The 144179-nt window shown below is 37.2% G+C and overlaps 1 protein-coding gene across 1 annotated transcript; it reads left to right on the forward strand.

Annotated features, from left to right (window-relative positions):
• Positions 1–20947: 20947 nt before the first annotated feature.
• Positions 20948–101015, forward strand: LOC137241488 (ADAMTS-like protein 3). Its single transcript, XM_067769093.1, has 6 exons — positions 20948–21153; positions 23277–23448; positions 26195–26339; positions 41433–41562; positions 100289–100307; positions 100393–101015. The coding sequence occupies exons 1-6, from the start codon at positions 20948–20950 to the stop codon at positions 100447–100449; spliced, it is 729 nt and encodes a 242-aa protein (XP_067625194.1). The 3' UTR covers positions 100450–101015.
• The last annotated feature ends 43164 nt before the right edge of the window (positions 101016–144179 follow it).

Raw genomic sequence — 144179 nt, forward strand, 5'->3', positions numbered from 1 at the left:
AGATTGCGTCACATTCCAGGAGTATATGTTCCGCCGTCTCCGCTGATCGATCACAAAATCGGCATATGTTGTTCGATAGGATGCCCAGCTTCTGCATGTGGCTGTTTAGTCTGCAGTGCCCTGTAAGAATAGCTGTTAGGATCCTCGGGTTATCTTTCGACAGACCCATTAATGCTCTATATCGAGTTGTGTTGTAGCCCCCAGCAGTAACTTAGATTGCCTCAAGCCTAGCATATTGCGCCAGTTTTCTTCCCTCTTATCCCTTTCTTCTAATAGTAGATGCCCTCTGATTTCCTGCGGGCTTACTGGCAGGAACGGCTCAGGACCAATAGGTCGTGTCATTGCTGCCTCCTTTGCCAGGCTGTCCGCTTGCTCATTGCCCTCCACTCCCCGGTGGCCAGGAACCCAGGCCAACAACAGTTTGTTGTGTGCTCCTAGTCGATTTAGCTTTTCAACGCACTCAAGTACTAGTGCTGATTTTATTTCAGACGCCGAGATCGCCTTGAGGGCGGCCTGACTGTCACTGAGTATGGCAATTGTTTCGTTGGGGTATTCGCGCTGAAGGTTCAGGTCAGCACACTGGCTTATAGCGAAAACTTCCGCTTGAAAAATGCTCGGGTGTGCTCCCAGAGGCGTTGATATCTTGGCTCTGGGTCCAATGACTCCAGATCCAATCCCCTCTGGCGTCTTCGAGCCATCTGTGTACCATACTATTTTATTTAGCTGATGAATGTACACAATTCTGCTTTCCTCCCACGTACCCTTGTCTCCCAATTCTACTTTGTACCTTCTCTCATAGACTATCTGCCTGAGGATATCATCCCTCGGGAGTTGAGAGATTGGGATCTTCTCTCTCAATTCCTCCATGTTCCGGGACGATATAACTTTACCTATGCCCGAGCCCTCCTTAGCAATATTCAGGAGGGTTCTCTTGGCTGACTGCTCTATTGATATATGCAGCGGGGTCAGATCAAGGATAGCCTCCAGCGCTGCTGTAGGGCATGTGCGCATAGCTCCCGTGATGCATACACATGCCAGTCGCTGAAGTTTTGACAGCGCTTCTCGTCGTCGCCCGAGTTGTTTTCGATGCCCAGGCTATCGAACCGTATGTTATCATAGGTTTTACTATCATGGTATACATCCATCTTAGCACATGCGGGCTACAGCCCCATGATTTGCCTGCTAGACGTTTGCATATCATGATGGACCTCGTGGCCTTAGCTCTCATGGAGTCGAAGTGCTGTTTCCATAGGAGCTTGGTGTCAAAAGTGACCCCCAAGTATTTCACCGCGGTTCCCTGTTCTAGTGCCACGCCATTTATTGTAATTGCTCTCAGGGCCGGTAGGGCCCTTCTTCTGGTGAAAGGGATGATGGTCGTTTTAGATGGGTTGATGTTCAGCCCCACACTGGCACACCATCCCTTCGTAATATTCAGTGCTCTCTGTATTATGTCACAGAGCGTACTCTCGAACTTACCCCTTGCAATTATGACGATGTCGTCAGCGTATCCCTGGCATCTTATGCCACTGTCAGATAGCTTTTGCAGGAGTTCGTCCACTACTAGGCTCCACAGAAGGGGTGATAGAACACCTCCTTGAGGGCACCCCCTCGTGGTATTAACCTTAACTGCGCTGTTGCCTACATGGACTTCAGCGATTCTTGTGCGGAGTAGATTGTCAATCCATCTCTGGATAGGCATCTGAATTCCTCTTCTCTGCAGTGCTATATTTACGTTTTCATGAGATGTGTTGTCAAAGGCACCCTCAATGTCAAGGAAAGCGCAAATCACTGTTTCCTCTGTTTCGAATGCCCTCTGTATTTCAGATGTTAATTGGTACAGAGCTGTGTCCGTGGACCTACCCGCTCTGTACGCATGCTGGCTATGATGTAAGGGCCAGCTCTTGAGGGCGTTCGACCTGATTTCTTGGTCCAATATCTTTTCCATTGCCTTCAAGACAAAGGAAGTTAGACTTATTGGTCTGAAGGACTTTGCCTGCGAATAGTCCTTTTTTCCTACTTTTGGTATGAAAACCACTTTTGCTCTTCTCCACATCATGGGTATGTATCCCAGTGCCAGACTATCTCTCATGATCCTGGCCAGATGTGGGATGATCTGTGTCCCTTGCTGCATTATCACCGGGTAGATGCCATCCACCCCCGGAGATTTGTATTTCTCAAAGGATTCCACTGCCCATCTGACTCTGGCCTCACTGAAGAGGGAGTTGGCCAGTTGCCAGTCTGATGGGGTTGGTTTCACTCTGGGGAACACAGGTTCCGGTACTTGCGGAGAGGCACCCGGAAAATGCGTGTGTAGCAGGGCCCTCGCTCGCTCCTCCACCGTTCCGGTATAGGTACCGTCTGGAAGCCTAATCGCTAAGTTAATCTCCCTCTGCTCTTTGGCTAGGGCCTTGTGGAGCCTTGCCGCTGCAGGTGTGCTAGAAATTACCTCGCAGAAATTTCTGAAACTTTCCCTCTTAGCTTTCCTTATCTCTTTATTGTACTTTGTTAGATTCTGAGTGTATTCCTCCCAGTTGCCGGTTCTTCTTGCCCCGTTAAAGAGTTTCCTGACTTTCTTCCTTAGTAGTGTCAGGTCATGCGACCACCAGGGGGTTGCCTTCTTACCCTTAACTAAGGAGACTCGGCAACTGGAGTTGTAGGCATCTATCATTATCTGATTTGCCCTATCTACCCTGCCCTCTAACTCAGTACAGTTAGTGCTTCTGCTCTTATTTCTGAGACTATCCGCGTTAGCCTCTATGATACTTTTATAGCTGCCCCAGTCTGTTTTCCTGGGATTTCTTTTAGGGCTGTATTGCCCCGATACAGCACCCAGCTCAAACCTTATGATTATGATCCGATAGGGAGGGTTCTTCTGAGACTCTCCATTTCGAGATCATATTCTCAGTCAGGTTGTTGCCAAGTGTTATATCTAGGACCTCTGCCCTGACTCTCGTGACAAACGTCGGTTTGCTCCCGACGTTATATATATTCAAATCGTTGCTGACTATATATTCTAGTAAACACTCACCCCTTTGGTTGGTATCATTGCTGCCCCACTCCGTGTTGTGGGAGTTAGCATCGCTTCCTATGACCAACGGAAGTTTCGCTCTTCTGCAGTGTTCCACTAGCTTCTGCACGTTAACTGGAGGGACTGTGCTGTCGTCCCCCGGGAAGTAGGCTGCGGCCAGCACAATGCTGGTGTTGTCTCCATTCACCTTTGCCTCGATATGCACCGCCACCAGATCCCGGCTTAAAAATTCTGTAATGCAAAAATAGTTAATGTTTGACTTAAACATTACACATGCTCTTGGTCTCTGCTGTGAGAGATCCCAAATAACTTTGTTATTACTTACAGTAAGGCCCCTCACCTGTCCCTTGTAAGCCCAAGGTTCTTGTATGAGGGCGATGCCCAGATCATCCGAGGCGAACCTCCTCACCAGTACAGCCGAGGCTGCAATGGCGTGATGGAGGTTGATCTGGGCTATTTTTATGCTTGTGCCGGTCATTTTGGCCCGGCCGGCCTCATCGGATCATCTTCATCCGATAATCCGCTCTCGCTTTCGTCCCGCCTATTCAGCTCCAGCTCCTGGAGGTCGAGGCCCTCGATGAGCTCTTGTGTGGTGGGGATTTCTTTTTCATCCCCAGGCTGCACGATTTTGTCCTTGCTTGCTGCGGTGGGAGGGTTTGTGGTCTCGCGAGCTCTGATGGTATCGGTGCTCGCGTCCGTCATGTTTTCGTCCGACAGCTCGCCTCTGTCGGTGCCCTCTGCCTCCGCCTTGTCTTCCGGCTGCACACTATTCCCTGGTTGCCTCTGCCTCCAGGGTCTCACTAGGACCAGGCCGTACCTATAGTGCAGCTTAAGCCCGTTCCTGCGTATGATTTGATACGATTCCTCGTCTATGCCTACGTCGAGACGTAGGCCTGTTTCCTCTGCGCTACAATTTATGACGCGCCATCTCTGCGTCCTGAGGCCCTCATTTTGGTTGGCGAGGAGCCGTAACGCAAACTCTTTTGGGCGTTCCGCACTTCTGGGGAGGAACATAGTCACATTATGCGTTGGCGGTATTTCATCCCCGCGTCTCGTGCATAATTGTGGCCCTGTCCACCCCTCAAGCGTCGGTATTACTTCAACGAGCCATTTAACTGTTTTTTCGTCCTCGCAGTCCACGAGGAGCAGCCCTGCTCGGAAGTATACCCCGCAAAAAACTAGGGCATGCCCACATCCCCTGAACACTCCGTCCATTATGAGCTCTTGGAGATTCGTCAGGTCTTCTTGACTTAGGGCCTCCGCCGGGTAGTTACTGGGCAGAACAGCTATTCGGATACCCCTAAGGGCTTCCGAATAGCTCTGCTGCCTTGGTGCCATCCCAGCAGGTACCCCAGTCGCCCTGGCTTGAATCTCCCTGCCCGTGGGTGCAGTGTTCCTGGGAGCGTGGGCCCGTTGCCTTTTTGAGCTCGGAGTTTCCTCCGGCGTAATTGCCCGATCCTGCGCTTTTCAGCGGGAGCGGGCGCATGCTGGTCAGCTGCCGCTGGCTGTGCTCTCCTTCCTTCTTTGCTTCCACTTTGAGCGTTGGCTTTTCTCTGCCCGTGGTCTAGCTCATGCCTGCGCTCATCTGCCCTGGCTCTTGCCTCCCTGGGCGACAGGCCTTCCTCTAGATATCGGAGGTATCTTTTTACCCGCCCCACTTAGTCCAAAGCGTCTCTTGTCATCCAGCGCTCCTGGACTGCCCCGTGGTGGAAGTGCAGGTTGCCTGCCTCTGTTGTGCCTTCTGTTAGGCCGCTTCCACTCCTCCGGGTTCCGCTCTGTATTTTTCCCTTCGTGGGACCTTTCATAGGTGCTCTGTGAGCTGCTATTGGCGTCATGCTCCGACGGTGAACGCCTAGACTTACTCGTCCCTCTAGAGGGACTGCTAGGGTGGTGGTTTTCGTGCTTGGATGCACCGTCGTAGCCTCTCTTTGTCAGCTTTTCTCGCTCTCTTGCAGTTAACTCGGTTGTTTTCTCTTTCGGCCCGCGCTGCGCAATGGAGGTACTGCGCCCTCCATGGATCGCGGGTTTGTTTCCTGCCGCCGCCTTCTGCTCACCTTGTTTGACTTGCCCGCGCTGCTCACCAGTGGATAGGGGTCCACTGGGGATCGCGGGTTTCTCTGCTTCCTGGTTGGAGTGCTCTTCGGGCCCGCGCTGCTCTCCTTGGGTTTTGGTGCTGCCCTTGGGGTTCGCGGTTTTGAGAGCCGGTTCCCTGTATACTCCAGTGCTAGTGGAGGGAGATTCGTCCCTCTGATGCTCTAAGAAGAGCATTGCCTCCTCTCTCGTGAGGCTTTCCAGGAATTGCCTGGAGTACGTGCGTGGCCTGCTGCTTCTCTGCCCGCTGCTCTTCCTGGAGCCCGTTTTTTTTTTGTTGTGATTTTTTGTTATTGTTGTTGTTGGTTTTTTTGTTGTTGTTGTCCATCATCTTGTTCTTACGACAACTTGCTTGACATGGCAAGCGTTGTTGTCTCTGCTTTAGTTTGGGGAACTGGGTTGGTCCGCCGCGGCAGAGCCCCGCGGTAAGGCCATGGTTACTCCCCAAGGTGGCCCGGTGTTGGGGAGGCGCCGTTATAATACAGCCGGTGTTGTGGACCTCCTGGCTGCAAACCAGTCCAATGGGCACGGTGACGCATGACACCCTGGATTAGGAGGTGACAGTTCCTTGTTACCGATCGCATTCGACCACATCTGTCAGGTGAGCGCGGTTGACCCGCTCCCATCTGACCAATTAGTATCGAATGCGATCGGCGTAAGCCCCTGCACCGCTACAAGGTGACTGTCTTCGCAGGGGATAAATTAAGTTTAAAGGCCGAATTATTGCGCATTGGCAACCAAAAGCCATCTATCCCGATCGCACATGCAGTAAATACGAAGGGAACGTATAAGATAATGCAAAAATTGACAAATTAATCAAATACGAAGAACATGATTGGAAAATATGTGCCGATCTTAAAGGCGTTGGAATGCTCTGTGGTCTACAAAGTGGATACAAAAAATACTGTTGCTTTCTATGCAAATGGGATAGCCGAGCTCGTCAAGACCACTACATCATAAAGGATTGGCCAAAACGAATCGAGTTTCAAGTTGGGGTGGATAACATAAAATACGCCCAATTTATAAAGAAGGAATAAATAATTCTACCTCCGCTCCACTTCAAGCTCGGCCTTATCAAAAACTTTGTCAAGGCTTTGGACAAAAAAGGCGAAGCTTTTCATCATTTGAAGACAATCTTTCCAGAGATTTCAGAAACAAAAATAAAGGAAGGGATTTTTGTGGAACCGCAAATAAGGAAATGGTGACCAAAAACCATTTCAAAGAATTATTGTCACCAGTGGAGGCAGCAGCGTGGGATTCTTTTGAAAGGGTCGTTACTTCTTTTTAGGCAAACACAAAAGTCCTAACTACGAGATGATAGTGAACGACCTAATCAAAAACTATGAGGCAATAGGTGAATAAAAAAACATTTTTAAGACCGTTTTCTGAGTTAACTTTAAAGCCTATCCGCCCGATAAACAAAAAATTTGTATGAAAATTTTTAAATTTACATGAGAATATATAGCCCTAAATCCGAATTCATCGTCCAGTTCCGAACAAACAAGAACGAGGAAAATGTAAACAAAAACTTTGTTCTGAATGGAAAGATAAATCCAACCTAAGAAATTTATATACTAATATGTCACTTATGTATTTATCTAATATACTTTTTTATTTTCTTTCAGGAGTAAATATGTCTTTAATACTTCATTTTCTACACTCCCATTTAAATGTTTTCCCGAAAAATCTTGCCGACGAAAGGCAGGAGTATGGTGAAAGGTTTCACCAGCAAATGAAAATGATTGAAAGTCGGTATCAAGGATTCTGGGATGTCGCTATGATGGGTGACTACTGTTGGTTTCTTATAAGAGAAACCAATTCTAATCTAAATAAGCGTCAAACCAAGACACATAACTTTTTCAATTATAAAATAAGATCATAGAGTTAGACATAATCATGTGTATTAGTTCATCGATTTTGTTGAATGAAAGCTTATTTTTTTTGTAATAAAACAGAGCTTAGAGAGAAAAAAAATCTGCAAAAAAATAAAAAGTTTTCGAGATCCTTCCTCGCAAAATACAAATTATTTTATATTTTTACAAAAAAAAATTTAAAAAATCCGTAATGATTGTTCGTTATCTTTGAATCTGCAGGGCCTAGGGAATAGCAAATTTTATTTCCTTTTAAAAGCTTCAAACCGTTTTGGAATTGCTCAATTCGTTCTTGAGATATATATGATTAAGTGGACCCAATTATTATTATTTTTTTTTTGAAAAACGGTTATTCGTAAATATCTCCAAAATGTTACCATATAATTAAAAACAACCTTGATTTTCGGAATCAGGGGGTGATTTTACATAGGAATTTCATAATGGCGTCTCTGGTGCATTTTGACTGTACACCAGTGTTATTAGTACTGTCGGAATGGACGTGATTTCGAGCAGCTGATGTATATTTAACACACATTAAGTAGGACTGCGGTGTGTAGGAGGTTGGAAAGAACTTGATTCCAAGTCAGCCGCGCAAAATTTCTGGAGCTGGTGATAAGAATGGAGGTTGGAAAGGACGTGATTCCAAGCTACCCGCCCAAATCATTGCGTATTTAAGGTAGTCAGTAGATATTTTTTTATTGCGTTGAGTGAGTCACACGTATAAATGTTTTTGCAGTGCTTGTTGAAATCGCGCCTTACATTAATTTATTTTTATTAGTGAAGTACGCGAGTATTGTAATTGTGAAATACTTCTACTACAGTAGAGTTGTAAATAAAGGAGATTTTGCTATATTGAATATTTGTGTTATTTATTCCACCGTTCAGCGATTCGGACGATATCAGAAGATACAAAATAATCAAAATTTCCCAAAATTCGTTCTAATTTTATATAACCAAAAATATTGATCAAAGTATATAGTCATACCTAAATATATAGATTTACCTATTCCTATATTTTCCCAACGGTATAAATGGATAAGTGTGGAAAATTAATGACAAAGTACTGTCAGTCAAGCGGAATGAAAGACAACACAAAACAATCCAACATTGAAAAAAACATACATACAGACAAACATTAATAGATGAACAGGTAGACAAATCGTCCGAAGTGGCACTCGCAAACGCATTTATGTTACAAGGGACATGAAGCAGCGACCAAACAATAAGAAAACTCGTGTTTTGAACTTTTTTCTTTTTTTTTTTTCTTTTTGTTCCAAAAGCATATGTACGCAAATATTTGTCGTAATTCGTCCCTCGTCAAATAAGACATGCATAGACTGTTAAATCGGTTAAAGCTTTTTACCCTTTCAGATATTTATTGCATATTTACAGGCGAATAGTTGGGTCGATGGTGGTTTGTGATTTACCTTCGGTATAGTTGTAGATTGCACAATCACAATAACTCATAGAAAAATCCAAATATACAAAAAGTTAGGCTTGCAATTTCAACATAAAATAGCATAATATTACATAACATAGCATAATATTACATAACATAACACAACATCACATAACACAACATAATGTAATCAGATAATGCAAACAACGCAACACAAAAAGCATAGAATAACATAAAAAAACATGACATAACAGTTCGTACCAAACTAAACCATAATGGATGGTAAATATAATGTAACATCGCATAACATCACGTAACAAAACAACATACAATAAGATTACACAACGAAACACTACATAAGTGACATGAAATAACATAGTTTTGGGAATTTTAAGAATTTTTAATTTCACCTATTATCGTTCGAATCGCTGAACTGTCGAATAAATAACTTATATATTCAGTAATGCAAAATAATCTTTATTTACAACTGTACTGCAGTAGTACTTCACAATTAAATTACTCGCGGACTTCACTAATAGCATGTTAAAATCCAACTGATTCATTAGCCCTCAGCTTGCGCTGCTTTTATACTCTCTCTTGCCCCGTTCGAATATTTCTCCAAGGTTCTAGACTTTTCACGAACATTCATTCGTTTCTGCATCTAATATTCGAGTTTGTCTTTTAGTTATGTGCGTTTATATGTGTGGGTAATAACTTCTTAGGTGACGATTGGATGTGTGTATGTGAAATAATCTCTTCGCTGTTTACATATGAGTGATTGCTTACTCTGCTGTTGTTTTGCATTTATTTAGTTATGCATCGAAATGCTAATATTCGCCACGATAGTATAACGTAATCAAACAAAAACTAAGCAATCTTTCGCTTAGTGGAATTACTATCCTGCTTGGTGAATCATATGTAACCCTTCTCCACATTCCATTCTGATTGGGACCTCTACATTACAAGTTTCGAGGATTGTGTTTGAGCGCTCGGGAGAAACAAAAAAATCATTCCGAAGGCTGTTAGGCTGATTCCAGAATGTGATAATACCTGAACGTACTGGGTTGTTTCTCCGACTGTTCATGTACCAAATAAAGACGCTAGTTTCTCCCTTTTCCTATTCTTTCTGGGAACTGCTTACACCTTAACATACCAGTTGCCTCTTGGCTGTAAGTATAAAAGTTTACTCTGCCGTTTTAGTCTATTATATCTACTGCATTGACCATGGTAGCCTTCCGCCTCAGATAAACTACAATTATCTGCCAGCCTTGGAGGATCTCTTTATTTCCGGATCAGCAGATTATACCTTAGACCCTACCCATCCCATTAGTTTCAAATATCGGTGTATGAGTTAAACACGTCGTTCAGCATTTCCTACACATTGAGCTTCCACAACATTTAACTGCCTAGAATGTTGCTAGAGGGGTTCCTCCATTGATTCGTTTTCATAAAGCTTAACTAAAATCTCTTCGAAATCAAGAATCATATTTTTAGAGTCATATGCGAGTCTCCTTTTTGCTTCATTTCGCATCTTCCACAAATAAGGCAACCGGCTTCAGTCGGAGCCTTAACATTTTCATTTTTGGAACAAAGACTACATTAATAAGTAATATTTAGAGCTCTTAATAAGCAAGAACTCGACCTTTGAAGGTGCACTAAATAAGTTATAAAAATTAATCCGAAAGGACTCTGAGTTCGTAGAATTTGTAGTGATTATGACTCTTTAACTGAGTCTTTTCTGAGTTATATTGGAGATTATTTCTATCCTTTAGTCTTCCATGTTATTTGGATTTGCTATATTTCTTTAACATACTTTAATCTTCCACTTTTTACTAACGTTGTTTTGCTTTTTCTTCTTCTACCTGTCATGCTAGGTTGAACTGTCATTCTTACCGCTGCTCTCGCTCCACCGCTCCGTCTGCTCCCAATTATTTTACATTCTGCATATTTCTCTACTTTCTAATTTTATTGACTTTTGCTGCACGTCATATTGCCTTCTTCACTATGTCGACAACTGTCATTTGCTACATCATGTAAAATGAGTTATTGAAAGTGTTTCAACTCATAAATAAATAATTAAGGAATTGTAAATGAGTCAAAGTGTTTTAAGTATATTTTGGTACTTGGTCGGACTTTTGTGAGTATATGCGTACGTGTGGGTGTAAAACGGCATACGTATGTACGTATTTGCGCCTCACTGCCGCTTGCAACAACAATAAATGCGTTTCTATTTATGGAAGTCTGCAGCATTTGCTGAGTAGTCACAACCTTTTGGGCGTCTAATCCCATTTACTGTGATTTAAGGCATTCAAGAGTCATGGTTCGAAGGTTTTGAGAGATGCTTGCTAGACTCGATTATGACACGTGTGTTTAAGAATAGGAAAATATATACATCAATTCATATGAAATGTCAAGTCATGGCCTAACGTCAACACTTCAACGCTTAACGTAGTCTAGCAACATCTTTAATTCCTTCATTCATTATACATTCGAGGCAAGCACTCAAGACTCAGTGTGGCTATCACATTGTCACAGTAACTTCAGTGGACTAAGTACAAGCTCTGGGCTTTATGGGCTTTAAGATTCACTGGAAGTGGAGCTACTTATGTTGAGATCGGATGCTACTGATTCATCGCTATGCTCCAGTGATCACTATAGACCAGACGAATTTCGTGGTTATTGCCATACCCAAAAACATGCTCCAGCGCTACTTTTGGCAGCGTTGTGAATATTCTTGTTCACTCTTCGCCTCCGTATTTGAACAGCACGGCTGGTTGTTCGTCGTTTCCTGTAGTTTAGGGAAAGTGTAGCGTAAGCGTTGTGTTTAAAAGTGGTATGGTATATAGTGAATGTATCGAATGCCTCTTGATGAAATCGAATGAGAAATGTATAACTTATGCAAAGTATACACTCGACCGAGCAACCTGCATTCCAAGGCTTACTTCATTTTCATAAAATCAATATCGAAGCAATTTAGCAACCATAAACAAATATTTATATCCGCCAACATATATAAACCAAACAGCGGTCATGAGTTAGTTTGCTAAAGCAGTCTGGATTAAACATCCGGTGCCATAGTAAATATGAAAAACCTACCGAAACCCATTTGTCGCTCCAACCACTTATTTTCCATGCCACCTTAAAATTTTGAATGAATGCGCCTTCTTGTAATGTTGTAATGCCAGAAAATGGTGAGCATATGGCAGACTTTTTTATGTTTCCACCAAATTTTTATTCCACAAATTCATTTGCCGCGTCAGTTACTTGTTATAAATGTTGTATAGCGCGTTTTGAATGGTAACTAAAATCGTCAGGGTCAGGCAAATTTACATTCAACAAATGTTTAATGGTTGTAAATGTTGTTGTTGATTCATGATGCTCTATCATTTTTACGTTTTTTTTTTTTTTTTTGATTTTTATTTTATTTCATATTTTGTATGATCTTCAAGTAAAGAAGTAAATAGACTTTCTGAAAGATTGAATCAGGAGTGAACGTGTTACGTGTAGACGGACTGTAAGCGCTAAAATAGCAACATTGTAGCCACGTATGAATGCCCCGCGTGTCGCCCGTACTGCTGCGGGCAACGCAAATAACAATTCGACAAGGGCATGCAGGGAATTAAAAACTGGAAATACTTAGCAGGGCGCTGTTGATTGCTTGGCTTTACTTGGGTAAGTAGCATTTCGTTTATGAATCCTGCTGCTCAGGTCGTTGCAAAACTTTTATGTGAATTCAGTAATAGTATAATTTATTTTGAGAAAAAAATATCTTCGGACTTAACTTTCCATTTGCTGAATTTCAACTTTTTATCTCTAAAAAAAAAATGTGCTGATTCTACGTAAAATAATCAGTTACAGTAAATTGCGTATCGATTTCAATAAGCGAAAACGTTTATGTAGTAAGTTTTAGTTTGATTATTTTGCTTTCAAGTTGAATATGGTTAATACTTATTCATTTTGAAAGCGTCCATCAGAGTGCTTGAAAGTTTTAATAATTTTCGTATCAAAAATCATCGCAGTGTCCTGGAATGCAAAGAACCATTGGCAAGACTTCGCTCAGGCCGGATCATACGTCTATACTGGGTTCCCAGTCTTAAAGGAATAGAAGGTAGCGAAAACGCCGATGAGTTGCAGGAAGGCATCATCTATCTTTGAAGCAGAGGTCGTCAGCTAGTGAAAGAAATATTCGCGCTCACTTCACACACTATTGCGGTGAGAGTTAACAAATATGCGTGCGTATGCCTTGCCTTGTTGCTCGTTAATCAACTACTACTCTTACCAACACAGTTGCAGCTTAATTTTTGGTGATCACTGGTTTAAGCTCACTCTTGTTATTATTGTTTCATTTAAATAATTTATTTTTATTGTTCTGACCTCACTGCTGGTTATACTACTTATCTATATGTTGTAGCTCTTTCTTATTATTATAGCGACTACTGTGATTGACAGCGATGCTGCGTTATTTGTTTGATTATTTCTTATAAACAGTTACTGGCTTTAAACAAATATCCTTGTTATTTTCATATATCCTTCTGGCTTATCTCTTCCTCTTCCTATTTTTCTTTATTATAACTCATATTAAAGTCACAGATGTCATTTGCGTTTTTGCCAATTTCCGGTGATTAATGTTGAACGCAAAGTTGTTTGTCGCCATTGAGGTTGAACCAAATGTTTATAAAGGCAGGCTTAATGGATACAGCAGTGAACAGAAAAAAACGCGTTGTTAATTTTTATCAAATTTTCTATCAAAAAATTTTTTTTTATTTTAATTGCTTCGAGGAAATTTTCTAGCTGAAATTATGCAAACTAAAATCAAATACGTTTTCGAAAAAACTCGAGAAAATTTTACGCAATTTTCGAACTACATATTTGGTGTTCTCTGATTTTTTTGGGTATGCAGTTTTGAAGCCCAATCAAATTTAGGCGAAACCAGTACAAGTTGTAAAGTTTCTTAAATTCGCATTCATTTTTCACAAAAAATTTTCAAAAATCAAAACGAATTTCCAGAGACCCTTACACATGTATTTTGCTAGACTTAAATTGATTGGGCTACAAAACTGTATAATCAAGAAAGTTTTGAGAACTTCCAATAAAAATGTCGACATTTTGGTCAAACTTTCTCGAATTTTTTCGAAATTGCGTTTGAGTTTGGTTTGCATAGTTTCAATTACAAAATTTATAGAAGTGTTTTCTTAAAATATGGAAAACTTTTAAAAAAGAATTTAGTTGATGAAATATGATAAAAATTGCCTCTGATATTTTGCTCTTCGCTGCTGTATATTACAGTTACAGTTGAAACCAGAATCCCATTGTTGACAAAATGTCCTTGAGCTGTATATGAAAAGGATAAAATAAATGAATAACTGTGCTTAGAGCTTCTCCAATTCCCACCTTCTTGTGCTGCTCGCTGCGTCTGGTGCATTGCCGCGAGATTTAGTATCTTGTAGAAAAGTATGCGTTTAAAACACTCCTGCTACAACTTACTTACTTAATTGGCGCTTAACCGTCTAAACTCCTGCTACAAACCTACCAAAAATTAGAAGTGAAGTGTTTAGTGCTTACCAAATGGCCACAGGTATCAGGATTTGGAAAACAACGCCTTCTTTGAGTATTCAGTCTTCGAAGATCACTTTTCGTGCCGTACAAAACCGAAAAGTTAATGACTGTTAGGGGGGGGGGGGGGGGGGGGGGGGTAGAGCCTTATTTACCTAACCTAAAACATTCTAAATTCAGTGATAATGTCAAAGGTGGATTGTTTGTCTTTGGTACTCAAATAAATAAAAACTTCCACCTTTAATTTAAAAACTCAAGTCTGGTCAAATGCTCAGCTTTTATGCATGATGCCCGCTGGATCTCCTCAGAAAATGGACATACTATATTTTAGATGGCCTAACAATCAGTGGAACACACGTTAGCCGAGTAAGCCAATTTTTCATCGCATAGTTTGTTTAGAATCTTTTGGACGACAAGATTTGCGAAATAATCAGCGCAGGCTTAAACTTTTGAGTACCCTACACCATAAAAAGGACGTTTATAATCAATGCATTGAAAACGAATTTCTTCGTCTGGCGTAGACTTCTTAATTAATTTTGGGTTGTGTAATTGGTTGTGTAATTTCTGGTAAATTTACTTGGTTGCCTAATAACATCCTAAGCCATTAGAGCTCTTTTAACAGTTCCTGGAAAGAAGTACGTAAAACACTAGTCCTTGCATGACAAAAAACGGTGTGATGAGTTTATTTGTGTTCGAGAGATCATATTCTAATCCCATCAGTTTTACGATTAAGTAGATAAACGCTTCCAATATCAACAGTCCCCCCACGAAGTAGCATGTACCTTGTACACATATATGTACATTATTACATCAGTCCGTCAGTATTTTTACAAGGGATCACGGGATAGTGATTGGTCCGAAATCTTTGGGATGTACGTGAAAGCTTTTGTACATGATTGTAAAAACTTAATATGTCTGGAAGATTGTTGAATATTCCATATAAAAGTAGTCGCCATCACGCATCTCCACATAATACGGGGGACTGAAGGGCCCCGGCATGCGAAAAGTCGAAATTAAACTTATCTTTTGGGGGCTTTTCAGCTCCACTTTTGGTTGTGGACTTGAATTTAAATCCATAAATGTGCCAAAGCATATAGGGATAAGTACTTTAGCTGGAACATAGCCCCCAATATTCCAATAGGATTAATAACAACCAAAGGGCGCCATGTATCTAGAGGCCACCATAATAAGCCAATGTAGTGTCATTCATTTTATCGAGTTGTTTTCCCAAAGTCCACCATACCAGATAATGGAAAGTATGGGACACCTTATGCAGTGTGTGAACCTTTTTCAGCCGGTCTTCTTGAAGCCCCTGCTTCATAAAAAAAATGGCCTGAATGAAACAGGAGAGTGCTACCGATGGAAGCTGAAATGAAATCATGTTATTATAGAGAAGAGGTGGTGGTGCGATGGCTACTAGGACATGTTTCTGAATTTTACTTGAAATCTCCTGCATTCATACTGGTGTAAAGGCAGATGCCTTTATCAATTCAGCTATGTGAATATCCCGCTGTGTAATTTGTCTCTAAGTGTTGTAATTTTTTTTTTTTTTTTTGTTATTACGTAAAAATGTATACTCTATGTATTTAATAAAATTGTGTAGAATATATTCAGGCGCTTTCAACAGAATTGTATTAGCAACATTGGATTTTTCGCAGTGCCTTATTAGCAACTCTTTCGCTGTTCACATTTTAAATTTGTATATAGGACAAATAACGGCCAAAACTGGAAATCCTTCAAACCTTCACATAGCTTCCAAATCCATTTTTTTCCAGCAAAACCCTGCATATATTCATCGATTTTTGTTTCTTTTTCTACCTAGTTCTGCCTTTGTTTCTTCTTGTGTGCTATTTTAGTATTCCCTCTCACTTATGCACAACATTGATAGCCGGTCTTTGACGTGGAGTTAATATTTTAACGAGCATTAAAGTTCCGGCTACCAAAAGCTGCCTCTTCTGTTAAGCCATTTGTTCCCAGCAGAGCCTGTAACTGTGTGTACGCCGCTGTTATCCTTGCTCTCCACAACAAAATAACTTCCTCATTCAATAGTCGACAGCCATGCCACTATGAGCTCTACACTCAAAATAGTAGCAACGTAACTGACTTACTGACTGACAGCAAACGACAAATATCAATTATTTAAATGCCCTCAGCAGCGGCTACCGAAAAGCAACTAAAGCAAAAAAAAAAATAAAGCAACAAGCATAAATAACCAAGCAGTGAGAGCAATAAATGTAGCGGTGGTGTAATGGTGCAATAACGGTGTAAATAATTTAAAGTAATGTACTTTAACATCACCTGCCCATTTGAGTAGGAGTGTATTAGAAAGTTCTTTTGTTTTGTTGTATTTTTGTTGCTCACTGTTGACTGAGTTCTGAATTTTACTGTAGCCAACAAAAGTTGTTGACTAATTGTGAATGAACTCAATTTTACTACTCAATTTTACACTCTCTTTTTTATTTAATTATTCAACAACTTCTATCTGATATATTGCTTTTATTCCTCCATTTTCAGATGACCATTTTCATTGAGAATACATCTGTGGCGAAACGTCCAAATGCCACTCAAGCTTTTGATGATACGTGGAACACAGCCTCCGATTTGGAGAATGAACTCGAAGTGAGTGAAAGAAAAGTACATATACTTAGTTATACTTAGTACATTTAACCACATTTATAAACTGATATAAGAACATAACCATTAACTAACATATATTCCATGATTGTAGTTCAGTGGCGTAGCAGAATGGTTCGAGAGGGCGTTTGAAAGTAAGAGATTGCGAATTGAGTATTCATAGAAAATTAGTGCAACTTCCTTGTTCTTTCGAGCACTGTAGAACTTAGATTGCCGTTCGAAGAAACATTGAAACTTTAGCTCTCGAAAATCGGTGTTCGAGTCCCAACACCACTTATATCCAGATGCATATTCGGATATACATCATCATATTGGCAGCACTCCAAAATAGCAGAGGGGAGGATGTATCTTTAATCATTAAAACAAACATATTTAGGCGAGTTGATCTGTTCCAATCGGCCGACAATCCGAACCTCGCTTAATCTGTATACATTCGACTCGGTCGATTTATTAACCGATATCTCGCCATCGATTTTTCGATAGGATTTGGCCTCAGGAAAAAAAGTTCCACTACGCATACCCAAAAAAATAATTTTCGAGCCTGCGAAAAAAAATGGTGAAAGGGTAATTTTTTCGACCAAAACACCCCAAAACCCAAAAAATATTTTTTTTTTCAAAAAACTGTTATCGCCAGCGTTATTACCACAGTTAAAAAAATAAAAAAATATCTAATATATAAAATTCTTCTGTCACGGTTTTAGAGGCTGAACTCCTCCGAAACAGCTGAACCGATTCTCATGAAATTTTGTGAGCATATTGGGTAGGTCTTAGAATCGGCCAACGTCTACCTTTTTTTCGCTACGTGCCTAGGGTGTTGAGATCAAAACGTGGACCCGGGTACCCCTAGAATGTGTTTATACAATATGGATATCAAATGAAAGCTGTTGATGAGTGCTATAGTACAGGGTAATTTTCATTACCCTGGGTGACTAGGGTCTCGAGAAATAGACCAAAACGTGGACCCGGGTACCCCTAGAATGTGTTTATACAATATGGATATCAAATGAAAGCTGTTGATGAGTGCTATAGTACAGGATACTTTTCATACAACTGGGAGGCTAGGGTCTCGAGATATAGCCCAAAACGTGGACCCGGGTACCCCTAGAATGTGTTTATACAATATGGATATCAAATGAAAGCTGTTGATGAGTGCTATAGTACAGGATAATTTTCATACAACTGGGAGGCTAGGGTCTCGAGATATAGGCCAAAACGTGGATCAGGGTAACACCTGGATGTGTTTTTACATTTTGGGTATCAAATTGAAGCTGTTGATGTATGCTTTAGTACAGAGTAAGTTTTACACCGCTGGGTGACTACGGTCTCGGGATATAGGCCAAAACATGGACCCGGATACACCTAGAATGTGTTTTTATATTATGGGTATCAAATTGAAGCTGTTGATGTGTGCTATAATACAGAGTAAGTTTTACACTACTGAGTGAGTAGGGCCTCGGGATATAGGCCAAAACATGGACCCGGATACCCCTAGAATGTGTGTGTATTATGGATATCAAATGAAAGCTGTTGCTGAGAGCTCTAAATTTCATTGTGATATTCGATTTAGACGCATCAACCTGGCAAAACTGATGAATATGCATGCGAAGCCGAAATAAAGACAAGAATTAATAATACCCACATACCTATTTACATACGTCCTATTCAATTTGCCTGGAATTTCATATATAAATTTGCCTATATTAGTATTTACGATGCTTTTTTCCGGGAAGTATACCAGAGACGAACTGGGACTAGGATTAGGACTAGGACTGGGACTGAGACTCGGAGTGGGACTGGGGCTGAGACTCGGAATGGTACTGGAACAAAATACATACCACCCGCTGGGACTGGCAATAAGAGATGAAGAAGAACGAGAAAAACTTGAGAGAAGAGAAAAGAGAGAAGGAGACTGAGGAAGAGATAGAACGAGACGAAGATGGTGGTGAAGCGAAAAACGCGGAGGAGTGAATAAAAAGGTTAGGAAAAAGTTTAGAGGGGTAGGGCAGAGTTAGACGGAAAAAGCTTATTAAAATGTATGCAGATAGGCCAAATTTAGGGCAGAACAACGTCTGCCGGCTCTGCTAGTATATATATATATATATTATTTGGGTTTTGGGGAATGATTTGGTCGAAAAATTTACCCTTTCGCCTTTTTTTTCGCAGACTCGAAAATTATTTTTTTGGGTGTGCGTAGTGGAACTTTTTTTCCTGAGCCCAACTCCTATCGAAAAATCGATGGCGCGATATCGGTTAACTTTCGTCCATATAAATCGACCCAGGTTAGTATACATACATACATATATAGAATCTCATGTCACAATGCAAGTGCGTAGTTTTTTCCGAACTACTAAATACTTAGGTAGATATCATATAAGCTACTGGATACTATTTTTTACGAATTATTGAAAAAAGGTGGGCGGTGTTGATATAAGCTCGGGCTCATTAGGTTGCAAAAACTGAAGAAAGGGCAAATCTTTATAGAAGGCCAATATTTTGACAGCATTGACCTTAAGTAGACGGACAGATTATAGTGAGGATATATACTGCGAACTATAGGTCTACGGTGCCCTGATTCTCTTCAAAGCATTTAGGCCAAGACGAGCTCTCTGAGGCAGTCCAAAATGGTGCTTGCCTGCTTTCTGACTTTGGTGATTCAAAGATCTTTTGCCTTCACGCAATGGCATCGCATTCGAAAATCATTCTGCAGTCTAATACTCGCTGTCACAGGATCAACAGATGCTGTTAGACCGTTTACCTAGCTTGTGCATGTGAATTTTGAGTAAGATTCGAAGGCGGTTTAATAACGCTTTGCGTTGTATCCTGCTATCTTTGCCTTTGCCCTCCGCATTTCTGGACTTTCACTCCAGTATTGTTCTCTGAGGCATGCATCCTTCTTCATGAACCGCTCTCTCATTGGGTGAGATCCTATCGCCATGATACGCTTTGGTTTGTACAGACTTTTCGGCCGCTACCTGTATGGTCAGCCCGTATGCTTGTTCGTTTCCGTTCGCCTATTTGTGGCACAATACCCAAGCTAAGCACATGGTGTGATTAGCTCTTATACGATTCAATAATGATTCTCTCATTACTGTAGCCTCGTTGGTTGTAGGTTGAACTCTGTACAATGGATTACGGCGACAACTCCGACCAGGAAGATGGTCGGTTATTATAAGAGTGGTATGTATACCTTGGTTTCGGGGCCGAAAATCCCCGCGTACTATATGAAAGTGTGATCATGATGGAGCGCTTCGAATCTGGAAGTGTTACCCAGTTCTAATTTAAATAGCTTTTAAAACTTAATGAGCTTTCTGATGTCATCTCTGGGAAGTTGGGTGAGTTAAAATCGTTCCTTCAAGCTCTCTTTATTCCGGGATTGTATTCCTTTGCCTCTGCCAAAGCCCTCCTGCAAAGAAATGTTCACCAGCGTGCGCGTGGCGGCGTTAGTTCGAGCAGTACCTTCATTGCAGACACATGTCAGGCGTTGGAACGTTTTGATGAAATACGGCAAGAAACCGGATATCGAAATAGAGGGGAAGGGAAGAGGAGAGGCTTAAAGCAAAATAGACGCAAAGATGACGCGAAAGAAGAAGCTGGATAAATAAAAAAAGTATGTAGCAAGAGTGGAAAGAAAGAAAAAAAACACGAAAATGTAGAGGAAGGAAAATCGAAAATAGAACTGGCTTCATGAAAACTTACTAATTTATCAATGGACCATTTTGCTTTGCTTACCTAAGCAACATGATTAGGAACACAAAATATTCGCTCTATGCTGGTAAGTGCAGCGTCGTCTACTGCCTTTCTACTGGTGTTCGCTTTGATATCACCGCTGAGCTAGTGCCGAGCCTAAATTTCCGATTGCTATTAAGATCGTTGTTCACCCGTCGCCAGCCGTTACCGCCCGAGCACGCCATGTTGTTAACGGTATGACAATTGTCGTCGTGACCCTTCTTAATGCTGCTTGCCACAGTCGTTGGCAGTCTCAGCTGATCGGATACTCTCGCGATCATTTGCCAAAGTGTTTCCGACCATCCACCATGGGCATCAATTGGCCCCTCTTGCCCATATTCTGCTTACGCCACTGTTTATTGATTCATCTAACATAATTTCCCGTAGTAGTAGTAAACATGCGTAGTAGTATAGCGTAGCGGAAGCATACATTTTGGCGCTTCCGCATTTATGCAGTTTTGTTTTCTTTGCCTTTTTTTTTTTGTTTCGTTTTGTCTTTTTTCTCTCATGTATTAATTTAGTGCATGTTGCAGCAAAAGCAATTCAGCGGCATCTTCATCCTCCAGCAGTGCTGGCAGCAAAGATGACCAATGGTCTGGTTGGTCGGATTAGTCGACGTGTTCACGTACCTGGGTTGGTGGTATTATGCAACAAATACGCCGCTGTTATAACACAAATGGTTGCAAAGGTGAAAGCGTACGCTATCGCATCTGTAATATGCAATCATGTCCGGAGCAACAAGACTTTCGTGCGCAACAATATGCAGCCTACAATGATGTACCGTATGATGGTACGCTTTATACGTGGACACCACACTACGACTATGTGGAGCCATGCGCTTTAACATGCAGGTGAGTAAGAAGGTATATTATCACATACATATACCAGCTACCAAATATTGCGCACATCCTTGGAAATACGAGTTCCAGCTTTCGTTTCAATTGTTTTTGTTGGCAACTATCCAGTTTTTTTCTGTTTCGAATGCGCTGAAATCGATGTGAAATTTATGATCCATGCAATTCGTGTAAATGTGAAAACCTCAAAAGAGTTTTGTTACATGAGCCATAGCGCACATAAAAGCGGCCAATAATTTATGGCGGTAGTGCGATCTATTATCCGCATCTCTAATGTCATAGCAGGATAGCCGGGTACTTTCTGGAAGTTCTATTTAGGGTTGGGATTGTCCGAGTAGCTCTTATACAAGGACGCATAGCTGAAAACCGGTAGTCCAATCACAAACCTGAACCCTGAATTCGATACTCTCCGGAATATGTCCGACTGCTTCGGAAACGATTTCTTTGACCCCTCAAATCTTTTGCATTTGTAAACTTAATTAACTTCTTATAATAGGCCATCCCTTACCTTAAATATCTCCTTATCCCATAATTTGCTAGTGCTATAACTGCATCTTACGGCTCCTGCTTAACTATCACAAACCACTGTTTCAGTATGACCGGCCTGGTATGTGATTGGCGGATGATCTCCAAAAGCACAATAACATACACAGCCATAATCTTACCAATACTAAGGTCGACAAAACAATTTGTTGTTCGAAAAGCTCCATCAATTATCAAAATATGGATGCTGTAAATGGCATGCTACTCGCTATCATTTCCCGTATGGTCAGTTATTTAACAAAACGCCAAGCTCTCTCCGTTTTTGCACCGATCTAGAACACATAATGACGGAATACTTACATGCCCATATGAATGGTCCGTGTACATATGTATGGTCTTAAAAATTTCTGATTATCTTAGACTTGGCTGCGTATTTTGATCAAAATATCAATTGTCGCAATTTTGCATTTCAGGCTCAGAGACTCTCTCACTATGCTTTTGAACACAGACACTACGTTTAGTTGTACTCCACCAACCAATCAATCGTAGAGTAAGTATCCGAATGACGGTCTACAAACTCTTTTGGCAGTAATTTCCAAGAATATCGTTGACTGAAAGTGCGCTTGGAGCGGTCGTCTTTAAAGCTTAGCAGTATTTCTTGACTTTCAAGAAATGATAAATTCAGGGATTTTCTTTCTAAAGCAAACATATGCAAAAATATGGTTCTTTGAGGAGCTCGCTCTACACCTACTCAATTGTATCAGTGATACATGAGATCCTGATAATAGTTTTGAGCTCTTATGACTGGTTGCCAAGTAACTAAGACTTCTTCGAATGTCCGGAAATCACCGAAATATTTCCCGCAGGCATATGTGATAAGAAAAAACAAGAATCGGCTCAAAAACCCAAATAAGTTTGAAATCAAACTCGATTGAACCCGATCTTTAAATATAAAAATCTTACGTGACTAGCACACTATGGACATATTCAGTCTATGTGCGGTCTTTATTGATCGGCCAGTTCAACCTAGCACACATCCATAGATTGTTACTCAAACCACGCGCATCAGTAACAAATTATGGTTGGCAAAAGCAGAGCAAAGAGGTTGATATACGTGAATATATCGGTTGAGCCATGATTACGAAATGACCAAACCTTTTGCTAAATATCTCAAAATTTCAAGATTTTGTGTATAATACAAAAAAAAAAAAAGCAAAAAAAATACTATCTACAGTATCTGGGGGATTGCACTGGGAAACTAAAAAACAAAATATCACAATCCTTATACGAGGAGCAATCTCACCTATACTTTATTCAAAATAATATATTTCTATCACAGTAAAACTAGATTTTCAGAAGTCATGAACTGCCAAAAGAATGCAATTTTTATCTAAATACTTTCCGTGCGGTCAAAAGTAATCAGCCAACTTTGGAAGTCTAATGACCAATTAGGGGACAAAGTACAAAATCTTCCAAGCATTTTTTTAAGATATTTAAAGAATTCAAAATGAAGCAACTTCAAGACGCTGGGTATTTAGAAACTTCAAACCCTCGTTTAATATCCAACTTGTCACACTTCAGTAAAAACAACGAAAGCGCTTAAAGTTTACTCATACTTTTTTTTATTGTAATTTCAGAGGTCGCCCGCGGCATTTACATTTGGGAGACAGCTCTTCAAACGAGAATGAAGGCGTAGAAGATCCTGAGCACTATGATGATCATGTAATTGTACAGTTATCAGCGCGCGTGCAAGATGGCACACGCTGTCGTACGGGTAGCCTAGATATGTGCATACAAGGAAAATGCCAGGTGAGTAACAAAAATATATTAGAAAAAATCAGCGCCTAAAATGATGTCAGTTAAACAAGTACAACTGGCGGCCACCGTGGTGTGATGGTAGCGTGCTCCGCCTACCACACCGTATGCCCTGGGATCACACCCCGGGCAAAGCAACATCAAAATTTTAGAAATAAGGCTTTTCAATTAGAAGAAAATTTTTCTAAGTGGGGTCGCCCCTCGGCAGTGTTTGGCAAGCGCTCCGGGTGTATTTCTGCCATGAAAAGCTCTCAGTGAAAACTCATCTACCTTGCAGATGCCGTTCGGAGTCGGCATAAAACATGTAGGTCCCGTCCGGCCGATTTGTAGGGAAAATCAAGAGGAGCACGACGCAAATTGGAAGAGAAGCTCGGCCTTAGATCTCTTCGGAGGTTATCGCGCCTTACATTTATTATTTTTTTTTTAACGAGTACAACTTGTGGGTCTTGAGTTAATGAAGCAGTGAAAAAAATTTTACTAAATAAAAGCTTCTGCAGTTATTTGGCAGGCACGAGAAAAAAAGGACAAATGAGCGTCTAGAGAGCTTAAGATATTTTAAGCTATGTTTAACTGTGACTACGATGACGTGATAGCATGCATTCGTAATAAATATACTAAAGTTTTTTCGCATGCCTATATTTTTATTAGTTGTTAGGCTTAAAGGAATTACCCAGACAGCCAAAAATACAAATGAAATCACGTAAAATATTCTTGCATATGTGCTTTCCTTTAATGTTGCAAAGCAAATATTTGTTTGCCTACTTTTAGGCGTATAAATAAATCATATTCAAACCTGAATCTGTACGATTTTGGAAAGGATAGCTGTTTAGCATAAATATACGAGTAATTACTTATGGTATTATATTCAGCTTTACACACATGGAAACGTGCCACATTGCGTAATCTTGAAAGATTTTTTCTTGCGTTTTTTGTACGGTAATAAAACACATTTAATACGAGCTTACATCATTTTCTGTGTTTACTGCCACAAATCGGCAGTAAATAGAAATATCTTGTTACGAAAAGAAATGGGACCGCCGATTGTGATTATTATACTCAGCTGAGCACCTTCCACACCAAAAGGAGTTACCATTGTGTTCTACGCCGATGACTGCACTATAATTGTAACAGGGACCACCAATTAATGAGCTTTGGTGTGACCTAACGGCTATCTCCTTAGTATTTCCAGGATTTTCACCTCTCGAAATAGGCACTATCACCTACAAATCTTCGGCAACCTTATTTTCTACGTGGATGTTGCAAAGATCTGCCAGATTGGACAAGGAAACTACGCCAAGGTTTCGTCTGTCGCGAGGATTTCTCTGACAGTACCTGTAGGGTTACAAAAAGGACCTGCCTGTCACAACCCGTAGGGTACAAAGGGACCACTCTTTCACTACCCGTTCGGGCTACAGGTACAAATGGTCTCAAAATGGGATGTGTTCAAAACAAGGGACCACTCCAAACCGCACAAAGATATAAAAACTGGCTATTGTCGCATATTCCTTTGCGCCCCATTTCGGATTCAGCCAGACTATAGAAATTTTTTGCAGGGTGCATAAGAATCTGTGGATACCATCTATTTTATATAGCGCAGATTGGCCTCCGTTTCCGCAGGGTATGGGTTCGGTAAATGGTCGATTAAGAAGTCTTGCATAAGGTTTCAAGGTAAAATAAGCATTACGTCAATGCTTAGTCTTCCCAGCATCTTTTCTCGCAAGGTCGCTGGTGGCGCAGTTCCTGGTACGCCACTGTAATACGCCCATAAATTTTAAGGTTATATTAATGTGTCCACCATCTCACTGCTCATAACTCCGCTTTGAGGCACTCTTTATGCTAGTTGTCAGTGGACAGAGTATTTACCGGTTTAGTGATAACAAGTGAAGTGAGGTCTGCCCAGCTCTAGATTTGGTATTAGAATTTGTATTTAAATCCATAAATGTACCCACGAGTATAGGGAAAAGTAGGTCAGCTGAGACATAGCCCCTAATATCCCAGTAAGACTAATTACAACCAGGGCGCGCCAGGTATCTGGAGGCCACCGTAATAGGGCAACGTAGTTCCATTCATCTTCGGAACCGTTTATCGTGTTGTCCTCTCTAAATCCACCATATTCGATAAAGGAAAGCATGGAACACCTTATATAGGGAGTGACTCTTCGTCATGTATAGTCGGTCTTGGGCTACAGAGTAGCCCCTGCTCCATCAAAAAATTGGCCCCGAATGAAAGACGAAACCCGTTAACGGTGGGAGTATGGAGTGAAAGGGAAATCACCACGAGAAGGCTCCACCCCAGCATGGGTGGGAGGGTGCAAGCATTTAAAAGTCGACGTTTTGGGATAACGCCAGTGAGTGCAAGGCGAGATATCCCCATCAAAGACACTTAAAATAATAAAAAGTATCTTTGATTTGAATGGCGGATCAAATCAAAAATCAAAAGTAGTTTAGATTCTGCTGAAGAATCACTTGAAATCGGGATTCCTCTTATATACTAAAAAAATTGGTTGTTTTTAATTTGTTTTGAAAATCTCTATTACCTAAAGTATAATGAATAATATAAGAGACTAGCTGCTATTTTCTACACGCCTTAAACTATGCATCGAAATATTGTCGTTAAATATACTTACTGTATATGGAAGTTTGTTTATATTTTTATCATATTGAAATAAATTATTATCTATTAAAAAGACAATATTTTCTTCACACTTTTTATTTCATCATTTCCTCATCTCTCTTTTTAGCGCGTTGGCTGCGATTTAAAAATCGGTTCAACGAAAAAAATCGACAGTTGTGGAGTTTGTGGTGGCGATAGCACCACCTGTTCGCAGCCACTTTACAATTGGGAAACAACAGCAACAACACAATATTCGGTGACATGTGGTGTAGGTAAGTTGGAGTGTAAACAATTATATATGTATGTATGTAAAACTACGTTTCGACTGTCATTTAATATTCACAAATGCACAAAAGCTCTTGTAATACATCCTTGAAACAATGAGCTCAAATGTTTTTGTAACACAAACGCAAATAATTTGATATAACAATAAAAATAAATAAAGTCAAGGCCACCGTGGTGTGATGGTAGCGTGCTTCGCCTACCACACCGTATGCCCTGGGTTCGCACCCGGGCAAAGCAACATCAAAATTGTAGAAATAAGGTTTTTAAATTAGAAGAAAATTTTTCTAAGCGGGGTCGCCCCTCCGCAGTGTTTGGCTAGCGTGCCGGGTGTATTTCTGCCATGAAAAGCTCTCAGTGAAAACTCATCTGCCTTGCAGATGCCGTTCGGAGTCGGCATAAAACATGTAGGTCCCGTCCGGCCAATTTGTAGGGAAAATCAAAAGAAGCACGGCGCAAATTGGAAGAGAAGCTCGGCCTTAGATCTCTTCGGAGGTTATCGCGCCTTACATAAATTTTTTTTTTTTTTAACACAATGCATTTCTCACAGCAAGGGCAATTCTGAGTAGCGAAATTACTCTTGGTAGATAGGCAGGGTACGGCATTGTTGAATGTGACAGGAAGCTAACCTATTTTTGACAGCTTTGCTGTTGTGCTGCCACATGTTATTGTTTACACTGCGGGGAGACAATTACGACACGCTCTCTGTTTAAGCAGCGAACGACTTGTGCCAATATATGGGTTGCGTGTTTCGGTTGAACTTACACGTTCGTGTTAATGGGTGATTCCATGAAAACGCACCACATTCGATTTAGAGAATTTTCAGCAGTGCGATTTATTTGTTAGTTAGAAATAGTTAAGCGTAGAATATTGGTTCATCCAGCGAGTCATGTGTGACCACATGGTTGTGTTTATCTGAGCCCAATTGAGTTGATGAGACAGGCTCAGTGAGTGAGCATAAATCATGTAAGAGCAAAAACAAAAAAGTTAATTAAAAAATAAGCAAAAGAAACAGTAAATGCAGCAAAAGAAAGAAGAAAACTTTATACAAAAGGGGGGAAATTAAGAAAACCGTAGAAAAGTGAAAAGAAGAATTAACAAAAGAAGTAGAAGGATAGTAATAAAGAACAATGAAGAAAAGAAAATATAAATGGAATCACTGTTAAAATTATTATTACAGCTATGGCAAGGACTTCTATTTAGACTACGAATTTGGTTGGGACTGGCTTATTTCTAGTTAGTGGATCGATTTTTATACCCAGCGTTTACTTATACACAAGGGTATTATCACTTTAATTGGATAACGGTAGTACGTAATGGCATAAGAAGTCGATATAGATATAAACTTCATTACATCGAAATTATCCGGATCGAACAAGATTTTCATTGAGTTATGTTCGTCCGTGCGCCCGTGAACAGGATAACTAAGATACAAATTTAGATATCTTTACGAAATTTGGAATACTGGCTTATCTGGACACTAAATAGGTTAGTTTAAAATAGGCAAAATCGAACTAAAACTACGCCCATTTTTTCTATATTCGTTTCAAAAAATTAAAAATAATATAATTCATTTCAAAAGACAGACGGAATGATAAAACTTCATCCGTTAAGCGTATGACATAAAAGTTTTGGTAAAAATTCGGAAAATAGGCGTGGCACCGCCCACATTTAAAAAAAACAAATCAAAAGCGTTTGAAGCTGTAAAACATAAGTCGTTGAAGATGTCTTGCTGAAATTTGGCATGTTTGTTTTTTTTTTCGCTAATATAAATAAAATTAACAAAATCTACTGCGACCACGCCCACTTTCAAAAAAAAAAAAACAAGTAAGGAAGGCTAAGTTCGGGTGTAACCGAATATTGCATACTCAGCTGAGAGCTTTGGAGACAAACAAAATAAGGGCAAATCACCATTTAGAAAAATGAACCTAGGGTAACTCTGGAATGTGTTTGTATGACATGGGTATCAAATGGAAGGTATTAAAGGTAGTATTTTAAAAGGGAGTGATTCTTAGTTCTATAGATGGACGCCTTTTCGAGATATCGCCATAAATGTGGACCAGGGGTGACTCTATAATGCGTTTGTACGATATGGGTATCACATTAAAGGTATTAATGAGGGTTTTAAAAGGGAGTGACCCTTAGTTGTATATATGAAGGCGTTTTCGAGATATCGACCAAAATGTCGATCAGGGTGACCCAAAACATTATCTGTCGGGTACCGCTAATTTATTTATATATGTAATACCACGAACAGTATTCCTGCCATGATTCCAAGGGCTTTTGATTTCGCCCTGCAGAACTTTTTCATTTTCTTCTACTCAATATGGTAGGTGTCACACCCAATTTACAAAGTTTTTTCTAAAGTTATATTTTGCGTCAATAAAACAATCCAATTACCATGTTTCATTACTTTTTTCATATTTGGTATAGAATTATGGCATTTTTTTCATTTTTCATAATTTTCGATATCGAAAAAGTGTGCATGGTCATAGTCGGATTTCGGCCATTTTTTATACCAAGATAAAGGGGGTTCAGATAAGTACATGAACTAAGTTTAGTAAAGATATGTCGATTTTTGCTCAAGTTATCGTGTTAATGGCCGAGCGGAAGGACAGACGGTCGACTGTGTATAAAAATTGGGCGTGGTCATAGAGTCTATGCCCCTACCAAATTTCAGAAGGATCGGTAAATTTTTGTTCGACTTATGGCATTAAAAGTATTCTAGGCAAATTAAATGAAAAGGGCAGAGACCCGCCCATTTTGAAAATTTATTTTATTTTTATATTTTGTTGCACCATATCATTACTGGAGTTAAATGTTTACATATATTACTTAAATACTTTAAATATATTCAATTTTTTGTTAAAATTTGACTTAAAAATTTTGTTTAAAAAAGTGGGCGTGTTCGTCATCCCATTTTGCTAATTTTTTATTAAGCATACATATAGTAATAGGAGTAACGTTCCTGCCAAATTTCATCATGATATCTTCAACGACTGCCAAATTACAGCTTGCAAAACTTCTAAATTACTTTCTTTTAAAATTGGGCGGTGCCACGCCCATTGTCCAAAATTTTACTAATTTTCTATTCTGCGTCATAAGTTCAACTCATCTACCAAGTTTCATCGCTTCATCCGTCTTTGGTAATGAATTATCGCACTTTTTCGGTTTTTCGAAATTTTCGATATCGAAAAAGTGGGCGTGGTTATAGTCCGATTTCGTTCATTTTAAATAGCGATCTGAGATGAGTGCCCAGGAATCTACATACCAAATTTCATCAAGATATCACAAAATTTACTCAAGTTGTCGTGTTTACGGACGGACGGACATGGCTAAATAAATTTCTTTGTTCGCCCAGATCATTTTGATATATAGAAGTCTATATCAATTTCGATTAGTTTATGCCGTTACGGATTACCGTTATGCGAACAAAGTTAATATACTCTGTGAGCTCTGCTCAGCTGAGTATAATAAATATGGAAACATGGAAAAATTAAAATATACAATATATTATTGCCAAATTTGTTTGTGGGTTGCCTTCATGGCTACAAAAATTAATTTGGTGAATTTTTGGGAAAGAGGCATGGTGCTGCCCACATTTAGAAGAAGACAATTTAAAAGTTTTTAAGCCATATGAATATGCGTAGATTTCATATTGAAATTGGGCACGGAGGTAGTCCTTGCTATTGTATATAGACCTTGCCATCTTAAAAAAATCGATTTAGAAATTTCGAAAAATTGAAAAATTCGATTATTTAATATCAACGATCAATAACAAAATAGATTGGCAACCACGCCAAATAAATAACGTGGTGAAACTTGATACACAGGTTGACCTTATGATGATAAGTAGAAATTTGGCACAGAATGCCCCATACTTATTTATCTATACTCTCACCGTTACCAACACATCTAGTAAGCTTTAAGAGCGACTGATAACAAATAAAAATGGAAATTTAACATGCAAAATTTATTTACATTTCTCTTTTATTTTGATGTCGAAATTTTCGAACTTACAAAACCCCACCTGTCATGACATTTATTTGCATTAACTACCTGTTATAGAAATAAGTGCACATATTCACATATATTTTAAGCGCTTTACCGCTATATGGACGACTGATGACGCCACATCTTTTATTTTAAGTAGCACAACAGCTCACAGAGTAATTTGAAGTACGAATTGACTTCAATTCCATGTAAATATTGAAAAAGATAGCAATTGCCATCAGAGTAGGCAGAGATACTTATGTATTCAAGATGGTAGATTGATATATACGCAAATCGAGGCTGCTTGTTGTTGGGTTGTAAACGTTTCGCAATCGGAATATGAAGTACGTGGGAAACAAAAATGCTCTGTTCGTAGAATCAGTTAAACAAATTACGCAAAAATAAGGCAATGAGATGTTTCATGATTTTAACTGGGACACGTATGTTAATATACTGAAAATAACGATTTAAATAAATTTAGCTTTTAGGATGACTTAAAACGAAATATTTTCGCTCGTAATAATTCGCACGATGCGAAAACGCTCCTTAGCCTTCTATTGTCTTAAGAAAAAAACGATTATAAGTTATTTCGGCTTCTTCAGGCCAGAACGAAAAATTACACTGAAGATTGCACACTGCAGGAACCTGTTTGTTTCCAAAACAAATATAATTAAAGATAATTGAACATATAAGTTCGGGAATTACCACGGAGCCCTTCGTATTTGGCCTCAATGTGTCACAAATCCTCGAATTCATTCCTATCTGCTGGGTTTCTCGTCAAGATGCAAGCTCGATTAAATGAATTGCTATATTTGCTGATTCGATACAAAAAATCCGATAAAAATCTTTGAAGCGATTTAAAGGGTTTGTGACAATTATCCAAAGACAGTTTCACGAAAATATCGAAGATATGCTGAAGCTTTATGAAATTTCAACAAACATTGTATAAACATTTCAAGAACTTTTTCGAATCAGAAACCTTTTAGGAATCGTGCCAGTAGTATCCGAAATAAATTGGTTTGAGTAATACCTCAATAAAATGGTTCGTTTTAAGATATTGAAATCAGCGCGCGAACCTGAGCTGCATATTAAACCGGAACAAAACCGAATAAGGAATTGAAACCGGAACGCTTCTAAATTCAGAACTTAAACCCAAAACGGCTCTTAATAAGGAACCCAAAACAGAACGGAATCGAAATGGGTAATAAAACCGGATAATGAACCGAAACCGGCACGAAACCAAATATGGAACTGAAACCAAATAAGGAACTGAAAACGAATATGGAACTGAGAGTAAATAAGGAACTAAACCGGGAACGAAGCCGAATTGGGAACTAAACTCGGCAAACCCGAATAGGGAATGAAATCGGAACGGAGCAGAATCGGGAATGAAACCAGAACAAAACGGAATAAGGAACTGAAACCGAAAAAGAAATGAAATGGAATAAGGAACTCTAACCGAATAAGGAACTGTAACCGGAATGGAACAGAGTTGATTAGCGAAACCGAAAAGGACTGAAATGGTGTAAGGAACTTTCATAGAATAAGGAACTGATACCAAATTAGGAACGGAAACCGGACGAAACCGACTTCCGAACTTAAACGGGAACAAAATCGAATAGGGAGCTGAAAACGAAGCAAAGCCGAAGTGGTAACTAAAATCGGAATGGAACATAAATTAAAACTGATAAGAAGCTGAAACTGGAACGAAACCGAACTGGGAAATGAAACCGGAACAAAACTGAAAAAGGAGCTTGAAACGGAATAAAATCTAATAAAGAACTAAAACTGGAACTAAACCGAATTTTGAACTGAAACGAAACTGAATAATTCGAAACCTAATAGAGAACTGAAATCGGAACGAAGCCGGCAACGAATCCGAATTGGGAACGGAAACCAGAATAAAAACGGAAAAGAAAATGCACGCCAAAATATAAATGGAATTGGGAACTGAAACCGACATCGGAATTGAAACCGAAATCTGAATTGAAATCGGAACCGATTTTCGAACTGAAACTGGAACTGAAACCGAATTCGAAATTGAGATAGAAACCGAATACAATATAGCAATCGGAACCGAAGCGAGAACGCACCTCGAAGCGAAATACCAGCATATGACGAAAAATCACATCCGAAACCATAAGGCTATGCTAAACTCAAAGTTTAGGTTCAAGAAACCTTTTTGAAGTCTTTGAACAAAAAACAACTGATAATTATTCATTCTAAAAGCTTTCATTTAAGTGGAATATTTAAATTTCTAAGTAGAACACGCACATTTAAATAGCTCAATTTATCAAGTCATGAAATTGTCACACCCACACCTAAGTGCATTAAAATCATAAGCAAATTGGACAGCAAATTTAATTAAAATAAAAATTTTGTGAAAAAACTTCTAATGTCCTTAAGTGGCGCCTTTGAAGAAAGCACTTCGCATATTTCACTATTTATTTAGATAAATGTTTGCATGCAGCGATCGATATCACTCATCGCCTCTCTCTCTTTAAAATTGTTTTCAGTTCAGCTTTAGAAAAAGTAAAAAAAAAAAAACGATCCAAATATTGTAGTGCTTCCCACGCGCTTGCCATTTCCACGTGACATGCCATGGCGTATACGCAACCTATTAGGCGTATTTAGTTATTCATTGGCATGAGAAATGATTGATTTCGTGCCATGTAGTCAATTATAGACAACTTACAATCGCTTAACAGTAAGCTATCAATTCAGGTGGAAAGTGAACTTAAATAAATGATAAACTGTTAATGTTTTGGACAGGGTGCAATGCGACAATTTTCGTTTAGTTTTAGAAGCATTTTTGTGTATGTAATAAATATTTTCGATAAAGTTATGTAGATAAATGTGTTTATTTACTGCTGTAACAATACTCTTCTATGAATTAATTTGTTATAATTAGTTTCGTCATTGGAAATTTGTCCACTTATGCTCGCATTTTAATACATAATTAGGTTTTATAATTCTTTTGTAGTCTTTAGTATTGACTCTTAACTATTGACTAATTTAACCATATAAATGCATTTTAAACTATGTAAACGAATAAAACTGTCAAATTTTGTGTGAAAACTTCTTTACACAATTTGTATATATTTACGCGATTATTTCATGGTGTAAACGCTGCATACTTAAAGGAATGCAACCTTTCAAATATACTATTTTCATCAGAGATCTCAAACATCAGCAAGTCCATTATAAGAATATCTTGGAAAAGACGTTTTAGTTTTGGTTTTTCACTGGCAGACGTTGTTCTGCCATAAATTTGGTCTATCTGCATACATCTTAATAAGCGTTTTCCGTCTAACTCTGCCTCCCCCTCTTCTATTTTTCTTAATCCTCTTATTCACTCCTCCCTCCGTCTTTTTCTATTCATCTATCTCTATTTCGTCTCACGGTATCTCTTTCTCAGTCTCCTTCTCCTTCCCTCTTTTCTCTTCTTTCAAGTTCTTCTCATTCTTCATCACTTATTGCCAGTCCCAGAGGGTGGTATGTAGTTTGTTCCAGTCCTATTCCGAGTCCCAGTCCCACTCCGAGTCTCAGCCCCAGTCCTAGTCCTAATCCCAATCCCAGTCCGTCTCTGGTCTAGTTCCCGGAAAAAGGGATCGTAAATACTAATACAGGCAAATTAATACACCAAATTTCAAGCAAATCGAATAGGACGTACATATGTATATAGGTATGTGGGTATTATTAATTCATGTCTTTATTTCGGCTTCGCATGCTTATTTATCACTTTTGCCAGGTTGATGCGACTAAATCGAATATGGCAATGGAAATTACTTTAAAACTCTCAGCAACAGCTTTCATTTGATATCCATATTACACACACATTTTAGGGGTACCCGGGTCCACGTTTTGGCCTATATCTCAAGACCCTAGTCACCCGGCGATATAAAAATTACTCTTTACTAAAGCACACATCAACACCTTTCATTTGATATCCATATTACACACACATTGTAGCGGTATCCGGGTCCACGTTATGGCCTATATCTCAAGACCTTAGTCACCCAGCGATATAAAAAGTACTCTGTACTAAAGCACACATCAACAGCTTTCATTTGCTATCCATATTACACACACCTTCTAGGGGTATCCGGCTCCACGTTTTGGCCTATATCTCGAGACCGTAGTCACCCAGCCATATAAAAATTACTCTGCACTAAAGCACACATCAACAGCTTCAATTTGATAATCATAATGTGAAAACACATCCTAGTGTTACCCTGATCCACATTTTGGCCTATATCTCGAGACCCTAGTCACCAATAGTTATGAAAACTACCCTCTCCTAAGGCATTTATCACAGCTTCAATTTGGTACCCATAATGTAAAAACACATCCTAGTGTTACCCTGATTCACGTTTTGGCCTATATCTCGAGACCCTAGTCACCATTAGGTATGAAAACTACCCCGTACTAAAGCACTCATTAACAGCTTCAATTTGATACCCAAAATGTAAAAACACTATCTAGGCGTTCACGGGCCCACGTTTTGACCTACATTTCGAGACCCTAGTCACCCAGAGGTATGAATTTTACCCTCTACTAAATTAATCATCAACAGCTTTCATTTGTTATCCATATTCTATAGACATATTCTAGGGGTACCCGGTTCCACATTACACACACATTCTAGGGGTTCCCGGGTCTACGTTTTGGCCTATATCTCGAGTCCCCAGTCACGAATAGGTATGAAAGCTACCCTGTAGTAAAGCACTCATCAACAGTTTTCATTTGATATCCATATTGTATAAACACATTCTAGGGGTGCCCGGGTCCACGTTTTGACCTATATCTCGAGACCCTAGTCACCAATAAGTATGAAAACTACCCTGTACTAAAGCACTCATCAACAGCTTTCATTTGATATCCATATTGTATAAACACATTCTAGGGGTGCTCGGGTCCACGTTTTGGCCTATATCTCGAGACCCTAGTCACCCATGGGTACGAAAAATACCCAGTAACAAAGTACTCATAAACAGCTTCCATTTTATACCCATATTTTACAAACACATCCCAGAATTACCCAGGTCCACGTTTTGATCTCAAGCCCCTAGCCAGAACGGGATAAAAAAGTATTCTATGTCTGTTCCCTCGTTCTAAGCTACCTCTCCACCAATTTTCAGCCAAATCGGTTCATCCGTTCTTGAGTTATGAGTAGTGTAACTAACACGACTTTCTTTTATATATGTATATAGATAATTGGAAATAATTGAAGCGGCGGCCACCATGGTGTGATGGTAGCGTGCTCCGCCTACCACACCATATGCCCTGGGTTCATACCCCGGGAAAATCAACATCAAAATTTTAGAAATAAGGTTTTTCAATTAGAATAAAATTTTTCTAAGTGGGGTCGCCCCTCGGCAGTGTTTGGAAAGCGCTCCGGGTGTATTTCTGCCATGAAAAGCTCTCAGTGAAAACTCATCTGCCTTGCAGATGCCCTTCGGAGTCGGCATAAAACATGTAGGTCCCGTCCGGCCAATTTGTAGGGAAAATCAAGAGGAGCACGATGCAAATTGGAAGAGAAGCTCGACCTTAGACCTCTTCGGAGGTTATCGCGCCTTACATTTTATTTAGTTTAATTGAAGTGTCATTTCTTTTCAGTTGTGTTTCCGTTTAATAAAGTTATTATTAAAATAGGTGATTTGCAACATACATGTTAAATTGCAATTAGAATTAGTAATTGATGCAATTGGTTTATATTCTCTAATTCATTAAACAATTAGAAATAGTCAACTAATTCCCATTAGATAATTGAAATTTTTATTATAATGGTAAATCTAATTGCAATTAGTTGCCATTAGCAAAAAAAATTGGGTTACCTTTACAATTAGAAATGTAGTTGACTTCTGCTAATGCAATTATATATTCAATTAGCTCGAATTAGAATCAATTATTTATATTTATTTACTTCATTATTCGTTCACTTCAATCATTCTTAGAAAAAAATTTATCTTTATCAAAATAATTTATTCTAATTCGAGCTAATTGAATATCTAATTGCATTAGCAGAAGTCAACTACATTTCTAATTGTAAAGGTAACCCAATTTTTTTTGCTAATGGCAACTAATTGCAATTAGATTTACCATTAGAAAAAAAATTTCAATTATCTAATGGGAATTCGTTGACTATTTCTAATTGTTTAATGAATTAGAGAATTTCGCAAATGAAGGTTAATTAGCAATCATTAGCATTAGCTAATCATTACTTAACATCTATGATTTGCACCATATTGATTTTAGATTACAAATAGAAACTTGCGTTAGGGCTAAAGGTACTTTGGCGTTCGTGAAAAGGTGGCCTAAAGAATTTAATGATCCGTACGTTACTAAAGCTCTGTTTACATCATTGGTGAGGCCAATATTGGAATATGCTTCGATAATATGGAGCCCACGTTATCAGATTCACTGCGATAAACTGGAATCGGTCCAAAAATAGTTTTTGCTTTTTGCTTTGTAAGACTTGCCATGGGACACGTCAAGGAATCTTCCGCCGTACTGCAGCCGGTTAAAACTATTACAGTTCCCTACATTACAGAGCCGTAGTGAGATGCTTAATGTCTGATTTATAGTAAAACTCTTAATAAGGATGATAGCTAGCCCATTTCTGCTTGGCGAAATTAAGTTCAATGTGCCTGTCAGACCGCCTAGGTATTTTCAACAACTGCATATAATTACATACAGATCGAACTTCGAAATGCATGACCCACTTCGTGGCATTTGTCATGATTTCAATAATCATGGCAAAAACTTGGATGCTTTCGACCCGATTTTCAGAATTAAAAAGTACCTGCTTACTACGCTAAAAATATGTAAGGTGTAACCCCCTATACCTCTGTACGTCTTTTCGACTTTGAATTTGAATAATTTAATAAGTATACAGTATATTTTTGTAATTATTATTTAAATGTATTTAAGGTGCCAAGACTTTTTGTTTGTTTTTTTTTTTAATCAACTTCTTGTATTGTATAATTATTATTATTTTATTTAATTTTGTTTTGATGTATTGTGCCTATCTGTGGGAACTATTTCCTGTAGATATATATAAATAAATACTTATATCGTACACTCCTACTCTCCACAGCTTCAACCTCCCTCTCACTAACATCCTCTCCCACTATATTGTAGTCTATCTCCTTTAATTCTGCTTTCCCTGCTTTTACCTACTATCTCCTTTTTTAACTTTCCGTTTCCCTCCATCTCAATCTACTCCTCCCTCAACCTCTCCATCGCCTCATCCTTCCCTTTTCCCCAGAGCGACTCCCTATCTCGGCCTTGACTCCCTTTTCGTTTTCGCCACTTGCGAAATACATTTTTTTCGAATTGGGTTTTCAAAAAATTTATCCCAAAATTAATCTATCGCTCCACAAATAAACGTACATAGATTATGTTGCTCGGCCCCGGCCCAAAGAAAATTATCTTATATATTACCTAAAGAAAGAGGTGCCCATGTACCAAGTTCCAAGCAAAAAGCACATTAGGACTGTCCTTTGTCCACTTTCCAAAAAGAAACTTTTCTCAATTTTGCCAAAATTAAATAAATTTGCAATATAGTATATGAAAATCTAGAAAATTTAAGAAAATAAGCAGATTATGAAAAAACTTAATTCAGAAAAATCCAGAAGAATCTTTAGAAATTCATTCAAAAGAGTAATTGTCAACATAACCGGTCAAACTCTATGAAAATTTAAATATATAGATAATGGTCTGAAGCCAGTCATACTGGCGTATAATACAAAATAGTTGGTATACACATATACATATATATGACACATGTATAACCTGGAGCTTACCGGTATATTCGATTTCGGCTGTTGCGTTTGGTTATATAAAATTATTGATTTACATTCTCTTAGAAGATTGTGTAATCATGCAACATCACATTGCCGCTATTTAACAGCAACATTAATGCACGCCCACATGTACCTTATGTATGCATTTAAGTAGATCCAAGGTTAATTACATACCCACATAAATGCGCGTATAAGCTAGCTATTATGCTTAAATTTAGCCTATAATTCAATTGTGCTGCGCGACAAAGTAACGTCATTGAAATGCATCACAGACTAATAAAAAATGAAAAAGAAGCTTGGCTGCAGCGCACACATTAATGGGCCTGGTGGGATACTTGGAAAGTCTCAAGAACGCGAGTATACAAAGGAAGCGACACACTATGCTTCTACTCGTATTTGCTCTGTGTCGCCAATAAAAACGTGGGAGTTTAGCGCGTGGCAACAGCACATCTGCTTTTTCTTCCTCTTCTTCTTTTTCTTCATCATATATGAAATAACTTTAGTCTGCTCTTCTGCTCATCGCTTAGTTCGCTCTCCTTGCAACATCAACTGTTGTTTTGCTGTGTAGCCACTTAAACACTTAAATTTCTTACAACGACTTTGCGTGCCTTAGCGACGCGTCGCCTGGCGCTGAGATTGAACGTTTTTATACCTTTCATGAAAATGAAATGGTATATTAATTTCGTCACGAAACCGAAAATTGTAAGTCCTTAAAGGAAAATAGATAGACCCACCATTAAGTATACCGAAATAATCAGGTTGAAGAGCTGAGTTGTTTTAGCCATGTCCGTCTGTCCGTCTGTCTGTTTGTATGCAAACTAGTTCCTCAATTTTTGAGATATCTTGATAAAATTTGGTGAGCAGGTGTATTTGGGTGTCCGATTAGACATTTGTCGGAACCGACCGGATCGGACCACTATAGCATATATCCTCCATACAACCGATTTTTCAGAAAAAGAGGATTTTTGTAATATCTTACCCAATTTAACAGATTGAAGCTTCAAACTTCACCATATACTTTCGTATATTGAACATATTGTTGCCTGAAAAAATTTATGAGATCGGTCGTATATATAGTATATATCCCCCACAACCGATTGTTCCAACCGATTGTTCAGATAAGAAACTTTTCGCAATTTCTACCCCATTTTAACAGCTATAAGCTTCAAATTTCACCGATTGCTTACGTATATAGCATATATTGTTGTCTGAAAAAATCATAGAGATCGGTTGTATATATGGTATATATCTCATACAACCGATTGTTCAGATAAGAAACTTTTCGCAATTTCTACCCCATTTTAACAGCTATAAGCTTCAAATTTCACTGATTGCTTACGTATATAGCATATATTGTTGTCTGAAAAAATCATAGAGATCGGTTCTATATATAGTATATATCTCATACAACCGATTGTTCAGATAAGAAACTTTGCGCAATTTCTGCCCCGTTTTAACAGTTAGAAGCTTCAAATTTCACAAAATGCTTTCGTATATAGCATATATTGTTGTTTGAAAAAATCATAGAGATCGGTGGTATATATATTATATACTTCATATAAACTGTCATATGTTCAGCCCCATTCATGAAAGGTATGAAGTCTTCGGCACAGCCGAAGACAGTCCCGTTCTTACTTGTTTAGTTTGCTCTTGGCGCCATGAGCGCACACAGACTTTTTACATATGTAAGCGCTTCTTCTTAAGTGGTCCGTAACAAGTTTTTGTATTGATTGTCAACGATATTTATACCCAGATGATGTAGTGTACCTAATTTAAAAACCATATGTGATTTCCTATTATAGGAGAAAACGATGATAGAGAGAGAGAAAAGGTCTCAATTTGTATTAAATTAAGTCACTTGACCGAGGACCATCAGTCCCTTTGTTAGACTGTCCGAACATTTAAGCGCCGTCCAGGTTAAAATCGCTGCCTTTTGATAACTTGTAGCTGGCATTGCATTGTTTGGGCGATAGGGCATAAAAATAGTCCTGTAAGCTTTCTTGCGAGTTGAAAATGACAGTCAGAAGTGACTTCGGTATTCCATTGTCCACTTACCATATATGTATGTACTTCTGGACAGGTGGGCCTGAGTCAACTAAGCAAGCATTGGGCTCATACCACCTTTTTAAAATTGTCGCGGTCTGCGAGGCCAGTTGTTGACTTCAATCGCGGGATGGAACCTTTAGAGTTTATTCATAGAAATTTTACTCTTAACAAGGCGCTTCCCAGTAGGCGTTCGTCTGCTTCTCCTTGAAGCGTTACTTTGTCTCATCTTCGCCCCATCACTCGTCAATCTATGTCATCGATATCATCTAATGGAAATCCAAGGAGGTTTAAGGGGTTAGACCAAAGAGACATGGGTTTTAGAAGCGTTTGTTCCACTTTACAATTGAAAATATGATTGCTGTCACATGGAGACACATTGCATGCAGGACATAAATACATTGCGTATGTCCGGGTTGGTTGTGGATAAGTAAGAGCTTAACCTGTCGCAGTATCCAGATCGAATTTTTGCTAGAGTGACGCGCATATACCTGGGAAGTCTGGTTTCCTCTTCTACGAATTTTGGTTAATGAATTCTGAGAATGGGCCGTTATCGGCATAAGATTTGTGGATGAGGCTGAAGGCCTTTGTATGACTATTTGGTAAAACGGCTGAGTTTTTGTGTGCCGGATTTCTTAAAAAAGTGCTTACGGAGAGGTCCTTTTGTTTTCCCATAAGGCGGGTCTTCATCAGCTCATATGAAACTATTTGTTTGTGAAAAGGCATTCAGTGGCAGATAGCGGTATTTTAACAAGCTTCCTTCAGGGTCTTTTTCAAGCTCGACGACCATATTCGAAACGCCTAGCGCACAAGCTGGACCAATTGCTATGGTCGTTTCTCCGCGGCGGTAAATAGTATTAGTAGTTATTAATTTTTATTTTTTTGTCCAAGAATAGGTTTATCAAAATTGTTATTACAGACACGGAATATACCATTAAAATATTTCCGTAAAAATTATGATTGAAACTCGCAACTGGGTATAATGTATACATTTTTAATCGTGCTTAAATTAGTTTCACAACTTTTAGTGATGTTATATATTTATCAATGAAAGATTGGTCGTTTTATCTCTTTTACGCGTCATATACACAAACACACTTTTTACCTTTTACTTTCATCGATTAAAATTTCTACTTTCGCCACTTTGGCAGTGATTGTGCTACTGATTTCTTTTTTGTTATATTTATGTATAAAATAATGTCTCTCACCCATTTTTTCTTTTTACAAACTCACCCACAGGCTACAAGATGTCTCATGCTATATGTCGTAATCGTGTCACTGGCGTAGAAGTCGATGATTCTATGTGCATTGGTCCCCAACGACCGGAGCCTGCGGTGCTGCTCTGCAATACACACACCTGCCCACCGAGGTAAGTTTTGTAACATTAACTTGAAGGTCTCTTTTTCTCGAAAACTTTTGGTGTCTGTGTTAGTGTATATAACTCATTGTATGTCCGTTTGTTTCTTCGTTCGTTTCTTTCACTGTCTCTCGCTCTATTTGTCCCTGTCTTCAGTCGCCCTTAGTTATCTGCAATATCTATTGACTTATTTTTTTTATGTTTACTTCTGTTTTTCGGTAGTGAAATCTTAAGAAATCAATGAAGCTCGTCACTTTTTTTCGTTTATTGGTCAACATCTATGTGGGTTTGTTTTATTGTAGTGGATTGGCCAAGACCGACATTCAAAGTTCGTTGATTACAGTTTAAATCGTTTTAAGAATATTTGTTGCTTGAAAAGTATAATGACACCAATATGCTTTTTTCATTTGAACAAGTGAAAATTTTAGGTTTGTGAGACTAAGACTAATCCCATTTAACCGTATTCTTAATAACTGAAATTTATCTTAGAGATGTTAGATCACATCACAACACATATCTACAAAAGCCAGTTTGTCAATTAAAAATACTATAAATATATATCCGCAACGGCTTAAGCTAGTGAAACAAAACTGACTGAACCTGCGACTTGTGTTCGACAAGATTTTGGGATACTATTCCTCCTATTGACTCCCTCATTAAGTTAGGTGGACAGATTCCCATGTCCCCCTAATGTGATGTCTAGCCTAGAGTTGAGGTAAAGCCACAACAGATGTAACTTTATCAAAAACAAATAATTTTGGGCTGTTCGTTAAGAGCTTTCTTATCTGTGACAACTGATACTGATAGAATATTGTTTAATATCGCCTTATTATCGATAGCGAATTATTATCGTGGAATTATCGGCTTTTTGTCGACGGCTTACAGCCCTCGATTTTATATTAAATTTTTATCGTTCTCTGTATCATAGCAAACCGATAACGCGTCGAAAACAAATCGATAATGCGCCGATAACAAATTGATAACACTCCAACGGGAAGTGGACTAGAATCGGTAAATTTTGCATATAAAACCGATAACTATTAATAACTTTTTGAGAATCAAAAGGATCTAAGTGACATTTTTTTTAAAATTGAGTTATACTCATATTTGTATATTTAATATAGTGTATATTTGTTGACAATGCGATCCAAACCATTTTGGACATTTTATTGCCATATATTTGCCAGGCCAAAAACGAAATTTTATTGCAACAATTTTTGGATCCAAAAGGGTCTAAGTGCGCTTGGATCCAGAAAAAAAATTGCCAAAAATCAGCGAGACTTCCTACGAACTTAAGTTTAGCAATTTATTATATTAAAATTAAACGGGCTACAAAACTGCATACTTGAAAAAATTCTGCATGTTCTTTTGGCCGAGCAATCAACGTTCGAAATTTTATTGCAATAATTTTTGGAAATTTTTGCAATAATTTTTGGAAATTAGCAGTTATTTTCCATCTGCAGTAAACATCCTTTAAATTAATTGACTAACCTGCATTCATTTAGACAGGAATCATTTCAAATGCATTTACCCAGAATTTACAATAAGTAATATACATTAACCTTAATTATCTCAATTCAACGTCGATGTTACTTAGATCCTTTTGGTTCTAAGCCCTTCATATACGATCTTTCGGGAAATAATCGATAATTTTTCGATAAAATATCAATTGTTAACACTTTTCGACAAGAAATCGATTACTTTTGATAACAAAAAAATTTCTTAGCACGCCGATAACAAATTGGTCAAAAACTGTTAACACTCCGATATCAAACAGATAACTTTTTGTTAAAATATTGCAATTTTTCGATAGATAATCGAAAATTTTTCGGTAATAAATCGATAAATCGTTTGATAAAAAATCAATAACTTATATTATCGAAAGAAAATTTAAAACACTTCGATATTAAATGTATAACTCGTCTATTATTACACCCTGTTACGAACCTTTCCCTTCATTTCCCTTTCATTTTTCTTGAACCCACTAATTTCCCACATATGAATTTGAAGCGTTCTAGGCTTTCATAGGATATTTAGGCCCTTTGAAAGATTCTAGTCTTCCATAGGATATTTAGACCCTTTGAAAGGTCCTAGTCTTTAGGCCCTTAGAATAATTAAAACATCATGATACCTTGACACCAACATTTACATTAATTACTATATAATGCCAATTATATAGGGGTAGTCGCTTTAATTTTCTGTCAGACACTGAAGTGTGTAAACGTGGACGCGGAATCGAAATTTACATAATAAGGGCCTTAGGTGGCGCAAGTATTGAACTCTTAAGGTTTTCGTTGTGGATGATGAGAGTTATATCACATAAATGGTCGGACTAATGTAGCTTTCTTAGATGCTGTCGTAATAGTAGTAGAAAGGCAACCCCAGTTTGGATCGCACCAAAAAGAAAGAAGCCAGCGTGAATGGCTATAAAAGGTAATGAGAAATATTACAGGATATAACGCATTCGCCTCAAATCTGATCGCTCTTAATATTTAAGATTGCTGAAAGTTTTGGAAAAATTTTGGTACGCTTCGAGCTACGTTCTTTTGTAACCGAATCCAAAAGATACAACTCACTAGATATCAGAAAGCAAGTGGAACTACAATTACTAATTAGAGTCATGGATTTTACTCAAAATCTCGTGTTTTTTCTATTGCCCGTTCGATTTCATTTTCAGCAGCTTACGAAAAGTACCAAACGGATTTTCATATCGCTAAAGCTTCGTTTATTGCTCTTTAGTGCCTTAGAGCCTTGTCTACTTGCTTCGTAAATAAATGAAGTATGCGCTTTTTAGACGCGCACAATAAAAGCGTGTCGGTCACACACACAACTTCTCCCACTCATAAATAAACATGCAAAAAAGGATGATGTTGCGTCTGTCAAAATAAGTTCATAGGCTCAACTTGTATGCAAACGAGGCAGGAAAAAACAAGTTGAATCATAAAACACACAAGAAATACAAGAAAAGAAGAACAATTTTAGGAAGAAGTTTTTAGAAAATACACGACTGGGGCAGTTTAGCTCAAGTGAAATGAAACAAGTAAGGACGGGACTGTCTTCGGCTGTGCCGAAGACTTCATACCTTTCATGAATGGGGCTGAACAATAATCTTATCCCGTTCGTAATCTCCGAATAATCGGATGTATAAGATAAGAAATATATAGTGAACAGATCTACATACCTAAACGATTTTTAAGATAAATATAAAATAAAAAATAGGTATGTACTTTGTGTGAGGATGCAAAGTTTCAGGTTTTTTGTGGTCTGCGTGTAAAAACTTTGACTACGAATCACGTATTTCAACAACATATGACGTAAACGTAACTATTTAATGAAATTTTATGAATTTTGAAGCTTCTAGCCGTAAAAAAGGGGCAAAAAAATACAGTTTATATGGGGTATATAATATATGTACCACCGATCTCTATGATTTTTTCAGACAACAATATATGCTATACACGTAAATTTGGTGAAATTTGAACATATCTAAACGATTTTTAAGATAAATATAAAATAAACAAGTAAGGAAGGCTAAGTTCGGGTGTAACCGAACATTACATATTATGCTGCCAAATTACAGCTTGCAAAACTTCTAAATTACCTTCTTTTAAAAGTGGGCGGTGCCACGCCCATTGTCCAAAATTTTATTATCTTGCTATTCTGCGTCATAAGTCCAACTCACCTACAAAGTTTCATCGCTTAATCCGTATTTGGTAATGAATTATTGCACTTTTTTGATTTTTCGAAATTTTCGATATTGAAAAAGTGGGCGTGGTTATAGTCCGATATCGTTCATTTTAAATAGCGATCTGAGATGAGTGCCCAGGAACCTACATACCAAATTTCATCAAGATACCTCAAAATTTACTCAAGTTATCGTGTTAACGGACAGACGGACGGACGGACGGACGGACATGGCTCAATCGATTTTTTTTTCGATACTGATGATTTTGATATATGGAAGTCTATATCTATCTCGATTCCTTTATACCTGTACAACCAACCGTTATCCAATCAAAGTTAATATACTCTGTGAGCTCTGCTCAACTGAGTATAAAAATAGGTAGGTACTTTGTGTGAGGATGCAAAGCTTCACATTTTTGTGGTCTGCATGTAAAAACTATGACTACGAATCACGTATTTCAAAAATATATGACGTAAACGTAACTATTTGATGAAATTTGATGAATTTTGAAGCTTCTATCCGTAAAGAAGGGGCAAAAATGACAGTTTATATGAAGTATATAATATATATATCACCGATCTCTATGATTTTTTCAGACAGCAATATATGCTATATACGTAAGCATTTGGTGAAAGTTGAAGCCTCTAGCTCTTAAAATAGGGCAGTAATTACGAAAAGTTTCTTATCTGAGCATTCGGTTGTGGGGGATATATACTATATATACGACCGATCTCATCAATTTTTTTAGGCAACAATATGTGCAATATACGAAAGTATATGGTGAAGTTTGAAGCTTCAATCTGTTAAATTGGGTAAGATATAACAAAAATCCTCTTTTTCTGAAAAATCGGTTGTACGGAGGATATATGCTATAGTGGTCCGATCCGGCCGGTTCCGACAAATGTCTAATCGGACACCCAAATACACCCGCTCACCAAATTTTATCAAGATATCTCAAAAATAAGGGACTAGTTTGCATACAAACAGACAGACGGACAGACGGACATGGCTAAATCAACTCAGCTCTTCAACCTGATTATTTCGGTATACGGTGGGTCTATCTATTTTCCTTTAAGGACTTACAATTTTGGGTTTCGTGACGAAATTAATATACCATTTCATTTTCATGAAAGGTATAAAAAGGCATCCAAAAAGTCCACTTAGCACGTGGCAATAGTGCGACTGGCCAAGGACAAAATGAGTGTCATGTAAAATGGAAGCGGGAAGCCAATTGAGGAAAAACATGAACACAAAGTCATAACACGTCCTCTTTTAACGGGTCACTGTTAGTGCTAAATACTTTCTTATACGGAAAGCTTAGAGCACTTAGTAATGACCTTCTCACCAAGTATGCAAGAGTAAGGTTATTTTATTGAAAAAGCGAGTAGAAAACTGACGCAATTATTTAAACAGTTTTGATGAGTTAACGTCTTTGCTCATAGTATGGGGGAATACAGAATATGAGAGTTGTGTTAGTGTAGGCGTGATAAGTATAGTCATAATACAGGTGGATAGTGTGGTAACATTGCAATGCATGTCAAGAAAGGGAAAGGACAAGTTATCGATTTGTTATCGAAGTGTTATATAATTCTCATCGGAGGGTGGAGCCGTGTGTAGAAGTCCACGAAAGTGGGGAAAGCTTCTGACCGCCATTCACCTGGGAATGGCCAGAGCGATTCTTTTGCATGCGGTTCAAGCAGCTCACTACTGCCGGTCGCTTGCGGCCAACTATCCTCTGGGTAGCTAATGTGAGAAGGCGAAAACCTGGCTAGACCACTCTGACATAATCGGTATAAGGGCTAGCCGGGGGAGATCTCATCGGCAGCGTCTGTACACCTCTAGGTGCGGCTGCAAGCGGGCGTCTGTCTTGGAGCAAGCGGCTCGCTATATAAACGTGCAAGTAATATTTTCACCCCCGCTGAGCGGGTTGTGCGCTGGGCTTGGGACCCGCCACGTAAAACCATACTCCAATGAAATATAACAACAAGCCTCCGATAAATACACTCTCTATTGATGACGACCATGGCAAACGTTTGAAGGACAATGAATTGAGGGCATGCACCTGGAAAGTCCGCTCTCTGAATGGGATTGGTGCAGATGCCCGGCTGGTTGATGTCCTCGTCAAAGCAAAATCTGACATCACCGCCATCCAAGAAATGCGTTGGACGAAGCAAGGAAGAAAGAAGATCAAAAATTGTGACATCTATTGGAGTGGCCATACGAATAAGCGCAGTTTCGGCGTCGGAATCGTGGTGGGAGAGAGACTCTGTCGCCAAGTTCTGGCGTTCACGCCTGTGGACGAGCGTCTCGTCGCTATCCTAATAAAAGCAAAATTTTTAAATATATCATCCATCTGCGCCCATGCGCCGACAGAGGAGAAAGACGATGAGGTGAAAGACACTTTTTATGAACAATTAGAACGCACATACGAGCGCTGCCCCCGTCATGATATAAAAGTCGTGCTTGGCGACTTTAACGCCAGGGTGGGCAAAGAAGGTGTTTTTGGCCCTACAGTCGGAAAGTCCAGCCTACACAATGAAACTTCTCCTAACGGACTGAGGGTGATTGACTTTGCCGGTGCTCGAAACATGGTTATTCGAGCACGAGGTTCATACATAAAAAGATACATCAAGCTACATGGCTGTGTCCCGATCGAAATACTCGCAATCAGATCGATCACGTTGTGATAGACGGACGGCATGCCTCCAGTGTTTTAGATGTGCGCACGATCCGAGGATCTAACATCGACTCGGACTATTATCTCGTTGCAGCCAAAATACGCACCCGTCTCAACGCGGCTAAAACCAAGGAACAAAAAACACAAGGAAAGCTAGACGTCGAAAAGCTTCAATCACAACAGACTGCCAATGATTTCGCAACTCGACTCTCACACCTGCTCTCTGAGAGCACAACTCATCCTGAAGGAATACAGGAGCAGTGGGAGCATATCTCCAAAGCACTTCGTACTGCCGCCGAGGAAAAAATTGATTACCGGCGGCCACGAAAAAACAACTGGTATGATGAAGAATGCCGCGTTGCAACCGAAAGAAAAGACGTTGCCTACATGGCTACGTTAAAAGCGAGCGCGACAAGAGGAGTGTGTGAACGCTATCGTGAGTTGAAAAGGGAAGCGAGACGCCTTTTCAGGAAGAAAAAAGCAGAAGCAGAAAGGCGTGAGTGCGAGGAGCTTGAGCTGCTAGCCACCAGGAATAACGCCCGAAAATTCTACCAAAAAATACGGCGACAGACGGAAGGTTTTAAGACCGGGGCAAACTCCTGTAGGAATGAAAACGGCGACCTTGTAACTGATGTCCAGAGAGTGCTTAGATTATGGAGGGAATACTTCTCTGCTCTCCTAAATGGAGGCAGCAATTCACCGCGCAGAGATGAAGAACCCGATCCCGCAATCGATGATGATGGAATATATGTCCCCCCGCCCGATTATGACGAAGTTAGAATAGCAATAACCAGATTGAAAAACAACAAGGCCGTGTGCGCTGATGGATTGCCTGCGGATCTATTCAAGTTCGGTGGCGAGGAGTTGGTAAGGCGTATGCAGCAGCTTCTTAGCAAAATATGGGCTGACGAAAGCATGCCCGGCGGTTGGAATCTAAGTGTTCTTTGCCCAGTCCACAAGAAGGGGGATATTGCAAAATGCACCAACTATCGTGGAATCAGCCTTCTTAATATCGCATATAAGGTCCTTTCAAGTGTATTGTGCGAAAGATTGAAGCCCACCGTGAACCGGCTGATTGGACCTTATCAGTGCGGCTTCAGACCTGGTAAATCTACCATCGACCAGATTTTCACAATGCGCCAAATCTTGGAAAAAACCCGTGAAAAGAGAATCGACACACATCACCCCTTCGTCGACTTTAAAGCCGCCTTCGACAGCACGAAAAGGAGCTGCCTATATGCCGCTATGTCTGAATTTGGTTTCCCCGCAAAACTTATACGGCTGTGCAAAATGATGTTGAACTTATACTTTGAAAGCAAAGAATCGAACGCATACGCATATAAGCAAACGCAATCGCAAACACACGTTGAGCAACACCATCAGCTCAGTCAGAATTGGGAAGGACCTCTCCGAGCCGTTCGAAACTAAAACGAGGTTTCAGACAGGGTGACCCCCTATCGTGCGATTTCTTTAATTTGATGCTGGAGAAAATTATACTAGCTGCAGAACTTAACCGCACTGGAACAATATGCTATAAAAGCGTGCAATTACTGGCATATGCTGATGACATTGATATAATCGGCCTAAACACCCGCGCTGTTAGTTCTGCTTACTCCAAACTGGAAAAAGAAGCGGTAAAGATTGGTTTGATGGTGAATGAGGACAAAACGAAGTACCTGCTATCATCGAGCAAAGAGTCAGCGCATATGCGCCTTGGCAGCCACGCTACTGTTGGCAGCCATAATTTCGAAATAGTAAAAGACTTCGTTTATTTGGGAACCAGCATCAACACTAGCAACAACATCAGCACTGAAATCCAGCGAAGAATCAATCTTGCCAATAAATGCTACTTTGGACTAGGTAGGCAATTGAAAAGTAAAGTCCTCTCTCGGCGAATGAAAATCATACTCTACAAGTCACTTGTCGTACCCGTCCTGCTATATGGGCAGAAGCATGGACCATGACAACAGCAGATAAAGCGGCTTTGGGAGTGTTCGAGAGAAAAGTTCTTCGAAAGATTTATGGACCTCTACGCGTTGGCGATGGCGAGTACCGAAGAAGATTTAATGATGAGCTGTACGAGCTATACGCAGACATCAACATAGTCCAGCGAATTAAAATGCAGCGGCTGCGCTGGCTAGGCCATGTTATGCGAATTAAAGATGATGCTCCGGCCAAGAAAGTGTTTCTATCGGAACCCGCCTATGGAAGCAGAGGTAGAGGGCGGCCCCCACTCCGTTGGAAAGACCAGGTGGAAAACGATTTAAACTCCCTTGGTGTGCCCGATTGGCGCCGGTTGGCGGAGCGAAGGAGCAACTGGCGCGCCTTGTTGGACGGCCATAACCGTTTAGACGGTTAAGCGCCAATTAAGTAAGTAAGTAAGTAGGCAGAGGGAGAGGGAGGTACAGGGAGACCAAGAGAATGAGAGGAAGGGAGAAAAAGGGATGGAGAGTGAGAAAGGCAGATTGTTTTTATGAATTCTACTAAAAAAAAAGACGTGTGGCACTCGGGGACTGCCGCAGTAAAGCTATGGCATATTATTTTATTTATTTATTTATTTGTTTGTTAAAGTCAACACAGACACAAAGCGGTTGACTACTGAATATAAGATACAATACATATAACAAGGAAAGAAAACATAAGCGTAAAAAACAAAATTTAAAGTAAAAACTTAAATATTAAACAATCAAATTAATTGAGTTAAATTTTAATTAATACATAAATCAAATCAAAAATAAAGATTAGTTAAAATTAATATTGAAATAAAATTGACATCTTATTTAAAAATCTTTAAAAATATCATGCCAGACGTGAGAGTATTTCCTTACGGATAGCAGCAATCGAATACTCAAAACTAATGCAGTTGTACAGTTCGTTATAGCGCGAGCACCAATTGCGAAGAGGGCTATATTTGGCAAAATTACGCCGTAGAATGGGTAAATGAAAGAGTACATAGTGTCTTGTAGTTCTCGCAGGAACGGAAAAATTCAGTCTGCTTACAAGGTCAGTAGAGTCTATCTCACCGATAATCAGTTTATGAAGGAACATTACCCCGAGTAATGTTCTTCTATTCTCTAAAGTTGGCAAACTAATGAGAAGAAGTCTATTTCTATAAGGTGGAAGATGTTGATTTGATTCCCAGTTAAGACCGCGTAAAGAGAAGATTAGAAACTGCTTCTGTACCGATTCAATCCGATCTATATGATTTTTATACCCCGGGGACCAAATACAGGAACAATACTCAAGTATTGGGCGAACCAAAGATGTGTAAAAGGTCTTGGTTAAATAAGGATCATCAAATTCTTTAGCCCATCTTTTACTAAATCCGAGTACACCCGATGCCTTGTTTACAATAGATGAAATATGCATGTTAAAGCTCAATTTCGCATCAAAAAGAACACCTAGGTCACATACTTCAGATATACGCTCCAAGAGCGCACCATCTAGCATATATGATTTTAAAACTGGGTTAACTCTGTGAAATGTCATTAGTTTACATTTGCAGCAGTTCAAAACTAGTAGATTTACTGTACACCATAATTGAAATGAGTCCAAATCGGCCTGAAGTAGATCCAAACGAGAAGAGTCAGATTGTAAGTATGTATAGCATAGTTTTACATCATCTGCATACATTAGAGCTCGGAAATACGAAATAACATTAGGTAAGTCATTAATGAAGAGTGTAAAAAGTAATGGACCCAAATGGCTACCCTGAGGCACACCAGAAGTTACTCAGAGAGACTGTTTTTGAACATAACTTACTGAGTTCTATTTACAAGAAAGCTGCGAAGCCAAAGTAATAATTCTTCGGAAAACGCAGTAAGTCAAGTTTATGAGTTAAAAGCTCATGGTTAACAGAGTCAAATGCTTTGCTGAATAAATAACATCGGTTTGCTTATTGGATAAAAATCCATCCATGACTAGAGAGGTGAACTCAAACAAGTTGGTTGTGGTTGATCTTCTACACACAAAACCATGTTGGCTGGGTGATAATAAAGAAGTAAATGCATATTGAATTTGGCAGGTGATGATCTTTTCAAACATTTTAGGAATAGCCGAAAGTTTAGCTATGCCCCTGTAGTTCTCGATATTGGACCTACTACCTTTCTTATGTAAGGGAATAATAAATGATTGCTTCCAAATTGAAGGGAATACAGAAGATTCTAGAGATAGTGTAAATAATTTAAGGATCGGCTTAGATAGGTTGACAGCGCAAAAGTTTAGAACACAACTAGGAACGCCATCTGGACCCGGAGAGGTAATTGGTTTCAACTCCAGAAGACTCTTCAGAACAGTATCTATATCTATGACAGGAACCAGAATACAATTAGAACTTTCTAAGGTGTAAGGATAGAGATCCGATTGAAAAAGTTGAGATGAATAGGTCGACTTAAAGTATTCAGCAAATAAGTTGGCAACATCATCATCCGAGCTTGCGTTCTTACATCCATAGGCCAAAGCAGATGGAAATCCTGAGGTTTTTCTCTTAGAATTGACAAAACTAAAAAATTGTTTCGGGTTGTTAAAAAATTGAAGCTTACACCGATTTAAGTAACGTTTATAGCACTGCTGATTAAGACGATGAAAGTTTGATCTAGCAACTAAATATTTAGAAAAATCGGAGCATGATCCTGATTATCAACTTATGCAATTATAATATTTATGCAACATTTTGTTTTCTTTGATATTAATTCGAGTTTTGTCTTAAACTTTAACCTTAACTTTATTTTTAACTTTAACTTTAACTTAAACTTTCACTTTAACTTTATTTTTAACTTTAACTTTAACTTTCACTTTAACTTTAACATTCACTTTAACTTTAACTTTAACTTAAACTTTAACTTCCACTTTAACTTTAACTTTAACTTTAACTTTAACCTTAACTTTAACTTTAACTTTAACCTTGACTTTGAATTTGGATTTGACTTTGACTTTGACTTTAACTTTAACTTTAACTTTATTTTTAACTTTAACTTTAATTTTAACTTTAACTTTAACTTTAACTTTAACTTTAACTTCAACTTTAACTTTAACCGTAACTTTAACTTTAACTTTAACCCTAACTTTAACTTTAACTTTGACTTTAACTTTAACTTTAAGCTTAACTTTAACTTTATTTTTAACTTTCACTTTAACTTTCACTTTCACTTTAACTTTAACATTCACTTTAACCTCAACTTTAACTTTCACTTTAACCTTAACTTTAATTTTAACTTTAACTTTATTTTTAACTTTAACTTTAACTTTATATTTAACTTTAACTTTATGATAGAGATCCAATTTTATGTATTTGGCCTGTTGCTAAGACCGAACCTTTTTCGAACCTTTTCGAACCTTTTTTGACAAATATCCGTTAAGGTTTTTTTTGATTTATTCCCCAAGCCCGCGATAAAATCTATGCAATAGCTTAAAAATTGTATCTATGGTGCTTGGTAAATGCGAGACTTCAATGTACTTGCCCATGTTTGCATAAGCTGCAACTGCATTATATAACCAATGCCAAAGAGGATAAATACAATAAGAACCGTCACTCGTTATTTTGTGGCGAGTATTTCGCTGGAAATTGAAAAAATCTATGCCGAATGTTTTCTGAGAGGGACATTTTTAATTGTCTCGCATTTATCCATGCCGTGTAGGCCCCTTGCGTAACTGTGATTTTTGGAAAGAGAATTAAATAAGTTAGTTAAATACAGTCGGAAAAAAAAAACACAAAAGCCTCACGGAAATGTATAGAAGACATTTATAAACATCTCGCCCAAAAAAAAGTAGCGACTACCTCTCAGTATACATCGAGTAAATGCCTAAAAAATAACGAGTGACGGCTCTTATTGTATTTATCCTCTTTGCCAATGCATGCAATATGCAAGCCATATCAGCACACAATTTAAAGTACATTCGCAAAGCGGAAACTTCAATATGGCCAACTATATAAAATCAAAAGCTCGTTAGATAAACAGGCTAGCAAATTGGTAGACAGAAAGTGTGATATTCAGATAGTCCAAAAGGGGCTTTTGCAATGGCTTGTGTTCGAAAATTGGGGGTGCGATTCAAAGCGTGTTGTTGGGGTTGTGTGTGTGACATGCACTTTTTCTTAACATAGTAAGAGGGTGTCTTTTGTCCGTTGTGAGTGCTACAATCGGACACATCCGCCTTCATTCGTTGCAGCAACGCTCCTCTTACCAATTAATACGCTCTACAAACTCTATTTTTGTGCTTTCGATAGTCCTCTGTATCTGCCCAAGAGGTCATAAAATTTAATCGTTTGATAGCGCCCTAACGTTTTTTGTATCCGCAGCTCTAGAGCAGAAAATGTGAACTTCTAATATTATTAGGGTGTACTGAAATATATAGATGTAGTGTGCTGCCCTAACTAAAGAAAGGGTTCGAATCAAGTGACACAAGAATGGAAGATGAAAAAATGGAGAAGATGAACAGAATCAGTTCAACAAAAGAATTGGATGCTAGACTGGAATACGACTCAGTGGCTAATAAAGAGATAAGGCAGCGCTCTCCATCCAGCGGCGTGACATTAGAAGCGATTGAAATCCAGTGGCCCGAAGGTTTTAGTGGTCAAAAAAATCGATCTCGAGGCAGTCGAGCTAGTTCCAGAAGGTGAAAGTTCCGGAATGTACCGGATTCATATTAGAAACATCCGCCACTCTTCACTAAACTATATATAACTAGTTAGCTCTATAATCACTATTACGCCTGTTTAACTATTATCGTTCTCTTAGCGGTACACTTCCAGTCTAAAGGTTTAGTCACGCCAAATCATGCTGTTGTGCGTATTTGGTATCTGTCGCACTGTGCTAACGCTCGCTCAATCTAGGTCTACCTATTTTCTATTAACGACAAGAGTACATCCTTTAGCTTTGAGTGAGTGTGGCCCATTAGAGCTTTCCCTTAGCGTATATGACCACAGTACGCTTGGGTGTTAACACATTTTGATCACAGCCTATCCGCCGCAGAAACTATTTCCCACAATATGGCATTGTCAAACTTTGGCTAGCTGATCTTTAAGAATTTTAGTTGTAGGACATTACTGGTGTGGGAGATGAAAGACGTTATATCCCAAGTTCTGTAATCGAGTGTATGTAATTATCTTAGCAATACTCCGTTTCAGCTTTCGCTGTCCTCTTTTCCTCTCAGCTGACGTTCCAGCAAACAGCTGCCTGATACAGAACAGAATCCCAAGCGGATTATAAGTCATCTTTATCAGAAGAACGGCCAGAAGCGATGATATATAAAAGAGAAATTTGATCCGATACTACCAATGCTTTTGTCATGTACCTACTGTGCTTTTGTCAACTTACGTACACAAAATTTTGTTATTGCAGCTCATTCATCATATATCGCCAAAAAAGAACGAGCTCTTCGTAACGAGGAACGTGATCCTCTGGTGGGTTTGTAGTATTCGTATTGTTCTAAAATTTTACCTAATTCCCATATTAATATTGGGAAACATCGACGCTTGTTTCACTTCAACATACTTACGTGTCTGATTGATTGTATCGGATAAATAGCTCAAATTAGGAGCGCACCAGTTCAAAACCAGTAGCATAAACTACAACAACGTAAATACGCTTCATAATACATTTTACCTGGGGCAATGGTGCGACGTGTAGGTGTGGCACAAATTACGTGCGCTTGTTGTACGAATATGATTGCTCTCGCAGACAAGCTGGTGCTCAAAATCGTTTTCGCGCTCAAGTAGGCTTGGCATAAAGAATAATTCTTTTGCAAATACGGGAATTTTTGTATGCGTAGCAGATGATAAATGGATTTTTTCATTTTGTACCAAACGAGGAAAAAAATATACCAAATCATCCAAAAATGTACCAAAAGTCTTCGGATGTGAATTTGAACGGAACTAGAGCTATATTCTGCTTCTTTATCCAAAAACTGGTTTTTTTTTTCTAACACAAATTAAACGTAGTCTAACAGGAAAATATGATTTATGAAGAAATAATTTTCTAGTAAAAATAATAAAAGAAGTTTATCGATTGAAGCGTACATTCTTTATTGAGTACCATTAAGGAACATAAAATTAATATTTTAAGAAATAACAGCTGCATTCAATGCAAAAACATTTCATAAAAACATTTAGGTACAAAAGGTTTTGATTCAGGTATAAAAGTTGACAGTTCGTCGCCTACATCTATACTAATAACTCCTATTTCAATCACTACATTAAAAGTTCTTCTTCTTTGAGTTCTTTAAATACCTCAGTTGACAAAAAGCTTTTTTTCGTATCTATATCATGACAACTACTGTTAGTTGATTTCATCAAGTATTTTGTTTTCATTAAATTCGAAACTGTGTTTATTTGAAGTCTATTTCTAACTTAAAAAAAAAAAATAAATGTAAGGCGCGATAACCTCCGAAGAGATCTAAGGCCGAGCTTCTAACTTAGTTTTAATTAAAATTTGTATAGAAAATATCCTTTCTACGTTTGTGGATGAATTTCGAATTGAAAATATGCCTTGAACTATTCTATAAATATTGGAAAACATTTGCGCATTTAATATATTTTTAACTGATCTTAATTCTTCCCAAAAGCTTCATATATTTAAATTCTTGAATTTTTTAAGGCTCTCATGCTCTGCTAAGCTCTAAATTTAGAATTAATTTTCTCTATTTTATCAAATGCTGATTTCAGAAACAAGTCCATAACTAAAGCACAATACTATTTGTTTCACCGCTTAAAATACTTTCTGGTGAAAGCTATGCAGCCCACAACAAAGTTTTATCATTAAAATTTACTTTCCTTAAAAATATTTCAAAGAAAAAAATTACTTTCTGTAAAATTGTTTAGCACAGCTCTACAATATGTATTTTATTTTCAAATATGTAAAGATTAAAATAATACGAGTACTTGAGGGCATCCCATTGTTCAAGAATTCTATTTATGAATGGCTTGTCTAGGGGCTGTGGGGGCGTACTTTAGTAAAACATGCATTTCTGTACCGAAATGTTCTTGAAAACTCTGAAAGCCTGCCCTCCTAAGGGGCTGTTACAAAAATGATAGTTTACGTCTTCTAAATGTATCGATTTTGTTGGGAAATACATCACAAGCGGCCATTGAAGCTAAATTTAAAATGTGACAAACACATCCATTAACATGCAGATTTGGAACAACTTGCTTCAGCCTTGCTTGCACTCCGCTTTTTGCTCCCATCATAACCGAACAGGTGTCGGCAGTGAAACCAATCATTTTGGGGTATTGAATGGTCTTTCAAAGTTTTAAGGCTTCATTCTGTATTGCGAACGATAGCTCAGACGAACGATTCGCCTCCAAACGATTTCGTCTGGCAATGGTATTCTCTATCATTTTTGTTCGGCTTTACGTTTCTAACTAACAGGAAGGCAAAAGTAATTGTCAAGTGATAAGTTGCCATCGTTTAACATAGTGCAAATACTCTAGCTATTCTTCTGTGATCCGCAACGAAAGTTCGTTTCGTAATAGAGAATGAGGCCCTTAATAATGGCATTAAAAATACCCTCCGTGCTACTATCGGCCAAAGGTATCAAATCTAAAAATCCATCAATGCACTTTTTATAAAAAATTCGAATCGAAACTGCCTTTTTTTTGATATACATATATCAGTCGTTTCATCTATTATTAAAGAGTAATAATTCTTCTGACAAAATACAATTATGAATTTATAATTTTCTTGCCCTGTTATATTATTTTCTGTGCTTTAATTCTATTGATAAAAAATTCGTTCACAATTTAGTATGAGTTATGCTATTTTTCATAAGCATATTTAAATGATCCATAATTGCAAATAATGGCAAATTGTGCTCGGCAACAAAACAACTTAACGATATATTTTCTTCGAAAAATTTTAAATTTTTTTGTACATTCAGAGCTGCTTTGCAAATGATTTGAAGTGTAGTGCTGTATTTTACAAAAATGTACGAAATATGTCAATGTAGTACCAACGTACTTTCGGGGAGCGAAATGTACCAAAAAAAGTACAAATGTACCATGATTATCATAACTGATGCATAGGCGTATGGCATGGGTGAGCATAGGTTTGCAGTTTTAGTTGCTTTAATATGAGATCGCGTACATATCGTGGCACTTATGCGAGTTTTGTTTTCATGTTGCAGGAATCGGGAATTTCTATCGTAGCGTAACAACAAATTTGCAAATTGGCGGGAATTGGACAAGTGAAACATGTTTTTTATAAGCATTTCATGCTTCGTCTGGTACATACGGTTTAGCAGCTTGATTTCAGTGTATAAGATTATGAATCAAAAGTGGTGCAGTGAAACAAAAGTGCCTCTCGTTTTGTTACATTCTAAGCTTAAACTGATGAAGAGTTACGAAATGCTACATACAATGGAAAAGAGATTTACGACAGAAAATATTATTATCATCAATTACTGCGAAAGTTGCAGAGTATTTGCAAAACCACTGTTGAGTAGGTTGTTGCCGATGCCGGGCTGGTTAATGTTCTGATGAAGGCAAAAGCTGGCATAACACAGTGAATGCGTAAACATCGTTCTAACAATCCCACTGATTACACAGGCCGACAAGAAATTTGACCATAAACCAGACCATACTTTCCTAAAGGTTTTCGATGCGCTGAATTAAAATCTGGACGCAGAATTGCTCTATCACGTCAGGATTTTGAGATATCCTAACCTAAATGTGCAAAAAACACCGTTTTTGCCTATTTTTGAGGTTATATATAAACGCAGGTTTTTTTTTTAAAGCACACATAGCATCTTAAAGAAGAAGTCTTTCTCTTACGAATGGCGTTGAGTTTGCTCAAATATCTTTTTTTTTCGCTAAGATAGAGCAATTTAAAGTTTATAAATTTGCTAATTTTCCTGTGGCTGAAAAACCACTGAATTAACGTAGGTATGATGCAGTAGTAGTAATTTATAAACTTTAAATTGCTCTATCTTAGCGAAAAAAAAATATTTGAGCAAACTCAACGCCATTCGTAAGAGAAAGACTTCTTCTTTAAGATGCTATGTGTGCTTTTAAAAAAAAAAAATCTGTCGTTTATATATAACCTCAAAAATAGGCAAAAAACGGTGTTTTTTGCACATTTAGGTTAGGATATCTCAAAATCCTGACGTGATAGAGCAATTCTGCGTCCAGATTTTAATTCAGCGCATCGAAAACCTTTAGGAAAGTATGGTCTGGTTTATGGTCAAAAAAATCGGTCTCATTTTGTCGGCCTGTGTTATTAGCACTTTACTTATTGCAGGAATTCATTGAAATTGAAGCTCTCGCTGACCTTTTTTTAATGCAGTAGATAAGGCGTATGATTTTCCGAAAGGGTGGTAAATTGAGGTATATTGGAACGATGTTCCGTCATCTCTGACCTAATTTGATTTGGAAACAAACCGGTGTCGACGTTGAGCCATCTTCAGTGTAATTTTTCGTTATGATCTGTTGTTTTCTGTCTTATGTTTATAGTTTGTTTGTTCATTCGCAACGAAAAAGGGAACCTTACAAAAACAAATCTACATAACACATAAATTAATATAGAGACAGAATGTCTCAATTGTGTTGTAAGTGTAAAAATGATATAAACTAAAATAAGCAAGAAAATAAAAACAAACTGCTGTTTCACCGTGTGATTCTCGGTTCGAATCTCGGTGAAACCTCTGATAACATTACGAAATTGCCTGATGATGATTATGTGGCGGTTTTAGAAATGGCACCGTCGCAATATGCCAGTAAATATATTTTTTTTTGTTGTCTTAAAAGAAACAAAATAATATTCAACTATTATAAGCCGGTGTTAAGCTCATGAATTCTATTATATATTAATATTAGGCATAAATTGAACACACCGTTAAACAAACAAACATGGATGATTTTCACTGATCAACTTGTATGGTTAGTTGATGCAGGTAGAAGTCAGTAATTTCAGTTGTTTGTCGTTTTGTGTGTGTTTATTGATTTGGTTCATTGTCACTGTTTTTTGTTTGTTTGATGCGTGTTTGTCTTGTTATACCTGCGTGATAATTTTTTTTCGGTTTTAACAAGTTTTAAAGGTTCAAATATTGGGTTTGCCTGTTCTCTTATTATTGTATATTTCCATATCTTCGAGTACGTTTAGTTGTCGAATTTTCTCTTGTATTTGCAGCAACTTGACTGTTTTATTGATGTTTGGATTCCATATTTTCTTGTTGTAATATTTATTGTATTCTCAGTACCTCGTTCTTACTTGTCGTCCTGTTTTTCCTACACAAAAAAGATCAAACGACTAAAAATAGTGACATCTACCTTACTCAGCTAACAACACAAGTTGATCTGTGAAAACCATCCCGTTTCTGAATGAACACATAACACACACATATACATTCTCAAACATACAATTTTACAATATCTGCACATGCACCTACGAACTATAAATATATAAGGCGAACCGCAGCAACAGCTCAGACGAAACATTACACTGAAGATGGCAGAATGCCGATATCGGCTTTTCGCCATATACATCTTTAGCTAAAATATTGCAACAAATTAGCCATATTTGCACAAATGTGCACATATGTTTTATATAGCCACATTTGCTGCATTACATAAAATTGCGTTTCCATGACAGCAAATGTGCTACAAAAAAAAAGTTTAATTAACTTGAATCGTTTTTCGAGTGTGAAAACAAAATTAAAATAATTGGGGAGGGGTGTGTAAATTATCGCCCACTGCATTGTTACGCATTTCGTCGTGTTTTGCTTATCCAGGCGAAAGGCAAGATACGTACTAAACCTTTAAAAAAATCAAATCCCTGGTCCGATACCAGGATAAAAGCTTTTCTTCGGGTTTCCATGAAGCTATCCACATATCGGCTACATGATTTCGAAGTTTATGGGCTGATTAAAATTTATTAGAAGATGAGTAGATAAACGGACACAAACTTAGAGAGTATGCGTTCTAAATCGGGTTCGTTGCATTTGACCTGGCAACACGATTAGAAAAAACTTTCATTCAAATTTGAATACATTTATATCTGTTCATGTTTTACACTTATTTCCTACTATTTTTTCATCGAAATTGTGGTGAAATCCTCCCGCTGAAGGCTTGTTTGGACGTTTGGTTCGCAGCGAACAAACACACAAACTTTTTTTTCTTGGGAAAAATGTGACTACTGTTTAAATTTGGTAATTAAAACTAGTCAAATATATTTTTTTACAGAAGAAAAGCCAATAAGTATTTAAAAATTTAACTGCCTGTTTAAGCTATTATAGATTTCTTCACATTATGTATATTGCAAATAACCACCCCAAATAGCTTAGCTTTAAGATGTAAAAACTCGTTTTCAAATCGCAGTTTTCTATGAGGAGTTATTACATAAAAGACGTAGTTACCCACTTTAGTTTACAAGGTGCCTGTCATTAACTATTTAAATAGCTCATCTTTCATTTCTACGCAATCAAATTTACTAACGGGTTGACCTTACAAATATTGTGGCCCTTCACATTTACCATAAAAACTTTTGCACCCAACTACTTTAGTGCGGTACAATAATGCGATTTTAATTGTCGTGGATAAGTGAAATATGCTGGAAATTTTAAAAATTAATAGTGCTATGGCTGCGCACAACAAATTAACGTAATTAAATGTGTGCTTAAATAGCAGTAAAATATCATTAATGCCATAACTGGCGATGTGGGATGCTGTGTCTGGCTGGTAGTGATTTTATTGTATGCCCTCACTAAGCGGCTCTTAAGCTTTTATTTGCATGACTAATTGTGTGTATGATTTGTTTACGGGACCACCGTATAAGAGGCCGTCGGCTTTCAGAAAAGCTTGGACCGAAATGTTTTTGCCATGACAGCTTATATAAGTATTTGCTGAGGACTAAGGTCACCCCGACTAAAAACCTCCTCTAATTGCAGCTTAAGTTTTGAGTAATAATAAATTAAATGCTCATTCTGGTCCTAGAAATATTTCTTTATACATTATTTAGCGTGACATGAAAGAAAAACTTTATTTTCATTAAAGGTATAAGATGTACTTATACTGCAACCAAAAATGTGCTCAATGCGTCCCTGGAAATATCGTATTTGACTTGCGATTATTTCTGAGTTCGTTCAATGAGAACACAACAAATGAAATATCAACCAAGTAGCAAATTTTTATTTAAACAAAAAAAAAAAAAAAAGAAAAGAAATACTCACTTATATGGCGCTTAACCGTTTAAACGGTTATGGCTGTCTAACAAGTTGCGCCATTCGCTCATCCTCGCTGCCAACCGGCGCCAATTGGTCACACCATGGGAGTTTAAAACGTTTTCCACTTGGTCCTTCCAGCGAAGTTGGGGCCGCCCTCTACCTCTGCTTCATCTTTCCTTCGCATAACTTGGCCTAGCCAGCGCAGCCGCTGCGTTTTAATTCGCTGGTCTATGTTGATGTCTGCGTAAAGCTCGTGCAGCTCATCATTAAATCTCCTTCGGTAAACGCCATCACCAACGCGTAGAGGTCTCTAAATCTTTCGAAGAACTTTTCTCTCGAACACTCCCAAAACCGCTTCATCTGATGTTGTCGTCGTCCATGCTTCTGCACCATATAGCACGACGGGTACGAAAACTGACTTGTAGAGCATGATTTTCGTTTACCGAGAGAGGACTTTACTTTTCAATTGCCTACCTAGTTCAAAGTAGCATTTATTGGCAAGAGTAATTCTTAGCAGGATTTAAGAGCTGATGTTGTTATTAGCGTTGATGCTGGTTCCCAAATAAACGGAGTTTTTTACTATTTCGAAATTATGGTTGCCAACAGTAACGTGGTTGCCAAGCCGCATATCTCTTTGCTCGATGACAGCAGATACTTTGTTTTGTCCTCATTTACCATCAAACCGATCTCTACCGCTTCTTTTTCCAGTTTGGAGTACGCAGAACTAACGGCGCGGGTTGTCAGGCCGATGATATCATTGCCATCAGCATATGCCAGCAATACTACCTACTATAAAAAAGATATGTTTAGGATCACTACCACAATCACGAGACACTGGCCGCTTGGTCTGCATTCTGAGAGACAGCATTTCTGATTTCAAATATATATAAATGTGTATAAAAATGCACTATGTGGGGTATGTGCACACGGGAGATAAGGGGAAAGCAGTTCACTGCGAAAGAAATAAAACAATGCGATAACTTTCGGTTTGTATATATATAAATATAAACTTTATTAATATTAATGTTTATTATTTAAGTCTTTGTTTCAGCGATTTGGGATTTAACACTTTTATTTATTTAGTAGGTATGTATCTTTGACGCGATTTTAGGTTCATTTAATTTTAGAGGCGTGAATATAGTTAGGCTGATGGCGAACAACTAAGTTAAAAGCGGTCCAATGCATTCAGTTGGACCGCTTACTTTTTAACTTAAGGAGAGAGAAAAACGGTGAGTATATAAATAGGTAAATAGGAAAATATGTATGCATTTCTTAAATCTGCATATTTTAGGCAAACGGTAGCTTACTAAATCGATACAGGGTGAATGTAAAATATGAGTATGAGTATGAGTATGTGATTTTATACAATTAAATATTTCTGAATGGTAAGTATTTCAAGTAAGGGTAAGTATTTCTGAAATGTCTATACATAATTAAAAAGGGTAGATATATATTACAAATTTAAGGTAAGTATTAAAATGTAAGTATTATATATATTAATATTGTGTGTGTGTATATGTATATTCGACTCAAGTCTTCAACAAAATGTTAAAAAAGAGATACAAAGTTTAATATAATGAATTTAGTTTAAGACATGATGGATCTTTCTACTTTGCCGGTAAAAGTACAACTCAACTCTCTCGCTTCTTGTTCGTCTCTTTTGCTGCCACCAGTTAGCTTCGTTCGCTGCTAACTATCAGAAAGAGAAGAGTACATCTGTATTGGGTCCCAGGGTATAAGGTAATAGATTTCGCGATTTTTGGGACTATTCAAAGATTATTTTCTGGACGGTCTCGATACTGTTTTCAAGATCATATATTGGTATATGGCAATAGTTTTATGTTGTAGAAGTGGGGATAGGACACCACCCTGTGGCATCCTTTGTTTAATTCTTCTTGGTTTGTATGTTATGTTCCGGAATTTCACCGATGCTATGTTCCTGAATTTCACCGATGCTTGCCGACCAGACAGATAATTTGCGGCCCACCTTTAGATACTTGGGGGAAGGGGTGACCCTAACAGGTCTTGCAGTAACGTGCCGTGGTTGACCGTATAAAAAGCTTTTGACAGGTCTAGCGCAACGAGTACTGTCCTATGGTGGGGGTTTTGGTTTAATGCGCAATGATGAGCAAGACGCAAATTTGCATTGAAGTAGGGAAGCAGAATGGCTTCAAGTGTCTTGGCTACTGGCGATAGGAGAGATATCGGACGATAAGAATCTCCTATGTTAGGTGGTTTCCCAGGCCTTAATAACGGAATCACCTCGGCCATTTGTCGGGGATGACAAAGGTGGATGGGGATAAGTTGAAGACATGCATTAGATAAATAAATCCCTCTTTGCCTAGGCTTTTAAGCATCGGCATGGCTATGCCGTCTAGGCCCAGACGGTTTATATGGTTTAGGCGATGGCATCTTCAACCTCTTTGGCGATGATGCTAATTGGGGACGCGCTGTATTTATGCCTGCGTGCGCGTCTGTTGGCCCGCCGTCTGACTTTGTCAACCGTAGAATGCATTATATATTGTCGGCAAAAAGCGCTCGCGCATTTTTCCGCATCCGACGGCACTTTATCGCCAAAGGCGATGGAGATTTTGTCATTGTGCTTAGTCGGGTTCGATAGGGATTTTACGGTGGACCAAAGCTTACCTACACCGGCAGAGAGGTTAAAATTCTTTAAGTGCTCCTCCCATTTCGCCCGCTTGTGTTCATGTACAAGTAATCTGATGCGTTGGTTTATATTCCTTATTTGGCGGTCGCCGGGGTCGTGCTGTCTTATGAGGCCACATTCTCTAGCTAGAGTTGCGGCTTCCGCCGGAAAATGTTGCCGGAAAGCATGCTCCCCTTGACGGGCATCAGTTGGGATAGGGAGGGCAGCTTCCCAAAACTCGGGATTTTTCCCTACCAAGGGCTGTCATTTTAGTGTAAATCCATTTAATTTGTCAGCCCACTTAAGCTGTAAGTGTTGTTAGTCAAAATTTAGTGCACTGCTCCAAACTCTGGTTTTGTAGTAGTGTACGATGGAATATTACCAAATTGAAAACAACAGACAAAACTAATTAATAAAGCTAATATGTACTTTTAATTAAAAATACGTTCATTGTACACATGCCAACTTGGTAACACACTTAGCAAATACATATGGGCAAGTCCTTGGTTACGTACACGACAATCGCACTCATTTCAACCTGCATAAAAGAGAACATGAGCAGCGGACTGAGCGGATATTACAATATTTGAAACAACAATTGTGGGTACCTCAAAAATATAAGTACATATATATGACCATATATGATGAGGTTCGGATTTAAGATTTTACATTCCTTAAATGAGAGACAGAAGGTGAAATAAAGACCCAATGCCCGTAACCGAAAATCTGATAAATCCTTTTAAGACGCTGGATATAACCTTAAGTACGGTTACGAACGCGACAATTTTTTGCTCAATGAATTACACTAAATGACAGAAAATATTTTCTTTACGAGACATTAAGTTTTATGTCTAGTAGAGTAAACAAAATCTGCATACCTGGAATTTCGAATACGCTCTCAAAGTCCTGGCTAAGACCCTAAAACCCCCTTTTCATAACCGGGCGCGACAATTTTTCTCAATGAATTACAAATGACATTTAAAATATATTATTTGGGAGAAACTCACGAATATAATAAATCCATTGAAATTTGGATAAATACTCCCATTTAACTATTTCTAGTCGACAAATATATATATATGTATATATTTTTTTTAAGCAGATAAGATTCACAAGAAAAATGCGAGCTACTTACTTTGTACTGTTTTCTGTTGTCTTCATATGAAATTGTTGAATACACCAATAAAACCTACATTAATCTTTAAAATTCATTTCTTGATAGAATCACAACTGATTTTAGATTTTCCTTAGATAATCCTTTGTATGTGTAAATTAAAAAGGAGATACAACAATTTAAAATTTTGTCATATTTTGTAAGATTTCTCTAACATCTCCAAGAATTAATTAACAAAATGCCCTCTTTCTGACAACATATAAGTTTAGTTCGTTGGCTGAAGAGAAATAAAGTTATAGGCCAATATATGGATCAACTAATGGAAGAGAGGTAATGGACTTGATAAAGTTTAGACACCAATAAGAATTTTATCCGAAGTTTCCGGAAAAAGTTTAGTACACAGACCTATTTAACATCTGAAAGCTTTTTTAATTTCAAGTCGACGTTTTCTTACTAGGAAAATAATGAGAATAAGGGAAGGATCAATTTATAGAACCTCCGTTTTCCAAAGTTTTTTTTACTGCTAAATAAAAGTATAAACAAAATTGTATTAAAAGAAAAATTATAGATCTGTGTTTAACAGTGCAACAATATAAAGAAAAGACGTCATATTTTATTACTAAAACATTCAAATTTGCCAAACCGATGAAGCTTGTCTGTGAAATCATGTATCTCTGTGCCGGATGAGGGGAAAGAATAAACTATTTGATTTCCAAATCATACACATATTTGACCATTAATACCAAGTGATAGAAATAAAGTCTGACCACTTTTGATTTTCGGTTTGTAGTTGACTTTATTTGGGAATTGCCCACATATAAATAAACAAACAATTGCAAAGAAATTTTGTTTTTAAAAAGTATAGCAAAATGCGTCATTTCATTTCGCTAGAATATTAATAAATACGTTTGATTTCTTAATTTGTTTGTTCATTTGTTCAGCTAATTAAAAAAAAAAAAACAAAAAACAAGTAAGGAAGGCTAAGTTCGGGTATAACCGAACATTACATACTCAGTTGAGAGCTATGGAGACACAATAAGGGAAAATCACCATGTAGGAAAATGAACCTAGGGTAACCCTGGAAGGTATTTGTATGACATGTGTATCAAATGGAAGGTGTTAATGAGTATTTTAAAAGGGAGTGGCCCATAGTTCTATAGGTGGACGACATTTAAGGATATCGCCATAAAGGTGGACCAGGGCTGACTCTAGAATTTGTTTCTACGATATGGGTATCAAATGTAAGGTGTTAATGAGTATTTTAAAAGGGAGTGGGCCTTAGTTCTATAGGTGGATTCCTTTTCGAGATATCGCCATAAAGGTGGACCAGGGGTGACTCTAGAATTTGTTTCTACGATATGGGTATCAAATGAAAGGTGTTAATGAGTATTTTAAAAGGGAGTGGTCCTTAGTTCTATAGGTGGATTCCTTTTCGAGATATCGCCATAAAGGTAGACCAGGGGTGACTCTAGAATTTGTTTCTACGATATGGGTATCAAATGAAAGGTGCTAATGAGTATTTTAAAAGGGAGTGGGCCTTAGTTCTATAGGTGGATTCCTTTTCGAGATATCGCCATAAAGGCGTACCAGGGGTGACTCTAGAATTTGTTTCTACGATATGGGTATCAACTGAAAGGTGTTAATGAGTATTTTAAAAGGGAGTGCGCCTTAGTTCTATTGGTGGAAGCCTTTTCGAGATATCGCCATAAAGGTGGATCAGGGGTGACTCTAGAATTTGTTTCTACGATATGGGTATCAAATGTAAGGTGTTAATGAGTATTTTAAAAGGGAAAGGGCCTTAGTTGTATTGGTGGACGCCCTTTCGAGATATCGCCATAAAGGTGGACCAGGGGTGACTCTAGAATTTGTTTCTACGATATGGGTATCAAATGAAAGGTGTTAATGAGTATTTTAAAAGGGAGTGGGCCTTAGTTGTATTGGTGGACGCCTTTTCGAGATACCGCCATAAAGGTGGATCAGGGGTGACTCTAGAATTTGTTTCTACGATATGGGTATCAAATGAAAGGTGTTGAAGAGTATTTTAAAAGGGAGTTGGTCTTAGTTCTATGGGTGGACGCCTTTTTGAGATATCGCAATAATGGTGGACCAGGGGTGTCTCTAAAACTTTTTTGTATGATATGGGTATCAAATGAAAGGTGCTAATGAGTATTTTAAAAGGGAGTGATCCTTAGTTCTATTGGTGGACCCCTTTTCGAGATATCGCTATAAAGGTGGACCAGGGGTGACTCTAGAATTTGTTTGTACGATATGGGTATCAAATGAAAGGTGTTAATGAGTATTTTAAAAGGGGTGGGCCTTAGTTCTATTGGTGGACGCCTTTTCGAGATATCTCCATAAAGGTGGACCAGGGGTGACTCTAGAATTTGTTTGTATGATATGAGTATCAAATGAAAGGTGTTAATGAGTATTTTAAAAGGGGTGGGCCTTAGTTCTATTGGTGGACGCCTTTTCGAGATATCTCCATAAAGGTGGACCAGGGGTGACTCTAGAATTTGTTTCTACGATAAGGGTATCAAATGAAAGGTGTTAATGAGTATTTTAAAAGGGGTGGGCCTTAGTTATATTGGTGGACGCCTTTTCGAGATATCTCCATAAAGGTGGACCAGGGGGACTCTAGAATTTGTTTCTACGATATGGGTATCAAAAGAAAGGTGTTAATGAGTATTTTAAAAGGGAGTGGGCCTTAGTTCTATTGGTGGACGCCTTCTCGAGATATCGCCATAAAGGTGGACCAGGGGTGACTCTAGAATTTGTTTCTACGATAAGGGTATCAAATGAAAGGTGTTAATGAGTATTTTAAAAGGGAGTGGGCCTTAGTTCTATAGGTTGGTTCCTTTTCGAGATATCGCTATAAAGGTGGACCAGGGGTGACTCTAGAATTTGTTTCTACGATATGGGTATCAAAAGAAAGGTGTTAATGAGTATTTTAAAAGGGAGTGGGCCTTAGTTGTATTGGTGGACGCCTTTTCGAGATATCGCCATAAAGGTGGACCAGGGGTGACTCTAGAATGCATTTGTACAATATGGGTATCAAAAGAAAGGTGTTAATGAGTATTTTAAAAGGGAGTGGGCCTTAGTTCTATTGGTGGACGCCTTCTCGAGATATCGCCATAAAGGTGGACCAGGGGTGACTCTAGAATTTGTTTCTACGATAAGGGTATCAAATGAAAGGTGTTAATGAATATTTTAAAAGGGGTGGGCCTTAGTTATATTGGTGGACGCCTTTTCGAGATATCTCCATAAAGGTGGACCAGGGGGACTCTAGAATTTGTTTCTACGATATGGGTATCAAAAGAAAGGTGTTAATGAGTATTTTAAAAGGGAGTGGGCCTTAGTTCTATTGGTGGACGCCTTCTCGAGATATCGCCATAAAGGTGGACCAGGGGTGACTCTAGAATTTGTTTCTACGATAAGGGTATCAAATGAAAGGTGTTAATGAGTATTTTAAAAGGGAGTGAGCCTTAGTTCTATAGGTTGGTTCCTTTTCGAGATATCGCCATAAAGGGGGACCAGGGGTGACTCTAGAATTTGTTTCTACGATATGGGTATCAAATGAAAGGTGTTAATGAATATTTTAAAAGGGAGTGGGCCTTAGTTCTATTGGTGGACGCCTTTTCGAGATATCTCCATAAAGGTGGACCAGGGCTGACTCTAGAATTTGTTTGTATGATATGGCTATCAAATGAAAGGTGTTAATGAGTATTTTAAAAGGGGTGGGCCTTAGTTCTATTGGTGGACGCCTTTTCGAGATATCTCCATAAAGGTGGACCAGGGGTGACTCTAGAATTTGTTTGTATGATATGGGTATCAAATGAAAGGTGTTAATGAGTATTTTAAAAGGGAGTGGGCCTTAGTTCTATTGGTGGACGCCTTCTCGAGATATCGCCATAAAGGTGGACCAGGGGTGACTCTAGAATTTGTTTCTACGATAAGGGTATCAAATGAAAGGTGTTAATGAGTATTTTAAAAGGGGTGGGCCTTAGTTATATTGGTGGACGCCTTTTCGAGATATCTCCATAAAGGTGGACCAGGGGGACTCTAGAATTTGTTTCTACGATATGGGTATCAAAAGAAAGGTGTTAATGAGTATTTTCACAGAAAATAGTTATCGTCCTAGAATCTAAGCCCCTACCAAATTTCACAAGGATTGGTACATTTTTGTTCGACTTATGGCATTAAAAGTATTCTAGACAAATTAAATGAAAAAGGGCGGAGCCACGCCCATTTTGAAATTTTCTTTTATTTTTGTATTTTGTTGCACTATATCATTACTGTAGTTGAATGTTGACATAATTTACTTATATACTGTAAAGATATTGAATTTTTTCATAAAATTTGACTTTTAAAAAAATTTTTTTTTAAAGTGGGCGTGTTCTTCATTCGATTGTGCTAATTCTTATTAGGCACACATATAGTAATGGAAGTAACGTTCCTGTCAAATTTCATCATGATATCTTCAACGACTGCCAAATTACAGCTTGCAAAACTTTTAAATTACCTTCTTTCAAAAGTGGGCGGTGCCACGCCCATTGTCCAAAATTTTACTAACTTTTTATTCTGCGTCATAAGTTCAACTCACCTACCAAGTTTCATCGCTTTATCTGTCTTTGGTAATGAATTATCGCACTTTTTGTGTTTTTCGAAATTTTCGATATCGAAAAAGTGGGCGTGGTTATAGTCCTATATCGTTTATTTTAAATAGTGCCCAGGAACCTACATACCAAATTTCATCAAGATACCTCAAAATTTACTCAAGTTATCGTGTTAACGGACGGACGGACATGGCTCAATCAAATTTTTTTTCGATACTGATGATTTTGATATATGGAAGTCTATATCTATCTCGAATCCTTTATACCTGTACAACCAACCGTTATCCAATCAAAGTTAATATACTCTGTGAGCTCTGTTCAACTGAGAATAACAAGGAAGGGTGTCTAAGTTTGGGTGTAACCAAATATTATACACTCAGTGTGAATTCGAATTGTACTTTCAGATAAATTACTTTTTCGAACTTTGTTACGAAACTTGATAAGTGAAATATCATTGATACAAAACTATTTTTAGCTAAGATTTAGGTTTTTATTCTAGTCTACGACCCTTTTAAACACCTTTTATATAAAAGGGGCGTGTTTTTTAACCGATCCCGTCCATTTTTCCTAGAAATATTTTCTGCTATAAGGAAATTTTAAATTTTTCTTCGAGTTATGGCTTCCGAAACAAAGAAAATTGTTTGGTCATAAAAGGGGCGGTGCCAAAAAAATTATTTTTTTTTTTCCTTTTTCTGGTAACACCATTGATATAAAGCTCTTCCTTGCAATGATATAGCTAATTTTATTCGTCCGCGACCCTTTTTAAAATCTTTTATATAAAAATGGGCGTGGTCCTCACACCGATCTCGCTCATTTTTCCTCGAAGCATTCTCTATAGTAAAAGCAATCTCTCTGTCGAATTTTGTTATGATACAAGAGGGCGGTGCCACGCCCATTTTCAAAAAAAAAAAAAAAAAAGTCCTAATAACGGTCCACACATCAAATTTTAACATTCTAGAGAAATTATTTGCTAAATATTCAGGTGGTTACCATCCGACTTCTGTCATTTTTAATAGCAATGGGATATGAGCGCCAAGAAATCCAGAAACCAAATTGCGATATTTTATTCTCAATATTTACGCAATTTATCGTGTGCACCGACAGGTAGACGGACGGATGGACGGACATGGCTAAATCAACTCCTATTTTCATCCTCAGCATTTTGATATATGGAAGTCTGTTTTTATCTCGATTCGTTTATGCCCGTTATGTTACCAAAGTTAATAGACTCTATGGGCAAAGCGCGCGGAGTATAACAACTTGACCTTGAGTAGGCTTAACCTAAGTTCGTATGTAATTTTGTTATTTCAAATTCCTGAAATCTTATTTTTATTTACACAACCCAATTGGGTATAAATAGCGCCCACAAAATGAGTCTCGGTGTACTTGATACTTTAAAAGTGGTAGAAAAGGTTTTAAACTAAGTAAAATGAATCTACAAAATAAGTTCGCACTGCTGTTGGTCCTGCTTAGTTGCATTTTAAGCTATACGGATGCACAATTTGTCACTCCACCTGGCTCTATAAGTATACGTCAAAGCCCACATTCAGTGGCAATATTTATTAACAACGAATATAAATGTGTTGGTTCCATAATCAATATTATATTGGTGCTTACTACTGCGAGTTGCGTAAAAGATGTACCTTGTGATGGATTCTCCGTTCTTGCTGGCGTAACCGATATATACAGAGAAGAAGGGCAACGAGTCGGTGTGGTGCATGTACATAGTGATCCTGATATAAATATAGCTGTGCTTAAAGTGGAAAGACGATTTGAACTGAATGATGCAGTAAGAATAATAGGTATTGCCTATATCCCTTTATCAACGGACACTTTTTTGGATGTTAGAAGATGGCTTTTTGACAATGAAAATGGTATAAATCGTTCTTCTTTTCTAACAAAGAAGATAGTGGAATTAACAGAATGGTGGAATGGACATGGGAATCTTAGAACACGAGTGTTAATATATGCTACATGTGATGAGGTAGATTTGAGTTTGAAAGATTCTGGAGCAGGAGGCGTCATATATGTTACATGTGGTCCGGATGATTTGGGTGCTGAAGATTGTGGAGCAGGACGCTTTCATAAGCCAGAACTTGTTGTGGTGACTCAAAAAAACTGTTATAAATATGAAAATGCTTATAGGTGTGAATTTATAAATTTAACGAATCGATTTGTTCGATTTTTTATACATGAGTATGTGAGAAGGCAGGGTGTTATAGATTAACTATTGATTGGAATATCAGTTGATATCAGTTGAAATTATGATATTTTTTTGCTTTTATTATGTACAAATAAATTGTTATAATAGTGAGTAAATAAATATTTTTTATTTTATGCAATGAAAGTGTGAGGCATGTAAATGAATTAAGTTGTGAGACCAAACTATGATAACAACTTTAAAGTTCCCTCGTGTACGAATAGATCAAGGTATGAAAACAAAATTGCGGAATGACTACTTTAAGGTCCTGGCAAACTCTGTAAAACAGCTGATCCAACGAATTATATGCAAGTTAATCTAATCGGTAATTGAAGCTATTGAATAACGCCTCATAATCATAACGATACCATAGCCAACCAATTAGTTTTTGGTTTTGCACCATATCCATAATCTATAAATTTTAGCAATGGCGAATTTATTCACATTTTGAGGATTGTATTTTTCGATTTGAAATTTTTCTTATTGTAACGAATTTACTGCAAATCCTCTTATTTGCTACCTTCTGCTAAGTTCGAATCACTAAACTGTTGAATAAATAACTCCAATATTTAATAATGCAAAATGGCCTTTATTAAAGTACTTCACAATAACACTGATACTTTACAACTAATAGCCTGCTTAAATGAAACTGATTGTCGCGCCTCTACTGCTGCTGCTTTTATACTGTGTGATTTCCTCGTTGCATCTTCTAGGCGCTTCCAGAATTTACTTAGTTACTGGTATATTATTATAACTACAGATGCACGTGTGTAGCTCTCATATGCGCGTGTAGTTGTGAGCGACACTTCCGCAATTATAATTGCATACTTTTGGGAGCATCTCACATAAGATATCTGCATGTGTTTGTGCGTTGCTTCTCCGCTGCGTATACGTACATATGTGTAGACATAATGATTGAATTATTGATGTGCACACAAGTCACTGCTTAGCATCGGCTTAGAGATGACAGTACCCTTAGTGTTGCTAATATTCGTAACAGTATTTTCTATTTTATAAAGTTGTGACATTTTTCAGGTTAAGCCACCAATAATCGATGCAAATATTTATACATTAATCTATGATTAAGTGAAAATATGGTTACGAATTGGGCGTTATGAATATGGCAAGTTTTCCAGGGCCTTTAAAGAGGCGATATTTTACCAAAATAGGATTTTACTTCGGCAGTAGGTGTTGCTGGATGACGCACTGATCGAGCTTTTTAGGAAACGCGCGGACAGTGGTGCCACTATTTAAAAAAAAATCTTGGCGCGTTTTACCTCAAAGTGAATTTAAGCCTAAACTTCGCTTCCCATTTGCGTTGTGCTTTTTTTAGTTTCTCCTACAAGTTGTAGAGGCGGAACCTACATGTATAATGCTAACAGAAATACACTCGCGGTGTTTGCAAAACCACTGCTTAGGGCCAATCTCGCATAGGAGAATTTGTTTTCCAATTGAAACAATTTTTTTCTAAGTTGTTGATGTTGCTTTGTGAGGGACTTTAACCCAAGACCTTCAATGTGTTTGGCGGAGCACGCTACTACCATCCCAGCATACACAGTATTTAACGTTAGTTCTCTATTGAATCTCTAATCGAAAATTAGGTTAGAGAACTAGGTTAGAGTTCGAGTAGAGAACTATTTGGGAAACATTTGAAATGTGATGCTATCAGAGTTATCAATTATTTGTAGGACATGGTAACTCTTCCTTAGTGTTATACAAAAGTATGAAAAATAGTCAAAACTTTTGCCATAATATTGGTAGTAACAAAACCAGTTTTTCATTTGTAATAATTAAAATTTGTAAGTAGAAATTTATAAAAAAAAAAGTTAAAGAGTAAAAGGTAGCAAAATATTAGAATACTCTTTGACTGGCATTAGGAGGAAAACGTGGCCTCATCTACATATATTTCAAATCAAGGCAGAGCTAAATACTGAAGGAATAAGTGGCAGCGAAAATTTCGTTTGTGTTAGGTCATGATGCAATAAACCAGACAGGTGAAGTTAATATTACAATAAAAAGAAAATAAAAAAATTTTGAGCATTTCCTTTATATAAATGTACAGCAGTGTTTGGCAAGCGCTCCGGGTGTATTTCTGGCATGAAAAGCTCTCAGTGAAAACCCATCTGCCTTGCAGATGCCGTTCGGAGTCGGCATAAAACATGTAGGTCCCGTCCGACCAATTTGTAGGGAAAATCAAGAGGAGCACGACGCAAATTGGAAGAGAAGCTCGGCCTTAGATCTCTTCGGAGGTTATCGCGCCTTAAATTATACTCAGTTGAGCAGAGCTCACAGAGTATATTAAGTTTGATTGGATAACGGTTGGTTGTACATATATAAAGGAATCGAGATAGATATAGATTTCCATATATCAAAATAATCAGGATCGAAAAAAAATTTGATTGAGCCATGTCCTTCCGTCCGTCCGTCCGTTAACACGATAACTTCAGTAAATTTTGAGGTATCTTGATGAAATTTGGTATGTAGGTTCCTGGGCGCCCATCTCAGATCGCTATTTAAAATGAACGATATCGGACTATAACCACGCCCACTTTTTCGATATCGAAAATTTCGAAAAACCGAAAAACTGCGATAATTCATTACAAAAGACAGATAAAGCGACGAAACTTGGTAGATGAGTTGAACTTATGACGCAGAATAGAAAATTAGTAAAAATTTTGAACAATGGGCGTGGCACCGCCCACTTTTAAAAGAAGGTAATTTAAAACTTTTGCAAGCTGTAATTTGGCAGTCGTTGAAGATATCATGATGAAATTTGGCAGGAACGTTACTCCTATTACTATATGTACGCTTAATAAAAATTAGCAAAATCGGAGAAGGACCACGCCCACTTTAAAAAAAAAAATTTTTTTAAAGTAAAATTTTAACAAAAAATTTAATATCTTTACAGTATATAAGTAAATTATGTCAACATTCAACTCCAGTAATGATATGGTGCAACAAAATACAAAAATAAAGGAAAATTTCAAAATGGGCTTGGCTCCGCCCTTTTCCATTTAATTTGTCTAGGATACTTTTAACGCCATAAGTCGAACAAAAATTAACCAATCCTTTTGAAATTTGGTAGGGGCATAGATTTTATGACGTTAACTGTTTTCTGTGAAATGTGGGCGAAATCGGTTGAAGCCACGCCCAGTTTTTATACACAGTCGTCCGTCTGTCCTTCCGCATGGCCGTTAACACGATAACTTGAGCAAAAATCGACATATCTTTAATGAACTTAGTTCACGTGCTTACTCGAACTCACTTTATCTTGGTATGAAAAATGAACGAAATCCGACTATGACCACGCCCACTTTTTCGATATCGAAAATTACGAAAAATGAAAAAAATGCAATAATTCTATACCAAATACGAAAAAAGGAATGAAACATGGTAAGGTAATTGGATTGTTTTATTGACGCGAAATATAACTTTAGAAAAAACTTTATAAAATGGTTGTGACACCTACCATATTAAGTAGAAGAAAATGAAAAAGTTCTGCAGGGCGAAATAAAAAACCCTTATACTCTTGGCAGGTAATATATATATAAATAAATTAGCGGTATCCAACAGATGATGTTCTGTGTCACCCTGGCCCACATTTTGGTCGATATCTGGAAAACGCCTTCACATATACAACTACCACCACTCCCTTTTAAAACTCTCATTAATACCTTTAATTTGATACCCATATCGTACAAACGAATTCTAGAGTCACCCCTGGTCCACCTTTATGGCGATATCTCGAAAAGGCGTCCACCTATAGAACTAAGCTCCACGCCCTTTTAAAATACTCATTAACTCCTTTCATTTGATACCCATATTGCACAAACGAATTCTAGAGTCACCCCTGGCCCACCTTTATGGCGATATCTCGAAACGGCGTCCACCTATGGAACTAAGGATTACTCCCTTTTAAAATACTCATTAACACCTTTCTTTTGATATCCATATTGAACAAACAAATTCTAGGGTCACCCCTGCTCCACCTTTATGGCGATATCTCGAAACGGCGTCCACCTATGGAACTAAGGATTACTCCCTTTTAAAATACTCATTAACACCTTTCTTTTGATATCCATATTGTACAAACAAATTCTAGGGTCACCCCTGCTCCACCTTTATGGCGATATCTCGAAACGGCGTCCACCTATGGAACTAAGGATTACTCCCTTTTAAAATACTCATCAACACCTTTCTTTTGATACCCATATTGTACAAACAAATTCTAAAGCCACCCCTGGTCCACCTTTATGGCGATATCTCGAAAAGGCGAACACCTATAGAACGAAGGTCCACTCCCTTTTAAAAATACCCATTAACACCTTTCATTTGATACGTATATCGTACAAACAAAGTCTAGAGTCACCCCTGGTCCACCTCTATTGCGATACCTCGAAAAGGCGACCACATATACAACAACCACCACTCCTTTTTGAAACCCTCATTAATACCTTTAATTTGATACCCATATCGTACAAACACATTCTAGAGTCACCCCTGGTCCATCTTTATGGCGATATTTCGAAACGGCATCCACCTATAGAACTAAGGCCCAATCCCTTTTAAAATACCCATTAACACCATTCGTTTGATGCTCATATTGTACAAACAAACCCCTGGTCCACCTTTGTGGCGATATCTCGAAACGGCGTCCACATATGGAACTAAGGATTACTCCCTTTTAAAATACGCATTAACACCTTTCATTTGATATCCATATCGTACAAACGCATTCTAGAGTCAACCCGATCCACCTTTATGGCTATATCCCTAAATAGCGTCCACATATAGAACTATGGCCCAATCCCTCATAAAATACTCTTTAATGCCTTTCATTTGATACACATGTCATACAAACACATTCCAGGGTTTCCCTCGGTTCATTTTCCTACATGGTTATTTTCCCTTATGTTGTCACCATAGCTCTCAACTGAGTATGTAATGTTCGGTTACACCCGAACTTAACCTTCCTTACTTGTTTTTTTCTTTTAAATGTACAAAAATCAGCAAAAATAGTGTCCTTATATAATTAGACATTCTTGCTGAACTTTGATTTTAAAATGTTGACATAGAAATTGTAAAAATATGTATGAGAAATAAAAATATAAATGTGGAGCACACATTTCTTGGATTGGCAAGTTGGTAGAAAAGGAGTAAACTTATCAATATATGATCAATTAATTGCGCTCCAAATTCTTATCTAATTTTTGGTGTTTCATTCAATTTATTCAATAACACCTATTAACAATTACAAAGATTAATTTAACAAATTTAAAATTTAATTTTAAATTACTCGACACGTCTGGTCGCTAAGAAAGTTTAAGAAGAATAATAACATAGCAAGATACAATGAAATGTCAAAAATGTATTGTTGTGGTTGTTCGTTTACTAATCCGTGCTAGTCGTTGATAGGTGGCTGGCAGGGCCGCCACAGTACTCCTTTAATGACTGAGTCACTGTTGGTTCGTGACATGCACTTTTTCTTAACATAGTAAGAGGGTGTCTTTTGTCCGTTGTGAGTGCTACAATCGGACACATCCGCCTTCATTCGTTGCAGCAACGCTCCTCTTACCAATTAATACGCTCTACAAACTCTATTTTTGTGCTTTCGATAGTCCTCTGTATCTGCCCAAGAGGTCATAAAATTTAATCGTTTGATAGCGCCCTAACGTTTTTTGTATCCGCAGCTCTAGAGCAGAAAATGTGAACTTCTAATATTATTAGGGTGTACTGAAATATATAGATGTAGTGTGCTGCCCTAACTAAAGAAAGGGTTCGAATCAAGTGACACAAGAATGGAAGATGAAAAAATGGAAAAGATGAACAGAATCAGTTCAACAAAAGAATTGGATGCTAGACTGGAATACGACTCAGTGGCTAATAAAGAGATAAGGCAGCGCTCTCCATCCAGCGGCGTGACATTAGAAGCGATTGAAATCCAGTGGCCCGAAGGTTTTAGTGGTCAAAAAAATCGATCTCGAGGCAGTCGGGCTAGTTCCAGAAGGTGAAAGTTCCGGAATGTACCGGATTCATATTAGAAACATCCGCCACTCTTCACTAAACTATATATAACTAGTTAGCTCTATAATCACTATTACGCCTGTTTAACTATTATCGTTCTCTTAGCGGTACACTTCCAGTCTAAAGGTTTAGTCACGCCAAATCATGCTGTTGTGCGTATTTGGTATCTGTCGCACTGTGCTAACGCTCGCTCAATCTAGGTCTACCTATTTTCTATTAACGACAAGAGTACATCCTTTAGCTTTGAGTGAGTGTGGCCCATTAGAGCTTTCCCTTAGCGTATATGACCACAGTACGCTTGGGTGTTAACACATTTTGATCACAGCCTATCCGCCGCAGAAACTATTCCCCACAATATGGCATTGTCAAACTTTGGCTAGCTGATCTTTAAGAATTTTAGTTGTAGGACATTACTGGTGTGGGAGATGAAAGACGTTATATCCCAAGTTCTGTAATCGAGTGTATGTAATTATCTTAGCAATACTCCGTTTCAGCTTTCGCTGTCCTCTTTTCCTCTCAGCTGACGTTCCAGCAAACAGCTGCCTGATACAGAACAGAATCCCAAGCGGATTATAAGTCATCTTTATCAGAAGAACGGCCAGAAGCGATGATATATAAAAGAGAAATTTGATCCGATACTACCAATGCTTTTGTCATGTACCTACACGTACACAAAATTTTGTTATTGCAGCTCATTCATCATATATCGCCAAAAAAGAACGAGCTCTTCGTAACGAGATCCTCTGGTGGGTTTGTAGTATTCGTATTGTTCTAAAATTTTACCTAATTCCCATATTAATATTGGGAAACATCGACGCTTGTTTCACTTCAACATACTTACGTGTCTGATTGATTGTATCGGATAAATAGCTCAAATTAGGAGCGCACCAGTTCAAAACCAGTAGCATAAACTACAACAACAACGTAAATACGCTTCATAATACATTTTACCTGGGGCAATGGTGCGACGTGTAGGTGTGGCACAAATTACGTGCGCTTGTTGTACGAATATGATTGCTCTCGCAGACAAGCTGGTGCTCAAAATCGTTTTCGCGCTCAAGTAGGCTTGGCATAAAGAATAATTCTTTTGCAAATACGGGAATTTTTGTATGCGTAGCAGATGATAAATGGATTTTTTCAAATATATACCAAATCATCCAAAAATGTACCAAAAGTCTTCGGATGTGAATTTGAACGGAACTAGAGCTATATTCTGCTTCTTTATCCAAAAACTGGTTTTTTTTTTCTAACACAAATTAAAGGTAGTCTATCAGGAAAATATGATTTATGAAGAAATAATTTTCTAGTAAAAATAATAAAAGAAGTTTATCGATTGAAGCGTACATTCTTTATTGAGTACCAGTAAGGAACATAAAATTAATATTTTAAGAAATAACAGCTGCATTCAATGCAAAAACATTTCATAAAAACATTTAGGTACAAAAGGTTTTGATTCAGGTATAAAAGTTGACAGTTTGCCGCCTACATCTATACTAATAACTCCTATTTCAATCACTACATTAAAAGTTCTTCTTCTTTGAGTTCTTTAAATACCTCAGTTGACAAAAAGTTTTTTTTCGTATCTATATCATGACAACTACTGTTAGTTGATTTCATCAAGTATTTTGTTTTCATTAAATTCGAAACTGTGTTTATTTGAAGTCTATTTCTAACTTAAAAAAAAAAAATAAATGTAAGGCGCGATAACCTCCGAAGAGATCTAAGGCCGAGCTTCTAACTTAGTTTTAATTAAAATTTGTATAGAAAATATCCTTTCTACGTTTGTGGATGAATTTCGAATTGAAAATATGCCTTGAACTATTCTATAAATATTGGAAAACATTTGCGCATTTAATTTATTTTTAACTGATCTTAATTCTTCCCAAAAGCCTCATATATTTAAATTCTTGAATTTTTTAAGGCTCTCATACTCTGCTAAGCTCTAAATTTAGAATTAATTTTCTCTATTTTATCAAATGCTGATTTCAGAAACAAGTCCATAACTAAAGCACAATACTATTTGTTTCACCGCTTAAAATACTTTCTGGTGAAAGCTATGCAGCCCACAACAAAGTTTTATCATTAAAATTTACTTTCCTTAAAAATATTTCAAAGAAAAAAATTACTTTCTGTAAAATTGTTTAGCACAGCTCTTCAATATGTGTCGTCGGCTTTTTACAAAAGGTTGTTTGATAGAATAATATCCACATTAACACCGCAGTAAACTTCATCTGGAGTTAAGTGATTTCCGTCTGAATCAATATTTAACATCCAAATAGGACTGGAGACTAAATAAGATTTTTTATAAAATTTTTAATTTGGTAATAAGTAAATGTAAGCGAATATCTTCAGACTGCATTTCTATATTCACATTATTTATTTCATTTAAAATATAAGAAAGAAATGTAAAATATACTTTATAAATAGCACTTTGAAAAATTTCAGATATAAGATTAATATTTTGATTACTGCTTTTGTTTTCAAATATGTAAAGATTAAAATAATACGAGTACTTGAGGGCATCCCATTGTTCAAGAATTCTATCTATGAATGGCTTGTCTAGGGGCTGTGGGGGCGTACTTTAGTAAAACATGCATTTCTGTACCGAAATGTTCTTGAAAACTCTGAAAGCCTGCCCTCCTAAGCGGGCTGTTACAAAAATGATAGCTTACGTCTTCTAAATGTATCAATTTTGTTGGGAAATACATCACAAGCGGCCATTGAAGCTAAATTTAAAATGTGACAAACACATCCATTAACATGCAGATTTGGAACAACTTGCTTCAGCCTTGCTTGCTCTCCGCTTTTTGCTCCCATCATAACCGAACAGGTGTCGGCAGTGAAACCAATCATTTTGGGGTATTGAATGGTCTTTCAAAGTTTTAATAATGGCATTAAAAATACCCTCCGTGCTACTATCGGCCAAAGGTATCAAATCTAAAAATCCATCAATGCACTTTTTATAAAAAATTCGAATCAGAACTGCCTTTTTTTTGATATACATATATCAGTCGTTTCATCTATTATTAGAGAGTAATAATTCTTCTGACAAAATACAATTATGAATTTATAATTTTCTGGCCCTGTTATATTATTTTCTGTGCTTTGATTCTATTGATAAAAAATTTGTTCACAATTTAGTATGAGTTATGCTATTTTTCATAAGCATATTTAAATGATCCATAATTGCAAATAATGGCAAATTGTGCTCGGCAACAAAACAACTTAACGATATATTTTCTTCGAAAAATTTTAAATTTTTTTGTATATTCAGAGCTGCTTTGCAAATGACTTGAAGTGTAGTGCTGAATTTTACAAAAATGTACGAAATATGTCAATGTAGTACCAACGTACTTTCGGGGAGCGAAATGTACCAAAAAAAGTACAAATGTACCATGATTATCATAACTGATGCATAGGCGTATGGCATGGGTGAGCATAGGTTTGCAGTTTTAGTTGCTTTAATATGAGATCGCGTACATATCGTGGCACTTATGCGAGTTTTGTTTTCATGTTGCAGGAATCGGGAATTTCTATCGTAGCGTAACAACAAATTAGCAAATTGGCGGGAATTGTACAAGTGAAACATGTTTTTTATAAGCATTTCATGCTTCGTCTGGTACATACGGTTTAGCAGCTTGATTTCAGTGTATAAGATTATGAATCAAAAGTGGTGCAGTGAAACAAAAGTGCCTCTCGTTTTGTTACATTCTAAGCTTAAACTGATGAAGAGTTACGAAATGCTACATACAATGGAAAAGAGATTTACGACAGAAAATATTATTATCATCAATTACTGCGAAAGTTGCAGAGTATTTGCAAAACCACTGTTGAGTAGGTTGTTGCCGATGCCGGGCTGGTTAAAGTTCTGGTGAAGGCAAAAGCTGGCATATCACAGTGAATGCGTAAACTTCGTTCTAACAATCCCACTGATTACACAGGCCGACAAGAAATTTGACCATAAACCAGACCATACTTTCCTAAAGGTTTTCGATGCGCTGAATTAAAATCTGGACCCAGAATTGCTCTATCACTTCAGATTTTGAGATATCCTAACCTAAATGTGCAAAAAACACCGTTTTTGCCTATTTTTGAGGTTATATATAAACGCAGGTTTTTTTTTTTTAAAGCACACATAGCATCTTAAAGAAGAAGTCTTTCTCTTACGAATGGCGTTGAGTTTGCTCAAATATCTTTTTTTTCGCTAAGATAGAGCAATTTAAAGTTTATAAATTTGCTAATTTTCCTGTGGCTGAAAAACCACTGAATTAACGTAGGTATGATGCAGTAGTAGTAATTTATAAACTTTAAATTGCTCTATCTTAGCGAAAAAAAATATTTGAGCAAACTCAACGCCATTCGTAAGAGAAAGACTTCTTCTTTAAGATGCTATGTGTGCTTTTAAAAAAAAAAAAATCTGTCGTTTATATATAACCTCAAAAATAGGCAAAAACGATGTTTTTTGCACATTTAGGTTAGGATATCTCAAAATCCTGAAGTGATAGAGCAATTCCGCGTCCAGATTTGAATTCAGCGCATCGAAAACCTTTAGGAAAGTATGGTCTGGTTTATGGTCAAAAAAATCGGTCTCATTTTGTCGGCCTGTGTTATTAGCACTTTACTTATTGCAGGAATTCATTGAAATTGAAGCTCTCGCTGACCTTTTTTTAATGCAGTAGATAAGGCGTATGATTTTCTGAAAGGGTGGTAAATTGAGGTATATTGGAACGATGTTCCGTCATCTCTGACCTAATTTGATTTGGAAACAAACCGGTGTCGACGTTGAGCCATCTTCAGTGTAATTTTTCGTTATGATCTGTTGTTTTCTGTCTTATGTTTATAGTTTGTTTGTTCATTCGCAACGAAAAAGGGAACCTTACAAAAACAAATCTACATAACACATAAATTAATATAGAGACAGAATGTCTCAATTGTGTTGTAAGTGTAAAAATGATATAGACTAAAATAAGCAAGAAAATAAAAACAAACTGCTGTTTCACCGTGTGATTCTCGGTTCGAATCTCGGTGAAACCTCTGATAACATTACGAAATTGCCTGATGATGATTATGTGGCGGTTTTAGAAATGGCACCGTCGCAATATGCCAGTAAATATATTTTTTTTTTGTTGTCTTAAAAGAAACAAAATAATATTCAACTATTATAAGCCGGTGTTAAGCTCATGAATTCTTAAATATTAGGCATAAATTGAACACACCGTTAAACAAACAAACATGGATGATTTTCACTGATCAACTTGTATGGTTAGTTGATGCAGGTAGAAGTCAGTAATTTCAGTTGTTTGTCGTTTTGTGCGTGTTTATTGATTTGGTTCATTGTCACTGTTTTTTGTTTGTTTGATGCGTGTTTGTCTTGTTATACCTGCGTGATAATTTTTTTTCGGTTTTAACAAGTTTTAAAGGTTCAAATATTGGGTTTGCCTGTTCTCTTATTATTGTATATTTCCATATCTTCGAGTACGTTGAGTTTCCGAATTTTCTCTTGTATTTGCAGCAACTTGACTGTTTTATTGATGTTTGGATTCCATATTTTCTTGTTGTAATATTTATTGTATTCTCAGTACCTCGTTCTTACTTGTCGTCCTGTTTTTCCTACACAAAAAAGATCAAACGACTAAAAATAGTGACATCTACCTTACTCAGCTAACAACACAAGTTGATCTGTGAAAACATCCCGTTTCTGAATGAACACATAACACACACATATACATTCTCAAACATACAATTTTACAATATCTGCACATGCACCTACGAACTATAAATATATAAGGCGAACCGCAGCAACAGCTCAGGCGAAACATTACACTGAAGATGGCAGAATGCCGATATATGCTTTTCGCCATATACATCTTTAGCTAAAATATTGCAACAAATTAGCCATATTTGCACAAATGTGCACAAATGTTTTATATAGCCACATTTGCTGCATTACATAAAATTGCGTTTCCATGACAGCAAATGTGCTACAAAAAAAAAATTTAATTAACTTGAATCGTTTTTCGAGTGTGAAAACAAAATTAAAATAATTGGGGAGGGGTGTGTAAATTAGCGCCCACTGCATTGTTACGCATTTCGTCGTGTTTTGCTTATCCAGGCGAAAGGCAAGATACGTACTAAACCTTTAAAAAAATCAAATCCCTCGTCCGATACCAGGATAAAAGCTTTTCTTCGGGTTTCCATGAAGCTATCCACATATCGGCTACATGATTTCGAAGTTTATGGGCTGATTAAAATTTATTAGAAGATGAGTAGATAAACGGACACAAACTTAGAGAGTATGCGTTCTAAATCGGGTTCGTTGCATTTGACCTGGCAACACGATTAGAAAAAACTTTCATGCAAATTTGAATACATTTATATCTGTTCATGTTTTACACTTATTTCCTACTATTTTTTCATCGAAATTGTGGTGAAATCCTCCCGCTGAAGGCTTGTTTGGACGTTTGGTTCGCAGCGAACAAACACACAAACTTTTTTTTCTTGGGAAAAATGTGACTACTGTTTAAATTTGGTAATTAAAACTAGTCAAATATATTTTTTTACAGAAGAAAAGCCAATAAGTATTTAAAAATTTAACTGCCTGTTTAAGCTATTATAGATTTCTTCACATTATGTATATTGCAAATAACCACCCCAAATAGCTTAGCTTTAAGATGTAAAAACTCGTTTTCAAATCGCAGTTTTCTATGAGGAGTTATTACATAAAAGACGTAGTTACCCACTTTAGTTTACAAGGTGCCTGTCATTAACTATTTAAATAGCTCATCTTTCATTTCTACGCAATCAAATTTACTAACGGGTTGACCTTACAAATATTGTGGCCCTTCACATTTACCATAAAAACTTTTGCACCCAACTACTTTAGTGCGGTACAATAATGCGATTTTAATTGTCGTGGATAAGTGAAATATGCTAGAAATTTTAAAAATTAATAGTGCTATGGCTGCGCACAACAAATTAACGTAATTAAATGTGTGCTTAAATAGCAATAAAATATCATTAATGCCATAACTGGCGATGTGGGATGCTGTGTCTGGCTGGTAGTGATTTTATTGTATGCCCTCACTAAGCGGCTCTTAAGCTTTTATTTGCATGACTAATTGTGTGTATGATTTGTTTACGGGACCACCGTATAAGAGGCCGTCGGCTTTCAGAAAAGCTTGGACCGAAATGTTTTTGCCATGACAGCTTATATAAGTATTTGCTGAGGACTAAGGTCACCCCGACTAAAAACCTCCTCTAATTGCAGCTTAAGTTTTGAGTAATAATAAATTAAATGCTCATTCTGGTCCTAGAAATATTTCTTTATACATTATTTAGCGTGACATGAAAGAAAAACTTTATTTTCATTAAAGGTATAAGATGTACTTATACTGCAACCAAAAATGTGCTCAATGCGTCCCTGGAAATATCGTATTTGACTTGCGATTATTTCTGAGTTCGTTCAATGAGAACACAACAAATGAAATATCAACCAAGTAGCAAATTTTTATTTAAACAAAAAAAAAAAAAAAAAGAAAAGAAATACTCACTTATATGGCGCTTAACCGTTTAAACGGTTATGACTGTCTAACAAGTTGCGCCAGTCGCTCATCCTCGCTGCCAACCGGCGCCAATTGGTCACACCATGGGAGTTTAAAACGTTTTCCACTTGGTCCTTCCAGCGAAGTTAGGGCCGCCCTCTACCTCTGCTTCATCTTTCCTTCGCATAACTTGGCCTAGCCAGCGCAGCCGCTGCGTTTTAATTCGCTGGTCTATGTTGATGTTTGCGTAAAGCTCGTGCAGCTCATCATTAAATCTCCTTCGGTAAACGCCATCGCCAACGCGTAGAGGTCTCTAAATCTTTCGAAGAACTGTTCTCTCGAACACTCCCAAAGCCGCTTCATCTGATGTTGTCGTCGTCCATGCTTCTGCACCATATAGCACGACGGGTACGAAAACTGACTTGTAGAGCATGATTTTCGTTTACCGAGAGAGGACTTTACTTTTCAATTGCCTACCTAGTTCAAAGTAGCATTTATTGGCAAGAGTAATTCTTAGCAGGATTTAAGAGCTGATGTTGTTATTAGCGTTGATGCTGGTTCCCAAATAAACGGAGTTTTTTACTATTTCGAAATTATGGTTGCCAACAGTAACGTGGTTGCCAAGGCGCATATCTCTTTGCTCGATGACAGCAGATACTTTGTTTTGTCCTCATTTACCATCAAACCGATCTCTACCGCTTCTTTTTCCAGTTTGGAGTACGCAGAACTAACGGCGCGGGTTGTCAGGCCGATGATATCATTGCCATCAGCATATGCCAGCAATACTACCTACTATAAAAAAGATATGTTTAGGATCACTACCACAATCACGAGACACTGGCCGCTTGGTCTGCATTCTGAGAGACAGCATTTCTGATTTCAAATATATATAAATGTGTATAAAAATGCACTATGTGGGGTATGTGCACACGGGAGATAAGGGGAAAGCAGTTCACTGCGAAAGAAATAAAACAATGCGATAACTTTCGGTTTGTATATATATAAATATAAACTTTATTAATATTAATGTTTATTATTTAAGTCTTTGTTTCAGCGATTTGGGATTTAACACTTTTATTTATTTAGTAGGTATGTATCTTTGACGCGATTTTAGGTTCATTTAATTTTAGAGGCGTGAATATAGTTAGGCTGATGGCGAACAACTAACTTAAAAGCGGTCCAATGCATTCAGTTGAATGTGAAGGTCGTCTTTGATAACGACCATATCTCCTTCGTGAATATTTTGTTGGGGATGTTTCCATTTATATCTTTTATGCAAGGTTTGTAGGTACTCGCTCTTCCAACGTGAGCTGAACTGGTGATGCAGAACCTTTAATCTTTGCCATTTCGTAGTAGGGGATACGTTTTCGGCATTCGGTTCGGGTAAGGAGGTTAAGGGGGCTCCTCGAAGAAAATGTCCAGGAGTTAGGGCTAATAAGTCGCTTGGATCCTGTGACATGGGAGACAGAGGGCGAGAATTAAGCAATACTTCGATTCGAATGAGGAGAGTGGTGAATTCCTCAAATGTAAACCTTTGATTTCCAGCTACTTTTGTGAAATGGGTTTTGAAGCTTTTTACTGCGGCTTCCCATAGGCCGCCCATGTGTGGGGCGTACGGCGGTATGAATTGCCAAGAGAGGCCCTGTACCGCATACCTTTGTGCAATATCAACAGCTGCTTCTTTGAGGAATAGGGCTATCTCCCTCTGGATCGCTCGTTGTGCGCCAACAAACGTCTTTCCGTTGTCAGACATTATTTTGTTGGGTAATCCGCGTCGCCCTACGAAGGGGGTGAATGCGGCTCTGAAGGCTTCAGTTGACAAATTTGTGCATGATTCGAGGTGGACTGCTTTAGTGGAGAAGCAGACGAATACGCAAACGTACGCTTTCGTGTGAGAAGCTCGTCGTAAGAGGGACGTTTTCACCATAAATGGGCCAGCGAAATCAACTCCCGTTAAGTGAAATGGCCCTGAGTAAGTGGCACGTTCGGGGGGTAGAGGGGCTATTATTTGTGAAGCATTTGTTGTTTGTATATCGTGCACGTCTTGCATTGGAATATGCATTTCTTTACTTTCTGCTTGATGCGGGGAATATAGTATTCCGCTTGTATCATGCGAATCCTTGTGGAGAAAGTCTAATAGCAGTGAGCAGAACTTGGAGTTATCTGGGATAATTATCGGGTATCGTTTATTCTCGCTGATATCGGCATTAACTAAACGACCCTTAACTCGCAGGATGCCAGCGTTATCTAGCACGGGATTTAGGGTCAACAATGAACTTTTCTTGCTGATGTGGTTTGAGGCTTCTAATTGCGCGAATTCTGCTGGGAAATGATGGCGTTGCGTTAACATGATGAGTTTAATTTTTGCGAAATATAGTTCTTCTTGCGTGAGAACTAGGGAACTGGAAATTGGTTGTTTCTGGGTTTGGCGGATAAACCGGTACATGAAGGCCACAACTCTTAACGCGCGCGGATATGATGAAAATCGTTCCAGTATATCGGCGTGATCGACAGCATGCCAGGCTTCGACGAGTTTCTTCTCCGGAAGGGTTGAGGTAGAAGGGACATATTTTGGCCAGAACAAGCTTGGTTTAGAGAGCCATTGGGGTCCATTCCACCATAACGAGGAGTCAGCTAAGTCTTGCGGCTTGCATCCTCGGGTTCCTTAATCGGCGGGGTTGTCAGCACTGGGTACGTGGCGCCAAGATGCGTTACTAACGTTCTGTAGAATCATGGTGATCCTATTTGCCACGTAGGTTTTCCATGTATGTGGGGGTTTTTCTAGCCAAGCCAACACGATGGCGGAGTCTGACGAGAGCGTTAGTTCGTGTGGTGGCAGATTTAATTGGGATTGAGTGTTTGCTACTAATTTTGATAACAGTATTGCACCACTGAGCTCTAATCGTGGTAAGCTAATCGTCTGTAGAGGAGCGACTTTGGTTTTAGCCACGAAAAGCTGAGATGAGAAGGAGTTTTCATCATGTTGTACTCTGATATAGACGCATGCTGCATATGCTTTTTCTGAGGCATCTGAGAAACCGTGTATTTGGATGCATTTATTTGGGGCGAATTGCACCCATCGTGGAATACGTATATTGCTTATGGCTGGGAGACTTTCCCGGAAAGTGTTCCACTTATGAACAGATGCGGGTTTTACCTGCTCATCCCAGTCGGTACCTTCTAACCATAGCTGTTGGAGGAGAATTTTGGCTTGGATCATTATTTGCGAAAGCCATCCTGCGGGATCGAACAGCTTAGCTACGGCCGAGAGTATTTGCCGTTTTGTGTGTGACGTAGAGTCCGGTATTGGGTCGTAAGAGTACGAAACGGAGTCAGTTAGAGCATTCCATCTTATGCCCAGAGTTTTAGTGGAGCTGGTGTCATGGAATTTTAGAAATGCCGCATCTAAGACATCAGAGGCTGGAATCGAATTGAGAATTTCTGCTCTGTTTGCAGTGATTTTTTTGAGTGGAAAGCCAGCCGATTTTAGAGCTTCGATAGTTTGATTCATGGAAGCGAGAGTGGACTGTATATTATGCCCGCCTGAGAGGACGTCATCTACGTAAGTTTCTCGAAGAATGATGTCTTTAGCGAGCGGGTGAGTTTCTTCGCAATCCTGAGCGAGTTGGTGGAGTGTACGGATCGCGAGATATGGAGCGCAGTTTACACCGAAAGTGACGGTTTTCAACTTAAAGTCTTGGAGTGGCTGGTGAGGAGCTTTCCGAAAGAGAATTCTCTGAAAGTCTTGATCCTCTTCCTTGACGAGAATTTGGCGATACATTTTTTCGATATCGCCATTGAACACGAACTTGTAGAGGCGCCAATTGAGAATTATTGACGTCAAGTCGTTTTGGAGAATCGGACCTGGGTATAAAACATCATTCAGAGAGTTTCCTGAGTGCGATGTCTTTGATGCATTAAATACCACGCGAACCTTTGTGGTTTTGCTGTCGGGTTTGAGAACAGCGTGATGAGGGAGGTAAAATGAGAAATATTTACCATTTCTGATTACTTCTGTGTTTGATGGAGCGGGCTGCATGTGGTCCATTTGGAGGTAATCTGTGAGTACTTCTGAGTACTTTTCACATAATTCGGGCTTTTTTTCCAGACTCCTTTCTACACTGATGTATTGTTGCTGCGCTGCTGGGCGGGAGTGCCCTAGTGCCAATGAGTGGGGGAAATTGGCTTTAAAGGGAAGTTTTACGACGTAACGTCCATCTTCTCTTCTTGTGGTTGTAGATGTGTAGAGGGCCTCACAAAATTGGTCCTCCGGTGATCTGGATAGAGTTGTTTGGATCTCTTCCTGTTCCCAGAACCGTTTGAGTAGAGTGCTAATGTCCGGTTCTGTTGATTCACCGGCTTGTGTAGAGTAGGTGGAGACTAGTTCTTTTACTAGTCCGCTGAGAACCCATCCAAATATTGTGTTTTGAGCTATAAGGGTTTCTTGCGGATTTCGTTGCAGACCATCGAGCAGTATTTGGGGAATTATATCGCTTCCTATAACCATGTCTATTTTTGAGGGATTGAGACAGTTAGGATCTGCGAGCTGGAGAGAGTGGAATGCCTCTAAGCTGACTTTTGAGATTTTCTTATTAGGAAGAAAATGAGTGAGTTGTGGGAGCAAAATTGCGTTGGTGCTAATCTCTTTGCTTAAGTCTGAGGAGCAAAGAGTTACCTCGCAGATTTTGTTTGCTTTTTGCACCACTGTGCCTCCCATTCCTGAGATTTCATATCTTGCATTTTTTGTTGGGAGGCCTAACATTTTTTGGATTCGGGTTGCCAAAAATGTTTTCTGAGAGCCTTGGTCAATAAGTGCGCGAATTTTATGGTACTCCCCGGCATGGTGAATGGGGACTAGTGCCGTTGGGAGTAGTGTTGTTTCACAGCTACTAGAGAAATGTGACGAGACCGTGTGGGTGGTTGAGTCCTGGTGTTTCTGCGCCACTGCTTCAATCGCTGCTTGCCTTGATGTCGATGCTTGTTCATCATTTATTTGATATGGGATTGTGGTTTGGGCTAGTGTATTTTGGGGTCTGAGGCCTGTTGCCCGAGATGCGTTCTGATGTTGTTGACAATGGAGGAGAGAGTGATGTCGTTTTTGGCAATAAACGCATGAAAACTTGCTCTGACAATCACGCTTGAGATGTGAGTATGACAAACAATTCTCGCAATAATTGTTTTCTTTTACAAATTTGAGGCGGTCTGCTACCGTAAGCTCTTTGAATTTCACGCAAAACATCATTGAGTGGTTTGAGTTACACAGCTTGCAAGAGACTTGCTGAGGTTTTGAGTGATGATTATTAGAGTGAAAATTATTTGTTCTGTTTTTATTTGAGAACGTGGAGTTGTGGATTGAGTTTTGGTTTGTGGACCTGGGTGTGAAGTTTGGTAGAGGATTTCTAGGCTTACCTGGTCGGTAATTGTGGAGTCTCTCTACTACTTCATATCTGGAAGTCAAAAATTTGTCCATATCTGACCACAGTGGCAACTCTTTCCGAGAAGTAAGAGATTGCTCCCATAGGGACAGGGTTTCACTGGGCAGTTTTGAGGAGCAAATATACACAAGAATGGGGTCCCAATTAGAGGTTGGGATACCTTGTGCTTCCAGGGTACACAAACAATTATTTATGGTGGTTTGCAGCTTTTGAATTTGCTCACCATTTTCTGAGAAAATTTGCTGAAGACTAAAGAGGGTCTTCAGTTGGTTATCAACCAATATTCTTCGGTTTTCGTACCGAGCTTTGAGGGCGTCCCATGCTAACTGAAAACTGGTGTCTGTGAGAGGGTATTGCTTCACTAACTGACCTGCTTGGCCTCTCGTTTTCTGCCGTAGGTGATATAATTTTTGAGCTTGAGTGAGTTTGGGATGATTGCCGTAGACTGCCGTAAACATATCCCTGAATGCCGGCCAGTCTTCGTATCCGCCGTGGAATATTTCAGTATCGCAGGGTGGTACTTTGAGGTATACTTGTGATGTGTTAGAAGTATTTGGGGGATTTAAGGGCTGAGATATTTGAGGCGAGGGTCGCAGTAGTTGTATGGCGTCCATAATTTGTGACATGCAAATTTCATAGCTTTCAGAGCACTTTTGGTATTTTTGCTCTATAGAATCGGTGGACTCCTGATGGGATGGAGAAAGAGATACATTTCTGTAGGAATCTAGGAGTGATTCCCACAATCTTTCGAGCTGTTGTGTTTTTACCTTGAGAAGTGACTCAGTTTGGTCAGCTATCAGGGTTGCTGACCACTTTGAGTAAAAGGTCTCTAGTCTATTGCTTTCGAAAATAAAAGTATCAAGACTTGTGTCGGGTTGACCTACATCAAGAGTGTCATTTGCTTTTTTGCTCATATTGGTTTTGTTCAGGGTAAACAGGTGTTAATTATAATATTATAATATGGGATACCAAATGAGAAGGGTTCCAAATGTATTGCTTGGTTAAATTTAAAACAGTGCTGAGTGGGGTAGTAGTATGTTAATTGATAGGACACTTTAATTCTACTATGTTTGAAATATAATTTTGGTCTTAACTATTTTCCGGCTTATAAATTTTGTGACACAGTCTAATGCTTGTACACAGGAACGGGAATTTACAGCGAGATGAGAAAATGAGCAAAAGCTGGATCTTATTTATATGTATTTAATTGTGTGCCGGTACTGTGAGTTAGTGCAACAGAAAATACACTACTGTACCGATAACATCATCCCATGTATGATATAGAATCAGTAGTTTACATAAAAAGTATGGTCCTCTTTAAACATTGTCTATCTATCTATTAACCATTATCAGAAACAAAAACATTGTAAGCAAAGATAAGATTTCTATTTAAACATAAACCAAATACAAACATAAACAAAACATAAACAAAACCAAATAAAATATTATCAGCGAACAAAAGATTCCTATTCAACCATTGTAAGCATAGATAAGATTTCTACTTAAACATTATCAGCAAGATCCTTTTTTGAACATTATCAGCAGCCACTAAACAAAAGAAACCAGAGCATATAAATAGACGATTAAGCATAGAAATAAGTTAGTCTTCTATTACACTGAAGCATATGAACTTCAGTTTAGAATTCATTAAAGTACATATAGATACAAATAAAGTATATTGTTTTATTTAAAATCGAAAGTACATGCTTAACTGGGGGCTCAATAAGTGAATAAGTGAATAAGTGAATAATAAAAGGAACTCCTAAAAAATCAAATTCCACACGTCCTGAAAAAGAGGACAAGGAGAACCAGAAAATAAAACTGGACCTCTTCCGCAAAAAACGATTACAAGTGTTTGACCAAAGCAGGGGAATCATTATGGAAGCAAGGTTAGTAACCTTGGAACAAGCTCATGCCGCTATAGAAGCACAATTAGCCCAGCTGCGGCAAGCGCAAGTACCTAATATCGAAGAATTCCAACCGATAAGTCCCAGGATAAACAATGCAAATGAAATAAATCTGAGACTATTCGAACGGCTACCAGTGTTCAACGGAGACACATCCAAATACAGGACATGGAGGGCAACCATTATATCAGCAATGAGTCCCATAGAAGCCTTTATTAATACCAAACCATATTACGATGCATTATTTATAATACGTCACACGAAGATCGAAGGAGAACCAGCAACTCTTCTACAGAATCATGGCACAGTGTTCCACTTACAAGCAATACTCAATCGCCTAGATTACAGCTACGCCGATACTAGAAGCTATAACGCCCTCATAGAGGAAATGAAAAGACAAATACAAGGAAAACAAACGCTATCCGAATTCCACAGCAAGATCTGTCAAATCTTTAATTTAGCAATGACTAAATGTGAAATTGATTACCCAGGGAATACTCACTCTCTACAGCAGGTCACAAAAGAAATGGCCATAGATTGCTTCCGCAATGGCATAAATGATGAATTTACGCAACACACATTATATGCAGCAAAACCAAGAGATTTAGAAAGTGCATACGCAATTGCCACGGAGATTCTTTATAAAAGGCAGAATAATCCGATACGACGAGAAGCCAGGAGTTCAACCTATTCCCCATATGGGAAGATCAAACCCGACACCAATGGACGTGGATACATCAATAGGAAGATTCCGGCAATCCACGAATAATCAGCATCAACAACAGCAATCGTATCAACAGAATCCTTTCAGAAACAACTATGAACGACAAAGAGCAGGATGTGCACCTTTTAATCCCAATAGAGGAGAACCATTTAAACGAAACCACCAACCAACGTCATCAAGATATAATATAGTACCGCAGAAACTACAAAGGATCAATCAAATAACGGATAATAATAGCGATCAGTCATTAAAGGTAAATATAGATGAAAGTGAATTTGAAAATAGAGCTACTTTTTTAGACGAGTAAATAATCTGCCGTGTCTTCAGATTATTTTACATGATAATAAAAAACTTTTAGTTTTAATAGACACAGGCTCGACATTAAATTATATTAGGAAAAATATTCCAAATGGAAAGACCTTTCCAGTTAAACAATTTGTTAGTAGAACTCTGAATGGTTCAAACACAATAAACTCAGCTAAGAAGATAAGAATGCTAGGACAAGAATTAGTATTTTTTGAAATCGAAGAATTAAAAGAATTTTATATGATATTAGGAGAACAATCCTTGAGAGAAATGAAGGCTAAGATAGATCTGTTCGAATATAAAATGATGTATGTCAGGAGAACAGAGCAGAAGAAAAAAGAAATGGATGTCAGTCAAGTAAATTTCACAATAGATGAGAGCAAATAGAGGTTGAAGAAATTATGAGAATTAATGAGGAAACAAATCCTATTTTACCATTTACAACAACAATTGAAACCACGATTCGCACTAAAACTGAAGAGCCTATATGGACGAAACAGTACCCTTACCCCTTTTCAGACAATAATTTCATAAATAAAGAAATAAATAAAATGCTAGAGAATAATATAATTAAACCCAGTAAGAGTCCCTATAACTCACCCGTTTGGACTGTACCAAAGAAAGGAACTAACGAGTTAGGATACCCTAAGAGAAGAATGGTCATAGACTTCCAGAAATTGAATAGCGAAACCATTACCGATAGATATCCCATACCTGATGTCAACATGACAATACAGAATTTAGGTAAAGCAACTGTTCTTACAACCCTAGATTTGGAAGCAGGTTTCCATCAGATAAAAATCAAGGAGTCAGACACCGAAAAGACAGCCTTTAGCATAAACGGAGCAAAATATGAATTCTTAAGGCTGCCGTTTGGACTAAAGAATGCACCTTCAATATATCAAAGATGCGTAGATGACATATTAAGAAATTACATAGGAAAATTCGTACATGTATATATAGACGATGTGTTAATATATTCATCCTCACATGATGAACATATGGAACACATAAGAATTGTTATAAATGCACTGCGTCAAGCAAATATGAAGATTTCATATGAAAAATCTCATTTTTTCAAAGACAGCACTGAATATTTAGGACATATTATTAAACATAACAGAATAACTGTAGACCCACAAAAAATTGAGACCATAAAAAACTACCCTGTGCCTATGAATCTGAAAGAATTAAGATCATTTTTAGGGCTAGCAGGATATTATAGAAAATTCATCAAAGACTACGCCAAGATTACCAAACCCCTAACATTGTTTTTAAGAGGAGAAAACGGTATCGTAAAGAAAAAGCAAAGTGAAAGAATGCAAATAAAATTAGATGAGGAAGCCATAAAAGCGATGAATATATTAAAAAAGGAATTACAAGCACAAGTCGAACTCTTTCAACCCGATTTCAATAAACCCTTTGATTTAACCACGGACGCAAGTAATTTTGCCATAGGAGCTGTATTATCCCAAGGTAGAAATCCCATTTGTTTTATATCCAGAACACTAAGCGAGACGGAACAAAAATATAGCACAAACGAAAAAGAGTTATTAGCCATAATTTGGGCACTACAAAAACTCAGAAACTATTTATATGGACGATCAGACCTTACAATCTATACGGATCATCAGTCCTTAACCTACTCTATTTCAGAGAAGAACCCTAATAATAAACTAAAAAGGTGGAAAAACCAAATAGAAGAATACGGTGCCAAATTGGTATACAAACCAGGTTCTCAAAACATCGTTGCGGATGCACTAAGTCGGCAACAAATTAATCAATTAACCGACTCAGAATCGCAGCACTCTCAACTCAGCTCACCCACTGAAACCATAAGAAGGGTAGGCACTAGCTAAAACCATTTTAATAATCAAATTATTATCCAAACTAACAATGGATTAGTAAGAATAGAAAGTAAAAATATATTCGGAAAATTTAGACATACCATATACTTCACAACTATAGAACAATTGATAAGTGATATTAAAGGCGTACTACACCCAAACAATATTAACGCCATAATCACTACCGAAGAAATCCTATACAAAATAAAAACTACACTAGTACAAACTTTCCCAACCACTACTTTTGTAATAACAAATGCATTAGTCAGAGACATCACTGACGAAAATGAACAGAATGAGATAGTTGAACAAATACACAGAAGAGCACATAGAAATTATTGAAATAATATAAAAGAACTGTCTGAGAGCTATTACTGGCCTAACATGCGAGATATGGCAAAGAAGGCAGCACAAATATGTGAGATATGTAAAAAATGTAAATACGACAGACGTCCTAATAAATTACTTTACGGAAAAACATCAATACCAAATGAAGTAGGTACACATCTGCACATGGATACATTTTTTATGGACAACCAAATATATATAACTACAGTAGATAGATACTCAAAATTCTGCTATATAAGAAAAATACCAGATAAGAAAAACTCATACACATATTTGAATGAAATACTATCCCAAATATTCCCATACGCAACGAACCTAACAACTGATAACGACCCGACATATGTTAATGTAGTAGCAAAATCCTTATACGATCGACTACATATACAGCACACAGCAGTGACACCACAACATTCGACAACGAACGGTCAAGTAGAGCGGACGCACAGCACAATAGTGGAGCTAACTAACTTACTAGTAAAGGAAACCAAAGGTAAACACGAAGAGGTAATATTCGAAGCAGTACGACAGTACAATAAAACCATTCACTCGGTCACAGGACATAAACCCGAGGACGTTTTTTTCAACAGGGGAGGATACGACTATACAGTCATCAGAAACAGAATTCGTTATAAGCAAGAAAGAGATATCACCCAACAGAAGGCACCGAACAAACAAATTATTTACGAGAAAGGTGATATTATTTACGTTAAGAGAAGCCGAAGAAATAAAAAACAAGATAGATTTATGAAAAAAATAATTGAACAGGATAACGGTAAAACAGTCACAACAACTGATAAAAGAATAATACACAAAGATAACATCCGTACGAACTTTAAATGAATCTCACAATAATAATAATCTTGCTGTGCATAAACAGAATTAGTTCAGACACAAGTATTACAGACCTGAAAGGAAAAGATTATATATTAATAGAAACGAATCCAGCTTTTATATTTGATAGCTATGATTATTTATATCATATTACAAATTTAACTAGAATATTAACACCTTACCAAAATATATTAAACTCAAAATATAATTTAGATTCAAATCCTGAAGCGAAAATATTACACCGAAAAATTAAAAGAGGATTAAACGCTTTAGGGACAATATTAAAATGGATAACAGGTACACCAGACCACGATGATGAAGTAGAGATACAGACAAGAATCAATCAACTAATTGAGGGACACAATAAACAAAAAATAATAAATAGTAATTTCGAAAAAATGTTAAACAAATTAAACCCCAAGGATTTCTCTGAAAAATTAATACTCACAGAAGTCTACAATGAACTTAATACTCTCCTAACTACAATTAATTTAGCAAAAAATAACAACTTCCTGTCAACTTCATTGGACTTAGAAGAAATTACAGAAATCATTGCGAAAGAAAAAACAAATGTTTTAACCATAAATATTTTAGAATATGCAGAAATTAAAATTGTTAAATTCAAACAAAATTTTGTAACAGTTTACAAATACCCAAAAATCAAAGAAAAATGTGAACAATTCTACATCCACTCATTAGCTTCAAAAAAAGGAAAATTAGTTATGGATAAAAATATTGCTTTATGTAAAGGAAATCAATACGTAAGAATCAATAAATGTAAAGATTTTATAGATCAAACTATATGTAAGCAGAATAAAAAGGACGGATGTACAATACAAATATTAAAAAAAATAATGCTCAATGTAAAATGATAAAAGAAAAGAATCCACCCTTTATTAATTATGGTAACGGAAACATTATTATTAGGGGATTGAATATATTAAACAACGAGATTTTAGATGGAGATTTTTCAATTTATTTCAAAACCAATATAACATTAAATAACGAAGTATATATAAACATTAGGGAAACTATGGTAAAAATACTCCATAAAAAGCATAAAGAAAATCTAGATATATTAGAATACTTAGAATCTCAATCAGAATACAAGTTCAATAATCTAGACGAAATATTATCCATATTTGTACCAATTGAACAAAATCCAATCAAGACTACATTTATAACTATATTAATTATAACCCTATTAATCACAATAACCAAACTATTATTAGAATTTAGAGTAAGGAGAAGGAATATACTTTATCAAAGAGCACTAATACAATGTCAAAAAAACCATGAAGAAAGAAAACAAAAATTACTAGAGTCCAAATTGTAAATGAGGACATTTAATTTTAAGAGGGAGGAGAGTTAGTGCAACAGAAAATACACTACTGTACCGATAACATCATCCCATGTATGATATAGAATCAGTAGATTACATAAAAAGTATGTTCCTCTTTAAACATTGTCTATCTATCTATTAACCATTATCAGAAACCAAAACATTGTAAGCAAAGACAAGATTTCTATTTAAACATAAACCAAATACAAACATAAACAAAACATAAACAAAACCAAATAAAATATTATCAGCGAACAAAAGATTCCTATTCAACCATTGTAAGCATAGATAAGATTTCTACTTAAACATTATCAGCAAGATCTTTTTTTGAACATTATCAGCAGCCACTAAACAAAAGAAACCAGAGCATATAAATAGACGATTAAGCATAGAAATAAGTTAGTCTTCTATTACACTGAAGCATATGAACTTCAGTTTAGAATTCATTAAAGTACATATAGATACAAATAAAGTATATTGTTTTATTTAAAATCGAAAGTACACACTTAACTTGTGTTTATATTAGGGTGGGTCGTTGTTGGTTTTTTTTTTTTTGGAAAAATAAAAAATATATGAAATATTTTTCAGTTGTGCAAATATTTTTAAATATTACTTAGTTAAAGTCTGCGCAATTATACGCGTTGCTGGGGTTTTGTTAATACACCCTAGTGAAGGTGTTTTGTTGTACTTGTTTCTGTACTACCTTAGCGCGTCTAAGTGCAGTTAACTGATTGGGGTTAGATTTATATATATATATATATGTTTAATATATAAACTGGCACAAGTGGGAGACTCGAATTTGGGAATTTTGCGGTTATATTTTGTTCATTTGTTGGGATTGAGAACGAGAGACTCAATACAGTGCTCTTATTCCCGTGAAACAGCAATTGATAACGGGAATGTGCCAGTGGGTATGGAGAGTTAATACGCCGTGGGGTATATACGTGATGGGATTTGAGAATATTATGTTATAAGTATATTAGTAACGGTTTCTTTCCAGAGATTTCTTGTGAACAAGAGTGTGTTGAGAAAATGAAATATCGGTAAGTATATGTAGGATATATACTGTTACCGTTTGGAGGAGAGTTAAAGTTCACTAACTTTAATTAACGACCGCTACTTATATACTTCTTAAATTGAGACTTACCGCTAGTCTGCTGTTACTAGGGCTTTTTTGCTTTTATGGGACTGTAGCTTGCTGAATGTTTTTGTTGCTGTTGTGGAAGGGAAGATTTCGTGCTGTTTTTTTTTTTTCCTTTTTTCTTATTAACTTTAAGTTTCAGGTTTGCAGATCACCTCTTTGCTAACTTTTGATTCTTCTTTTCAACAATTTATTCGTTTCTTTGCAGGTTTTTCCGGAGCACCACAGTTATGTAAACCACGCTAATTCGTTTCTTTTTCCGATTTTTTCGAACACCGCATTTATATTAACCTTTTTTATATTTTTTTTCAGGTGTTTTTTTTTCACGGTTCTGGTGCACCACTTTTGCAGGTCTACTGCTCGTGTTAAAAAGAAATATTTATTCGTGTGGTTTTATTTTTCACAGCTCTTTTAAAAATTTATACCGCTCTTCTTCTTTTCCGCAGGAATCTTTACTTTGAGTAAATATTTTTTTTCGAACGTAAGCTAATATTTTTCTCCACAGGTAGGTATAACATTTTTTTTCTTTTTTCGATTTTTTGGATTTTCTATTGTTATATTTTTGTTGCACACCCTATTATGCACTATTTATTATTATATGTAACTCTGCTCCAAAACCTTTTTTTTCCACTTCCACAAAAAATTTTTTTCTCAATTATACTGTGTCTCGGCTTTTTCCAATTGTAAATTTGTTCACTCTGTTGATTTCCTTTTTTTTTCGCTCCGCTCTATTTATATGTAGGTACTCTTTTGCGGTTTTCCTTTTGGCATGCACAAAATTCTTTTTTACTTTAAATCATGCACTTTTAATTTTTTCTTTCTAAAAATTTTCTCAATATACTTCTTTTTTGTTTCTTTATTTTCACTTGTGTACAATGTAAGCCTTTAAGTATTTCTTTTTTTTTGTTTTGTATTTGCACAGTAGGCTTTACAAAGTTTTGTTGATTATTGTATTTTTTCTGTTTTTTTTTTTTTTTTTTTTTAACGAATTCTTTTTCTTAGTTCAGCCTAATGTGCGGTATTTTTTGTATGTACATAAGTATGTACGTGATTAGATTAATGTTTCACTGCACTCTTCTTTTTATTTTTTACTTTATTTTCACAATTTTAAAAAGTCAACGCGTGGCGAAAATCGATTTAATTATATTTAATTTTTATTTAAATTTTGAGTATTTTGTAGGTCACTAGCTCACTTTTATGGCTCAAAAGGACCATGTATAAAAATGCACTATGTGTGGTATGTGCACACGGAAGATAAGGGGAAAGCAGTTTACTGCGAAAGAAATAAAACAATGCGATAACTTTCGGTTTGTATATATATAAATATAAACTTTATTAATATTAATGTTTATTATTTAAGTCTTTGTTTCAGCGATTTGGGATTTAACACTTTTATTTATTTAGTAGGTATGTATCTTTGACGCGATTTTAGGTTCATTTAATTTTAGAGGCGTCAATATAGTTAGGCTGATGGCGAACAACTAACTTAAATGCATTCAGTTGGACCGCTTACTTTTTAACTTAAGGAGAGAGAAAAACGGTAAGTATATAAATAGGTAAATAGGAAAATATGTATGCATTTCTTAAATCTGCATATTTTAGGCAAACGGTAGCTTACTAAATCGATACAGGGTGAATGTAAAATATGAGTATGAGTATGAGTATGTGATTTTATACAATTAAATATTTCTGAATGGTAAGTATTTCAAGTAAGGGTAAGTATTTCTGAAATGTCTATACATAATTAAAAAGGGTAGGTATATATTACAAATTTAAGGTAAGTATTAAGATGTAAGTATTATATATATTAATATTGTGTGTGTATGTATATGTATATTCGACTCATGTCTTCAACAAAATGTTAAAAAAGAGATACAAAGTTTAATATAATGAATTTAGTTTCAGACATGATGGATCTTTCTACTTTGCCGGTAAAAGTACAACTCAACTCTCTCGCTTCTTGTTCGTCTCTTTTGCTGCCACCAGTTAGCTTCGTTCGCTGCTAACTATCAGAAAGAGAAGAGTACATCTGTATTGGGTCCCAGGGTATAAGGTAATAGATTTCGCGATTTTTGGGACTATTCAAAGATTATTTTCTGGACGGTCTCGATACTGTTTTCAAGATCATATATTGGTATATGGCAATAGTTTTATGTTGTAGAAGTGGGGATAGGACACCACCCTGTGGCATCCTTTGTTTAATTCTTCTTGGTTTGTATGTTATGTTCCTGAATTTCACCGATGCTATGTTCCTGAATTTCACCGATGCTTGCCGACCAGACAGATAATTTGCGGCCCACCTTTAGAGACTTGGGGGAAGGGGTGACCCTAACAGGTCTTGCAGTAACGTGCGGTGGTTGACCGTATAAAAAGCTTTTGACAGGTCTAGCGCAACGAGTACTGTCCTATGGTGGGGGTTTTGGTTTAATGCGCAATGATTGGCAAGACGCAAATTTGCATTGAAGTAGGGAAGCAGAATGGCTTCAAGTGTCTTGGCTACTGGCGATAGGAGAGATATCGGACGATAAGAATCTCCTATGTTAGGTGGTTTCCCAGGCCTTAATAACGGAATCACCTCGGCCATTTGTCGGGGATGACAAAGGTGGATGGGGATAAGTTGAAGACATGCGTTAGATAAATAAATCCCTCTTTGCCTAGGCTTTTAAGCATCGGCATGGCTATGCCGTCTAGGCCCAGACGGTTTATATGGTTTAGGCGATGGCATCTTCAACCTCTTTGGCGATGATGCTAATTGGGGACGCGCTGTATTTATGCCTGCGTGCGTGTCTGTTGGCCCGCCGTCTGACTTTGTCACCCGTAGAATGCATTATATATTGTCGGCAAAAAGCGCTCGCGCATTTTTCCGCATCCGACGGCACTTTATCGCCAAAGGCGATGGAGATTTTGTCATTGTGCTTAGTCGGGTTCGATAGGGATTTTACGGTGGACCAAAGCTTACCTACACCGGCAGAGAGGTTAAAATTCTTTAAGTGCTCCTCCCATTTCGCCCGCTTGTGTTCATGTACAAGTAATCTGATGCGTTGGTTTATATTCCTTATTTGGCGGTCGCCGGGGTCGTGCTGTCTTATGAGGCCACATTCTCTAGCTAGAGTTGCGGCTTCCGCCGGAAAATGTTGCCGGAAAGCATGCTCCCCTTGACGGGCATCAGTTGGGATAGGGAGGGCAGCTTCCCAAAACTCGGGATTTTTCCCTACCAAGGGCTGTCATTTTAGTGTAAATCCATTTAATTTGTCAGCCCACTTAAGCTGTAAGTGTTGTTAGTCAAAATTTAGTGCACTGCTCCAAACTCTGGTTTTGTAGTAGTGTACGATGGAATATTACCAAATTGAAAACAACAGACAAAACTAATTAATAAAGCTAATATGTACTTTTAATTAAAAATACGTTCATTGTACACATGCCAACTTGGTAACACACTTAGCAAATACATATGGGCAAGTCCTTGGTTACGTACACGACAATCGCACTCATTTCAACCTGCATAAAAGAGAACATGAGCAGCGGACTGAGCGGATATTACAATATTTGAAACAACAATTGTGGGTACCTCAAAAATATAAGTACATATATATGACCATATATGATGAGGTTCGGATTTAAGATTTTACATTCCTTAAATGAGAGACAGAAGGTGAAATAAAGACCCAATGCCCGTAACCGAAAATCTGATAAATCCTTTTAAAACGCTGGATATAACCTTAAGTACGGTTACGAACGCGACAATTTTTTGCTCAATGAATTACACTAAATGACAGAAAATATTTTCTTTACGAGACATCAAGTTTTATGTCTAGTAGAGTAAACAAAATCTGCATACCTGGAATTTCGAATACGCTCTCAAAGTCCTGGCTAAGACCCTAAAACCCCCTTTTCATAACCGGGCGCGACAATTTTTCTCAATGAATTACAAATGACATTGAAAATATATTATTTGGGAGAAACTCACGAATATAATAAATCCATTGAAATTTGGATAAATACTCCCATTTAACTATTTCTAGTCGACAAATTAAAATTCATTTCTTGATAGAATCACAACTGATTTTAGATTTTCCTTAGATAATCCTTTGTATGTGTAAATTAAAAAGGAGATACAACAATTTAAAATTTTGTCATATTTTGTAAGATTTCTCTAACATCTCCAAGAATTAATTAACAAAATGCCCTCTTTCTGACAACATATAAGTTTAGTTCGTTGGCTGAAGAGAAATAAAGTTATAGGCCAATATATGGATCAACTAATGGAAGAGAGGTAATGGACTTGATAAAGTTTAGACACCAATAAGAATTTTATCCGAAGTTTCCGGAAAAAGTTTAGTACACAGACCTATTTAACATCTGAAAGCTTTTTTAATTTCAAGTCGACGTTTTCTTACTAGGAAAATAATGAGAATAAGGGAAGGATCAATTTATAGAACCTCCGTTTTCCAAAGTTTTTTTACTGCTAAATAAAAGTATAGACAAAATTGTATTAAAAGAAAAATTATAGATCTGTGTTTAACAGTGCAACAATATAAAGAAAAGACGTCATATTTTATTACTAAAACATTCAAATTTGCCAAACCGATGAAGCTTGTCTTTGAAATCATGTATCTCTGTGCCGGATGAGGGGAAAGAATAAACTATTTGATTTCCAAATCATACACATATTTGACCATTAATACCAAGTGATAGAAATAAAGTCTGACCACTTTTGATTTTCGGTTTGTAGTTGACTTTATTTGGGAATTGCCCACATATAAATAAACAAACAATTGCAAAGAAATTTTGTTTTTAAAAAGTATAGCAAAATGCGTCATTTCATTTCGCTAGAATATTAATAAATACGTTTGATTTCTTAATTTGTTTGTTCATTTGTTCAGCTAATTAAAAAAAAAAAAACAAAAAACAAGTAAGGAAGGCTAAGTTCGGGTATAACCGAACATTACATCCTCAGTTGAGAGCTATGGAGACACAATAAGGGAAAATCACCATGTAGGAAAATGAACCTAGGGTAACCCTGGAAGGTATTTGTATGACATGTGTATCAAATGGAAGGTGTTAATGAGTATTTTAAAAGGGAGTGGCCCATAGTTCTATAGGTGGACGACATTTAAGGATATCGCCATAAAGGTGGGCCAGGGCTGACTCTAGAATTTGTTTCTACGATATGGGTATCAAATGTAAGGTGTTAATGAGTATTTTAAAAGGGAGTGGGCCTTAGTTCTATAGGTGGATTCCTTTTCGAGATATCGCCATAAAGGTGGACCAGGGGTGACTCTAGAATTTGTTTCTACGATATGGGTATCAAATGAAAGGTGTTAATGAGTATTTTAAAATGGAGTGGGCCTTAGTTCTATAGGTGGATTCCTTTTCGAGATATCGCCATAAAGGTGGACCAGGGGTGACTCTAGAATTTGTTTCTACGATATGGGTATCAAATGAAAGGTGCTAAAGAGTATTTTAAAAGGGAGTGGGCCTTAGTTCTATAGGTGGATTCCTTTTCGAGATATCGCCATAAAGGCGTACCAGGGGTGACTCTAGAATTTGTTTCTACGATATGGGTATCAACTGAAAGGTGTTAATGAGTATTTTAAAAGGGAGTGCGCCTTAGTTCTATTGGTGGAAGCCTTTTCGAGATATCGCCATAAAGGTGGATCAGGGGTGACTCTAGAATTTGTTTCTACGATATGGGTATCAAATGTAAGGTGTTAATGAGTATTTTAAAAGGGAAAGGGCCTTAGTTGTATTGGTGGACGCCCTTTCGAGATATCGCCTTAAAGGTGGACCAGGGGTGACTCTAGAATTTGTTTCTACGATATGGGTATCAAATGAAAGGTGTTAATGAGTATTTTAAAAGGGAGTGGGCCTTAGTTGTATTGGTGGACGCCTTTTCGAGATACCGCCATAAAGGTGGATCAGGGGTGACTCTAGAATTTGTTTCTACGATATGGGTATCAAATGAAAGGTGTTAATGAGTATTTTAAAAGGGAGTGGGCCTTAGTTCTATAGGTGGATTCCTTTACGAGATATCGCCATAAAGGTGGACCAGGGGTGACTCTAGAATGCGTTTGTACAATATGGGTATCTAACGAAAGGTGTTGAAGAGTATTTTAAAAGGGAGTTGGTCTTAGTTCTATGGGTGGACGCCTTTTTGAGATATCGCAATAATGGTGGACCAGGGGTGTCTCTAAAACTTTTTTGTATGATATGGGTATCAAATGAAAGGTGTTAATGAGTATTTTAAAAGGGAGTGATCCTTAGTTCTATTGGTGGACCCCTTTTCGAGATATCGCTATAAAGGTGGACCAGGGGTGACTCTAGAATTTGTTTGTACGATATGGGTATCAAATGAAAGGTGTTAATGAGTATTTTAAAAGGGGTGGGCCTTAGTTCTATTGGTGGACGCCTTTTCGAGATATCTCCATAAAGGTGGACCAGGGGTGACTCTAGAATTTGTTTGTATGATATGAGTATCAAATGAAAGGTGTTAATGAGTATTTTAAAAGGGGTGGGCCTTAGTTCTATTGGTGGACGCCTTTTCGAGATATCTCCATAAAGGTGGACCAGGGGTGACTTTAGAATTTGTTTGTACGATAAGGGTATCAAATGAAACGTGTTAATGAGTATTTTAAAAGGGGTGGGCCTTAGTTCTATTGGTGGACGCCTTTTCGAGATATCTCCATAAAGGTGGACCAGGGGGACTCTAGAATTTGTTTCTACGATATGGGTATCAAAAGAAAGGTGTTAATGAGTATTTTAAAAGGGAGTGGGCCTTAGTTCTATTGGTGGACGCCTTCTCGAGATATCGCCATAAAGGTGGACCAGGGGTGACTCTAGAATTTGTTTCTACGATAAGGGTATCAAATGAAAGGTGTTAATGAGTATTTTAAAAGGGGTGGGCCTTAGTTATATTGGTGGACGCCTTTTCGAGATATCTCCATAAAGGTGGACCAGGGGGACTCTAGAATTTGTTTCTACGATATGGGTATCAAAAGAAAGGTGTTAATGAGTATTTTAAAAGGGAGTGGGCCTTAGTTCTATTGGTGGACGCCTTCTCGAGATATCGCCATAAAGGTGGACCAGGGGTGACTCTAGAATTTGTTTCTACGATAAGGGTATCAAATGAAAGGTGTTAATGAGTATTTTAAAAGGGAGTGGGCCTTAGTTCTATAGGTTGGTTCCTTTTCGAGATATCGCCATAAAGGGGGACCAGGGGTGACTCTAGAATTTGTTTCTACGATATGGGTATCAAATGAAAGGTGTTAATGAATATTTTAAAAGGGAGTGGGCCTTAGTTCTATTGGTGGACGCCTTTTCGAGATATCTCCATAAAGGTGGACCAGGGGTGACTCTAGAATTTGTTTGTATGATATGGGTATCAAATGAAAGGTGTTAATGAGTATTTTAAAAGGGGTGGGCCTTAGTTCTATTGGTGGACGCCTTTTCGAGATATCGCCATAAAGGTGGACCAGGGGTGATTCTAGAATTTGTTTCTACAATATGGGTATCAAATGAAAGGTGTTAATGAGTATTTTAAAAGGGAGTGGGCCTTAGTTGTATTGGTGGACGCCTATTCGAGATATCGCCATAAAGGTGGACCAGGGGTGACTCTAGAATTTGTTTCTACGATATGGGTATCAAACGAAAGGTGATAATGAGTATTTGAAAACGGAGTGGGCTTTAGTTCTATAGGTGGACGCCTTTTCGGGATATCGCCATAAAGGTGGACCAGGGGTGACACTATAATGTGTTTGTACGATATGGGTATCAAATTAAAGGTATTAATGAGGGTTTCAAAAGGGAGTGACCCTTAGTTGTATATGTGAAGGTGTTTTCGAGATATCGACCAAAATGTGGACCAGGGTGACCCAGAACATCATCTGTCGCGTACCGCTAATTTATTTATATATGTAATACCACGGACAGTATTCCTGCCAAGATTTCAAGGGCTTTTGATTTCGCCCTGCAGAACTTTTTCATTTTCTTCTACTTAATATAGTAGGTGCACACCCATTTTACAAAGTTTTTTTCTAAAGTTAAATGTTGCGTCAATAAACCAATCCAATTACCATGTTCCATCCCTTTTTTCGTATCTGGTATAGAATTATGGCTTTTTTTTTCATTTTTCGTAATTTTCGATATCGAAAAAGTGGGCGTGGTCATAGTCGGATTTCGGCCATTTTTTATACCAATACAAAGTGAGTTCAGATAAGTACGTGGACTGAGTTTAGTAAAGATATATCGATTTTTGCTCAATTTATCGTATTAGGGGCCGAGCGGAAGGACAGACGGCCAACTGTGTATAAAAACTGGGCGTAGCTTCAACCGATTTCGCCCTTTTTCACAGAAAATAGTTATCGTCCTAGAATCTAAGCCCCTACCAAATTTCACAAGGATTGGTACATTTTTGTTCGACTTATGGCATTAAAAGTATTCTAGACAAATTAAATGAAAAAGGGCGGAGCCACGCCCATTTTGAAATTTTCTTTTATTTTTGTATTTTGTTGCACTATATCATTACTGTAGTTGAATGTTGACATAATTTACTTATATACTGACATAAAATTTGACTTTTAAAAAAATTTTTTTTTAAAGTGGGCGTGTTCTTCATTCGATTGTTCTAATTCTTATTAGGCACACATATAGTAATGGAAGTAACGTTCCTGTCAAATTTCATCATGATATCTTCAACGACTGCCAAATTACAGCTTGCAAAACTTTTAAATTACCTTCTTTCAAAAGTGGGCGGTGCCACGCCCATTGTCCAAAATTTTACTAACTTTTTATTCTGCGTCATAAGTTCAACTCACCTACCAAGTTTCATCGCTTTATCTGTCTTTGGTAGTGAATTATCGCACTTTTTGTGTTTTTCGAAATTTTCGATATCGAAAAAGTGGGCGTGGTTATAGTCCTATATCGTTTATTTTAAATAGTGCCCAGGAACCTACATACCAAATTTCATCAAGATACCTCAAAATTTACTCAAGTTATCGTGTTAACGGACGGACGGACATGGCTCAATCAAATTTTTTTTCGATACTGATGATTTTGATATATGGAAGTCTATATCTATCTCGAATCCTTTATACCTGTACAACCAACCGTTATCCAATCAAAGTTAATATACTCTGTGAGCTCTGTTCAACTGAGAATAACAAGGAAGGGTGTCTAAGTTTGGGTGTAACCAAATATTATACACTCAGTGTGAATTCGAATTGTACTTTCAGATAAATTACTTTTTCGAACTTTGTTACGAAACTTGATAAGTGAAATATCATTGATACAAAACTATTTTTAGCTAAGATTTAGGTTTTTATTCTAGTCTACGACCCTTTTAAACACCTTTTATATAAAAGGGGCGTGTTTTTTAACCGATCCCGTCCATTTTTCCTAGAAATATTTTCTGCTATAAGGAAATTTTAAATTTTTCTTCGAGTTATGGCTTCCGAAACAAAGAAAATTGTTTGGTCATAAAAGGGGCGGTGCCAAAAAAATTATTTTTTTTTTCCTTTTTCTGGTAACACCATTGATATAAAGCTCTTCCTTGCAATGATATAGCTAATTTTATTCGTCCGCGACCCTTTTTAAAATCTTTTATATAAAAATGGGCGTGGTCCTCACACCGATCTCGCTCATTTTTCCTCGAAGCATTCTCTATAGTAAAAGCAATCTCTCTGTCGAATTTTGTTATGATACAAGAGGGCGGTGCCACGCCCATTTTCAAAAAAAAAAAAAAAAAGTCCTAATAACGGTCCACACATCAAATTTTAACATTTTAGAGAAATTATTTGCTAAATAATCAGGTGGTTACCATCCGACTTCTGTCATTTTTAATAGCAATGGGATATGAGCGCCAAGAAATCCAGAAACCAAATTGCGATATTTTATTCTCAATATTTACGCAAGTTATCGTGTGCACCGACAGGTAGACGGACGGATGGACGGACATGGCTAAATCAACTCCTATTTTCATCCTCAGCATTTTGATATATGGAAGTCTGTTTTTATCTCGATTCGTTTATGCCCGTTATGTTACCAAAGTTAATAGACTCTATGGGCAAAGCGCGCGGAGTATAACAACTTGACCTTGAGTAGGCTTAACCTAAGTTTGTATGTAATTTTGTTATTTCAAATTCCTGAAATCTTATTTTTATTTACACAACCCAATTGGGTATAAATAGCGCCCACAAAATGAGTCTCGGTGTACTTGATACTTTAAAAGTGGTAGAAAAGGTTTTAAACTAAGTAAAATGAATCTACAAAATAAGTTCGCACTGCTGTTGGTCCTGCTTAGTTGCATTTTAAGCTATACGGATGCACAATTTGTCACTCCACCTGGCTCTATAAGTATACGTCAAAGCCCACATTCAGTGGCAATATTTATTAACAACGAATATAAATGTGTTGGTTCCATAATCAATATTATATTGGTGCTTACTACTGCGAGTTGCGTAAAAGATGTACCTTGTGATGGATTCTCCGTTCTTGCTGGCGTAACCGATATATACAGAGAAGAAGGGCAACGAGTCGGTGTGGTGCATGTACATAGTGATCCTGATATAAATATAGCTGTGCTTAAAGTGGAAAGACGATTTGAACTGAATGATGCAGTAAGAATAATAGGTATTGCCTATATCCCTTTATCAACGGACACTTTTTTGGATGTTAGAAGATGGCTTTTTGACAATGAAAATGGTATAAATCGTTCTTCTTTTCTAACAAAGAAGATAGTGGAATTAACAGAATGGTGGAATGGACATGGGAATCTTAGAACACGAGTGTTAATATATGCTACATGTGATGAGGTAGATTTGAGTTTGAAAGATTCTGGAGCAGGAGGCGTCATATATGTTACATGTGGTCCGAATGATTTGGGTGCTGAAGATTGTGGAGCAGGACGCTTTCATAAGCCAGAACTTGTTGTGGTGACTCAAAAAAACTGTTATAAATATGAAAATGCTTATAGGTGTGAATTTATAAATTTAACGAATCGATTTGTTCGATTTTTTATACATGAGTATGTGAGAAGGCAGGGTGTTATAGATTAACTATTGATTGGAATATCAGTTGATATCAGTTGAAATTATGATATTTTTTTGCTTTTATTATGTACAAATAAATTGTTATAATAGTGAGTAAATAAATATTTTTTATTTTATGCAATGAAAGTGTGAGGCATGTAAATGAATTAAGTTGTGAGACCAAACTATGATAACAACTTTAAAGTTCCCTCGTGTACGAATAGATCAAGGTATGAAAACAAAATTGCGGAATGACTACTTTAAGGTCCTGGCAAACTCTGTAAAACAGCTGATCCAACGAATTATATGCAAGTTAATCTAATCGGTAATTGAAGCTATTGAATAACGCCTCATAATCATAACGATACCATAGCCAACCAATTAGTTTTTGGTTTTGCACCATATCCATAATCTATAAATTTTAGCAATGGCGAATTTATTCACATTTTGAGGATTGTATTTTTCGATTTGAAATTTTTCTTATTGTAACGAATTTACTGCAAATCCTCTTATTTGCTACCTTCTGCTAAGTTCGAATCACTAAACTGTTGAATAAATAACTCCAATATTTAATAATGCAAAATGGCCTTTATTAAAGTACTTCACAATAACACTGATACTTTACAACTAATAGCCTGCTTAAATGAAACTGATTGTCGCGCCTCTACTGCTGCTGCTTTTATACTGTGTGATTTCCTCGTTGCATCTTCTAGGCGCTTCCAGAATTTACTTAGTTACTGGTATATTATTATAACTACAGATGCACGTGTGTAGCTCTCATATGCGCGTGTAGTTGTGAGCGACACTTCCGCAATTATAATTGCATACTTTTGGGAGCATCTCACATAAGATATCTGCATGTGTTTGTGCGTTGCTTCTCCGCTGCGTATACGTACATATGTGTAGACATAATGATTGAATTATTGATGTGCACACAAGTCACTGCTTAGCATCGGCTTAGAGATGACAGTACCCTTAGTGTTGCTAATATTCGTAACAGTATTTTCTATTTTATAAAGTTGTGACATTTTTCAGGTTAAGCCACCAATAAGCGATGCAAATATTTATACATTAATCTATGATTAAGTGAAAATATGGTTACGAATTGGGCGTTATGAATATGGCAAGTTTTCCAGGGCCTTTAAAGAGGCGATATTTTACCAAAATAGGATTTTACTTCGGCAGTAGGTGTTGCTGGATGACGCACTGATCGAGCTTTTTAGGAAACGCGCGGACAGTGGTGCCACTATTTAAAAAAAAATCTTGGCGCGTTTTACCTCAAAGTGAATTTAAGCCTAAACTTCGCTTCCCATTTGCGTTGTGCTTTTTTTAGTTTCTCCTACAAGTTGTAGAGGCGGAACCTACATGTATAATGCTAACAGAAATACACTCGCGGTGTTTGCAAAACCACTGCTTAGGGCCAATCTCGCATAGGAGAATTTGTTTTCCAATTGAAACAATTTTTTTCTAAGTTGTTGATGTTGCTTTGTGAGGGACTTTAACCCAAGACCTTCAATGTGTTTGGCGGAGCACGCTACTACCATCCCAGCATACACAGTATCTAACGTTAGTTCTCTATTGAATCTCTAATCGAAAATTAGGTTAGAGAACTAGGTTAGAGTTCGAGTAGAGAACTATTTGGGAAACATTTGAAATGTGATGCTATCAGAGTTATCAATTATTTGTAGGACATGGTAACTCTTCCTTAGTGTTATACAAAAGTATGAAAAATAGTCAAAACTTTTGCCATAATATTGGTAGTAACAAAACCAGTTTTTCATTTGTAATAATTAAAATTTGTAAGTAGAAATTTATAAAAAAAAAAGTTAAAGAGTAAAAGGTAGCAAAATATTAGAATACTCTTTGACTGGCATTAGGAGGAAAACGTGGCCTCATCTACATATATTTCAAATCAAGGCAGAGCTAAATACTGAAGGAATAAGTGGCAGCGAAAATTTCGTTTGTGTTAGGTCATGATGCAATAAACCAGACAGGTGAAGTTAATATTACAATAAAAAGAAAATAAAAAAATTTTGAGCATTTCCTTTATATAAATGTACAGCAGCGCTCCGGGTGTATTTCTGCCATGAAAAGCTCTCAGTGAAAACCCATCTGCCTTGCAGATGCCGTTCGGAGTCGGCATAAAACATGTAGGTCCCGTCCGACCAATTTGTAGGGAAAATCAAGAGGAGCACGACGCAAATTGGAAGAGAAGCTCGGCCTTAGATCTCTTCGGAGGTTATCGCGCCTTAAATTATTATACTCAGTTGAGCAGAGCTCACAGAGTATATTAAGTTTGATTGGATAACGGTTGGTTGTACATATATAAAGGAATCGAGATAGATATAGATTTCCATATATCAAAATAATCAGGATCGAAAAAAAATTTGATTGAGCCATGTCCTTCCGTCCGTCCGTCCGTTAACACGATAACTTCAGTAAATTTTGAGGTATCTTGATGAAATTTGGTATGTAGGTTCCTGGGCGCCCATCTCAGATCGCTATTTAAAATGAACGATATCGGACTATAACCACGCCCACTTTTTCGATATCGAAAATTTCGAAAAACCGAAAAACTGCGATAATTCATTACAAAAGACAGATAAAGCGACGAAACTTGGTAGATGAGTTGAACTTATGACGCAGAATAGAAAATTAGTAAAAATTTTGAACAATGGGCGTGGCACCGCCCACTTTTAAAAGAAGGTAATTTAAAACTTTTGCAAGCTGTAATTTGGCAGTCGTTGAAGATATCATGATGAAATTTGGCAGGAACGTTACTCCTATTACTATATGTACGCTTAATAAAAATTTGCAAAATCGGAGAAGGACCACGCCCACTTTAAAAAAAAAATTTTTTTAAAGTAAAATTTTAACAAAAAATTTAATATCTTTACAGTATATAAGTAAATTATGTCAACATTCAACTCCAGTAATGATATGGTGCAACAAAATACAAAAATAAAGGAAAATTTCAAAATGGGCTTGGCTCCGCCCTTTTCCATTTAATTTGTCTAGGATACTTTTAACGCCATAAGTCGAACAAAAATTAACCAATCCTTTTGAAATTTGGTAGGGGCATAGATTTTATGACGTTAACTGTTTTCTGTGAAATGTGGGCGAAATCGGTTGAAGCCACGCCCAGTTTTTATACACAGTCGTCCGTCTGTCCTTCCGCATGGCCGTTAACACGATAACTTGAGCAAAAATCGATATATCTTTACTAAACTCAGTTCACGTACTTATCTGAACTCACTTTATCTTGGTATGAAAAATGAACGAAATCCGACTATGACCACGCCCACTTTTTCGATATCGAAAATTACGAAAAATGAAAAAAATGCAATAATTCTATACCAAATACGAAAAAAGGAATGAAACATGGTAAGGTAATTGGATTGTTTTATTGACGCGAAATATAACTTTAGAAAAAACTTTATAAAATGGTTGTGACACCTACCATATTAAGTAGAAGAAAATGAAAAAGTTCTGCAGGGCGAAATAAAAAACCCTTATAATCTTGGCAGGTAATATATATATAAATAAATTAGCGGTATCCAACAGATGATGTTCTGTGTCACCCTGGCCCACATTTTGGTCGATATCTGGAAAACGCCTTCACATATACAACTACCACCACTCCCTTTTAAAACTCTCATTAATACCTTTAATTTGATACCCATATCGTACAAACGAATTCTAGAGTCACCCCTGGTCCACCTTTATGGCGATATCTCGAAAAGGCGTCCACCTATAGAACTAAGCTCCACGCCCTTTTAAAATACTCATTAACTCCTTTCGTTTGATACCCATATTGCACAAACGAATTCTAGAGTCACCCCTGGCCCACCTTTATGGCGATATCTCGAAACGGCGTCCACCTATGGAACTAAGGATTACTCCCTTTTAAAATACTCATTAACACTTTTCTTTTGATATCCATATTGAACAAACAAATTCTAGGGTCACCCCTGCTCCACCTTTATGGCGATATCTCGAAACGGCGTCCACCTATGGAACTAAGGATTACTCCCTTTTAAAATACTCATTAACACCTTTCTTTTGATATCCATATTGTACAAACAAATTCTAGGGTCACCCCTGCTCCACCTTTATGGCGATATCTCGAAACGGCGTCCACCTATGGAACTAAGGATTACTCCCTTTTAAAATACTCATCAACACCTTTCTTTTGATACCCATATTGTACAAACAAATTCTAAAGCCACCCCTGGTCCACCTTTATAGCGATATCTCGAAAAGGCGAACACCTATAGAACGAAGGTCCACTCCCTTTTAAAAATACCCATTAACACCTTTCATTTGATACGTATATCGTACAAACAAAGTCTAGAGTCACCCCTGGTCCACCTGTATTGCGATACCTCGAAAAGGCGACCACATATACAACAACCACCACTCCTTTTTGAAACCCTCATTAATACCTTTAATTTGATACCCATATCGTACAAACACATTCTAGAGTCGCCCCTGGTCCATCTTTATGGCGATATTTCGAAACGGCATCCACCTATAGAACTAAGGCCCACTCCCTTTTAAAATACCCATTAACACCATTCGTTTGATGCCCATATTGTACAAACAAACCCCTGGTCCACCTTTGTGGCGATATCTCGAAACGGCGTCCACATATGGAACTAAGGATTACTCCCTTTTAAAATACGCATTAACACCTTTCATTTGATATCCACATCGTACAAACGCATTCTAGAGTCAACCCGATCCACCTTTATGGCTATATCCCTAAATAGCGTCCACATATAGAACTATGGCCCAATCCCTCATAAAATACTCTTTAATGCCTTTCATTTGATACACATGTCATACAAACACATTCCAGGGTTTCCCTCGGTTCATTTTCCTACATGGTTATTTTCCCTTATGTTGTCACCATAGCTCTCAACTGAGTATGTAATGTTCGGTTACACCCGAACTTAACCTTCCTTACTTGTTTTTTTCTTTTAAATGTACAAAAATCAGCAAAAATAGTGTCCTTATATAATTAGACATTCTTGCTGAACTTTGATTTTAAAATGTTGACATAGAAATTGTAAAAATATGTATGAGAAATAAAAATATAAATGTGGAGCACACATTGCTTGGATTGGCAAGTTGGTAGAAAAGGAGTAAACTTATCAATATATGATCAATTAATTGCGCTCCAAATTCTTATCTAATTTTTGGTGTTTCATTCAATTTATTCAATAACACCTATTAACAATTACAAAGATTAATTTAACAAATTTAAAATTTAATTTTAAATTACTCGACACGTCTGGTCGCTAAGAAAGTTTAAGAAGAATAATAACATAGCAAGATACAATGAAATGTCAAAAATGTATTGTTGTGGTTGTTCTAATCCGTGCTAGTCGTTGATAGGTGGCTGGCAGGGCCGCCACAGTACTCCTTTAATGACTGAGTCACTGTTGGCTCGTGACATGCACTTTTTCTTAACATAGTAAGAGGATGTCTTTTGTCCGTTGTGAGTGCTACAATCGGACACATCCGCCTTCATTCGTTGCAGCAGCGCTCGTCTTACCAATTAATACGCTCTACAAACTCTATTTTTGTGCTTTCGATAGTCCTCTGTATCTGCCCAAGAGGTCATAAAATTTAATCGTTTGATAGCGCCCTAACGTTTTTTGTATCCGCAGCTCTAGAGCAGAAAATGTGAACTTCTAATATTATTAGGGTGTACTGAAATATATAGATGTAGTGTGCTGCCCTAACTAAAGAAAGGGTTCGAATCAAGTGACACAAGAATGGAAGATGAAAAAATGGAAAAGATGAACAGAATCAGTTCAACAAAAGAATTGGATGCTAGACTGGAATACGACTCAGTGGCTAATAAAGAGATAAGGCAGCGCTCTCCATCCAGCGGCGTGACATTAGAAGCGATTGAAATCCAGTGGCCCGAAGGTTTTAGTGGTCAAAAAAATCGATCTCGAGGCAGTCGGGCTAGTTCCAGAAGGTGAAAGTTCCGGAATGTACCGGATTCATATTAGAAACATCCGCCACTCTTCACTAAACTATATATAACTAGTTAGCTCTATAATCACTATTACGCCTGTTTAACTATTATCGTTCTCTTAGCGGTACACTTCCAGTCTAAAGGTTTAGTCACGCCAAATCATGCTGTTGTGCGTATTTGGTATCTGTCGCACTGTGCTAACGCTCGCTCAATCTAGGTCTACCTATTTTCTATTAACGACAAGAGTACATCCTTTAGCTTTGAGTGAGTGTGGCCCATTAGAGCTTTCCCTTAGCGTATATGACCACAGTACGCTTGGGTGTTAACACATTTTGATCACAGCCTATCCGCCGCAGAAACTATTCCCCACAATATGGCATTGTCAAACTTTGGCTAGCTGATCTTTAAGAATTTTAGTTGTAGGACATTACTGGTGTGGGAGATGAAAGACGTTATATCCCAAGTTCTGTAATCGAGTGTATGTAATTATCTTAGCAATACTCCGTTTCAGCTTTCGCTGTCCTCTTTTCCTCTCAGCTGACGTTCCAGCAAACAGCTGCCTGATACAGAACAGAATCCCAAGCGGATTATAAGTCATCTTTATCAGAAGAACGGCCAGAAGCGATGATATATAAAAGAGAAATTTGATCCGATACTACCAATGCTTTTGTCATGTACCTACTGTGCTTTTGTCAACTCACGTACACAAAATTTTGTTATTGCAGCTCATTCATCATATATCGCCAAAAAAGAACGAGCTCTTCGTAACGAGATCCTCTGGTGGGTTTGTAGTATTCGTATTGTTCTAAAATTTTACCTAATTCCCATATTAATATTGGGAAACATCGACGCTTGTTTCACTTCAACATACTTACGTGTCTGATTGATTGTATCGGATAAATAGCTCAAATTAGGAGCGCACCAGTTCAAAACCAGTAGCATAAACTACAACAACAACGTAAATACGCTTCATAATACATTTTACCTGGGGCAATGGTGCGACGTGTAGGTGTGGCACAAATTACGTGCGCTTGTTGTACGAATATGATTGCTCTCGCAGACAAGCTGGTGCTCAAAATCGTTTTCGCGCTCAAGTAGGCTTGGCATAAAGAATAATTCTTTTGCAAATACGGGAATTTTTGTATGCGTAGCAGATGATAAATGGATTTTTTCATTTTGTACCAAACGAGGAAAAAAATATACCAAATCATCCAAAAATGTACCAAAAGTCTTCGGATGTGAATTTGAACGGAACTAGAGCTATATTCTGCTTCTTTATCCAAAAACTGGTTTTTTTTTTTCTAACACAAATTAAATAACATTAAATCATATCAGGAAAATATGATTTATGAAGAAATAATTTTCTAGTAAAAATAATAAAAGAAGTTTATCGATTGAAGCGTACATTCTTTATTGAGTACCAGTAAGGAACATAAAATTAATATTTTAAGAAATAACAGCTGCATTCAATGCAAAAACATTTCATAAAAACATTTAGGTACAAAAGGTTTTGATTCAGGTATAAAAGTTGACAGTTTGCCGCCTACATCTATACTAATAACTCCTATTTCAATCACTACATTAAAAGTTCTTCTTCTTTGAGTTCTTTAAATACCTCAGTTGACAAAAAGTTTTTTTTCGTATCTATATCATGACAACTACTGTTAGTTGATTTCATCAAGTATTTTGTTTTCATTAAATTCGAAACTGTGTTTATTTGAAGTCTATTTCTAACTTAAAAAAAAAAAATAAATGTAAGGCGCGATAACCTCCGAAGAGATCTAAGGCCGAGCTTCTAACTTAGTTTTAATTAAAATTTGTATAGAAAATATCCTTTCTACGTTTGTGGATGAATTTCGAATTGAAAATATGCCTTGAACTATTCTATAAATATTGGAAAACATTTGCGCATTTAATTTATTTTTAACTGATCTTAATTCTTCCCAAAAGCCTCATATATTTAAATTCTTGAATTTTTTAAGGCTCTCATGCTCTGCTAAGCTCTAAATTTAGAATTAATTTTCTCTATTTTATCAAATGCTGATTTCAGAAACAAGTCCATAACTAAAGCACAATACTATTTGTTTCACCGCTTAAAATACTTTCTGGTGAAAGCTATGCAGCCCACAACAAAGTTTTATCATTAAAATTTACTTTCCTTAAAAATATTTCAAAGAAAAAAATTACTTTCTGTAAAATTGTTTAGCACAGCTCTTCAATATGTGTCGTCGGCTTTTTACAAAAGGTTGTTTGATAGAATAATATCCACATTAACACCGCAGTAAACTTCATCTGGAGTTAAGTGATTTCCGTCTGAATCAATATTTAACATCCAAATAGGACTGGAGACTAAATAAGATTTTTTATAAAATTTTTAATTTGGTAATAAGTAAATGTAAGCGAATATCTTCAGACTGCATTTCTATATTCACATTATTTATTTCATTTAAAATATAAGAAAGAAATGTAAAATATACTTTATAAATAGCACTTTGAAAAATTTCAGATATAAGATTAATATTTTGATTACTGCTTTTGTTTTCAAATATGTAAAGATTAAAATAATACGAGTACTTGAGGGCATCCCATTGTTCAAGAATTCTATCTATGAATGGCTTGTCTAGGGGCTGTGGGGGCGTACTTTAGTAAAACATGCATTTCTGTACCGAAATGTTGTTGAAAACTCTGAAAGCCTGCCCTCCTAAGGGGGCTGTTACAAAAATGATAGCTTACGTCTTCTAAATGTATCAATTTTGTTGGGAAATACATCACAAGCGGCCATTGAAGCTAAATTTAAAATGTGACAAACACATCCATTAACATGCAGATTTGGAACAACTTGCTTCAGCCTTGCTTGCTCTCCGCTTTTTGCTCCCATCATAACCGAACAGGTGTCGGCAGTGAAACCAATCATTTTGGGGTATTGAATGGTCTTTCAAAGTTTTAATAATGGCATTAAAAATACCCTCCGTGCTACTATCGGCCAAAGGTATCAAATCTAAAAATCCATCAATGCACTTTTTATAAAAAATTCGAATCAGAACTGCCTTTTTTTTGATATACATATATCAGTCGTTTCATCTATTATTAGAGAGTAATAATTCTTCTGACAAAATACAATTATGAATTTATAATTTTCTGGCCCTGTTATATTATTTTCTGTGCTTTGATTCTATTGATAAAAAATTTGTTCACAATTTAGTATGAGTTATGCTATTTTTCATAAGCATATTTAAATGATCCATAATTGCAAATAATGGCAAATTGTGCTCGGCAACAAAACAACTTAACGATATATTTTCTTCGAAAAATTTTAAATTTTTTTGTATATTCAGAGCTGCTTTGCAAATGACTTGAAGTGTAGTGCTGAATTTTACAAAAATGTACGAAATATGTCAATGTAGTACCAACGTACTTTCGGGGAGCGAAATGTACCAAAAAAAGTACAAATGTACCATGATTATCATAACTGATGCATAGGCGTATGGCATGGGTGAGCATAGGTTTGCAGTTTTAGTTGCTTTAATATGAGATCGCGTACATATCGTGGCACTTATGCGAGTTTTGTTTTCATGTTGCAGGAATCGGGAATTTCTATCGTAGCGTAACAACAAATTAGCAAATTGGCGGGAATTGTACAAGTGAAACATGTTTTTTATAAGCATTTCATGCTTCGTCTGGTACATACAGTTTAGCAGCTTGATTTCAGTGTATAAGATTATGAATCAAAAGTGGTGCAGTGAAACAAAAGTGCCTCTCGTTTTGTTACATTCTAAGCTTAAACTGATGAAGAGTTACGAAATGCTACATACAATGGAAAAGAGATTTACGACAGAAAATATTATTATCATCAATTACTGCGAAAGTTGCAGAGTATTTGCAAAACCACTGTTGAGTAGGTTGTTGCCGATGCCGGGCTGGTTAATGTTCTGGTGAAGGCAAAAGCTGGCATATCACAATGAATGCGTAAACTTCGTTCTAACAATCCCACTGATTACACAGGCCGACAAGAAATTTGACCATAAACCAGACCATACTTTCCTAAAGGTTTTCGATGCGCTGAATTAAAATCTGGACCCAGAATTGCTCTATCACTTCAGATTTTGAGATATCCTAACCTAAATGTGCAAAAAACACCGTTTTTGCCTATTTTTGAGGTTATATATAAACGCAGGTTTTTTTTTTTTAAAGCACACATAGCATCTTAAAGAAGAAGTCTTTCTCTTACGAATGGCGTTGAGTTTGCTCAAATATCTTTTTTTTCGCTAAGATAGAGCAATTTAAAGTTTATAAATTTGCTAATTTTCCTGTGGCTGAAAAACCACTGAATTAACGTAGGTATGATGCAGTAGTAGTAATTTATAAACTTTAAATTGCTCTATCTTAGCGAAAAAAAATATTTGAGCAAACTCAACGCCATTCGTAAGAGAACGACTTCTTCTTTAAGATGCTATGTGTGCTTTTAAAAAAAAAAAATCTGTCGTTTATATATAACCTCAAAAATAGGCAAAAACGGTGTTTTTTGCACATTTAGGTTAGGATATCTCAAAATCCTGAAGTGATAGAGCAATTCCGCGTCCAGATTTGAATTCAGCGCATCGAAAACCTTTAGGAAAGTATGGTCTGGTTTATGGTCAAAAAAATCGGTCTCATTTTGTCGGCCTGTGTTATTAGCAGTTTACTTATTGCAGGAATTCATTGAAATTGAAGCTCTCGCTGACCTTTTTTTAATGCAGTAGATAAGGCGTATGATTTTCCGAAAGGGTGGTAAATTGAGGTATATTGGAACGATGTTCCGTCATCTCTGACCTAATTTGATTTGGAAACAAACCGGTGTCGACGTTGAGCCATCTTCAGTGTAATTTTTCGTTATGATCTGTTGTTTTCTGTCTTATGTTTATAGTTTGTTTGTTCATTCGCAACGAAAAAGGGAACCTTACAAAAACAAATCTACATAACACATAAATTAATATAGAGACAGAATGTCTCAATTGTGTTGTAAGTGTAAAAATGATATAGACTAAAATAAGCAAGAAAATAAAAACAAACTGCTGTTTCACCGTGTGATTCTCGGTTCGAATCTCGGTGAAACCTCTGATAACATTACGAAATTGCCTGATGATGATTATGTGGCGGTTTTAGAAATGGCACCGTCGCAATATGCCAGTAAATATATTTTTTTTTGTTGTCTTAAAAGAAACAAAATAATATTCAACTATTATAAGCCGGTGTTAAGCTCATGAATTCTTAAATATTAGGCATAAATTGAACACACCGTTAAACAAACAAACATGGATGATTTTCACTGATCAACTTGTATGGTTAGTTGATGCAGGTAGAAGTCAGTAATTTCAGTTGTTTGTCGTTTTGTGCGTGTTTATTGATTTGGTTCATTGTCACTGTTTTTTGTTTGTTTGATGCGTGTTTGTCTTGTTATACCTGCGTGATAATTTTTTTTCGGTTTTAACAAGTTTTATAGGTTCAAATATTGGGTTTGCCTGTTCTCTTATTATTGTATATTTCCATATCTTCGAGTACGTTGAGTTTCCGAATTTTCTCTTGTATTTGCAGCAACTTGACTGTTTTATTGATGTTTGGATTCCATATTTTCTTGTTGTAATATTTATTGTATTCTCAGTACCTCGTTCTTACTTGTCGTCCTGTTTTTCCTACACAAAAAAGATCAAACGACTAAAAATAGTGACATCTACCTTACTCAGCTAACAACACAAGTTGATCTGTGAAAACCATCCCGTTTCTGAATGAACACATAACACACACATATACATTCTCAAACATACAATTTTACAATATCTGCACATGCACCTACGAACTATAAATATATAAGGCGAACCGCAGCAACAGCTCAGGCGAAACATTACACTGAAGATGGCAGAATGCCGATATATGCTTTTCGCCATATACATCTTTAGCTAAAATATTGCACCAAATTAGCCATATTTGCACAAATGTGCACAAATGTTTTATATAGCCACATTTGCTGCATTACATAAAATTGCGTTTCCATGACAGCAAATGTGCTACAAAAAAAAAATTTAATTAACTTGAATCGTTTTTCGAGTGTGAAAACAAAATTAAAATAATTGGGGAGGGGTGTGTAAATTAGCGCCCACTGCATTGTTACGCATTTCGTCGTGTTTTGCTTATCCAGGCGAAAGGCAAGATACGTACTAAACCTTTAAAAAAATCAAATCCCTGGTCCGATACCAGGATAAAAGCTTTTCTTCGGGTTTCCATGAAGCTATCCACATATCGGCTACATGATTTCGAAGTTTATGGGCTGATTAAAATTTATTAGAAGATGAGTAGATAAACGGACACAAACTTAGAGAGTATGCGTTCTAAATCGGGTTCGTTGCATTTGACCTGGCAACACGATTAGAAAAAACTTTCATGCAAATTTGAATACATTTATATCTGTTCATGTTTTACACTTATTTCCTACTATTTTTTCATCGAAATTGTGGTGAAATCCTCCCGCTGAAGGCTTGTTTGGACGTTTGGTTCGCAGCGAACAAACACACAAACTTTTTTTTCTTGGGAAAAATGTGACTACTGTTTAAATTTGGTAATTAAAACTAGTCAAATATATTTTTTTACAGAAGAAAAGCCAATAAGTATTTAAAAATTTAACTGCCTGTTTAAGCTATTATAGATTTCTTCACATTATGTATATTGCAAATAACCACCCCAAATAGCTTAGCTTTAAGATGTAAAAACTCGTTTTCAAATCGCAGTTTTCTATGAGGAGTTATTACATAAAAGACGTAGTTACCCACTTTAGTTTACAAGGTGCCTGTCATTAACTATTTAAATAGCTCATCTTTCATTTCTACGCAATCAAATTTACTAACGGGTTGACCTTACAAATATTGTGGCCCTTCACATTTACCATAAAAACTTTTGCACCCAACTACTTTAGTGCGGTACAATAATGCGATTTTAATTGTCGTGGATAAGTGAAATATGCTGGAAATTTTAAAAATTAATAGTGCTATGGCTGCGCACAACAAATTAACGTAATTAAATGTGTGCTTAAATAGCAGTAAAATATCATTAATGCCATAACTGGCGATGTGGGATGCTGTGTCTGGCTGGTAGTGATTTTATTGTATGCCCTCACTAAGCGGCTCTTAAGCTTTTATTTGCATGGCTAATTGTGTGTATGATTTGTTTACGGGACCACCGTATAAGAGGCCGTCGGCTTTCAGAAAAGCTTGGACCGAAATGTTTTTGCCATGACAGCTTATATAAGTATTTGCTGAGGACTAAGGTCACCCCGACTAAAAACCTCCTCTAATTGCAGCTTAAGTTTTGAGTAATAATAAATTAAATGCTCATTCTGGTCCTAGAAATATTTCTTTATACATTATTTAGCGTGACATGAAAGAAAAACTTTATTTTCATTAAAGGTATAAGATGTACTTATACTGCAACCAAAAATGTGCTCAATGCGTCCCTGGAAATATCGTATTTGACTTGCGATTATTTCTGAGTTCGTTCAATGAGAACACAACAAATGAAATATCAACCAAGTAGCAAATTTTTATTTAAACAAAAAAAAAAAAAAAAAGAAAAGAAATACTCACTTATATGGCGCTTAACCGTTTAAACGGTTATGACTGTCTAACAAGTTGCGCCAGTCGCTCATCCTCGCTGCCAACCGGCGCCAATTGGTCACACCATGGGAGTTTAAAACGTTTTCCACTTGGTCCTTCCAGCGAAGTTGGGGCCGCCCTCTACCTCTGCTTCATCTTTCCTTCGCATAACTTGGCCTAGCCAGCGCAGCCGCAGCGTTTTAATTCGCTGGTCTATGTTGATGTCTGCGTAAAGCTCGTGCAGCTCATCATTAAATCCCCTTCGGTAAACGCCATCGCCAACGCGTAGAGGTCTCTAAATCTTTCGAAGAACTGTTCTCTCGAACACTCCCAAAGCCGCTTCATCTGATGTTGTCGTCGTCCATGCTTCTGCACCATATAGCACGACGGGTACGAAAACTGACTTGTAGAGCATGATTTTCGTTTACCGAGAGAGGACTTTACTTTTCAATTGCCTACCTAGTTCAAAGTAGCATTTATTGGCAAGAGTAATTCTTAGCAGGATTTAAGAGCTGATGTTGTTATTAGCGTTGATGCTGGTTCCCAAATAAACGGAGTTTTTTACTATTTCGAAATTATGGTTGCCAACAGTAACGTGGTTGCCAAGGCGCATATCTCTTTGCTCGATGACAGCAGATACTTTGTTTTGTCCTCATTTACCATCAAACCGATCTCTACCGCTTCTTTTTCCAGTTTGGAGTACGCAGAACTAACGGCGCGGGTTGTCAGGCCGATGATATCATTGCCATCAGCATATGCCAGCAATACTACCTACTATAAAAAAGATATGTTTAGGATCACTACCACAATCACGAGACACTGGCCGCTTGGTCTGCATTCTGAGAGACAGCATTTCTGATTTCAAATATATATAAATGTGTATAAAAATGCACTATGTGGGGTATGTGCACACGGGAGATAAGGGGAAAGCAGTTCACTGCGAAAGAAATAAAACAATGCGATAACTTTCGGTTTGTATATATATAAATATAAACTTTATTAATATTAATGTTTATTATTTAAGTCTTTGTTTCAGCGATTTGGGATTTAACACTTTTATTTATTTAGTAGGTATGTATCTTTGACGCGATTTTAGGTTCATTTAATTTTAGAGGCGTGAATATAGTTAGGCTGATGGCGAACAACTAACTTAAAAGCGGTCCAATGCATTCAGTTGAATGTGAAGGTCGTCTTTGATAACGACCATATCTCCTTCGTGAATATTTTGTTGGGGATGTTTCCATTTATATCTTTTATGCAAGGTTTGTAGGTACTCGCTCTTCCAACGTGAGCTGAACTGGTGATGCAGAACCTTTAATCTTTGCCATTTCGTAGTAGGGGATACGTTTTCGGCATTCGGTTCGGGTAAGGAGGTTAAGGGGGCTCCTCGAAGAAAATGTCCAGGAGTTAGGGCTAATAAGTCGCTTGGATCCTGTGACATGGGAGACAGAGGGCGAGAATTAAGCAATACTTCGATTCGAATGAGGAGAGTGGTGAATTCCTCAAATGTAAACCTTTGATTTCCAGCTACTTTTGTGAAATGGGTTTTGAAGCTTTTTACTGCGGCTTCCCATAGGCCGCCCATGTGTGGGGCGTACGGCGGTATGAATTGCCAAGAGAGGCCCTGTACCGCATACCTTTGTGCAATATCAACAGCTGCTTCTTTGAGGAATAGGGCTATCTCCCTCTGGATCGCTCGTTGTGCGCCAACAAACGTCTTTCCGTTGTCAGACATTATTTTGTTGGGTAATCCGCGTCGCCCTACGAAGGGGGTGAATGCGGCTCTGAAGGCTTCAGTTGTCAAATTTGTGCATGATTCGAGGTGGACTGCTTTAGTGGAGAAGCAGACGAATACGCAAACGTACGCTTTCGTGTGAGAAGCTCGTCGTAAGAGGGACGTTTTCACCATAAATGGGCCAGCGAAATCAACTCTTGTTAAGTGAAATGGCCCTGAGTAAGTGGCACGTTCGGGGGGTAGAGGGGCTATTATTTGTGAAGCATTTGTTGTTTGTATATCGTGCACGTCTTGCATTGGAATATGCATTTCTTTACTTTCTGCTTGATGCGGGGAATATAGTATTCCGCTTGTATCATGCGAATCCTTGTGGAGAAAGTCTAATAGCAGTGAGCAGAACTTGGAGTTATCTGGGATAATTATCGGGTATCGTTTATTCTCGCTGATATCGGCATTAACTAAACGACCCTTAACTCGCAGGATGCCAGCGTTATCTAGCACGGGATTTAGGGTCAACAATGAACTTTTCTTGCTGATGTGGTTTGAGGCTTCTAATTGCGCGAATTCTGCTGGGAAATGATGGCGTTGCGTTAACATGATGAGTTTAATTTTTGCGAAATATAGTTCTTCTTGCGTGAGAACTAGGGAACTGGAAATTGGTTGTTTCTGGGTTTGGCGGATAAACCGGTACATGAAGGCCACAACTCTTAACGCGCGCGGATATGATGAAAATCGTTCCAGTATATCGGCGTGATCGACAGCATGCCAGGCTTCGACGAGTTTCTTCTCCGGAAGGGTTGAGGTAGAAGGGACATATTTTGGCCAGAACAAGCTCGGTTTAGAGAGCCATTGGGGTCCATTCCACCATAACGAGGAGTCAGCTAAGTCTTGCGGCTTGCATCCTCGGGTTCCTTAATCGGCGGGGTTGTCAGCACTGGGTACGTGGCGCCAAGATGCGTTACTAACGTTCTGTAGAATCATGGTGATCCTATTTGCCACGTAGGTTTTCCATGTATGTGGGGGTTTTTCTAGCCAAGCCAACACGATGGCGGAGTCTGACGAGAGCGTTAGTTCGTGTGGTGGCAGATTTAATTGGGATTGAGTGTTTGCTACTAATTTTGATAACAGTATTGCACCACTGAGCTCTAATCGTGGTAAGCTAATCGTCTGTAGAGGAGCGACTTTGGTTTTAGCCACGAAAAGCTGAGATGAGAAGGAGTTTTCATCATGTTGTACTCTGATATAGACGCATGCTGCATATGCTTTTTCTGAGGCATCTGAGAAACCGTGTATTTGGATGCATTTATTTGGGGCGAATTGCACCCATCGTGGAATACGTATATTGCTTATGGCTGGGAGACTTTCCCGGAAAGTGTTCCACTTATGAACAGATGCGGGTTTTACCTGCTCATCCCAGTCGGTACCTTCTAACCATAGCTGTTGGAGGAGAATTTTGGCTTGGATCATTATTTGCGAAAGCCATCCTGCGGGATCGAACAGCTTAGCTACGGCCGAGAGTATTTGCCGTTTTGTGTGTGACGTAGAGTCCGGTATTAGGTCGTAAGAGTACGAAACGGAGTCAGTTAGAGCATTCCATCTTATGCCCAGAGTTTTAGTGGAGCTGGTGTCATGGAATTTTAGAAATTCCGCATCTAAGACATCAGAGGCTGGAATCGAATTGAGAATTTCTGCTCTGTTTGCAGTGATTTTTTTGAGTGGAAAGCCAGCCGATTTTAGAGCTTCGATAGTTTGATTCATGGAAGCGAGAGTGGACTGTATATTATGCCCGCCTGAGAGGACGTCATCTACGTAAGTTTCTCGAAGAATGATGTCTTTAGCGAGCGGGTGAGTTTCTTCGCAATCCTGAGCGAGTTGGTGGAGTGTACGGATCGCGAGATATGGAGCGCAGTTTACACCGAAAGTGACGGTTTTCAACTTAAAGTCTTGGAGTGGCTGGTGAGGAGCTTTCCGAAAGAGAATTCTCTGAAAGTCTTGATCCTCTTCCTTGACGAGAATTTGGCGATACATTTTTTCGATATCGCCATTGAACACGAACTTGTAGAGGCGCCAATTGAGAATTATTGACGTCAAGTCGTTTTGGAGAATCGGACCTGGGTATAAAACATCATTCAGAGAGTTTCCTGAGTGCGATGTCTTTGATGCATTAAATACCACGCGAACCTTTGTGGTTTTGCTGTCGGGTTTGAGAACAGCGTGATGAGGGAGGTAAAATGAGAAATATTTACCATTTCTGATTACTTCTGTGTTTGATGGAGCGGGCTGCATGTGGTCCATTTGGAGGTAATCTGTGAGTACTTCTGAGTACTTTTCACATAATTCGGGCTTTTTTTCCAGACTCCTTTCTACACTGATGTATTGTTGCTGCGCTGCTGGGCGGGAGTGCCCTAGTGCCAATGAGTGGGGGAAATTGGCTTTAAAGGGAAGTTTTACGACGTAACGTCCATCTTCTCTTCTTGTGGTTGTAGATGTGTAGAGGGCCTCACAAAATTGGTCCTCCGGTGATCTGGATAGAGTTGTTTGGATCTCTTCCTGTTCCCAGAACCGTTTGAGTAGAGTGCTAATGTCCGGTTCTGTTGATTCACCGGCTTGTGTAGAGTAGGTGGAGACTAGTTCTTTTACTAGTCCGCTGAGAACCCATCCAAATATTGTGTTTTGAGCTATAAGGGTTTCTTGCGGATTTCGTTGCAGACCATCGAGCAGTATTTGGGGAATTATATCGCTTCCTATAACCATGTCTATTTTTGAGGGATTGAGACAGTTAGGATCTGCGAGCTGGAGAGAGTGGAATGCCTCTAAGCTGACTTTTGAGATTTTCTTATTAGGAAGAAAATGAGTGAGTTGTGGGAGCAAAATTGCGTTGGTGCTAATCTCTTTGCTTAAGTCTGAGGAGCAAAGAGTTACCTCGCAGATTTTGTTTGCTTTTTGCACCACTGTGCCTCCCATTCCTGAGATTTCATATCTTGCATTTTTTGTTGGGAGGCCTAACATTTTTTGGATTCGGGTTGCCAAAAATGTTTTCTGAGAGCCTTGGTCAATAAGTGCGCGAATTTTATGGTACTCCCCGGCATGGTGAATGGGGACTAGTGCCGTTGGGAGTAGTGTTGTTTCACAGCTACTAGAGAAATGTGACGAGACCGTGTGGGTGGTTGAGTCCTGGTGTTTCTGCGCCACTGCTTCAATCGCTGCTTGCCTTGATGTCGATGCTTGTTCATCATTTATTTGATATGGGATTGTGGTTTGGGCTAGTGTATTTTGGGGTCTGAGGCCTGTTGCCCGAGATGCGTTCTGATGTTGTTGACAATGGAGGAGAGAGTGATGTCGTTTTTGGCAATAAACGCATGAAAACTTGCTCTGACAATCACGCTTGAGATGTGAGTATGACAAACAATTCTCGCAATAATTGTTTTCTTTTACAAATTTGAGGCGGTCTGCTACCGTAAGCTCTTTGAATTTCACGCAAAACATCATTGAGTGGTTTGAGTTACACAGCTTGCAAGAGACTTGCTGAGGTTTTGAGTGATGATTATTAGAGTGAAAATTATTTGTTCTGTTTTTATTTGAGAACGTGGAGTTGTGGATTGAGTTTTGGTTTGTGGACCTGGGTGTGAAGTTTGGTAGAGGATTTCTAGGCTTACCTGGTCGGTAATTGTGGAGTCTCTCTACTACTTCATATCTGGAAGTCAAAAATTTGTCCATATCTGACCACAGTGGCAACTCTTTCCGAGAAGTAAGAGATTGCTCCCATAGGGACAGGGTTTCACTGGGCAGTTTTGAGGAGCAAATATACACAAGAATGGGGTCCCAATTAGAGGTTGGGATACCTTGTGCTTCCAGGGTACACAAACAATTATTTATGGTGGTTTGCAGCTTTTGAATTTGCTCACCATTTTCTGAGAAAATTTGCTGAAGACTAAAGAGGGTCTTCAGTTGGTTATCAACCAATATTCTTCGGTTTTCGTACCGAGCTTTGAGGGCGTCCCATGCTAACTGAAAACTGGTGTCTGTGAGAGGGTATTGCTTCACTAACTGACCTGCTTGGCCTCTCGTTTTCTGCCGTAGGTGATATAATTTTTGAGCTTGAGTGAGTTTGGGATGATTGCCGTAGACTGCCGTAAACATATCCCTGAATGCCGGCCAGTCTTCGTATCCGCCGTGGAATATTTCAGTATCGCAGGGTGGTACTTTGAGGTATACTTGTGATGTGTTAGAAGTATTTGGGGGATTTAAGGGCTGAGATATTTGAGGCGAGGGTCGCAGTAGTTGTATGGCGTCCATAATTTGTGACATGCAAATTTCATAGCTTTCAGAGCACTTTTGGTATTTTTGCTCTATAGAATCGGAGGACTCCTGATGGGATGGAGAAAGAGATACATTTCTGTAGGAATCTAGGAGTGATTCCCACAATCTTTCGAGCTGTTGTGTTTTTACCTTGAGAAGTGACTCAGTTTGGTCAGCTATCAGGGTTGCTGACCACTTTGAGTAAAAGGTCTCTAGTCTATTGCTTTCGAAAATAAAAGTATCAAGACTTGTGTCGGGTTGACCTACATCAAGAGTGTCATTTGCTTTTTTGCTCATATTGGTTTTGTTCAGGGTAAACAGGTGTTAATTATAATATTATAATATGGGATACCAAATGAGAAGGGTTCCAAATGTATTGCTTGGTTAAATTTAAAACAGTGCTGAGTGGGGTAGTAGTATGTTAACTGATAGGACACTTTAATTCTACTATGTTTGAAATATAATTTTGGTCTTAACTATTTTCCGGCTTATAAATTTTGTGACACAGTCTAATGCTTGTACACAGGAACGGGAATTTACAGCGAGATGAGAAAATGAGCAAAAGCTGGATCTTATTTATATGTATTTAATTGTGTGCCGGTACTGTGAGTTAGTGCAACAGAAAATACACTACTGTACCGATAACATCATCCCATGTATGATATAGAATCAGTAGTTTACATAAAAAGTATGGTCCTCTTTAAACATTGTCTATCTATCTATTAACCATTATCAGAAACAAAAACATTGTAAGCAAAGATAAGATTTCTATTTAAACATAAACCAAATACAAACATAAACAAAACATAAACAAAACCAAATAAAATATTATCAGCGAACAAAAGATTCCTATTCAACCATTGTAAGCATAGATAAGATTTCTACTTAAACATTATCAGCAAGATCCTTTTTTGAACATTATCAGCAGCCACTAAACAAAAGAAACCAGAGCATATAAATAGACGATTAAGCATAGAAATAAGTTAGTCTTCTATTACACTGAAGCATATGAACTTCAGTTTAGAATTCATTAAAGTACATATAGATACAAATAAAGTATATTGTTTTATTTAAAATCGAAAGTACATGCTTAACTGGGGGCTCAATAAGTGAATAAGTGAATAAGTGAATAATAAAAGGAACTCCTAAAAAATCAAATTCCACACGTCCTGAAAAAGAGGACAAGGAGAACCAGAAAATAAAACTGGACCTCTTCCGCAAAAAACGATTACAAGTGTTTGACCAAAGCAGGGGAATCATTATGGAAGCAAGGTTAGTAACCTTGGAACAAGCTCATGCCGCTATAGAAGCACAATTAGCCCAGCTGCGGCAAGCGCAAGTACCTAATATCGAAGAATTCCAACCGATAAGTCCCAGGATAAACAATGCAAATGAAATAAATCTGAGACTATTCGAACGGCTACCAGTGTTCAACGGAGACACATCCAAATACAGGACATGGAGGGCAACCATTATATCAGCAATGAGTCCCATAGAAGCCTTTATTAATACCAAACCATATTACGATGCATTATTTATAATACGTCACACGAAGATCGAAGGAGAACCAGCAACTCTTCTACAGAATCATGGCACAGTGTTCCACTTACAAGCAATACTCAATCGCCTAGATTACAGCTACGCCGATACTAGAAGCTATAACGCCCTCATAGAGGAAATGAAAAGACAAATACAAGGAAAACAGACGCTATCCGAATTCCACAGCAAGATCTGTCAAATCTTTAATTTAGCAATGACTAAATGTGAAATTGATTACCCAGGGAATACTCACTCTCTACAGCAGGTCACAAAAGAAATGGCCATAGATTGCTTCCGCAATGGCATAAATGATGAATTTACGCAACACACATTATATGCAGCAAAACCAAGAGATTTAGAAAGTGCATACGCAATTGCCACGGAGATTCTTTATAAAAGGCAGAATAATCCGATACGACGAGAAGCCAGGAGTTCAACCTATTCCCCATATGGGAAGATCAAACCCGACACCAATGGACGTGGATACATCAATAGGAAGATTCCGGCAATCCACGAATAATCAGCATCAACAACAGCAATCGTATCAACAGAATCCTTTCAGAAACAACTATGAACGACAAAGAGCAGGATGTGCACCTTTTAATCCCAATAGAGGAGAACCATTTAAACGAAACCACCAACCAACGTCATCAAGATATAATATAGTACCGCAGAAACTACAAAGGATCAATCAAATAACGGATAATAATAGCGATCAGTCATTAAAGGTAAATATAGATGAAAGTGAATTTGAAAATAGAGCTACTTTTTTAGACGAGTAAATAATCTGCCGTGTCTTCAGATTATTTTACATGATAATAAAAAACTTTTAGTTTTAATAGACACAGGCTCGACATTAAATTATATTAGGAAAAATATTCCAAATGGAAAGACCTTTCCAGTTAAACAATTTGTTAGTAGAACTCTGAATGGTTCAAACACAATAAACTCAGCTAAGAAGATAAGAATGCTAGGACAAGAATTAGTATTTTTTGAAATCGAAGAATTAAAAGAATTTTATATGATATTAGGAGAACAATCCTTGAGAGAAATGAAGGCTAAGATAGATCTGTTCGAATATAAAATGATGTATGTCAGGAGAACAGAGCAGAAGAAAAAAGAAATGGATGTCAGTCAAGTAAATTTCACAATAGATGAGAGCAAATAGAGGTTGAAGAAATTATGAGAATTAATGAGGAAACAAATCCTATTTTACCATTTACAACAACAATTGAAACCACGATTCGCACTAAAACTGAAGAGCCTATATGGACGAAACAGTACCCTTACCCCTTTTCAGACAATAATTTCATAAATAAAGAAATAAATAAAATGCTAGAGAATAATATAATTAAACCCAGTAAGAGTCCCTATAACTCACCCGTTTGGACTGTACCAAAGAAAGGAACTAACGAGTTAGGATACCCTAAGAGAAGAATGGTCATAGACTTCCAGAAATTGAATAGCGAAACCATTACCGATAGATATCCCATACCTGATGTCAACATGACAATACAGAATTTAGGTAAAGCAACTGTTCTTACAACCCTAGATTTGGAAGCAGGTTTCCATCAGATAAAAATCAAGGAGTCAGACACCGAAAAGACAGCCTTTAGCATAAACGGAGCAAAATATGAATTCTTAAGGCTGCCGTTTGGACTAAAGAATGCACCTTCAATATATCAAAGATGCGTAGATGACATATTAAGAAATTACATAGGAAAATTCGTACATGTATATATAGACGATGTGTTAATATATTCATCCTCACATGATGAACATATGGAACACATAAGAATTGTTATAAATGCACTGCGTCAAGCAAATATGAAGATTTCATATGAAAAATCTCATTTTTTCAAAGACAGCACTGAATATTTAGGACATATTATTAAACATAACAGAATAACTGTAGACCCACAAAAAATTGAGACCATAAAAAACTACCCTGTGCCTATGAATCTGAAAGAATTAAGATCATTTTTAGGGCTAGCAGGATATTATAGAAAATTCATCAAAGACTACGCCAAGATTACCAAACCCCTAACATTGTTTTTAAGAGGAGAAAACGGTATCGTAAAGAAAAAGCAAAGTGAAAGAATGCAAATAAAATTAGATGAGGAAGCCATAAAAGCGATGAATATATTAAAAAAGGAATTACAAGCACAAGTCGAACTCTTTCAACCCGATTTCAATAAACCCTTTGATTTAACCACGGACGCAAGTAATTTTGCCATAGGAGCTGTATTATCCCAAGGTAGAAATCCCATTTGTTTTATATCCAGAACACTAAGCGAGACGGAACAAAAATATAGCACAAACGAAAAAGAGTTATTAGCCATAATTTGGGCACTACAAAAACTCAGAAACTATTTATATGGACGATCAGACCTTACAATCTATACGGATCATCAGTCCTTAACCTACTCTATTTCAGAGAAGAACCCTAATAATAAACTAAAAAGGTGGAAAAACCAAATAGAAGAATACGGTGCCAAATTGGTATACAAACCAGGTTCTCAAAACATCGTTGCGGATGCACTAAGTCGGCAACAAATTAATCAATTAACCGACTCAGAATCGCAGCACTCTCAACTCAGCTCACCCACTGAAACCATAAGAAGGGTAGGCACTAGCTAAAACCATTTTAATAATCAAATTATTATCCAAACTAACAATGGATTAGTAAGAATAGAAAGTAAAAATATATTCGGAAAATTTAGACATACCATATACTTCACAACTATAGAACAATTGATAAGTGATATTAAAGGCGTACTACACCCAAACAATATTAACGCCATAATCACTACCGAAGAAATCCTATACAAAATAAAAACTACACTAGTACAAACTTTCCCAACCACTACTTTTGTAATAACAAATGCATTAGTCAGAGACATCACTGACGAAAATGAACAGAATGAGATAGTTGAACAAATACACAGAAGAGCACATAGAAATTATTGAAATAATATAAAAGAACTGTCTGAGAGCTATTACTGGCCTAACATGCGAGATATGGCAAAGAAGGCAGCACAAATATGTGAGATATGTAAAAAATGTAAATACGACAGACGTCCTAATAAATTACTTTACGGAAAAACACCAATACCAAATGAAGTAGGTACACATCTGCACATGGATACATTTTTTATGGACAACCAAATATATATAACTACAGTAGATAGATACTCAAAATTCTGCTATATAAGAAAAATACCAGATAAGAAAAACTCATACACATATTTGAATGAAATACTATCCCAAATATTCCCATACGCAACGAACCTAACAACTGATAACGACCCGACATATGTTAATGTAGTAGCAAAATCCTTATACGATCGACTACATATACAGCACACAGCAGTGACACCACAACATTCGACAACGAACGGTCAAGTAGAGCGGACGCACAGCACAATAGTGGAGCTAACTAACTTACTAGTAAAGGAAACCAAAGGTAAACACGAAGAGGTAATATTCGAAGCAGTACGACAGTACAATAAAACCATTCACTCGGTCACAGGACATAAACCCGAGGACGTTTTTTTCAACAGGGGAGGATACGACTATACAGTCATCAGAAACAGAATTCGTTATAAGCAAGAAAGAGATATCACCCAACAGAAGGCACCGAACAAACAAATTATTTACGAGAAAGGTGATATTATTTACGTTAAGAGAAGCCGAAGAAATAAAAAACAAGATAGATTTATGAAAAAAATAATTGAACAGGATAACGGTAAAACAGTCACAACAACTGATAAAAGAATAATACACAAAGATAACATCCGTACGAACTTTAAATGAATCTCACAATAATAATAATCTTGCTGTGCATAAACAGAATTAGTTCAGACACAAGTATTACAGACCTGAAAGGAAAAGATTATATATTAATAGAAACGAATCCAGCTTTTATATTTGATAGCTATGATTATTTATATCATATTACAAATTTAACTAGAATATTAACACCTTACCAAAATATATTAAACTCAAAATATAATTTAGATTCAAATCCTGAAGCGAAAATATTACACCGAAAAATTAAAAGAGGATTAAACGCTTTAGGGACAATATTAAAATGGATAACAGGTACACCAGACCACGATGATGAAGTAGAGATACAGACAAGAATCAATCAACTAATTGAGGGACACAATAAACAAAAAATAATAAATAGTAATTTCGAAAAAATGTTAAACAAATTAAACCCCAAGGATTTCTCTGAAAAATTAATACTCACAGAAGTCTACAATGAACTTAATACTCTCCTAACTACAATTAATTTAGCAAAAAATAACAACTTCCTGTCAACTTCATTGGACTTAGAAGAAATTACAGAAATCATTGCGAAAGAAAAAACAAATGTTTTAACCATAAATATTTTAGAATATGCAGAAATTAAAATTGTTAAATTCAAACAAAATTTTGTAACAGTTTACAAATACCCAAAAATCAAAGAAAAATGTGAACAATTCTACATCCACTCATTAGCTTCAAAAAAAGGAAAATTAGTTATGGATAAAAATATTGCTTTATGTAAAGGAAATCAATACGTAAGAATCAATAAATGTAAAGATTTTATAGATCAAACTATATGTAAGCAGAATAAAAAGGACGGATGTACAATACAAATATTAAAAAAAATAATGCTCAATGTAAAATGATAAAAGAAAAGAATCCACCCTTTATTAATTATGGTAACGGAAACATTATTATTAGGGGATTGAATATATTAAACAACGAGATTTTAGATGGAGATTTTTCAATTTATTTCAAAACCAATATAACATTAAATAACGAAGTATATATAAACATTAGGGAAACTATGGTAAAAATACTCCATAAAAAGCATAAAGAAAATCTAGATATATTAGAATACTTAGAATCTCAATCAGAATACAAGTTCAATAATCTAGACGAAATATTATCCATATTTGTACCAATTGAACAAAATCCAATCAAGACTACATTTATAACTATATTAATTATAACCCTATTAATCACAATAATCAAACTATTATTAGAATTTAGAGTAAGGAGAAGGAATATACTTTATCAAAGAGCACTAATACAATGTCAAAAAAACCATGAAGAAAGAAAACAAAAATTACTAGAGTCCAAATTGTAAATGAGGACATTTAATTTTAAGAGGGAGGAGAGTTAGTGCAACAGAAAATACACTACTGTACCGATAACATCATCCCATGTATGATATAGAATCAGTAGATTACATAAAAAGTATGTTCCTCTTTAAACATTGTCTATCTATCTATTAACCATTATCAGAAACCAAAACATTGTAAGCAAAGACAAGATTTCTATTTAAACATAAACCAAATACAAACATAAACAAAACATAAACAAAACCAAATAAAATATTATCAGCGAACAAAAGATTCCTATTCAACCATTGTAAGCATAGATAAGATTTCTACTTAAACATTATCAGCAAGATCTTTTTTTGAACATTATTAGCAGCCACTAAACAAAAGAAACCAGAGCATATAAATAGACGATTAAGCATAGAAATAAGTTAGTCTTCTATTACACTGAAGCATATGAACTTCAGTTTAGAATTCATTAAAGTACATATAGATACAAATAAAGTATATTGTTTTATTTAAAATCGAAAGTACACACTTAACTTGTGTTTATATTAGGGTGGGTCGTTGTTGGTTTTTTTTTTTTTGGAAAAATAAAAAATATATGAAATATTTTTCAGTTGTGCAAATATTTTTAAATATTACTTAGTTAAAGTCTGCGCAATTATACGCGTTGCTGGGGTTTTGTTAATACACCCTAGTGAAGGTGTTTTGTTGTACTTGTTTCTGTACTACCTTAGCGCGTCTAAGTGCAGTTAACTGATTGGGGTTAGATTTATATATATATATATATGTTTAATATATAAACTGGCACAAGTGGGAGACTCGAATTTGGGAATTTTGCGGTTATATTTTGTTCATTTGTTGGGATTGAGAACGAGAGACTCAATACAGTGCTCTTATTCCCGTGAAACAGCAATTGATAACGGGAATGTGCCAGTGGGTATGGAGAGTTAATACGCCGTGGGGTATATACGTGATGGGATTTGAGAATATTATGTTATAAGTATATTAGTAACGGTTTCTTTCCAGAGATTTCTTGTGAACAAGAGTGTGTTGAGAAAATGAAATATCGGTAAGTATATGTAGGATATATACTGTTACCGTTTGGAGGAGAGTTAAAGTTCACTAACTTTAATTAACGACCGCTACTTATATACTTCTTAAATTGAGACTTACCGCTAGTCTGCTGTTACTAGGGCTTTTTTGCTTTTATGGGACTGTAGCTTGCTGAATGTTTTTGTTGCTGTTGTGGAAGGGAAGATTTCGTGCTGTTTTTTTTTTTTTCCTTTTTTCTTATTAACTTTAAGTTTCAGGTTTGCAGATCACCTCTTTGCTAACTTTTGATTCTTCTTTTCAACAATTTATTCGTTTCTTTGCAGGTTTTTCCGGAGCACCACAGTTATGTAAACCACGCTAATTCGTTTCTTTTTCCGATTTTTTCGAACACCGCATTTATATTAACCTTTTTTATATTTTTTTTCAGGTGTTTTTTTTTTCACGGTTCTGGTGCACCACTTTTGCAGGTCTACTGCTCGTGTTAAAAAGAAATATTTATTCGTGTGGTTTTATTTTTCACAGCTCTTTTAAAAATTTATACCGCTCTTCTTCTTTTCCGCAGGAATCTTTACTTTGAGTAAATATTTTTTTTCGAACGTAAGCTAATATTTTTCTCCACAGGTAGGTATAACATTTTTTTTCTTTTTTCGATTTTTTGGATTTTCTATTGTTATATTTTTGTTGCACACCCTATTATGCACTATTTATTATTATATGTAACTCTGCTCCAAAACCTTTTTTTTCCACTTCCACAAAAAATTTTTTTCTCAATTATACTGTGTCTCGGCTTTTTCCAATTGTAAATTTGTTCACTCTGTTGATTTCCTTTTTTTTTCGCTCCGCTCTATTTATATGTAGGTACTCTTTTGCGGTTTTCCTTTTGGCATGCACAAAATTCTTTTTTACTTTAAATCATGCACTTTTAATTTTTTCTTTCTAAAAATTTTCTCAATATACTTCTTTTTTGTTTCTTTATTTTCACTTGTGTACAATGTAAGCCTTTAAGTATTTCTTTTTTTTTGTTTTGTATTTGCACAGTAGGCTTTACAAAGTTTTGTTGATTATTGTATTTTTTCTGTTTTTTTTTTTTTTTTTTTTTAACGAATTCTTTTTCTTAGTTCAGCCTAATGTGCGGTATTTTTTGTATGTACATAAGTATGTACGTGATTAGATTAATGTTTCACTGCACTCTTCTTTTTAATTTTTTACTTTATTTTCACAATTTTAAAAAGTCAACGCGTGGCGAAAATCGATTTAATTATATTTAATTTTTATTTAAATTTTGAGTATTTTGTAGGTCACTAGCTCACTTTTATGGCTCCAAAAGGACCATGTATAAAAATGCACTATGTGTGGTATGTGCACACGGAAGATAAGGGGAAAGCAGTTTACTGCGAAAGAAATAAAACAATGCGATAACTTTCGGTTTGTATATATATAAATATAAACTTTATTAATATTAATGTTTATTATTTAAGTCTTTGTTTCAGCGATTTGGGATTTAACACTTTTATTTATTTAGTAGGTATGTATCTTTGACGCGATTTTAGGTTCATTTAATTTTAGAGGCGTCAATATAGTTAGGCTGATGGCGAACAACTAACTTAAATGCATTCAGTTGGACCGCTTACTTTTTAACTTAAGGAGAGAGAAAAACGGTAAGTATATAAATAGGTAAATAGGAAAATATGTATGCATTTCTTAAATCTGCATATTTTAGGCAAACGGTAGCTTACTAAATCGATACAGGGTGAATGTAAAATATGAGTATGAGTATGAGTATGTGATTTTATACAATTAAATATTTCTGAATGGTAAGTATTTCAAGTAAGGGTAAGTATTTCTGAAATGTCTATACATAATTAAAAAGGGTAGGTATATATTACAAATTTAAGGTAAGTATTAAGATGTAAGTATTATATATATTAATATTGTGTGTGTATGTATATGTATATTCGACTCATGTCTTCAACAAAATGTTAAAAAAGAGATACAAAGTTTAATATAATGAATTTAGTTTAAGACATGATGGATCTTTCTACTTTGCCGGTAAAAGTACAACTCAACTCTCTCGCTTCTTGTTCGTCTCTTTTGCTGCCACCAGTTAGCTTCGTTCGCTGCTAACTATCAGAAAGAGAAGAGTACATCTGTATTGGGTCCCAGGGTATAAGGTAATAGATTTCGCGATTTTTGGGACTATTCAAAGATTATTTTCTGGACGGTCTCGATACTGTTTTCAAGATCATATATTGGTATATGGCAATAGTTTTATGTTGTAGAAGTGGGGATAGGACACCACCCTGTGGCATCCTTTGTTTAATTCTTCTTGGTTTGTATGTTATGTTCCTGAATTTCACCGATGCTATGTTCCTGAATTTCACCGATGCTTGCCGACCAGACAGATAATTTGCGGCCCACCTTTAGAGACTTGGGGGAAGGGGTGACCCTAACAGGTCTTGCAGTAACGTGCGGTGGTTGACCGTATAAAAAGCTTTTGACAGGTCTAGCGCAACGAGTACTGTCCTATGGTGGGGGTTTTGGTTTAATGCGCAATGATTGGCAAGACGCAAATTTGCATTGAAGTAGGGAAGCAGAATGGCTTCAAGTGTCTTGGCTACTGGCGATAGGAGAGATATCGGACGATAAGAATCTCCTATGTTAGGTGGTTTCCCAGGCCTTAATAACGGAATCACCTCGGCCATTTGTCGGGGATGACAAAGGTGGATGGGGATAAGTTGAAGACATGCGTTAGATAAATAAATCCCTCTTTGCCTAGGCTTTTAAGCATCGGCATGGCTATGCCGTCTAGGCCCAGACGGTTTATATGGTTTAGGCGATGGCATCTTCAACCTCTTTGGCGATGATGCTAATTGGGGACGCGCTGTATTTATGCCTGCGTGCGTGTCTGTTGGCCCGCCGTCTGACTTTGTCACCCGTAGAATGCATTATATATTGTCGGCAAAAAGCGCTCGCGCATTTTTCCGCATCCGACGGCACTTTATCGCCAAAGGCGATGGAGATTTTGTCATTGTGCTTAGTCGGGTTCGATAGGGATTTTACGGTGGACCAAAGCTTACCTACACCGGCAGAGAGGTTAAAATTCTTTAAGTGCTCCTCCCATTTCGCCCGCTTGTGTTCATGTACAAGTAATCTGATGCGTTGGTTTATATTCCTTATTTGGCGGTCGCCGGGGTCGTGCTGTCTTATGAGGCCACATTCTCTAGCTAGAGTTGCGGCTTCCGCCGGAAAATGTTGCCGGAAAGCATGCTCCCCTTGACGGGCATCAGTTGGGATAGGGAGGGCAGCTTCCCAAAACTCGGGATTTTTCCCTACCAAGGGCTGTCATTTTAGTGTAAATCCATTTAATTTGTCAGCCCACTTAAGCTGTAAGTGTTGTTAGTCAAAATTTAGTGCACTGCTCCAAACTCTGGTTTTGTAGTAGTGTACGATGGAATATTACCAAATTGAAAACAACAGACAAAACTAATTAATAAAGCTAATATGTACTTTTAATTAAAAATACGTTCATTGTACACATGCCAACTTGGTAACACACTTAGCAAATACATATGGGCAAGTCCTTGGTTACGTACACGACAATCGCACTCATTTCAACCTGCATAAAAGAGAACATGAGCAGCGGACTGAGCGGATATTACAATATTTGAAACAACAATTGTGGGTACCTCAAAAATATAAGTACATATATATGACCATATATGATGAGGTTCGGATTTAAGATTTTACATTCCTTAAATGAGAGACAGAAGGTGAAATAAAGACCCAATGCCCGTAACCGAAAATCTGATAAATCCTTTTAAAACGCTGGATATAACCTTAAGTACGGTTACGAACGCGACAATTTTTTGCTCAATGAATTACACTAAATGACAGAAAATATTTTCTTTACGAGACATCAAGTTTTATGTCTAGTAGAGTAAACAAAATCTGCATACCTGGAATTTCGAATACGCTCTCAAAGTCCTGGCTAAGACCCTAAAACCCCCTTTTCATAACCGGGCGCGACAATTTTTCTCAATGAATTACAAATGACATTGAAAATATATTATTTGGGAGAAACTCACGAATATAATAAATCCATTGAAATTTGGATAAATACTCCCATTTAACTATTTCTAGTCGACAAATTAAAATTCATTTCTTGATAGAATCACAACTGATTTTAGATTTTCCTTAGATAATCCTTTGTATGTGTAAATTAAAAAGGAGATACAACAATTTAAAATTTTGTCATATTTTGTAAGATTTCTCTAACATCTCCAAGAATTAATTAACAAAATGCCCTCTTTCTGACAACATATAAGTTTAGTTCGTTGGCTGAAGAGAAATAAAGTTATAGGCCAATATATGGATCAACTAATGGAAGAGAGGTAATGGACTTGATAAAGTTTAGACACCAATAAGAATTTTATCCGAAGTTTCCGGAAAAAGTTTAGTACACAGACCTATTTAACATCTGAAAGCTTTTTTAATTTCAAGTCGACGTTTTCTTACTAGGAAAATAATGAGAATAAGGGAAGGATCAATTTATAGAACCTCCGTTTTCCAAAGTTTTTTTACTGCTAAATAAAAGTATAGACAAAATTGTATTAAAAGAAAAATTATAGATCTGTGTTTAACAGTGCAACAATATAAAGAAAAGACGTCATATTTTATTACTAAAACATTCAAATTTGCCAAACCGATGAAGCTTGTCTTTGAAATCATGTATCTCTGTGCCGGATGAGGGGAAAGAATAAACTATTTGATTTCCAAATCATACACATATTTGACCATTAATACCAAGTGATAGAAATAAAGTCTGACCACTTTTGATTTTCGGTTTGTAGTTGACTTTATTTGGGAATTGCCCACATATAAATAAACAAACAATTGCAAAGAAATTTTGTTTTTAAAAAGTATAGCAAAATGCGTCATTTCATTTCGCTAGAATATTAATAAATACGTTTGATTTCTTAATTTGTTTGTTCATTTGTTCAGCTAATTAAAAAAAAAAAAACAAAAAACAAGTAAGGAAGGCTAAGTTCGGGTATAACCGAACATTACATCCTCAGTTGAGAGCTATGGAGACACAATAAGGGAAAATCACCATGTAGGAAAATGAACCTAGGGTAACCCTGGAAGGTATTTGTATGACATGTGTATCAAATGGAAGGTGTTAATGAGTATTTTAAAAGGGAGTGGCCCATAGTTCTATAGGTGGACGACATTTAAGGATATCGCCATAAAGGTGGGCCAGGGCTGACTCTAGAATTTGTTTCTACGATATGGGTATCAAATGTAAGGTGTTAATGAGTATTTTAAAAGGGAGTGGGCCTTAGTTCTATAGGTGGATTCCTTTTCGAGATATCGCCATAAAGGTGGACCAGGGGTGACTCTAGAATTTGTTTCTACGATATGGGTATCAAATGAAAGGTGTTAATGAGTATTTTAAAATGGAGTGGGCCTTAGTTCTATAGGTGGATTCCTTTTCGAGATATCGCCATAAAGGTGGACCAGGGGTGACTCTAGAATTTGTTTCTACGATATGGGTATCAAATGAAAGGTGCTAAAGAGTATTTTAAAAGGGAGTGGGCCTTAGTTCTATAGGTGGATTCCTTTTCGAGATATCGCCATAAAGGCGTACCAGGGGTGACTCTAGAATTTGTTTCTACGATATGGGTATCAACTGAAAGGTGTTAATGAGTATTTTAA

This window comes from Eurosta solidaginis, chromosome 2 (genome assembly GCF_040869045.1).
Source record: "Eurosta solidaginis isolate ZX-2024a chromosome 2, ASM4086904v1, whole genome shotgun sequence".
NCBI classification, from domain to species: Eukaryota; Metazoa; Arthropoda; class Insecta; order Diptera; family Tephritidae; genus Eurosta; species Eurosta solidaginis.

What these genes read in the sequence shown, in the direction of transcription:
- LOC137241488 (XM_067769093.1), top strand. Translation starts at nt 20,948, where the DNA reads ATGCAACAAATACGCCGCTGTTATAACACAAATGGTTGCAAAGGTGAA. An exon ending in CCATGCGCTTTAACATGCAG is followed by an intron (nt 21,154 to 23,276) that starts GTGAGTAAGAAG and finishes TTGTAATTTCAG; the next exon opens with AGGTCGCCCGCGGCATTTAC. An exon ending in TTCGGTGACATGTGGTGTAG is followed by an intron (nt 26,340 to 41,432) that starts GTAAGTTGGAGT and finishes ACTCACCCACAG; the next exon opens with GCTACAAGATGTCTCATGCT.